Source organism: Loxodonta africana, chromosome 11, assembly GCF_030014295.1.
Source record: "Loxodonta africana isolate mLoxAfr1 chromosome 11, mLoxAfr1.hap2, whole genome shotgun sequence".
NCBI classification, from domain to species: domain Eukaryota; kingdom Metazoa; phylum Chordata; class Mammalia; order Proboscidea; family Elephantidae; genus Loxodonta; species Loxodonta africana.
This window is the reverse complement of record NC_087352.1, coordinates 98683779-98805674: the sequence shown is the minus strand read 5'-3', so window position 1 is coordinate 98805674 and position 121896 is coordinate 98683779. Positions and strand designations below refer to the sequence as shown.

General features: G+C 41.1%; 1 long non-coding RNA gene across 1 annotated transcript; it reads left to right on the top strand.

Moving 5' to 3' along the window:
• The first annotated feature begins 348 nt into the window (after positions 1–348).
• LOC135232872 (uncharacterized) lies at positions 349–76040 on the top strand. The gene is made up of 5 exons (XR_010323491.1): positions 349–620; positions 6489–6599; positions 71541–71700; positions 74726–74842; positions 75486–76040. It is a non-coding gene; the product is annotated as an uncharacterized LOC135232872 (long non-coding RNA).
• Positions 76041–121896: the final 45856 nt, after the last annotated feature.

Here is a 121896-nt window from a genome sequence, read left to right as displayed (position 1 = left end):
ACTTCAGGGAAATGTTAGATTGTTACATACATTTCTAAGTACTTCCCCCCTTGTTTCTGCTTATCTTGTCTTAGACTAGCAACAGTTTGCCAACTTGCATCAGCCCACAGATCACACTTTGAGTAACATTGTCACAGAACTCAAGATTGGCACAGCCTAAAATGCAGACCTGTGCAGGGTGCCACATGCCCGCCTGGCTATAAATGGAAGGATGCACCTGCTTCTCTCTATTCTGGCTTATCCCGTCGGATTGCATGTGGCAGGCAGTTTTTTAAAAGCATCACTTCATATTAACAGATGTGGAAGCTGAGACTCAGAGGATGGAAGCAACTTGCTTGTGGTAATGGATCTAGATCCAGAGGAAGAGTTAGAGCCAGGTCTCCTGAGCCTCAGTCAGGAGCAGAAATGTGCAGACAACTGTCCAGCTCACAGCCTCCCTGCGAGTCTGAGCTCACCTCTTGCTCTGTGCTGTGTTTTTGTTTTTCAGTCAAAGAAGGCTTCGAAGTCCAGTCAGAGTTAAATGTCACCTGGAGTTCTGTACCTCCTCAGTGAACAGCATCCTCCTGGGGATCAGCAACACCAAAGTGGATGACATTGGATTGGAGATTGTCAGTGGCAAGGTAGGTGCTTAATATCCAGGAATTTTTTTTTTTCTTCCCCGGGGTCAGTAACAGAGTAGTTAAGAAATGCAAGAAGCCCCTAATAACTGACTCCCAGTTACCCACTCTAGTGAAGTGTGGGGGCAGAAGGCTATCGTCAGCAATGAAGACTGATACTTCACTTCTGATAGTTGCTTTGACATGTATGGCAGTGCCCTTCCCCTACTCCTGTCTTGGCAATCCACACCCTGCCAGGGTCAAGGTAATCTCAGGTTACCCCCTTAGCAGAGCAGGCTGTCCAGAGTTAATACAGGTGAATAGCCTTTCAATGCATAAACTAATATTCAGCAAGGGAGAAAAGGGGGAAATAGAAAGATGAGATGAGCCTGACCTTAGCCCATGTTAAAGACTCCAAACTCCTGGAAGGAAAAGAAACATTTCTCTGACTTGCTTTATAGCTTTGTATACAGTACCCTGCAAGATAAGTTATTCAGTCTATGAGGTCTCCAGTCAAAGACGTGATCTTCCCCTCCCCCCCCGCCCCCCCAAAACAGAAATTGTGTCTTTTTGAGTTCAGAGGATTGACCTGTAAGGCCTGCCCTCCATCCGATAGCATCTGGGGCTTTCCTTTCATCGCCCTCACAAGGTCTCCTGTGAAAAATCCTTTACAAATGAAAATTCCTTTCTCTGTCCTTTAACCTTTCACAAAACACAGGATAATTTTGTTTTTCAAAGATTATAAGCCTTTCCACTTTTTAAAAAATAAAACATCCATACAAAATAATAACAGATAGGAAAGTAATTTATCTGACTATTCCCTTTCTGGAAATAGAAAAATATGAATGGAACATTCTAACACTAAGCAGATAAAACATTCACGGAAGAGATGATATAGCTAGTTCAGTGGTCCTCAGTCAAGAGCAGTTTTGTTCCCCAGGGGATATTTTGTAATGTCTAGAGATGTTTTTGATTGTCACAGTTGGAGGGAGAAGGATGTTGAGGTGCTACTGGCATAGCTAAGCATCCTATAATACACAGAACATCCCCCACAACAAATAATTATCTGGCTCAAAATGCCAATAGGGTCAAGATTGAGAAATCACTATTTAGTTACATCTTTAAGTTCTCTTCTTAGGTAAAATTTTTGTAGATTTGTATATAGAAATTGTCAGTCCCTGATGTTTTACCCTTTGACATTGTCATGGATTGAATTGTGTCCCCCCAAATATGTGTCAACTTGGTTAGGCTGTGATTCCCAGTATTGTGTGGTTGTCCTCCATTTTGTGATTGTAATTTTATGTTGAGAGGTTTAGGGTGGGATTGTAACACCACCCTTACGCAGGTCACCTCCCTGATCCAGTGTAAAGGGAGTTTCCCTGGGGTGTGGCCTGCACCACCTTTTATCTCTCAAGAGATGAAAGGGAAGAACCAGAGAGTTGGGGACCTCATACCACCAAGAGCGGCACAGGGAGCAGAGCGCATCCTTCGGACACAGGGTCCCTGCGCCTGAGAAGCTCCTCAGCTAGGGGAAGATTGAAGACAAAGACCTTTCTCCAGAGCTGACAGAAAAAGCCTTCCCCTGGAGCCAACACCCTGAATTTGGAGTTGTAACCTACTAGACTGTGAGAAGATAAATTGGTCTTTGTTAATACCATCCACTTGTGGTATTTCTGTTATAGCAGTACTAGATGACTAAGACAGGCATTTAGTTACTTTGTTCTATAAAGATTTACCCAAATCCTCATGAAGTATATTCCCATTTCCTGTATAAAGTATATTTGTAAACTGTACATTAAAAAAAAAAAATACATAGAACTGCCAATTCAAGTATTTTAATACTCACACCTTAAGTAGTTTTTAAAGAAGTAGATTGTAATGCTATTCCTGCAGTTTTCAGGGGAACCTTCTGATGAAGGAAGGCTGTTTAGGGCCACAAGACACTTAAGAAGCAAGTGCAATCTGAACTTACATAACAGTTCTCAGCAATCGACAAGTCCTCTAACTGATGAACTAGCTTTAATACTGGCCTCCACTCCAGTCTCATCTCATTCTGATATCACTCGAGTGACAGCAGAACCTGAAGAGCTTTTCCAGTGGGACTGAAGTCTGAGCGTCTGCCTCTTTCACAGATTGTGTTACTTCATCAACAGACCAGAGTGGAAGTACTTGGTAGAACCTTGTGTTTAGTGCCTTGGAACCAAAGGCGTGAAAAACATTTGTTGCACTTGGAATTTCAATTTTGCTCTGCATTTGGACTTCAATGACTTCGAATAACTGTCCTTGGTGGAGATCAATGACGGTTTATTCAGAACTACTGATGAGCTTAATGTAGCTGACCTATAGTTGAGGTAAGAAGTTTATGGAATTTCTATAGGCAGGGTTTGGGTCAGTTTGCCGCGTGTAGTGTGGAGTCCTTGGGTTTTTAAGAAAGTCTATGCTCTTCAGGCTTGTCATTTTCTCAAAAGATAATACTTCTGTGTCTGGTGCCTATGCCTGTATTCTGGGTTGCTTAGAAGGGAGAGGAGTAGCATAAGGTGGAGGGTCCTGAGAACATTATTTGGCACTTCTCTTTCCTGATATGTCATACCAGCAAGAAAGCAGCCCCGGGAGTAGAGCACGTCCTTTGGACCCAGGGCCCCTGCACCTAAGAAGCTTCTCGATCAGGGGAAGATTGAGGACAAGGACCTTCCTCCAGAGCCGACAAAGAGAGAAAGCCTTCCCCTGGAGCTGACACCCTGAATTTGGAGTTGTAACCTACTAGACTGTGAGAGAATAAATTTCTCTTTGTTAAAGCCATGTTTGGTATTTCTGTTATAGCAGTACTAGATGACTAAGACAGTGGGGTTAGCTGTTTTAGATTAATGGTCAGTAAAGGCTTATGGGAATAGGACACTTGAGATAATTGAGCTGTATCAAATAAGAGAATGGGGCTGTGTGAAGTTCTGGAGGAAGAATATTGCCAATAAAGGAAAGAGTTGTTTCTGAGGGCCTTAAATAACCCAGGTGTTTTGGCATGTTTGAGGAACCTCAGGAAATAAGTGAACTAGGGGAGACTGTTAGGAAACGAAGTTAGTGTGATGGGCAAGGCCCCCATCATGAAGGACCATGGGAAGGATTTCCACATTTTTGCTAAGTGCTCTGAGAAGCCACTGAAGTGGTGCTGTTATGTAGACTGTAAGAGGGATGATCAGTGGCATGGAGTCTAATTTTAACTAAGAGATGGTGGTGGCTGTAAGGTGCAGGTAGTGAGAAGTGGGTATGTTCAGGATTTATTTTAAGGTAGAGCCAAGAGTCCAGAATATGTGTTAATGGATTAGATGCAAGATGTGTAGAAAGGAGAGAAATCAAGGATGCTTCCTAGGTTTTTGTCCTGAACGACCTAGAGGATAGTGAGAACATTTGCTGAGATAAGGAAGACTGGGAAGTGAGTAAGAAACTTGGATCAAGAGTTTTATTTGGACCACAGTAAGTTTGAGATGTCACGTAGACATTCAAGAGGAGATGTGAAGTCAGCCATTGGCGGAGGAACAGCAGGGCGGAATATGTAAATAAGGGTATGCTAGAGAGCACGGGTGGAATTGACAGCCCTGAATTGGCTGAGATAACCTAGGCAGTGAGAAGAGAAGAGGCATGTTTCTTAAACGTGGCATGGAAATCAATGAAAAAGCATGGGAGTGGCAGGGAGGTTAAGGTAGAGAAGCTTCTCTCTTCCTAAACATAATGGGCTGGATTTGAAGATATAAGTTCCCTTCAACTATATGAGAAAAATCCAACAAAGTACCAATTGATTTAATAAATTGATCCCAAAGTCCACCTTTCAGCCAAAGATTTTAAAAAAAAAAACAAAAAACCAAACCCATTGCCATCCGGTGGATTCCGACTCATCCTTATAGAACAGAGTAGAACTGCCCCATGGGATTTCTAAAGGAGCGGCTGGTGAATTCGAGTAGCAGACCTTTTAGTTAGCTCTTAACTACTATGCCACCAGGGCTCAAAACTCACATGAGGAATGTGCTCCTTAGTTCAAGTATGAGACCAAATGGGCAATACCTGCTCAAAAGCAAAGAGGAAAAGGTAGGAAAGGACAGGAAACCTGGATGAATGGACACAGGGAACCTAGGATGGAAAGGGAAAGGGGGAGAGTGCTGACACAATGCAGGGATTGCAACCCATGTCACAAAACAATTTGTGTATAAATTTTTTGAATAAGAAACTGATTTGTGCTGTAAACTTCACCTAAAACACAATAAAATTAAAAAGAAAAACAATCGAACTCATTATTAAAAAAATAGGCAAAGATAATTTTAATGCGAAAACAAACAAAAAAAGCCAAACCTGTTGTCCTCAAGTGATTCTGACTCATAGCTACCCTATAAAAAGTAGATTATAAAATAATGTGTATGACTAATATGTATTTGCATTGAAAGCAGATTAGGGTATGAGACATGGTTACCTCAGGTGCTGGGATTTAGCGTGGTTTTTTTAATTCTTCTATTATTGGTAGTTTAAAACTTGTCTTCAGTTATCAAAATATCAAAAATAACCAAAAGAATACTTGTGTAGTCTGTTTTTTATATAAAGAAAATCCATTGAAATCGCTTCCAACTGGGCAGTTTCCCAGCTGAGTCATCAGCCAGGTGAGGAGCCTCAAGGTGAGCAGGGTGAGGATGGTCCAGACCAAAGGGAGAGGGACGAAGCCCTGCCCAAGAGTTAGGGCCGGGGTGGCCCAGAGGGTACCGCCCCTAATCGCCAATGGCTGCCTCTGAGCCCACCTTAGGGATAGGGCGGGGTGCCTGGCTGGTGTCACCAGGTCAGTGGGCGTCGCTGGTGCCACATGACTCGGGCCTGTGGATGCACTCAGGGCTCTAAGGCTGTGGTGAGTCTGGAGCCCAGGCCGCCTGACCGTCTTGCCCTTCTCCGCCAGGGCAGGTCCTGGTGCTGCCCCCCTCAGGGCCTGGTGGGCGGTGCCAGGGTCCCCGGGAGCAGGGAGCAGGGGAGCGGCCTGTGGAGCTTCGGGAGAGGGCTGGCGGCGCCTAGGGGCACCTGGAGCGTCCACCTGCCCTGGGGCAACAGCAACACAGGAGTCTATGCTGTTGGATGTCTGAGTCACAGCCGGGGGCCCACACCCAGTGGGCACCCTGATGGCGTGAAGCTGACCATTTGGCCCTGGCCAGCCTGAGAAGCCACCCAGGGAGGGTGTGGTTTAAAAAATAAATACATATATGACTATATTTGAATATATGCATTCATGTTTACACTCTGTGCCAGTCTGTATGCTTCTAGTCTTTTTTCTATGCAATCGTGAAGGTCATATAATACGTAATATGCATTTCTTTAAAATTCATCAGACAGGCTTTTTAGCCTGTAGAAATTCAAAAGTGTCATTTTGGAGATTTCCACCTCTTTATGAAAATGGGCAGCATTAAGCTGGAGGATTTTCCCCAGTGCCCCATCCTCACTAAGGGATTTAATTAACCCATAGTTAAGACATTGTAAACATCTTAAGAAATTAAAAACCTTTAAGAAACTTGAGGGTGAGTAGGTATATCACCTGACGTGTATTAAACTCATTTTAAAAACCTGACTTGAAGACTCACCTGCCTTTTTGAATAGGTGCCAGCTTGAGTAGACAGGGTTTAGGGAATTGCCAATCAAAGGTATGGTTTCTCCAGAGGCCTCCAAAGAGTGTAAAAGAAGAGTGGAGCCAGACCCCTGCCTGGGGCACACCCTTGGTATGGAGTATTTGAGGGTGTGTGTGGGGGGGAGCAGCGGGGGTGGGGAGAAAGGGGTGGGTGGGTAATAGGGAAATGCCTGGTTTTAAGAAACAGTTTTACAATGAGTAATTTTTTTAAATGAGTCATTCAGTGGAGACATGTTCCTCATCTGCAGGGGTCAGTAGAAGTGCTGGTAGCTGAGAATGTGGAGTGCTCCCAAGTGCCAGCTGGCCTTTTGGAGAGAAAACTTGATGTTCGGAGCACTGGCTGGCCCTGCCTTTTCTAAGTAAGTAAGGGTGCTGGGGTGTTGGTAAGAGAAAGCAGATGGTCTGTGAACACTGACCCTGGAAAATTAACTCCCAAGTGTGTGGGTTGTGGGTAGTAGGAAAAGAACATCACTTGCAAATGACAGCAGTGCCTTTATTAATTTATTTTTTGTATGCTTTTTAATTCTGAGTTGTTTTTAAGGGACAAATTAATGCGGCTACCAAGAGTTTTCAGATTTTACAAAAATCTTAGTGTTTTAAATATTGCAGTGATTTACTTACACATGCTGTATATGGGAAAAGTCCTTAAAATTATAGTGAGGAGGTAGAAAGACTATGAGTTAAATTTTCACGGTTCTCTGAATTCTTCTGTTGTCCATTTTCCTTTTATTCTCTTTCATCCACCCCTTCCATGTTGACCCACCAAACCAAACCCGTTGCCGTCTCGTCGATTCCAACTCATAGTGACCCTTTAGGACAGAGTAGAACTACCCCATAGGGTTTCCAAGGAGTGGTTGGTGGATTCGAACTGCTGACCTTTTGGTTAGCGGCTGAGCTCTTAACCACTGTGCCACCAGGGCTCCTCTTGAATCCTCCCTAATTCACCATTATGTTAGAAATAGGTTTTGCTATTCTGAAATAAGAACATTTTACTGTACTTTTGTGCTAGTGGTTGCTTTTGGTGTGTCTTTAAGGGCTAAACAGTTAACTCAGGGAACTATTTTACTTGATAAGATGATGCCTAGGCTCCAAGGGAGATATGGTGGATGGTATAGGAGAAGGGCACGCAGAGGCCACATGTATACCCCCCAGAACTCTATTGGAGATCATAACATAACCTCAGTGATCGCTTGAATCTAAACATACAACTTTAACAGTTGATGCAAATAACTTTGCACGTGAATTTTGGAACTCTACTTAACTATTTCTCAATGGAAATTTCTTCAATTAAGCCATTTGTTTGTATTGCCTTTATAATAGTGAAAGCTAGCGTTTATTGTGTACATTCTATGTGTAAGGCCTTTTTCTAAGTGTCTTGTGTGTTTTATTAAATCTGCAGAGCAACCTTATAATTAAGATCCATTTTAGAGATGAGGAAACTGAGGGTCAGAGATGTAAAGTAACTTACTCCGATCACCCAGCTGATAAATTGAGCTAGGATTTAAACCCAGGCAGTTTGTTTCAGAATTTATGTAATCACTGTGCATGACAGTAGGGAGCCCTGGTGGCTCAGTGGTTAAAGCACTGGGCTGCTAACTGAAAGGCTGGCGCTTCGAGCCCCCGAGCCTGTGGGCAGGAGGCAGATGTGGCGGTCTGCTTCAGTGAATGTTTACAGCCTTGGCTGAAGGGCTGGCGCTTCGAGCCCCCGAGCCTGTGGGCAGGAGGCAGATGTGGCGGTCTGCTTCAGTGAATGTTTACAGCCTTGGCTGAAGGGCTGGCGCTTCGAGCCCCCGAGCCTGTGGGCAGGAGGCAGATGTGGCGGTCTGCTTCAGTGAATGTTTACAGCCTTGGCTGAAGGGCTGGCGCTTCGAGCCCCCGAGCCTGTCCTCAGGAGGCAGATGTGGCGGTCTGCTTCAGTGAATGTTTACAGCCTTGGCTGAAGGGCTGGCGCTTCGAGCCCCTGAGCCTGTCCTCAGGAGGCAGATGTGGCGGTCTGCTTCAGTGAATGTTTACAGCCTTGGCTGAAGGGCTGGCGCTTCGAGCCCCCGAGCCTGTGGGCAGGAGGCAGATGTGGCGGTCTGCTTCAGTGAATGTTTACAGCCTTGGCTGAAGGGCTGGCGCTTCGAGCCCCCGAGCCTGTGGGCAGGAGGCAGATGTGGCGGTCTGCTTCAGTGAATGTTTACAGCCTTGGCTGAAGGGCTGGCGCTTCGAGCCCCCGAGCCTGTGGGCAGGAGGCAGATGTGGCGGTCTGCTTCAGTGAATGTTTACAGCCTTGGCTGAAGGGCTGGCGCTTCGAGCCCCCGAGCCTGTGGGCAGGAGGCAGATGTGGCGGTCTGCTTCAGTGAATGTTTACAGCCTTGGCTGAAGGGCTGGCGCTTCGAGCCCCCGAGCCTGTGGGCAGGAGGCAGATGTGGCGGTCTGCTTCAGTGAATGTTTACAGCCTTGGCTGAAGGGCTGGCGCTTCGAGCCCCCGAGCCTGTGGGCAGGAGGCAGATGTGGCGGTCTGTTTCAGTGAATGTTTACAGCCTTGGCTGAAGGGCTGGCGCTTCGAGCCCCCGAGCCTGTGGGCAGGAGGCAGATGTGGCGGTCTGCTTCAGTGAATGTTTACAGCCTTGGCTGAAGGGCTGGCGCTTCGAGCCCCCGAGCCTGTGGGCAGGAGGCAGATGTGGCGGTCTGCTTCAGTGAATGTTTACAGCCTTGGCTGAAGGGCTGGCGCTTCGAGCCCCCGAGCCTGTCCTCAGGAGGCAGATGTGGCGGTCTGCTTCAGTGAATGTTTACAGCCTTGGCTGAAGGGCTGGCGCTTCGAGCCCCCGAGCCTGTCCTCAGGAGGCAGATGTGGCGGTCTGCTTCAGTGAATGTTTACAGCCTTGGAAACCCTATAGGGCAGTTCTGCTCTGTCCTGTGGGGTCCCTATGAGTTGGGATCAACTGGACGGCAGTAGGTTTGGGTACATAACAGTAATGTACACTGTATTCTATATGTCATATATATGTTCAGAAACTAATTTTTCCAACATATACGCTATATATGCATTACCAATCCAGCTGCCATTGAGTAGATTTCCACTCTTGACAACCCCATGAGTTTTCAGAGTAGGACTGCCCTCCATAGGGTTTTCAATAGCTGTGACCATGTGGAGGTAGATTGCCAGGGCTTTCTTCCAAGGCACCTCTGGGTGGATTTAACCTGCCAACCTTTCAGTTAGTAGCTGAGCACCTAACTCATTGTGCCACCCAGAGGCTCTGAGTGTGTATGTGTGTGTGTGTATATATATATGGAAATTAGTTTTCCTCCTTATTTGGACTTTAATGTTTTTGGGGCTCTTATGAATATGTGTATTTTGTTGTTCCTGGGACTGAGCTAGATGCTACAGAACAGAGTAGGCATACCTAGCCCTCTCTCGCCTTCTCCCGCCCCTCTTTTGCAGAGATGAAATGAAAAGGAATTAATGAAGACAGATTATTAGATCAGGGCTCATACTCGGGGTATAATAGCATTGGGAGTTTCTCCTGTCACTTCAGTTGTGTTCAGGAATTGACACCTGCTTTTTGTGAACCACAAAGACCAGTGCTTTATATCAAGCCATTTAGATTTGGGGTATGAAGCAGTGATTTAAAAAATAAAATTTTATTTTCAGAGATTTTTTTCTAATAATTGTTTACATTTATTTTAGTTGTATATTCTAAAACTGCTACAAAAAGGCATCAAATAATTGTTTAAATTTTAATTCATATGGGTCACAATGTATGTTAAACTACATATTACTTGTCATCAAGTTTTTAGTAGTGTATAATACTTTTTTTTATATAATACTTTAGTTTGTAAGTCAGATATGTATATTTAAATATAAAGTAACATCATAGCATACAGTTTTCCCACATTAATTCATTGGAACTTTCCTCCTGTTTTGCTCTTTTCTCTGTTTTTGTCTATGGTTGGGACTTCTCAGAGGTATTGGGAAGAACAAGATGTGGGAAAACTTTACAATAAAATATTTAATTGTGGTTTTTCAGATTAAGATGATTTTCTTCACCTAAGGTTTATGCACAGTTTGGGTCTTTTCGCATCACATGGTGTAATTAAGAAGACTTAGATGATGAGACCTGTATTACTAGATCATTAAAAAAAGAAGTTTCTTTGTATATTAGTTTTCCCACTCTTGAAAATATTGGAGTTCCTTTTGTCTGTACTGGGGTGGTAGTGGTAATTTTTGATAAGGGTAACAATAGCTCTCTTTCGTAGAGCCCTCTTTCTCTGCCCATTTCTGTACTTACCTCTTCACGTTTATTTAATCCCTCCAAAATTGGCATGTGACTGGTATTATTATACCCGTTTAACAGACCCAGTTTAATTACACCAATTTCCCAAGATCACGTAGTTTCAGGGAAGCCTTCCTTATTTGATGACAAATTCCCGATTATTGTGGTGTCTGGTGACGTCCTACTGGATTTACTTGGCTCTCTTTCAGTGCAGGCAACCAAAGCTGAGACGTGGATATGGCTGTGCTTTCACAGCTGCCTTCCCTGCCCCTGCGCTCTCACTTTGTGCCCTACTCTACCCTGTGGAGTGTCTGCTTCAGCCACTGCCACTTCCAGCACTGGATGGAATGCTGGAAAGGCTAGGAAAGAGATGGGGCTGGAACAGGGAGGTCTAGGGAGAAAGAATGGGGACATCATTGGGAAAGTTGTTGTGGAGTCAGAATCGGGGCTCAAACCCAGGTTTTCCAGTTGTCAGTACTGCCCAATAATTGCGTGTTTCCATTGATTTGTCTGTTCTTTGATATTCTACCCAACAAATGTTTATTGCATGCTACTATGTACCAGGCACTGTTCTAGGCAATGGGTATCCAGCAGTGAATGAAACAGGCAAGCCTCTGCCCTAATGGGACATACATTCTGTTGTCAGGAAGACAGATAATAGACTAGTAAGACGGTAAAACGTGCTTTGGAGAATAAAAAATAAAGCTGAGTAAGAGGGAAAGGGAATTTGAGGACAGGGTGAGAAAGGAGATGAGGGAAGGAAAGATTGTTTTTAATGTAGGGTGGAAGGGAATGTGTCTCTGATAAGGTGACATTTGAGTAGAGCACAAGCCATGAGAATGCCTGAAGGAAAACCATTTCAGGAGAGGGCACAAGTACAAAGGTCCTGACATAAGAACATGCCTGATGTGTTGGAGAAACAGTAAGGAAACCAGTGTGGCTGGAATGGAGCAAGGGGGGAACACGGTGGGAGGTATCACCAGAGTTGTAATGGAAGCCAGATCATGTAGGAATTGTAAGCCACTTAAAGGACTTTGACTTTTCCTTTGAGGGAAAAGGCAGGGTTTAAGTAGTAGAGTGGCATACTATGACTTCTATTTCATACAAGGATTCCCTCCCCCCACACCGTACCTCCACATGAACTTTTAACAGAACTTTACATCTGAAAGAATACCAGTTCCTTTTACCTGATACATCATCCTGGCTTTCAACAGAAAATCTCAAGGCATACTAAAGAGCAAAAAGCACAATCTGAAGAGAAAGGGCAGATACCACAACTAGACTCAGATAATGGCAGAGATGATAGAATTACCAGACTGAGGATTTAAAATAAATATGATCAATGTGGAAATCCTGGTGGCATAGTGGTCAAGAACTACGGCCGCTAACGAAAAGATCAGCTGTTTGAATCCTCCAAGTGCTCCTTGGAAACTCTATAGGGCGGGTCTGCTTTGTCCTGTAGGGTGGCTATGAGTCAGAATTGACCTGATGGCAGCGGGTCTGGTTTTTGGTTTATGATTAATATGTTAAGGGGTCTAATAGAAAAAGTAGACAACATGCAGAACAGATGAGTAGCCTAAGCAAATAAATTGGGAACTGTAAGGAAATGTGAGAAATCTAAAACATCTCAACAGAAATGAATAATGCATTTGATGGGATTATTAGTAGATTAATCATAGCTGAGAGAAAAATTGTTGAATTTGAAGGTATTTCGGTAGAAACTTCTCAAACTGAAAAGCAGAGAGAGAAAAAAAATTGGAGAAAAAAAAGTAGAATATCCAAGAACTGTGGGGTAACTACAAAACCTGTAACATATGCATAATGTGAATACTAGGAGGAGAAGAAAGAGAAAGGAACAGAAGAAATATTTGAAGCAATAATGGCTGAAAATTTTCCAAAATTGTTGACACACCAAATTACAGATCCAGGAAGCCCAGAGAACACCTAGTAAGATATGTACTAAAAAATCTACACCCAGGCATATCATATTCAAATTGCAGAAAGCCAAAGAAAAAGAGACAGTAGCACCTCTTTCTTATTAATTGATAGAACGTGTAGACAAATCAGTATATAAAAGACTTGAACAGCATTATCCACCAACTTAACCTAATTGCCATTTATGGAAATAATACAGTTAACCATTGCAGAATCACATTCTTTACAAGTATACCTGCAGCATTCATCAAACTATGATCCGTTATCGTTGAGTCAATTCTGACTCATGGTGATCCCGTGTATTACGGTAGAACTGTTCTATAGGGTTTTCTTGGCTGTAATCTTTTTGGAAGCAGATTGCCAGGCCTTTCTTCTGTGGTGCTACTGTGTGGGTTTGAACCACCAACTTTTAAGTTAGTAGTAGGAACAAACCATTTGCGCCACCTAAGGACTTTAGGTACCCATTGCAATTGAGTCAATTTCAACTCATAGCAACCCTAGGACGAGGTATAACTTATAACTGCCTCATAGGGATTTCAAGGCTGTAATCTTATGGAAGCAGACTGTCACCTCTTTAGAGTGGCTGGTGGGTTCGAACCTCTGACCTTTCAGATATCAGCCAAGTGCTTAACCACTGTGCCACCAGGGCTCCTTAGGTACCTTATACCATTGCTACAAAGTCGATTCCAATTCAGAGTGACCCTATAGGACAGAGGAGAACTGCTCTATAGAGTTTCCAAGGAGCAGCTGGTGGATTCAAACTGCTGATCTTTTGGTTAGCAACCGTAGCCCTTAAACACTATGCCACTACCCTAAAACAAGTTTCAATACATTTAAGAGGATCGGATTCATACAGTATGTTATCTGACCACCATGCTGTTAAATTAGAAACCCATGATATCTAGAAAATCTCCAAATGGTAGAAAATTAAGCAGTGTACTTCTAAATAATTCTTGTTTCAAAGAAGAAATCACAAGGGAAATTAGGAAATACTTTTTTTTTTAATGTAATATTTTGTTTTTGCTGAAGGCTTTACACAGCAGTTTAGGTTCTGATTCAAAAATTTCTACACATATTGTTCAATGACATTGGCTATGTTCTTCACAATTCATGAACATTTTCAATATTTCAGTTGTGGTTTTTCCACTTCCATTAATCTAGTTTCCCTGCCCCCTTGCATTCTTATCTTTGTTTTAAAGTAATTGTTGACCATTTGGTCTCATAAAGATGATTTTTTTTTTTTTTTAAACAGCACATTACTCATGGATGATATTCTTTATTTTATGAGCCTGTTTATTATTCAGCTAAAACATATCCTTCAGTTTAAGGTTTAAAGAGTATCTCAAAACAGTAGTCCTCTAGTCTCGACCAGTCCTGAAAGTCTGGTTTTTGTTTTGTTTTTTAGGAATTTGAGGTTCTGTTCCACCTTTTTCTTCCATTCTGTTAGGTCCCATCTATTGTGGCCCTGATCAGAATGGTCGGTAATGTTAGCCAGGCACTATCTAGTTCTTTTGGTTTCAGGGTAGATGAGGCCGTGGTTCGTGTAGACTGTTAGTTCTGTAGACTAGTTTCTTCTTTGAGCCTTTGGTTTCCTTCTTTCTTTTGTTCTGGATGAGTAGAGACCATTCGTTTTATCATAGATGGCAGTTTGCAAGCTTTTAAGACCCCAGACGCTACTCACCAAGCTAGGATGTACAACATAAAGTTTACAAAATATATTATGCCTTGACTGAGATGTCCCATGAGACTATGGTCCTAATAATTCAAACCCAAGAAACCAATCCTGTGAGGTGTTTGGTTATGTCTAAGAAGTATCTGCAACTATTCCCTCTATGTGTTTTATTATAGATATGCATATATGTGCATTCAGTCACATACATGCATACCTGTGGAGCCCTGGTGGCACAGTGATTAAGAGCTCTGCTGCTGCTAACCAAAAGGCTGCAGTTCAAATCCACCAGCTGTTCCTTGGAAACCCTATGGAGCAGTTCCTCTCTGTCCTGTAGGTTCACTATGAGTCAATCTATTCAACACCAATGGATTATATGTACGCACATATATTCTCACATACACATCCCTATATAAATATGTGTGTACATACATACTTGCATGTATATTTTTGATTGTTGTTGCTGTTGTTTCAAAATTATATATGTCTTAGGAATTACCAAAAGGTCCTTTTTTCTTGTGTACCTTTTAGTAACATCATTTACCTTCGTCAGGCTGTGCATGCTTCACACTTGTTCAGTGTTACCTTTCACGTCACCAAAAATAACAAGTGCCTACTATCTTTTTTACTATCTAGGGAGTGAATCCTCCTCTGCCCCTCCTCATCCCTGGTCACCACGAATGAACATTAGTTTCTGTACATTTGCCTGTTCATGTCATTTCATAAAAGTGAGAACATATAGTATTTGTCTTTTTGCGATTGTGTCATTTCACTCAACACAATGTCCTCCGGGTTCAACAATGTTCCAAGATGTATTGGGAACTTATTCTTCTTTATTGCTGAGTAGTACTCCCTTGTATGTTGTTGTTAGGTGCCATCGAGTTGGTTCCAACTCATAGCAACAGTATGTACAACAGAACAAAACGCTGCCCGGTCCTGCGCCATCCTCGTTTCATTGTTATGCTTGAGCCCGTTGTTGTAGCCACTGTGTCAATTCATCTCATTGAGGGTCTTCCTCTTTCTCGTTGACCCTCCATTTTACCAGGCATGATGTCCTTCTCCAGAGACTGTCCCTCCTGATAACATGTCCAAAGTGTATGAGATGAAGTCTCACCATCCTCACTTCTAATGAGCATTCTGGCTGTACTTACTCCAAGACAGATTTGTTTATTCTTCTGGCAGTCTGTGGTGTATATCCAGTATTTTTTGCCGACGGAGTAATTCAAAGGCATCAATTCTTCTTCAGTCTTCCTTATTCATTGTCCAGCTTTCATATGCATATGAGGTGACTGAAGACACCATGACTTGGGTCAGGTGCACCATAAGTCCTTAAAGTGAAAGCTTTGCTTTTTAACGCTTTAAAAAGATCTTTTGGAGCAGATTTGCCCATTGCAGTGTGTCGTTTGATTTCTTGACTGCCACTTCCATGGGTGTTGATTGTGGATCCAAGTAAAATAAAATCCTTGACAACTTCAATCTTTTCTCCATTTATCGTGATGTTGCTTATTGGTTCAGTTGTGAGATTTTTTGTTTTCTTTAAGTTGAGGTGTAATTCATACTGAAGGCTGTGGTTTTTGCTCTTCATCAGTAAGCAAGGTTGTATCATCTGCATATCGCAGGTTGTTAATGAGTCTCCAATCCTGATGTCGTGTTCTTCATTTTGTCCATTGCACATATGTACCACATTTTACTTATCCATTCATCCATTGATGGGCGCTTAAGCTGTTTCCATCTTTTTTCTGTTGTGAGTAGTGCCGTGATGAACATAGGTGTGCATATGTCTGTTCATGTCACTTCTGTTAGATCCCTAGGGTATATACCTACCAGTGGAATTGCTGGGTCATATGGCAGCTCTATGTCTAGTTTTTTGAGGAGCCACCAGACTGCTTACCACAACAGCTGTGTATCATTTTGCATTCCTGCCAGCAGTGGATGAGGGTTCCAATTTCTCCACATCTTTTCCAATACTTGTTATTTCTGGTTTTTTTGTTTGTTTGTTTGTTATCTTAGCCATCCTAGTGGGAGTGAAATGGTATCTCATTGTGGTTTTGATTTGTGTTTCTCTGGTGACTAATGACATTGAACATCTTTTCATGTGTCTGGCCACACGTAGTGGATGGTTATGGAAGTACAACATATCGAAATTTGTGCAATGCTACCAAAGTATTGCTAGAGGAAAATTTATAGCTTTAAATGATATATTAGAAAAGAAGAAAGATGTAAAAACAGTCACCTAAGTTTCCATCTTAAAAATATAGAAAAAGTAGAACAAAGTAAACCTGAAGCAAATAGAAAAAAAAAAGTAATACAGGCAGGAAACAATGAAATAGCCAACAGACAGCCCATAGAGAAAATCAACAAATTCAAAAGCTGATTATTTGAAAAGATTAATAAAATAGATCAAGAAAAAAAGATAGAAAACATAAATAACCAACATCGGTAATGACAGGGACATCACCATAGATCAATGGAATAAAGGGATGTTATGAGCAACGTTAAAACCGTATGAGAGCTTAGATGAAATTGGTAAATTCCTTGAAAAATAATAATCTAAACAAAACTGACAGAACAAAAAATGGAAAATCTGAATATCCTGAATGAATATTCCATTATCTATTAAGTAGATTGAATTTGTATTTAAAAATCTTCCCATAAAGAAAATTCCAGATTAAGATGGCATCACTGGTGAATTCTATGAAACTTTTAAGGAAGAAATAATACTGGTTTTATACAAACTGCCAGAAAGTAGATGCATAGGGAATACTTTCCAGTTTGGTTTTGGAGTCCACTGTAACTTTCATACTGAACCTGACAAAATAAAATTAAAGACCAATATCCCTTATGAAAACAAAACAAAACCTTTGCCGTCCAGTTGATTCCGACTCATAGCGACCCTACAGAACAGAGTAGAACTGCCCCATAGGGTTTCCAAGGAATGGCTGGTGGATTCGAACCGCCCAGCTTTGGATTAGCAGCCAAGCACTTAACCACTGTGCCACTAGGGCTCCCTTATAAAAACAGATGTAAAAAATCTATAGTAATAAAACATTAGCAAATCAAATCTGGCAACCTATAAAAAGGATAACATATCCTGACCACACGGGCTTTGCCTCAAAGATGCAAGTTTGATGTAATGTTTGAAAATCAGTCAGTGTAACTTACTGCATTAACATAATAAAGGAAAAAATCAATGTTTTCCGGTGTCCTCAAGTCAGCTCCACCGCATAGCGTTCTTAGGTACAATAAAACGAAGCACTGCCTGGTCCTGAGCCATCGTCACACTCGTTGCTATGTCTGATCCCATTGCTGCAGCTGTTGTGGCAGCCCATCTCGTTGAGGATCACCCTCTTTTGTTTTGCTAACCTTCTACTTTACCAAAAAATTAATAGGTGCTGAAAAATCATTTGACAATATTCAACATCCATTCCTGATGAAAACTCTTGGCAAACTAGGAACAGAAGGGAATCTTCTCAGTAAAGGGCATCCATGAAAAACCAATAGCATCATACTGGTATACGCTGAATGTTTATCCCCTAAGATCAGGTGGAAGGTAAGAATGTTTTCTGTCTAGAATTGCATTGGACGTTATCCTCAGTGCAATAAAGCAAAAATAAGAAATAAAAGCATAAAGACTGGAAAGGAAGAAGTGAAACTGTTATCCTCCTCAGATGACATAATTGTGCACATAGAAATTCTGTGGGGAAAAAAACTAGAACTAGTAAGTGTATTAAGCAGAGTTATAGAATAAAAAGTCAATACTAAAAAGTCTATTGATTTTCTATTTACTAACAATGAATAATTTGAAAAATGAGATTAAAAATACCTTTTACAAATAGCATAAAAAAGAACAATAAGAGTTTCAGGTGAGACAATGTGTGTGAAAGCACCCAGTGCTGTACTGTGTATAGGTATCATGATAGATGTTTATGATATAAGCAACAAAAGGAAGTACTTCGGAGGGATGTTTTTTGACTGGACTTGTGAGCTTGATCATGTAGTCTGTGGAGAACCATTTTAATTTCCTGAACTTGGGGATAATAATATTATAAGGTCGCTTTAGGAGAGCAGTACAGGAAGAAAGTTCTCCTCAGGAGTCTAGGTGATGGGGACCAGGCAGCACAGAATGTCAGCAGAGGGAATGGGGAAGAAGGGGAGATTCTAAACGTCAACCAAAAAGAAGTCTCAACATTACTCAGAGGTTCTCTCCCGACTGTTTAAAAATGTTGTCACTGTAGCTTTGCTTATGGTGATTCATCCACTTGGAATGAGGAGCTCGCTTGGCTTATATGAGTGGATCCGGCCTATCCTTTGAGACCTTTTTGTTGTTTTTATGAAAAGTTTCAGATACACAGAAAAGTAGAATGCTATAATGAACATTCATCATTTTACCCACCCCTTAGGTTGAATGGTTGAATACTTTTAAACATTTGTCATATTTGCCCCTGTCATGAATTGAATTGTGCCCCCCCTCCAATATGTGTCAACTTGGTTAGGCTATGATTCCCAGTATTGTGTGGTGGTCCTCCATCTTGTGATTGTAATTTTATGTTAAAGATGATTAGGGTGGGATGTAACACCCTTGCTCAGGTCACACCCCTGATACAGTGTAAAGGGAGTTTCCCTGGAGTGTTGCCTGCACCGCCTTTTATCTTACAAGCCATAAAAGGAAAGGGAAGCAAGCAGAGAGTGGGGACTACATACCACCAAGAAAGCGGTGCCGGGAGCACAGCACGTCCTTTGGACCTGGGGTTCCTACATGGAGAAGTTCCTAATCCAGGGTAAGATTGATGACAAGGACCTTCCTCTAGAGCCCACACAGGAAGCCTTCCTGTGGAGCTGATGTCCTGAATTTGGACTTCTAGCCAACTAGACTGTGTGAGAATAAATTTCTCTTTGTTGAAGCTATCCACGTGTGGTATTTCTGTTATAGCAGCACTAGATAACTAAGACAGACCCTTTTTTTTCCCCTGAAGTTTTAAATCAATTACAGACATTAAGGCATTTTACCCCTAAATAGTTCAGTATTAGGTATTATGCATCTAGTAAAAATAGCAACTTTTTCCTGTATAACCACGAAACTACTACTTTTTACAAAATTGATAGTTCCCTAATATCATCTAATACCCAGTCTGTATTCACATATTTCCAGTTGTCCTGAGGATACCTTCATAGCTGGTTTATTCCCCAGTATCCAGTCAGGGGCCATGTATGACATCTGATCGTTATGATTTGGTAAAGCCAGACTTAATTTCCACCTTCTTTGTGAAATTTTTCCTGTTCATTACACTAACCAACTCTTACGGTTTCTTTGAATTCATTGAATTTTTTTTTCTTACCACTTATTTGGCTTTTTGTCGTAAACCTACTTGTGAATTCTCTTGAACTGCTAAATCCTTTTATTTAATATTTGTAAGTCTTTTATTGAAAATAAGTGTAGTTTGGAAACTCTGGTGGCATAGTGGTTACGTGCTACAGCTGCTAACCAAGAGGTTGGCAGGACAAATCCACCATGCGTTCCTTCGAAACTCTGTGGGACAGTTCTACTCTGTCCTATAGGGTCGCTATGAGTCGGAATTAACTCAACGGGAGTGGGTTTTTTTTTTTTTTTATTAACTTTTATTGAGCTTCAAGTGAATGTTTACAAATCAAGTCAAACTGTCACGTATAAGTTTATATACACCTTACTCCGTACTCCCACTTGCTTTCCCCCTAATGAGTCAGCCCTTCCAGTCTCTCCTTTCGTGACAATTTTGCCAGGTTCCAACTCTCTCTATCCTCCCATCCCCCCTCCAGACAGGAGATGCCAACACAGTCTCAAGTGTCCACCTGATACAAATAGCTCACTCTTCATCAGCATCTCTCTCCTACCCACTGTCCAGTCCCTTCCATGTACGATGAGTTGTCTTCGGGGATGGTTCCTGTCCTGGGCCAACAGAAGGTTTGGGGACCGTGACCGCCGGGATTCCTCTAGTCTCAGTCAGACCATTAAGTATGGTCTTTTTATGAGAATTTGGGGTCTGAATCCCACTGATCTCCTGCTCCCTCAGGGGTTCTCTACTGTGCTCCCTGTCAGGGCAGTCATCAATTGTGGCCGGGCACCAGCTAGTTCTTCTGGTCTCAGGATGATGTAGGTCTCTGGTTCATGTGGCCCTTTCTGTCTCTTGGGCTCTTAGTTATCCTATGACCTTGGTGTTCTTCATTCTCCTTTGCTCCAGGTGGGTTGAGACCAATTGATGCATCTTAGATGGCCGCTTGTTAGCATTTAAGACCCCAGACGCCACACTTCAAAGTGGGATGCACAATGTTTTTATAACAGAATTATTTTCCCAATTGACTTAGAAGTCCCCTTAAACCATGGTCCCCAAACCCCCGCCCTTGCTCCGCTGACCTTTGAAGCATTCAGTTTATCCCGGAAACTTCTTTGCTTTTGGTCCAGTCCAGTTGAGCTGACCCCCCCTGTATTGAGTATTGTCCTTCCCTTCACCTAAAGCAGTTCTTATCTACTAACTAATCAGTAAAAAACCCTCTCCCACCCTCCCTCCCTCCCTCCCTCCCTCCCCTGCTCCTAACCACAAAAGTATGTGTTCTTCTCAGTTTATACTATTTCTCAAGATCTTATAATAGTGGTCTTATACAATATTTGTCCTTTTGCCTCTGACTAATTTCACTCAGCATAATGCCTTCCAGATTCCTCCATGTTATGAACTGTTTCACAGATTCGTCACTGTTCTTTATCGATGCGTAGTATTCCATTCTGTGAATATAACATAATTTATTTAACCATTCATCCGTTGATGGACACCTTGGTTGCTTCCAGCTTTTTGCTATTGTAAACAGAGCTGCAATAAACATGGGTATGCATATATCTGTTTGTGTGAAGGCTGTTATTTCTCTAGGGTATATTCCGAGGAGTGGGATTTCTGGGTTGTATGGTAGTTCTATTTCTAACTTTTTAAGAAAACGCCAGATAGATTTCCAAAGTGATTTACCATTTTACATTCCCACCAGCAGTGTATAAGAGTTCCAATCTCTCCGCAGCCTCTCCAACATTTATTCTTTTGTGTTTTTTGGATTAATGCCAGCCTTGTCGGAGTGAGATGGAATCTCATTGTAGTTTTAATTTGCGTTTCTCTAATGGCTAATGATCGAGAGCATTTTCTCATGTATCTGTTAGCTGCCGGAATATCTTCTTTGGTGAAGTGCGTCTTCATATCCTTTGCCCACTTCTTGATTGGGTTGTTTGTCTTTTTGTGGTTGAGTTTTAACAGAATCATATAGATTTTAGAGATCATGCGCTGGTCGGAGATGTCATAGCTGAAAATTCTTTCCCAATCTGTAGGTGGTCTTTTTACTCTTTTGGAGAAGTCTTTAGATGAGCATAGGTGTTTGATTTTTAGGAGCTCCCAGTTATCGGGTTTCTCTTCGTCATTTTTGGTAATGTTTTGTATTCTGTTTATGCCTTGTATTAGGGCTCCTAACGTTATCCCTATTTTTTTTCTTCCATGATCTTTATCGTTTTAGTCTTTATGTTTAGGTCTTTGATCCACTTGGAGTTAGTTTTTGTGCATGGTGTGAGGTATGGGTCCTGTTTCATTTTTTTGCAAATGGATATCCAGTTATGCCAGCACCATTTGTTAAAAAGACTATCTTTTCCCCAATTAACTGACACTGGGCCTTTGTCAAATATCAGCTGCTCATATGTGGATGGATTTATATCTGGATTCTCAATTCTGTGCCATTGGTCTGTGTGTCTGTTGTTGTACCAATACCAGGCTGTTTTGACTACTGTGCCTCTATAATAGGTTCTAAAATCAGGTAGAGTGAGGCCTCTCACTTTCTTCTTCTTTTTCAGTAATGCTTTTCTTATCCGAGGCTTCTTTCCCTTCCATATGAAGTTGGTGATTTGTTTCTCCATCACATTAAAAAATGACATTGGAATTTGGATCGGAAGTGCATTGTATGTATAGATGGCTTTTGGTAGAATAGACATTTTTACTATGTTAAGCCTTCCTATCCATGAGTAAGGTATGTTTTTCCACTTAAGTAGGTCCTTTTTAGTTTCTTGCAGTAGTACTTTGTAGTTTTCTTTATATAGGTCTTTTACATCTTTGGTAAGATTTATTCCTAAGTATTTTATCTTCTTGGGGGCTACTGGGAATGGTATTGATTTGGTGATTTCCTCTTCAATGTTCTTTTTGTTGATGTAGAGGAATCCAAGTGATTTTTGTATGTTTATCTTATAACCTGAGACTCTGCCAAACTCTTCTATTAGTTCCAGTAGTTTTCTGGAGGATTCCTTAGGGTTTTCTGCAAATAGAGATAATTTTACTTCCTCCTTGCTAATCCGGATGCCCTTTATTTCTTTGTCTAGCCTAATTGCTCTGGCTAGGACCTCTAGCACAATGTTGAATAAGAGCAGTGATAAAGGGCATCCTCGTCTGGTTCCCGTTCTCAAGGGAAATGCTTTCAGGCTCTCTGCATTTAGAGTGGTGTTGGCTATTGGCTTTGTATAGATGCCCTTTATTATGTTGAGGAATTTTCCTTCAATTCCTATTTTGCTGAGAGTTTTTATCATAAATGGGTGTTGGACTTTGTCAAATGCCTCTTCTGCATCAATTGATAAGATCCTGTGGTTTTTGTCTTTTGTTTTATTTATATGGTGGATTAGATTAATGGTTTTTCTAATAATAAACCATCCTTGCATACCTGGTATAATTCCACTTGGTCATGGTGGATTAATTTTTTGATATGTTGTTGAATTCCATTGGCTAGAAATTTGTTGAGGATATTTGCATCTATGTTCATGAGGGATACAGGTCTGTAATTTTCTTTTTTTGTGATGTCTTTACCTGGTTTTGGTATCAGGAATATGGTGGCTTCATAGAATGAGTTAGGTAGTATTCCGTCATTTTCTATGCTTTGAAATACCTTTAGTAGTAGTGGTGTTAACTCTTCTCTGAAAGTTTGGTAGAACTCTGCAGTGAAGCCATCCGGGCCAGGGCTTTTTTTTGTTGGGAGTTTTTTGAGTACCGTTTCAATCTCTTTTTTTGTTATGGGTCTATTTAGTTGTTCTACTTCTGATTGTGTTAGTTTAGGTAGGTAGTGTTTTTCCAGGAATTCATCCATTTCTTCTAGGTTTGCAAATTTGTTAGAGTACAATTTTTTGTAATAATCTGATAGGATTCTTTTAATTTCAGTTGGGTCTGTTGTGATATGGCCCATCTCGTTTCTTATTCGGGTTATTTGTTTCCTTTCCTGTATTTCTTGAGTCAGTCTGGCCAATGGTTTATTAATTTTGTTAATTTTTTCGAAGAACCATCTTTTGACTTGTTAATTCTTTCAATTGTTTTTCTGTTCTCTAATTCATTTAATTCAGCTCTAATTTTTATTATTTGTTTTCTTCTGGTGCCTGATGGATTCTTTTGTTGCTCACTTTCTATTTGTTCAAGTTGTAGAGACAGTTCTCTGATTTTGGCTCTTTCTTTTTTTGTATGCGTGCATTTATGGATATAAATTGTCCTCTGAGCAGTGCTTTTGCTGTGTCCCAGAGGTTTTGATAGGAAGTATTTTCATTCTTGTTGCAGTCTATGAATTTCCTTATTCCCTCCTTAATGTCTTCTATAACCCAGTCTTTTTTCAGGAGGGTATTGTTCAGTTTCCAAGTATTTGATTTCTTTTCCCTAATTTTTCTGTTATTGATTTCCACTTTTATGGCCTTGTGGTCTGAGACGATGCTTTGTAATATTTCGATGTTTTGGATTCTGCAAAGGTTTGTTTTATGACCTAATATGTGGTCTATTCTAGCGAATGTTTCATGTGCGCTAGAAAAAAAAGTATTCTTTGCAGCATTTGGGTGGAGTGTTCTGTATAAGTCAATGAGGTCAAGTTGGTTGATCGTTGTAATTAGGTCTTCCGTGTCTCTATTGAGCTTCTTACTGGATGTCCTATCCTTCTCCGAAAGTGGTGTGTTGAAGTCTCCTACTATAATTGTGGAGGTGTCTATCTCACTTTTCAGTTCTGTTAAAATTTGATTTATGTATCTTGCAGCCCTGTCATTGGTTGCATAAATATTTAATATGGTTATATCTTCCTGGTCAATTGTCCCTTTTATCATTATGTAGTGTCCTTCTTTATCTTTTGTGGTGGATTTAAGTTTAAAGTCTATTTTGTCACAAATTAATATTGCTACTCCTCTTCTTTTTTGCTTATTGTTTCCTTGATATGTTTTTTTCCATCCTTTGAGTTTTAGTTTGTTTGTGTCTCTAAGTCTAAGGTGTGTCTCTTGTAGGCAGCATATAAATGGATCGTGTTTCTTTATCCAGTCCGAGACTCTCTGTCTCCTTATCGGTGCATTTAGTCCATTTACATTCAGCGTAATTATAGATAAGGATGTGTTTAGTGTTGTCATTTAGTTGCCTTTTTATGTGTGTTGTTGACAATTTCAATTTTCCACTTTTTTGTGTTGAGACGTTTTTCTTTGTAAATTGTGTGTTCCTCATTTTCATAGTATTTGACTTTATGTTTGCTGAGTCGTTAAGGTTTTCTTGGTTTTTATTTTGACTTATGGAGTTGTTATACCTCTTTGTGGTTACCTTAATATTTACCCCTATTTTTCTAAGTAAAAACCTAACTTGTATTGTCCTATATCGCCTTGTATCCCTCTCCATATGGTAGTTCTATGCCACCTGTATTTAGTCCCTCTTTTTGATTGTTGTGATCTTTTACATATTGCCTTCAATGATTCCCTGTTTTGAGCATTTTTTTTTTTAATTAATCCTAATTTGTTTTTGTGATTTCCCTATTTGAGTTGATATCAGGATGTTCTGTTCTGTGACCTTGTGTTGTGTTGGTATCTAACATTATTGGTATTTTGACCAAACAATTTCCTTTAGTATTTCTTGTAGCTTTGATTTGGTTTTTGCAAATTCTCTAAGCTTGTGTTTATCTGTAAATATCTTAATTTCGCCTTCGTATTTCAGAGAGAGTTTTGCTGGATATATGATCCTTGGCTGGCAGTTTTTCTCCTTCAGTGCTCTGTATGTGTCATCCCATTGCCTTCTTGCCTGCATGGTTTCTGATGAGTAGTCTGAACTTATTGATTCTCCCTTGTAGGAGACCTTTCTTTTATTCCTGGCTGCTTTTAAAATTTTCTCTTTATCTTTGGTTTTGGCAAGTTTGATGATAATATCTCTTGGTGTTTTTCTTTTTGGATCAATCTTAAATGGGGTTCGATGAGCATCTTGGATAGATATCCGTTCATCTTTCATGATGTCAGGGAAGTTTTCTGTCAGCAGATCTTCAACTATTCTCTCTGTGTTTTCTGTCTTCCCTTCCTGTTCTGGGACTCCAATCACATGAAAGTTATCCTTCTTGATAGAGTCCCACATGATTCTTAGGGTTTCTTCCTTTTTTTAAATTCTTTTATCTGATTTTTTTTCAGCTATGTTGGTGTTAATTCCCTGGTCCTCCAGATTTCCCAGTCTGCATTCTAATTGCTCGAGTCTGCTCCTCTGACTTCCTATTGCATTGTCTAATTCTGTAATTTTATTGTTAATCTTTTGGATTTCTGCATGCTGTCTCTCTATGGATTCTTGCAACTTATTAATTTTTCCACTATGTTCTTGAATAATCTTTTTGAGTTCTTCCACTGCTTTATCAGTGTGTTCCTTGGCTTTTTCTGTAGATTGCCTTATTTCATTTCTGAGGTCATCCCTGATGTCTTGAAGCATTCTGTAAATTAGTTTTTTATATTCTGTATCTGATAATTCCAGGATTGTATCTTCATTTGGGAAAGATTTTGATTCTTTTGTTTGGGGGGTTGTGGAAGCAGTCATGGTCTGCTTCTTTATGTGGTTTGATATCGACTGCTGTCTCCGAGCCATCACTAAGATATTGTAGTGATTTACTCTATATTTGCTCACTGAGTCTTGTCTTGTTTTGTTTTCTTTCAATATACGTAGATGGGCTACTAGATTGTGCTGTCTTGATTGTTGTAGCCTTTGACTTAGTTATGACCTGTTACCAGCTGGTTTGGGCTGTTAGCAGATATATATGCCTGAGTCCCTTCACTATTCTTCGGTAGAATCTGACTTTGGGTCATCAAGTGTGTGATGCACCCTATCACCTATCCACCTTGAGAAGTAATGGTGATAGTGGTGTGCACCAGATTCTAGTAGCAGCAGGGGTTCACACTCCAGGGGGGGCAGGATGCTGACAGGCTTCCCCCAAGTGTCAGTGAGGTAGGTGTGTCTCTATTCCTAAAGCACCTTGGTGGGTGGGCTCTGCAGCTGTACCTTAGGCCCCCAATGCAAGTACCTCTACAGATTGGTAGGTGTTACCGTCCTTAGACCTCTAAGGCAGGAGGCTAGGTGGTCTGGGGGGAGCTTCAGCCCTCAGTTCCCTGTTGTGGCTCAGTGAGGGCTCTGTTGAATATGCAGAGATATCAGACCTGGGAAACTTGTTTTTGCAGTAAGTCCGCTAAAAAAAAATGCAGTCAGATCCCTATCAGGAATGCCTTTGCATTATAATAGCCACCTTGTTCCCTGTAGGGTTGAAAGCGGGAGACTGTGCATCACATATGCTTGGCTGGAGCTGGTTCTGTGTTTTTAGTCCAATTAGGGAAGGATTTTTGGTCCCTTGGTTTTTTGTTGTTGCTTCTCTCAGGCCGGAAGCATGGGTTAGGAAAAGACCAAAAAAAAAAAAAAAAAAAGAGAAAAGAAAAACCGTGGAGCAGTTCTACCTCTGGCTCAGGAAATTCCAATGTTAATGAAGCCGCCTGGGAAGGGGAGGGGAGGGTTCAGAAAAGCAGGAGAGAGTGGGACTCCGGAATATAGACAAAGTTACTTATCTTGCTTGGGATGACTATTTTATATGAGATTGCCAAGGGGCGTGTCGCCTATGTGAGCAGGCTGGGTAGAGATTGCCCCCGAGGGTCAGGCCCGCAAAAGCTGCGGTCAGTTCCTCAGCTGCCAGTCCAAAGCTCAGCGTCAAGGTTCCCCGGCTGGGACGCTGCACTCCCGGCTCCAAAAACAGTTGTTGCCTCCCGGGGACTTCTCCCACCAGCCGCGTCGCCGCGCCGCCCTTGCGAACCAGTTGGGCCCCCTACCGGGGTCAGTTCAGGGGGGTATGGCTGCTCCCCTTGTTTGCACCTTCACAGGATGTCCTACTCAGCTCCCCTGCACCCAGTCCAACACCCTGCACTAAGGTTCCCCGGCTGGGACGCTGCACTCCTGGCTCCAAAACCAGTCGCTGCCTCCTGGGGACTTCTTGTCCTGCCAGCCGCGTCCCCGCGCCGCCCGCGCTACCAGCTGGGCCCCCTCCCGAGGTCAGTTCAGGGGGGTAGGGCTGCGCCCCGGGTTTGTGCCTTCACAGGATGTTGTGTTCAGCTCCCCTGCGCCCAGTCCTAAGCCTGGCGCCAAGGTTACGTGACTGGGACACTGGCTCCAGGCTCCGAAAACAGTCTCTGCTTCCCCGTAGTTGTTCGTTCTCTGTCTCTGTCACTCAGGTCAACTCTTTAAATCTGTGTATGTTGGTCAGGGTTTGTAGATTGTCATGTATGTGATTGATTCACTTGTTTTTCTGAGTCTTTGTTGCAAGAGGGATCCGAGGTAGCGTCTACCTAGTCCGCCATCTTGGCCCTCCCCCGCCCTTTTTTTTTTTTTTTTGAAGTGCAGTTTATTCTTCTCTTTAGAAATTTTCCTTTATTTTTTTTCTACAGAGTGCCAGAGTTTCCAAAAGAAAAAAAAAACCTGTTGCCATCTAGTCGTATCCTACTCATAGGATGGATGGATGGAAAGTAATTCTTAGAAGCATAAATTTAAGAGAGAAATTTTAGATTGAATACCAACATTTCTGACGTGGATAACTATGAAGTATGCAGGGCTATTGATGACTATGAGGCTTGGGAAGGAGCAACTGACTGAGGTAGAAAATAAGTCCTACGTTAGTAATGACGAATTTGAGAGGAATAAGGAGAGTTGTCTGGAGGTCAGCTAGGGTAGTGGAGCTGGATTGTGAGCTAAGGCATCTGTTTCCAGGCCTGCCCCTTCAGGGCTCAGTATTTACTATTGGGGAAAGGGCTGTAATAGAGAGATGTGTACAGAATGCCAGGGCAGAGAGAAAAGTAGGTATTTTGACTTGGGGGAAGAAGGGAAGGCTTCATAGAGAATGTGACCTTTGAACTTGGTACTTCCTATGAATACCCCTTTGCCTCTCTTAAGAAGCCCTGGTGGTGCAGTGGTTAAGCTTTCAGCTGCTCACCAAAAGGTCTGCAGCTCTAAGCCATCAACCACTCCTTGGAAACCCTATGGGGCAGTACTACTCTATCCTGTAGGGTCGCTATGAGTCAGAATCAGCTCCACAGCAATGGGTTTGGTTTTGGTTTTGGGGCTTTTAAGGAAGCCAGCACTTGGTGTAGGGGGAAGGCTATTCTGTGCAAAGGAACATCTCTGTATTTTGGGCACAGCTCTTGCTCAAGATTGCACAATGTGTGCTAGTTAAATGGTTACTGAGTGAGAGCAGTAAAAGGAGGACTAGAATAGTGTAGGATCACAGGAGGCCAGTTTAAAAAGAGTTGTCAAAGAGGAGAAGAAAAGTTGTCGTGAGAGTCAAGTGCTGAAAACACATCAGAAGATCGAGGGCTGAAAATAGCTTCTGGACAAAATTCAAATAAGGTCTATAAACCTATTGCCATCGAGTCAATTCCAACTCATAACAACCCTATAGGACAGAGTAGAACTGCCCCATAGGGTTTCCAAGGAGCATCTGGTGCTAACTGCCGACCTTTGGGTTAGCAGCCGTAGCTCTTAACCACTACACCATGAGGGTTAAATCCTACTCATAGCGACCATAAAGGCCTATGGGATAGTTAATGGTATTATATCAGTGTTGATTTCCTGTTTTCAATAATTGTATTATGGCTAAGTAAGATATAAACATTAGGGACAGTTGGGAGAAGGGTATACCAGGACTCCATACTGTTTCTGCACCTTTTCTGTAAGTCTAAAATGATTTTAAAATACAATTTTATTTTTTAAATGGCCTTTGGCTTTGACATCAATTCCACAGAAACGACTCGGGGGCTTTATTTGACTGGTTAGGTGGTGAAGTATAAATGTTCAGATCAAGGTAGTTTATGATCTTGCCATACTTGTCTTTAAGTGATAACATTAAAATGGATTTTGACAACGCAGAGTAACTTTCTGAGAAGGCTAGCCAAAATGGTGGGTGGGGCCTTTGGAAACTTGGTCATGGGACAAATGGTGTCAGGAAATGAGAATACTTCGTTTAGAGGAGAGAACTAGAGAAAGGTAAGAGGTGTTGTTGGGAGTGGTGGTGAATGACACTATGACAATCTTCACATACTTCAACAGTTGTTGGAAGGATGGGCTTATTATAATTTAAAAAAATTGTGTTTTAGATGAAAGTTTACAGTGCAAATCAGTTTCTCATTCAAAAATTTATACACAAATTGTTTTGTGACATTGCTTGCAATCCCTGCAATGTGTCAGCACTGTCCTTTCCCTTTCTACTCTGGGTTCCCGTGTCAGTTTATCCCATTTTCCTGTCCCTTCCTGCCTTCTGGTCTTTGCTTTTGGGCAAGTGTTGCCCATTTGGTCTTAAATATTTGAATTGAGAAACACGCTCCTCACATGTTGTTTTATACGCCTGTCTAATCTTTGGCTGAGAGGTGGACTTCGGGAGGGACTTCATTTCTGAGTTAGCAGGGTATCCGGGGGCCATATTCCTGGGGGTTCCTCCAGTCTCTGTCAGACCAGTAAATCTGTTCTTTTTTGGTGAAGTTGAATTTTGTTCTACATTTTTCCTCCTGCTTTGTCAGGGGCCTTTACTGTGATCCCTGTCAGAGAGGTTGGTGGTGGTAGCTGGGCGCCATCTAGTTTTTCTGGGCCCAGGCCGATGGAGGCTGTGCTTCATGTGGTCCATTAGTCCTTTGGACTAATGTTTTCCTTGCGTCTGTTTTTTTTCATTCTACTTTGCTCTGGACAGGATGAGACCCTAGATGCTACTCACCGAAGTGGGATGTAGAACATCTTTATAAACTATGTTAAGCCAGTTGACCTAAATGTCCCCCGAGACCATGGTCCTCAGCCCCAATAACTCAGTCCCTCAAAGTATTTGCATGTGTAGGAAACTTCTGTAACTTTGCCTTGGTCAAGTTGTGCTGACTTTCCAGATATTGTGTGTTGTCTTTCCCTTCACCAAAGTTAACACTTGTCTGCTCTGTAGTTAGTGATTTCCCCTCCCCTCCCTCGTAACCATCCAAGATTGTTTTTTTCTGTGTGTAAATCTTTTCTTGGATTTTTGTAATTGTGGTCTCATACAGTTGTTTTTGTTAGGTGCTGTCAAATCGTTAGTAGCCACCCTATGCACAACAGAACGAAACACTGCCAGGTTCTGTGCTGTCCTCACAATTGTTGCTATGCATGAGCTCATTGTTGCAGCGACTGTGTCAATCCATCTCATTGAGGGTTTTCCCCTTTTTCACTGACCCTCTACTTTACCAAGGATGATGTCCTTCTCCAGGCACTGATCCCTCCGATAACATGTCCAAAGTATGTGAGACGCAGTCTTGCCATCCTTGCTTCTAAGGAGCATTCTGGTTGTACTTCTTCCAAGACTGATTTGTTTGTTCTTTTGGCAGCCCGTGGTATATTCAATATTCTTCACCAACACCAAAATTCAAAAGCATCAGTTCTTCTTCGGTCTTCTGTATTCATTGTCCAGCTTTCACATGCATATGAGGCGATTGAAAATACCCTGGCTTGGGCCAGGTGCACCTTAGTCTTCAAGGTGACCTCTTTGCTCTTCAACACTTTAAAGAGACCTCTTGTAGCCGATTTTCCCAATGTAATGCGTCTTTTGATTTCTTGACTGCTCCTTCCATGGGTGGTGATTGTGGAACCACGTAAAATGAAGTCCTTGACAACTTCAGTCTTTTCTCCCTTTATCATGATGTTGCTTATTGGTCCAGTTGTGAGGATTTTTGTTTTCTTTATGTTGAGCTGTAATCCACACTGAAGGCTGTGGCCTTTGATCTTCATCAGTGCTTCAAGTCCTCTTCACTTTGAGCAAGCAAGGTTGTATCATCTGCATAACACAGGTTGTTAATGAGTCTTCCTGAAATCCTGATGCCCCATTCTTCTTCATGTAGTCCAGTTTCTTGGATTATTTGCTCAGCATACAGATTGAATAGGTACGGTGAGAGCATACAACCCTGATGCACACCTTTCCTGACTTTAAACCATGCAGTATCCCCTTGTTCTGTTTGGATGACTGCCTCTTGATCCGTGTACAGATTCCTTATGTTCTGGAATTTCCATTCTTCTCAATATTATCCATAATTTGTTATGATCCACAATTCAAATGACTTGTGCATAGTCAATGCATAGTCACTAAAACACAGGTAAACATCTTTCTGGTATTCTCTGCTTTCAGGCAGGGTCCATCTGACATCAGCAGTGATATCCCTGGTTCCAGGTTCTCCTCTAAATCCATCTTGAATTTCTGGCAGTTCTCTGTTGATATACTGCTGCAGCCGCTTTTGAATGATACTCAGCAAAATTTTGCTTGCCTGTAATGTTAAGGGTATTGTTCAGTAATTTCTGCGTCCTTAGAAACGGGCATAAATATGGATCTCTTCCAGTCAGTTGGCCGGGTAGCCGTCTTCTAAATTTCTTGATATAGATGAGTGAGCACTTTTAGCGCTGCATCCTTTAGTTGAAACATCTCAATTGGTATTCATCAATTCCTGGAGCCTTGTTTTTGGCCAGTGCCTTCAGTGCAGCTCGGACTTCTTCCTTTATTACCATCAGCTCCTGATCATCTGTCATCTTCTGAAATGACTAAATGTCGACCAATTGTTTTTGGTATAGTCACTCTGTGTCTTTCTTCCATCTTCTTTTGATGCTTCTTGGGTCAGTTAGTATTTTCCCCATAGAATCCTTCAGTATTGTAGCTAGTGGCTTGAATTTTTTCTTTAGTTCTTTCAGCTTGAGAAATGCTGAGTGTGTTCTTCCCTTTTGGCTTTCTATCTCCTGGTCTTTGCATATATCATCATAATACTTTGTCTTCTCAAGCCACTGCTTAAAATCTTCTGTTCAGCTGTTTTACTTCATAATTTTTTCCTTTTGCTTTAGCTACTTGACGGTCAAGAGCAAGTTTCAGAGTCTCTTCTAAATCCATTTAGGTCTTTTCTCTCTTGTATTTTTAATGACCTCTTGCTTTCTTCCTTGATGTCCTCGCACAACTGGTCTTGTCTTCAGTGATTAGTGTTCAACACATCAAATCTATTCTTGAGATGGTCTCTAAATTCAAGTGGGATAAGTTCAAGCTCGTACTTTGGCTCTCGTCGACTTGTTCTAATTTTCTTCAGTTTCAGCTTAAACTTGCATATGAGTAATTGATGGTCTGATCCGCGGCCAGCCCCTGGCCTTTTTCTGACTGATGATATTGAGTTTTTCCATCATCTCTTTCCACAAATGTAGTCGATTTGATTCCTGTGTATTCCATCATGGTGATGTGCATGTGTATAGTCACCATTTATGTTGGTGACAAAAGGTATTTGCAATGAAGAAGTCATTGGTCTTGCAAAATTCAACCATAATCTCTGGCATCATTTCTGTCACCAAGGCCATGTTTTGCAACTACTGATCCTTCTTCTTTTTTTCCAACTTTTGCATTCCATTCACCAGTAAATTATCAGTGCATCCTGATTGCGTGTTCTGTCAATTTCAGACTGCAGAAGTTGGTAAAAATCTTCAGTTTCTTCATCTTTGGCCTAAGTGGTTGGTGTGTAAATTTGAATAACAGTAATATTAACTGGTCTTCCCTGTAGGCATATGGATATTATTCTGTCACTGACAGTGTTGCACTTGAGGATAGATCTTGAAATGTTCTTTTTGACGATGAATGCAATGCCATTCCTCTTCAAGTTTTCATTTTCAGCATAGTAGACCATATGATTGTCTGATTCAAAACGACCAATACCATTTCAGCTCACTAATGCCTAGGATATCGATGTTTATGTGTTCCATTTCATTTTTGACAATTTCCAATTTTCGTAGATTCGTTCTTCATACATTCCATGCTCTGATTATTAATGGATATTTGTAGCAGTTTCTTCTCATTTTGAGTTGTGCCACATCAGCAAATAAAGGTCCTGAAAGCTTGGCTCCATCCACGACATTAAGGTCGAATCTACTTTGAGGAGGCTGCTCTTCCCCAGTCGTATTTTGAGTGCCTTCTAACCTGAGGGGTTCATCTTCTGGCAGTATATCAGACAGTGTTCCTCTGCTATTCATAAGGCTTTCACTGGCTAATTCTTATCAGAAGTAAACTGCCAGGTCCTTCTTCCTGGTCTCCCTTAGTCTGGAAGCCCAGCTGAAACCTGTCGGCCAAGGGTGACCCTGCTAGTATTTGAATACTGGTGTTATAGCGTCCAGCATCACAGCAATGCATGAGGCCCCACACTATGACAAACTGACAGACGTGTGGGGGGCATACAGTATTTGTCCTTTTATTTCACTCAGCATAAAGTCTTCCAGATTCATCCATGTTGTGAGATATTTCACAGATTCATAATTGTTCTTTATTGTTTTATAGTATTTCATTGTATGTATATACCATAATTTGTTTATCCACTCATTTGTTGATGGGCACTTAGGTTGTTTCCATCTTTTTGCTAATGTGAATAATGCTGCAATGAACATGGGTGTGCATTATGTTTATTTGTGTGATGGCTCTTATTTCTCTAGAATATATTCTAGGAGTGGGATTGCTGGATCATATGGTATTTCTAACTTTTTTAGGAGTCACCAGTCATTTTCCATAATGGTTGTATCATTTTACAATCCCACCAGCAGTTCATAAGAGTTCCAGCCTCCCTTCAACCCCTCCAGCACTTGTTATTTTATTTTTTTTTTTAATTCGTTCTAGTAATGCTGGGGTGAGATGGTATGTTATTTAGTTTTGATTCGCATTTCTATAATGGCTAATGATGGCAAGCATTTCCTCATGTGTCTGTTAGCTGCCTGGATATCTTCTTTGATGAGGTGTGTCTGTTCATATTATTTCCCTGTTTTTTAATTGTGTTATTTGTCTTTTTGTTATTGAGGTGTTGAAGTATTCTATAGATTTTTAGAGATTAACCACTTGTTGGGTGGATTTACATCTAGGTTCCTGATTCTCTTCCCTTGTTCTATGTGTCTAGTGTACAGTACCGGCCTATTTAGACTACCTTGGCTATATAGTAGGTTCTGAGATTAGGTAGTGTGAGGCCTCCTACTTTGTTCTTTTTTTTCAATAATCTTTTGCTTATCCCAGGCGTCTTTCCTTATAAAGTTGGTATCATTAAATGATGCTGTTGGTATTTGAATTATATCTGTAGATTGCTTTGGGTGAAAATTGACATTTTCACAGTTTTGAGTCTTCCTATCCGTGAGCATAGTTTGTTTTTCCATTTATGTAGGTCTCTTTTGGTTTCTTGCAGTAGTGTCTTATAGTTTTCTTTGTATAGGTCTTTTACGTCTCTGGTTAGATTTATTCCTAAATATTTTGTCTTCTTGGGGGCTATTGTAAGTGGGATTGATTTGGTGATTTCCTTTTTGAAGTTCTCTTTGTGCAGAGGAATCCAGCTGATTTTTGTGTGTTTACCTTGTATCCTGATACTTTGCTGAAATCTTCTGTTAGTTTCAGTAGTTTTCCTGTGGATTCTCTGTGGTTTTCTGTGTGTATGGGATATGGGATATTTGTACTTCTTCCTTACCAATTTGGATGCCTTTTATTTCTCCTTGGCTCATTGTTCTGGTTAGGACCTCCAGCCCAGTGTTGAATAAGAGTGTTGATAAAGGGTATCCTTGTAGGGTTTCCATTCTCAAGGGGAATGTTTTCAAATTCTCCCTGTTTAGAATGACATAGGCTGTTGGCTTTGTATAAAAAGATGTCCTTTATTGTGTGGAGGAATTTCTCTTCTGTTCCTATTTTGCTGAGAGTTTTTATCAGGAATGGATGTCGAACTTTGTCAAATGCCTTTTTTGCATCAACTGATAAAATCCTGTAGTTCTTATCTTTTGTATTATTTATGTGCTGGATTACATTGATTGTTTTTCTAATGTCGAACCATCCCTGCATACCTGGTATGAATCCCACTTGGTAATGATGAATTATTTTTTTGATTTGCTGTTGAGTTCTTTTGGCTAGAATTTTGTTGAGGATGTTTACATCTATGTTCATGAGGGATATTGGTCTGTAATTTTCTATTTTTGAAAAAAAAATAAGTTTTTTTCTTTACCTGGCTTTGGTATCAGGGTTATGCAGTCTTCATAGAATGACTTTGGAAGTATTCCTTCCTTTTCTATGCTCTGAAATACCTTTAATATTAGTGGTGTTAACTCTTCTCTGAAAGTTTGGTAGGATTCTCCAGCAAAGCCATCGGGTGAGGGCTGTTTTTTTTTTGGTCAGGAGTTTTTTATTACTTCTTCGGTCTCTTGTTTTGGGTTTATTTAGTTTTTCTACCTCAGTTTGTGTTAGGTTAGGGTAGGTAGTGTGTTTCTAAAAGTTTGTCCATTTCCTCTAGGTTTTCAAATGTGTTAGAGTACAATTTTTCATAGTATTTTGTTATGGTTCCTTTTATTTCAGTTGGGTCTATTGTGCTATCGCCCATCTTATTTTTGATTCAGGTTATTTGCTTCCTCTACTCTTTTTCTTCTGTCAGTTTGGCCAGTTGTTTATCAGTTTTGTTGATCTTTTCCAAGAACCAACTTTTGGTCTTGTTGACTCTTTCCATTGTTTTTCTGTTCTCTTTTTCTGCTCTATTTCCTTTCTTCTGGTGCCTGGGGGCTTCTTTTGCTGCTCTCTTTCTAATTTATTCAAGTTGTAGGATTAATATTTTGATTTTGGCCCTTCTTTTTGGATGTGTCCATTTATTGCTATAAATTGGCAGCTAAGCACTGCTTTTGCTGTGTCCCAAAGGTTCTGGTTAGATGTGTTTTCATTATATGAATTTCTTTATTCCATCCTTGATTTTTTCTATAACCCAGTCATTTTTCAGCAAGATGTTGTTCAGTTTCCATATATTTGGTTTTTTTTCCTTGCTCTTTCTGTTGATTGATTTCTACTTTTATGGCTTTATGGTCAGAAGAGATGCTTTGAAATATTTTGGTGTTTTGGATTCTGTTAAGCCTTACTTTGTGGCCTAAAATGTGGTCTATTCTGGAGAATGTTCCGTGTGCCCTGGAAATGAATGTATACTTGGCTGATTTTGGGTGGAGTGTTATGTGTATGTCTATGAGGTCAAGTTGATTGATTGTGGCATTTAGATCTTCTGTATCTTGAGCTTCTTTCTAGATGTTCTGTCCTTCACTGAAAGTGGTGTGTTGAAGTCTCCTACTATTATTGTGGAGCTGCCTATTTCTCTTTCAATGCTATTAGTTTGTTTTATGTATTTTGAAGCACTGCCTTTGGGTGCATAAATATTTATTACGACTATGTTTTCCTGGTATAATGACCCTTCAATCATATATAATGTCGTTCCTTATCCTTTGTGGTGGATTTTGCTTTAAAGTTTATTTTGTCAGAGATTAAGATTGCCATTCCTGCTCTTTTTCGGTTGTTGTTTGCTTGATATATATTTTTTTTCCAACCTTTGAATTTTAGTTTGTTTCTGTCTTTGAGTATAAGGTGTGTCTCTTGTAGGCAGCATATAGACAGATCTTTTTTTTTTTTAATCCATTCTGCCATTCTCTTTCTCTTTATTGGTGCATTTAGTCCATTGCATATAGTCTAATTATTGATAGGTATGAGTTTATGAGTTTAGTGCTGTCATTTTGATGTAATTTTTTTGTGGTGTTGACAGAGTCTTTTTCCACTAATACTCGGTGCTGAGTCTTCTTCCTTATGTATTTTCTTTTAATCTTTTTCATTATTGTTGATTTTGTGTTTGCTGAGTCTATGTGTTATTCTTATTCTTTATTTTGTCAGGTAGATTTGTTAGCTTCACTTGTGGTTGATTAAAATTTACCTTTATTTTCCTAAGGTTAAACCAATCTTTAATTTCTTGATACTGCCTTTATTTCCTCTCCGTATGGAAGTGCTCTGATAACATTATTTATTCCCTCTTTGTTGTTTTAATGTCATCATCATTTATATATTGACGTCTCTGTTTCCCTATTTCAGTCTTTTAGCTTTGACTTATTTTTGCGACTTCCCTATCTAGGTTAATATCTGGTTGTTCTGTACTGTGGTCTAGTCTTGGGTTGTTGTCTGATATTGTTGGTTTTCTGAATGACGGACTATCTTTAATATTTCTTGTAATTTTGGCTTGCTTTTTACAAATTCCTTTAATTTCTGGTTATCTGAGAATGTCGTAATTTTGCCATCATATTGAGAGACAGTTTTGCTGGATATATAATTCTTGGTGGGCAATTTTTTTCGTACAAGGCTTTATATATGTCATCCCATTGCCTTCTTGCCTGCATGGTTTCTGCTGAGTAGTCAGAGCTTTGTCTTATTGTTTCTCCTTTGTAGGTGACTTTCATGTATCCCTGGCCACTCTCAAGATTCTCTCTTTTTTGGGGGGAGTTAGGCAAGTTTGATTATAATACGATTATAATATGTGTGGTGTTCCTTGAGCTTCTTGGATAGATATCTTCTCATCTGTCAGGGTATCGGGGAAGTTTTCTGCCAGCAAATCTTCAACAATTCTCTCTGCATTTTCTGTTGCACTCCTCCCCCTTGTTCTGGTACCCCAATCACTCGTACGTTTTTCCTCTTGATAATGTCCCACATAATTCTTAGACTTTCTTCATTTTTTTCCTCAAATAAATTGGTGTCAAAGGATTTATCTTCAGTTTCACTAATTCTGACTTCCATTGCCTCAATTCTGCTCCTCTGACCTTCTATTGAGTTGTCTAATTCTGAAATTTTATTGTCAGTCTTACAGATTTCTAGTTGCTGTCTCTGTATGGTTTCTAGCAGTCTGTTAAATTTGTCATTCTCTTCTTGGATTGTTTTCCTGAATTTTCTTTATCGCTTTGTCTGTGTGTTCCTTGGCTTAATCTGAGTTTTGTCTGACCTCAGTTTTGTCTGACCTCCTTCCTGATCTCTCGAAGAGCTCTGTGTATTAATCTTTTGAATTCTAACTCCAGTAATACCAAGACCTTATCTTCCTCTGGACAGTTTCCTGGTTATTTTGGTCGCTTACTGGAGCCATTTTGACCTGTTTCTTTATGTGATTTCATATTGACTGTTGTCCCTGAGCCATGAATAAATTATTACATTATTGTGTATTTGTTTACTGTGTCCTAGCTTTTTGTTTTGTTTTGATATGCCCAAGTAGGCTGGGCGTTTGAGCTACTTTGGTTATTGGTATCTTTGAAGCTGTCATATCCTGTCTCCAGGTGGTTAGAATAGCTACTAGGCATTAGAGCCCAGGAATCTGTCTACTTTTCTTGTGTGGATGCAGCTCAGGTGTCCAAGTCATCAGTCGCTGAGTGCATGGTGCAGACTCTAACCTACAGTCATAGATGGGCAGGGCTGCGTTAGGGGTGTTTGGAGCAAGCACAGGTATCTGGCTGCAGTAAGGTGTTATGTGCTGAGCAAGGGAGGGGCTGACGGCTGCCCCCCGAGTGCCTGGGTTGAGGGCATGACCCTTTCCCCTAGAGCACACAGGGGAGTTGGTTTTGTAGCTGGTCCTTGGGCACCCAGTGCTGTTGGCTGTAGGGACTGGGAGGTTCCACATATTCTCAGACCTCTATCCTGGGTGGCTAGATGGAGTGGGTGATACCGCCAACCCTCAGGCCCCTGATGGGGGTGGGTGAGGTCCCTGCTTAATGGGGAGGGCAGTGTCAAATGTCATGAATCTATAACTCCCCCTTGGCTGCTGCAGTTGAAAATAGGCTTCAGGTGTATGCCTTGTTGTTTTATGCTAATAAGGGCATGCAGTGTTGAATTGGCCCACACAGGTCCCAGGCAGGGGTAAAGGGTGCTACACGTCCACGGACCCCATATGCCAGTGCCCAGGCAAAGGGGAAGTGCCAGGCCTGATTTCCTAACTTATGGGGCATGGCAATTTTTTAAAACTGTGAGACTAAATTGGGCGTGGATAGCCCTGAGTTCCAGCTTAGTGGGTGTGGCAGTCGTTGAATACTACTGGACTAGTGTCAGAGTGGAGTGGGAAGGGGGTGTGCATGAAGGGAAAGAGGCACTGCTCAGCTGTGAAAGTCCCAGAGAGGAAGGGGTTATTTTGACCACCCTTACAGTAGGTTAGACACTTGCACTTAACTTTCACAGGTCCAGTAGTACCATTTCCACCCCGCTCCAGAGGCTTGTGCAAACTCTCTGTCACCCAGCTTTTCCTGACATGGTGAAATGTGTCCTGAATGCTACTGCTCGCCTCGGCCTGCATGTGCCAGCTGACCCAGCCAGCAGGGTGCCAGCAACCTCACAACTGGCTCTTCTTTGCTACTTCTGAACCGTCTCTCCTTCACCCTGCTGCTCAATCCAACTCCTTTTCTTTGTCTCTGATGATGACGGCTCCTGTTGTTGTTGTTAGGTTCCATCGAGTCATTTCTGACTCACAGCAGCCCAGTGCACAACAGAACGAAACACTGCCCAGGCCTGCACCATCCTTACAATCGTTGTTATGCTTTAGCCTATTGTTGCAGCCACCGTGTCATTCCATCTTGTTGAGGGTCTTCCTCTTTCCACTGGCCCTGTACTTTACGAAGCATGGTGTTCTTCTCCAGGGACGATCCTTCCTGACAACATGTCTGAAGTATGTAAGACATAGTCTCACCATCCTTGCTTCTAAGGAGCATTCTGGCTGTACTTCTTCCCAGACAGATTTGTTTGTCCTTTTGGCAGTCCGTGGTATATTCAACATTCTTCACCAACACTGCAATTCAAAGGCATCAATTCTTCTTTGGTCTTCCTTACTCATTGTCCAGCTTTCCCATGCATATGATGCAATGAGAAATACCATGGCTAGGGTAAAGTGCACCTTAGTCTTCAAGGTGACATATTTGCTTTTCAACACTTTAAAGAGGCCCTTTGCAGCAGATTCTGCCCTATAGGCTTGCTATGAGCTGGAATCGACTGGACGGCACTGGGTTACTGGGTTGGCAGCAGATTTACCCAATGCAATGCGTCTTTTGATTTCCTAACTGTCGCTTCCGTGGGTGTTAATTGTGCATCCAAGTAAAATGAAATCCTTGACAACTTCCGTATTTTCCCCATTTATCATGATGTGGCTTATTGGTCCAGTTGTGAGGATTTTTGTTTTCTTTATATTAAAAAAAAAAAAAAAAAATTTTTTTTTTTTTTTTTTTTTTATCTTAGATGTAATCCATACTGAAGGCTCTGGTCTTTGATCTTCATTAGTAAGTGCTTCAAGTCCTCTTCACTTTCAGCAAACAAGGTTGTGATCAGGGCTCCTAGATTGTCATTATATAATCGATTCACTTGTTTTTTCAGGTCTTTGTTTTTAAGACAGGAAGCTTATGACTATTCTACCACTTTGGCCCTGCCTCCTCCTTTTTTCTGTTTAATACAATTAAGATGTGTTCTGATATATATATTTTTCATTAAAATAATTTTTCCCCTGGGGATCAAAGATCCTATTAGTATTTCTTCAGTCTAGATTCTACAATAACTTTAACATTCTCTTAAACTCAAATGTCACGCCAGGTTTAGCAAATAAAAAGCAGGACTCCAAGGATTCACCAAGTAATAATGGGGACATATTTACAATAATATTAGTCCTTGTTTTTCAGAAAATTAAAGTTAACAAGTGGCTTTTATTTTGTCTGGCAAAACTACCAAGAGGTATAAAACATTAAGCTGTTATGACTTACCCTCATAAAAACAGAACTGAATTTGCAGTCGGAAGGCCAGAGTTTGAATCTTAGTCTGTTGACATAAAACACAGCTCCCAAGCCAAACCAGCACACCAGTTTTATAAAATTGTTGCAGGTCATTTTGATTATCAGGGATATTGAATAGTCATCAAACACTCAAGCACCTCAGCTTAGTGGGCATGGGAGCAGATGTAAGAATGAAGGAGGAAGAAAATCTTTTTCTCTGAAGGAAAGGGGCTTACTATGCTACAGCCCTAGCCTCTTCAGGTGTTAGGTAGAGCCCCATGGCCCTGAAACGGATGAGTTTCTTGAGACCAAGGTAGAATTCTATTAATCAAAGTTAAATCCCTGTCCACACCCATTTGCTCCCATTTAAATCCTAGCTGACCAGTCTTAGCCATGAAGCCCTAGTTCTCAGCTTGGGCATCACCTGTCTCCATCACACACCCTTGCTCACTGAAATCCAGGCTTATCAAGGTATATGCTCATATCTTTGTGGGAATCATGGTAGTATCCTCTTTAAAGAAAGTATGTTTGACTTCTTTTTCATCATGAACATAGTTTTCAGTCTATTAAAGTCAAAATGAGTTGAAAGAGCATTAGTTTTGTTGTTGTTTCAAGAGAAGAGGCTTGGTAGAAAAATTTGTCATGGGAGATGAAGGTGCTGACACCGAGTGGTTGCAATAAGAAAAGAAATGTGAGACCAACTTTAATCCTGCTCTCACAGCAACAGTGATAGAAGGGTATAATGGAGGGAAACAGGTTGTAGGAGGAGGAAACAGAGGTTGAGGAGTTGCCAGCTTTAGTGGCATAGTAGTTAAGAGCTGTGGCTGTGGGGGGCCAAGATGGCTGACTAGGTAGAAGCTACCTCGGATCCCTGTTGCAACAAAGACTCAGAAAAACAAGTGAACAGATCATATACATGACAATCTACGAACCCTGACCATCAAACACAGATCTAAAGAGTTGACCTGAGTGACAGAGACTGAGAACGAACAACCACGGGGAAGAAGCAACTGTTTTCAGAGCCTGGAGCCAGCGTCCCAGTCAGGAAACCTTGGCACCGGGCTTTGGACTGGACACAGGAAAGCTGAGCACAGCATCTTGAAATGGCGCAAACACGGGACACAGACCTAGCCCCCAGAAGTGACCTCGGGGGAAGCGCAGCCAGTGTACGCAGGCAACGCAGCGAGGTGGCTGACAGGAGAAGTCACCGGGAGGCAGCAACTGGTTTTGGAGCCTGGAGTGCGGCTTCCCAGCCAGGGAAACTTGGCCCTGGGCTTTGGACTGGGAGTGGAGGAACTGACCACAGCTTCTGAGACAGCACAAGCATGGGACACGGCCCTGACCCTCGGGGGCAATCTCTACCCAGCCAGCGCACACAGTGGCTGCGCCCCTCGGGAATCTCAGATAAAACAGTCATCCCAAGCAAGATAAGAAACTTTGTCTATATTCTGGGGTGCTACTCTCTCCTATTTATCTGATCCCTCCCCTCCCCTTCCCAGGCGGCTTCATTAACATTGGAATTTCCTGAGCCAGAGAGTGAAGTGCACTGTGGTTTTTGTTTCTTTCTTTTTTTTTTTTTTGTCTTTTCCTAACCCATTCTCCTGGCCTGAGAGAAGGAGCTACAAAAAACCCAGGGACCAAAAATCCTTCACTAATTGGACTAAAAACACAGAACCAGCTCCAGCCAAACATATGTGATCCACAGTCTTGGGCTTTCATCCCTAAAGGGAACAAGGTGGATATTATAATGCAAAGGCATTTCTGATAGGGATCTGACTGTAATTGTTTTAGGGGATTACTGGAAAGACAAGTTTCCCAGGTCTCACATCTCTGCGTATTCAACAGAGCCCTCACTGACCCACAACAGGGAACTGAGGGCTGAAGCTCCCCCCAGACCACTTAGCCTCCTGCCTTAGGGGTCTAAGGATGGTGACACCTACCAATCTGTAGAGGTACTTGCATTGGGGGCCTAAGGTACAGCTGCAGAGCCCACCCACCAAGGTGCTTTAGGAATAGAGACACACCTACCTCACTGACACTTGGGGGGAAAGCCTGTCAGCATCCTGCCCCCCGGAGTGTGAACCCCTGCTGCTACTAGAATCTGGTGCACACAACTATCACCACTACCCTAGGTGGATAGGTAACAGTCTGCACCACACACTTGATGACCCAAAATCAGATTCTACTCAAGAATAGTGAATGGACTTTTAGGCTTATATATCTGGTAACAGCCCAAACCAGCGGGTAATAGGACATAAGTGAGTCAAGGGCTACAACAATCAATACAGCACAATCTAGTAGCCCATCTACGTATATTGAAAGAAAACAAAACAAGATAAGACTCAGTGAGCAAAAATAGAATAAATCCCTACAATATCTTAGAGATGGCTCGGAGACAGCAGTCGATGTCAAACCACATAAAGAAGCAGACCACGATTGCTTCTACAACTCCCCAAACTAAAGAATCAAAATCTTTCCCAAATGAAGATACAATCCTAGAATTGCCAGAAGCAGAATATAAAAAACTAATTTACAGAATGCTTCAAGACATCAGGGATGACCTCAGAAATGAAATAAGGCAATCTACAGAAAAAGCCAAGGAACACACTGATAAAGCAGTGGAAGAACTCAAAAAGATTATTCAAGAACATAGTGGAAAAATTAATAAGTTGCAAGAATCCATAGAGAGGCAGCATTCAGAAATCCAAAAGATTAATAATAACATTACAGAATTAGATAATGTAATAGGAAGTCAGAGGAGCAGACTCGAGCAATTGGAATGCAGGGTGGGGGATCTGGAGGACAAAGGGAATTGACACCAATATAGCTGAAAAAAAATCAGATAAAAGAATTAAAAAAAAAGGAAGAAACCCTAAGAATCATGTGGGACTCTATCAAGAAGAATAACTTGCATGTGATTGGAGTCCCAGAACAGGGAGGGAGGACAGAAAACACAGAGAATAGTTGAAGATCTGCTGACAGAAAACTTCCCTGACATCATGAAAGACGAAAGGGTATCTATCCAAGATGCTCATTGAACCCCATTTAAGATTGATCCAAAAAGAAAATCACCAAGAGATATTATCATCAAACTTGCCAAAACCAAAGATAAAGAGAAAATTTTAAAAGCAGCCAGGGATAAAAGAAGGGTCTCCTACAAAGGAGAATCAATAAGAATAAGTTCAGACTACTCATCAGAAACCATGCAGGCAAGAATGCAATGGGATGACATATATAGAGCACTGAAGGAGAAAAACTGCCAGCTGAGGATCATATATCCAGCAAAACTCTCTCTTAAATATGAAGGTGAAATTAAAACATTTACAGATAAACACAAGCTTAGAGAATTTGCAAAAACCAAACCAAAGCTACAAGAAATACTAAAGGTAATTGTTTGGTCAGAAAACCAATAATGTTAGATACCAACACAACACAAGGTCACAGAACAGAACATCCTGATATCAACTCAAATAGGGAAATCAAAAAAAACGAATTAAGATTAAGTTTAAAAAGAAAAAAAACGCTCAAAACAGGGAATCATTGAAGTCAATATTTAAAAGATCACAATAATAAAAAATTGGGACTAAATACAGGTGGCATAGAACTGCCATATGGAGAGGGATACAAGGCGATATAGGACAATACAAGTTAGGTTTTTACTTAGAAAAATAGGGGTAAATATTAAGGTAACTACAAAGAGGTATAACAACTCCATAAGTCAAAATAAAAACCAAGAAAAACATAACAACTCAGCAAACATAAAGTCAAATACTATGAAAATGAGGAACACACAATTTACAAAGAAAAACATCTCAGCACAAAAAAGTAAGTGGAAAAATGAAATTGTCAACAACACACATAAAAAGGCATCAGAATGACAACACTAAACACATACTTATCTATCATTACACTGAATGGACTAAATGCACCAATAAAGAGACAGAGAGTCACAGACTGGATAAAGAACCACGATCCGTCTATATGCTGCCTACAAGAGACACACCTTAGACTTAGAGAGACAAACTAAAACCAAAAGGATGGAAAAAAATATATCAAGCAAACAATAAGCAAAAAAGAGCAGGAGTAGCAATATTAATTTCTGACAAAGTAGACTTTAAATCCACCACAAAAGATAAAGAAGATCACTACATAATGATTAAAGGGACAATTGTCCAGGAAGATATAACCATATTAAATATATATGCACCCAATGACAGGGCTGCAAGATAGATAAAACAAAGTTTAACAGAACTGAAAAGTGAGATAGACACCTCCACAATTATAGTAGGAGACTTCAACACACCACTTTCGGAGAAGGACAGGACTTCCAGTAAGAAGCTCAATAGAGATACGGAAGACCTAATTGCTACAATCAAACAGCTTAACCTCATTGACTTATACAGAACACTCCACCCAACTGCTGCAAAGAATACTTTTTTTTCTAGTGCACATGGAACATTCTCTAGAATAGACCACATATTAGGTCATAAAACAAACCTTTGCAGAATCCAAAACATCGAAATATTACAAAGCATCTTCTCACACCGTAAGGCCATAAAAGTGGAAATCAATAACAGAAAAATTAGGGGAAAGAAATCAAATACTTGGAAACTGAACACTACCATGCTCGAAAAAGACTGGGTTATAGAAGACATTAAGGAGGGAATAAAGAAATTCATAGACTGCAACAAGAATGAAAACACTTCCTATCAAAACCTCTGGGACACAGCAAAAGCACTGCTCAGAGGACAATTTATATCCATAAATGCATGCATACAAAAAAAAGAAAGAGCCAAAATCAGAGAACTGTCCCTACAACTTGAACAAATAGAAAGTGAGCAACAAAAGAATCCATCAGGCACCAGAAGAAAACAAATACTAAAAATTAGAGCTGAACTAAATGAATTAGAGAACAGAAAAACAATTGAAAGAATGAACAAAGCCAAAAGCTGGTTCTTTGAAAAAATTAACAAAATTGATAAACCACTGGCCAGACTGACTCAAGAAATACAGGAAAGGAAACAAATAACCCGAGTAAGAAACAAGATGGGCCACATCACAACAGACCCAACTGAAATTAAAAGAATCATATCAGATTATTACGAAAAATTGTACTCCAATAAATTTGCAAACCTAGAAGAAATGGATGAATTCCTGGAAAAACACTACCTACCTAAACTAACACAAACAGAAGTAGAACAACTAAATAGACCCGTAACAAAAAAAGAGATTGAAACGGTACTCAAAAAACTCCCAACAAAAAAAAGCCCTGGCCCGGACCGCTTTACTGCAGAGTTCTACCAAACTTTCAGAGAAGAGTTAACACCACTACTACTGAAGGTATTTCAAAGCATAGAAAATGACAGAATACTACCTAACTCATTCTATGAAGCCACCATATCCCTGATACCAAAACCGGGTAAAGACATCACAAAAAAAGAAAATTACAGACCTGTATCCCTCATGAACATAGATGCAAAAATCCTCAACAAAATTCTAGCCAAAAGAATTCAACAATGTATCAAAAAAATAATCCACCATGACGAAGTGGGATTTATACCAGGTATGCAAAAAAAAGTTTTTTTTTTATGCAAGGCTGGTTTAATATTAGAAAAACCATTAATGTAATCCACCATATAAATAAAACAAAAGACAGAAACCACAGGATCTTATCAATTGATGCAGAAAAGGCATTTGACAAAGTCCAACACCCATTCATGATAAAAACTCTCAGCAAAATAGGAATTGAAGGAAAATTCCTCAACATAATAAAGGGCATCTATTTTTTTTATACAGCCAACATCACCCTAAATGGAGAGAGCCTGAAAGCATTCCCCTTGAGAACGGGAGCCAGACAAGGATGCCCTTTATCACCGCTCTCATTCCACATTGTGCTAGAGGTCCTAGCCAGAGCAATTAGGCTAGACAAAGAAATAAAGGGCATCCGGATTGGCAGGGAGGAAGTAAAATTATCTCTATTTGCAGATGACATGATCTTATACACAGAAAACCCTAAGGAATCCTCCAGAAAACTACTGAAACTAATAGAAGAGTTTGGCAGAGTCTCAGGTTATAAGGTAAACATACAAAAATCACTTGGATTCTTCTACATCAACAAAAAGAACATCAAAGAGGAAATCACCAAATCAATACCATTCACAGTAGCCCCCAAGAAGATAAAATACTTAGGAATAAATCTTACCAAACATGTAAAAGACCTATACAAAGAAAACTACAAAGTACTAGTGCAAGAAACTAAAAAGGACCTACATAAGTGGAAAAACATACCTTACTCATGGATAGGAAGACTTAACATAGTAAAAATGTCTATTCTACCAAAAGTCATCTATACATACAATGCACTTCTGATCCAAATTCCAATGACATTTTTTAATGTGATGGAGAAACAAATCACCAACTTCATATGGTAGGGAAAGAAGCCCCGGATAAGTGAAGCATTACAGAAAAAGAAGAAGAAAGTGGGAGGCCTCATTCTACCTGATTTTAGAACCTATCATACAGCCACAGTAGTCAAAACAGCCTGATGCTGGTACGACAACAGGCACATAGACCAATGGAACAGAATTGAGAACCCAGATATAAATCCATCCACATTTGAGCAGCTGATATTTGACAAAGGCCCAGTGTCAGTTAATTGGGGAAAAGATAGTCTTTTTAACAAATGGTGCTGGCATAACTGGATATCCATTTGCAAAAAAATGAAACAAGACCCATAGTTCACACCATGCACAAAAACTAACTCCAAGTGGATCAAAGACCTAAAACGATAAAGATCATGGAAGAAAAAATAGGGATAACGTTAGGAGCCCTAATACAAGGCATAAACAGAATACAAAACATTACCAAAAATGACGAAGAGAAACCCGATAACTGGGAGCTCCTAAAAATCAAACGCCTATGCTCATCTAAAGACTTCACCAAAAGAGTAAAAAGACCACCTACAGATTGGGAAAGAATTTTCAGCTATGACATCTCCGACCAGCGCCTGATCTCTAAAATCTATATGATTATGTTAAAACTCAGCCACAAAAAGACAAACAACCCAATCAAAAAGTGGGCAAAGGATATGAAGACGCACTTCACTGAAGAAGATATTCTGGCAGCTAACAGATACATGAGAAAATGCTCTCGATCATTAGCCATTAGAGAAATGCAAATTAAAACTACGATGAGATTCCATCTCACTCCAACAAGGCTGGCATTAATCCAAAAAACACAAAAGAATAAATGTTGGAGAGGCTGCGGAGAGATTGGAACTCTTATACACTGCTGGTGGGAATGTAAAATGGTACAACCACTTTGGAAATGTATCTGGCATTTTCTTAAAAAGTTAGAACGACCATATAACCTAGAAATCCCACTCCTTGGAATATACATATTCCGTAGAGAAATAAGAGCCTTCACACAGAAAGATATATGCACACCCATGTTTATTGCAGCTCTGTTTACCATACCGAAAAGCTGGAAGCAACCAAGGTGTCCATCAATGGATGAATGGTTAAATAAATTGTGGTATATTCACACAATGGAATACTACGCATCAATAAAGAGCCGTGACGAATCTGTGAAACATTTCATAACGTGGAGGAAGCTGGAAGGCATTATGCTGAGTGGAATTAGTCAGAGGCAAAAGGACAAATATTGTATAAGACCACTATTATAAGATCTTGAGAAATAGTATAAACTGAGAAGAACACATACATTTGTGGTTCCGAGAGGGGAGAGGGAGGGAGGGTGGGAGACGGTTATTTACTGATTAATTAGTAGATAAGAACTACTTTAGGGGAAGCGAAGGACAATACTCAATACATGGAAGGTTAGCTCAACTGGACTGGACCAAAAGCAAAGAAGTTTCCGGGATAAACTGAATGCTTCAAAAGTCAGCAGAGCAAGGGCGGGGGTTTGGGGACTATGGCTTAAGGGGACTTCTAGGTCAATTGGCAAAAAAATTCTGTTATGAAAACATTCTGCATCCCACTTTGAAGTGTGGCGTCTGGGGTCTTAAATGCTAACAAGCGGCCATCTAAGATGCATCAATTGGTCTCAACCCACCTGGATCAAAGGAGAATGAAGAATACCAAGGTCACATGATAACTATGTGCTCAAGAGACAGAAAGGGCCCCATGAACCAGAGACTTACATCACCCCGAGACCAGAAGAACTAGATGGTGCCCAGCCACAGCCGATGACTGCTCTGACAGGGAGCACAACAGAGAACCCCTGAGGGAGGAGGAGAACAGTGGGATACAGACCCCAAATTCTCATAAGAAGACCAGACTTAATGGTCTGACTGAGACTAGAGGAATCCTGGCGGTCATGGTCCCCAAACCTTCTGTTGGCCCAGGACAGGAACCATTCCCGAAGACAACTCATCAGACATGGAAGGGACTGGACAATGGGCTGGAGAGAGATGCTGATGAAGAGTGAGCTACTTGTATCAGGTGGGCACTTGAGACTGTGTTGGCATCTCCCGTCCGGAGGGGAGCTAGGAGGGTAGAGAGGGTTAGAAACTGGGAAAATTGTCATGAAAGGAGAGACTGGAAGGAGGGAGCAGGCTGACTCATTAGGCGGGAGAGTAAGTGGGAGTATATTAGCTTATATGTGACAGACTGACTTGATTTGTAAACGTTCACTTAAAGCTCAATAAAAATTATTGAAAAAAAAAAGATGCTTATGGCATCACAAAAAAAAAAAAAAAAAGTGCTGTGGCTGCTAACCAAAAGATTGGCAGTTTGAATCCATCAGGTGCTCCTTGGAAACCCTTTGGGTCAATGGGTTTTGGCACTAACATAGTTTCTTGTCCCTGCAGGAAGATTTTTTTAAATTGTGCTTTAAATGAACGTTTACAAATCAAGTCGATCTCTCATACAAAAATTTATTAACACCTTGCTGTATACTCCTAATTGCTCTCCTTCTAATGAGACAGCACGCTCCTTCCCTCCAGTCTCCCTTTTCATGTGCATTCCGCCAGCTTCTAACCCCCTCTACCCTCTCATCTCCCCTCCTAATGGGAGATACGAACATAGTCTCGAGTGTCTACTTGATCCAAGAAGCTCATTCTTCACCAGCATCTTTTTCTATCCCATGGTCCAACCAAGCCCTGTCTGAAGAGTTGGCTTTGGGAATGGTTCCTGTCCTGGGCTGACAGGAGGCCTGGGGGCCGTGACCACCAGGGTCCTTCTAGTCTCAGTCAGACCATTAAAAAAAAAAAAAAAAAATAGACCATTAAGTCCGGTCTTTTATGAGAATTTGGGGTCTGCATCCCACTGCTTTCCTGCTCAGTCAGGGGCTCTCTGTTGTGTTCCCTGTCAGGGTAGTCATCGGTTATAGCCGGGCACCGTCTAGTTCTGGTCTGAGACTGATGTAGTCTCTGGTTTATGTGCCCTTTTCTGTCTCTTGGGTTCATAATTACCTTGTGTCCTTGATGTTCTTCAACAGGAAGATATTTTGACTCCAGAGGGAAATGTTGTAGAAAAATGCAACAGCAGTCATATTGTAGTGGAAAAGCAGAGATTTCGTTCAGAGGAGACGAAGGTTCTTCTCCCCTCTTTGCTACAAATGTGTGAGAAAGTCATTTCTTAATGCAGTCCTCATGAACTGCCTCATGATTTCTGAGTTTTATCTGAGCTGTAAACCTGATAGGACCCGATGAATATTTCTATCTACAGCATCCACAGTGCTTGTCCATCCACTGTGAAAAGAATGCCTCCATGCAGCCTCTACTTCTCTGGAGATTGCCCACACCTTAATTCCCTGCAACCAGGAAGTAGCTTCTTGCATGCGCCTTTCTTTGTATTCTGTCTGACAGCTACAGTGTACAACTCTACTCACAGCTTAGCTTAGATGATGAAGTTAGAGGGTTTCAAGAAAATCACCCTAGTGTTTTTTTTTTTAAGCTACTCAATGTGATTGATAAAAGCAAAATCTTATTGACTTTTCTTAAAATTTGAATCATGGAGCAACCATAAATGATTTTCAATCCAGACCCTCCTATTATGGGAATGGTGAGGCAAATCACTGTATCCAGGCATTTAAGAAAAACAGGCTTGCTCCTTGATTCTTCTGCTCGTCAGTTAGTCCATCAGTTTTTTCCCCTGATGCACCCTATTGGATTTGAATGAGGAAGCTCAGGGCAAATGATTTAAACATTGCATTTTGGAGAAACAATTGTGTCCAAATTCTATAATTTCTTTTTCCACTTCATGAAAAACTTTGACCTTGGAAGTAATATGTGACTAAGTTAGCCCATATGAAATTTATTAAGATTGACCATGAAAGGGCGAGGCCAAAATCCTTTGGGCTGGGCTCCCTGACCATCCCTGTGGAAAAGTCTAAGGCAGGCATTGACCACTGATAAAAATTATCTCTGTTCTTGGGTCACAGGAAGAAGAAGACAGATGATCTTCCACCCAATCTCAGAGCAGCAGAGGAAATGACAAGATGTGATGACTGAGTCTTATTCAGCTACCCTGTTTTCACTCTCAGCCTGTTCACTTGGAGGCTCCTTGTATTGGCTCTGCAGGGTCTTAAAAGTCACCCAAGGGAGTGAGAAATAATGCAATTCTTGCAATTTCCAGAAAAAAAAACTGTCCGATTATTGAAATTTGTCAAAAAGAAAAAACCCTTAAGAACCAATACAGTGTCACAATTCTGATACTGATTATTTAAGGGACAACTGAAATTATGAATTTCTATTGCAAAATAAAAATAATTTTGTTCCCACATTACCTGCTATGTAAACAGGAAGGAAGTAACACTGGCTGAGATGTGTTCCTAATCGCAACACATGAGAAAAAGTAAACTGAAGTACACATATTGAGGGCCTTTTCCTTAGGAGATCTCTTAACATGCATTCCTAGAAGATTTGTAGAGCCAGGGGACAGTAAGAGTATTATGTAATATATGTAAAAACGCAAATACAATGTAGGAGGAAGTGCAAAGTCAGGTGATGTGAAAATCAAGCCTTTCTTATTGAAAGGCAGCCTGGGAGGTTTGTATGAACAGCAGGGCTGCCTGAGGCAAAAAATGACCCTTGGGTGATAGATTTCTTGCTTTCCAAGAGCAGCACCCCTGTGTGCCTTGTCTGGTAGGAAAGCTGGGAGGTTGAATCTGGAATCCAGCTTTACAAACAGCAAGCTTGAGAAGGTTCACGTTTCAGCTCTGTTCATCTCTCATTTTAACTGACTCTTCTTAAGCAGCAACCTCTGGATTTGGACTAAGTGTGCATTTCTTAAAAGGGAATGTATTTGCTTAGGTCTTATATATCAGAAAGTATAACGAATCCTGGAGTTTTATTCAATTCCATAAATATTTTTTTATTATTATTTTTATTGCGCTTTAAGTGAAAGTTTACAAATCAAGTCAGTCTCTCATACAAAAACCCATATACACCTTGCTACACACTCCCAATTACTCTCCCCCTAATGAGACAGCCCACTCTCTCCCTCCACTCTCTCTTTTCGTGTCCATTTCACCTGCTTCTAACACCCTCCACCCTCTCATCTCCCCTCCAGGCAGGAGATGCCAACATAGTCTCAAGTGTCCACTTGATCCAAGAAGCTCACTCCTCACTAGCATCCCTCTCCAACCCATTGTCCAGTCCAATCCATGTCTGAAGAGTTGGCTTCAGGAATGGTTCCTGTCCTGGGCAAACAGAAGGTCTGGGGGCCATAACCCACCAGGATCCTTCTAGTCTCAGTCAGGCCATTAAGTCTGGTCTTATGAGAATTTGGGGTCTGCATCCCACTGCTTCCGTGCTCCCTCAGGGGTTCTCTGTTATGTTCCCCGTCGGGGCAGTTATGGGTTGTAGCTGGGCACCATCTAGTTCTTCTGGTCTCAGGATGATGTAGTCTCTGGTTCATGTGGCCCTTTCTGTTTCTTGGGCTCGTAATCACCTTGTGTCCTTGGTGTTCTTCATTTTCCTTTGATCCAGGTAGGTTGAGACCAATTGATGCATCTTAGATGCCCGCTTGCTAGCGTTTAAGACCCCAGACGCTACTCTTCAAAGTGAGATGCAGAATGTCTTCTTAATAGATTTTATTATGCCAGTTGACTTAGTTGTCCCCTGAAACCGTGGTCCCCAGACCCCTGCCCCTGCTACGCTGGCCTTCGAAGCATTTAGTTTATTCAGGAAACTTCTTTTCTTTTGGTTTAGTCCAACTGTGCTGACCTCCTCTGTATTGAGTGCTGTCTTTCCCTTCACCTAAAGTAGTTCTTGTCTACTATCTAATTAGTGAATGCCCCTCTCCCACCCTCCCTCCCTCCCCCATCTCGTAACCACGAAAGAATGTTTTCTTCTCAGTTTAAACTATTTCTCAAGTTCTTATAATGGTGATCTTATACAATATTTGTCCTTTTGCAACTGACTAATTTCACTCAGCATAATGCCTTCCAGGTTCCTCCATGTTATGAAATGTTTCACAGATTCCTCACTGTTCTTTATCAATGTGTAGTATTCCATTGTGTGAATATACCATAATTTATTTTTCCGTTCATCCGTTGATGGGCACCTTGGTTCCTTCCATCTTTTTGCTATTGTAAACAGTGCTGCAAATAAACATGGGTGTGCATATATCTGTTCGTGTAAAGGCTCTTATTTCTCTAGGATATATTCCAAGGAGTGGGATTGCTGGATCGTTTGGTAGTTCTATTTCTAGCTTTTTAAGGAAGCGCCAAATTGATTTCCAAAGTGGTTGCATCATTTTACATTTCTACCAGCAGTGTATAAATGTTCCAATCTCTCCACAGCCTCTCCAACATTTATTCTTTTGTGTTTTTTGGATTAATGCCAGCCTTCTTGGCGTGAGATGAAATCTCATTGTAGTTTTGATCTGCATTTCTCTAATGGCTAATGATCGTGAACATTTCCTCATATATCTGTTAGCTACCTGAATGTCTCCTTAGTGAAGTGTCTATTCATATCTTTTGCCCATTTTTTAATTGGGTTATTTGTCTTTTTGCAGTTGAGGTTTTGCAGTATCATGTAGATTTTAGAGATTAGGGGCTGATCAGAAATGTCGTAGCTAAAAACTTTTTCCCAGTCTGTAAGTAATCTTTTTACTCTTTTGGTGAAGTCTTTGGATGAGCATAGGTGTTTGATTTTTAGGAGCTCCCAGTTCTCTAGTTTTTCTTCTGCATTCTTTATAATGTTTTGTATACTGTTTATGCCATATATTAGGGCTCCTAATGTTGTCCCTATTTTTTCTTCCATAATCTTTATCACTTTAGATTTTATATTTAGGTCTTTGATCCATTTTGAGTTAGTTTTGTGCATGGAGTGAGGTGTGGGTCTTGTTTCATTTTTTTGCAGATGGATATCCAGGTATGCCAGCACCGTTTGTTAAAAAGATTATCTTTTCCCCATTTAACTGTTTTGGGCCTTTGTCAAATATCAACTGCTCATATGTGGATGGATTTATGTCTGGATTCTCAGTTCTGTTCCATTGGTCCACGTATCTGTTGTTGTACCAGTACCAGGCTGTTTTGACTACTATGGCGGTGTAATAGGCTCTAAAGTCAGGTAAAGTAAGGCCTCCCACTTTGTTCTTCTTTTTCAGTAATGCCTTATTTATCTGGGGCCTCTTTCCCTTCCATATGAAGTTGGTGATTTGTTTCTCCATCTCATTAAAGAATGTCATTGGGATTTGGATCGGAATTGCATTCAATGTATAGATCACTTTTGGTAGAATAGACATTTTTATAATGTTAAGTCTTCCTATCCACAAGCAAGGTATGTTCTTCCACTTATGGAAGTCTCTTTTGGTTTCTTGCAGAATTGTACTGTAGTTTTCTTTGTATAAGTCTTTTACATCTCTGGTAAGATTTATTCCTAAGTATTTTATCTTCTTGGGGGCTACTGTAAATGGCATTGATTTGGTGATTTCCTCTTCGATGTTCTTTTTGTTAGTGTACAGGAATCCAACTGATTTTTGTATGTTTATCTTGTATCCCGATACTCTGCTGAACTCTTCTATTAGTTTCAGTAGTTTTCTGGAGGATTCCTTAGGGTTTTCTGTGTGTAAGATCATGTCATCTGCAAATAGAGGTACTTTGATTTCTTCCTTGACAATCTGGATGCCCTTTAGTTCTTTATCTAGCCTAATTGCTCTGGCTAGGACGTCCAGCACAATGTTGACTAAGAGTGGTGGTAAAGGGCATCCTTCCATAAATATTTTAAATTTTCTTTTTATTGTGGTAAATGTATGTGTTAACAACACACTTCTCATTCCCACCTTCTTCACACGCACAGTTCAGTGACATTGTATTCATCCTGTTGTGCAAGCGCCACCACTGTCTGTTTCTAAGCATATTGCTTTCTTAAAAATAGTATATTATTGTGTTTATGTTCCCATTCAACAGCTTCTACACAAATTGTTCAGTGACATTGGTTACGTTCTTCACAATGTGTGAACATTCTCATTATTTCTGTTCTGGTTGTTCTGTTTCCAATAATCTAATCTCCCTAACTCTTACTTTCTCATCTTTGTTTTAAAGTAATTGTTTACCATTTGGTCTCAACTAGACGATTTTTTACAGGAGCACAGTAGCTTTGAGTGATATTCATTATTTGTGAGCCAATCTGTTATTTACCTACAAGGTGACCCAAGGGGTTAGTTTCAGTTCAGAATTTGAAGAGTATTTCAGGGCAGTGCTTTCAGGGAGTCCTCAATTCTGAACCAGTCCAGTAAGCCTGCTTTTTTTAAATTAATTCGAGATTCTGTTCCATATTTTACTCCCATTCTATCAGAATCCATCTCTTGTGGCCCTGATCAGAACAGATAGTAGTGGCATTTGGGCCCCATGTAGTTCTTCTGGTCTCAGGACAGATGAGGCCATGGTTTCTGCAGACTATTTGTCTTGTAGACAAGTTTCTTCTTTGAGTCTTTGGTTTCCTACATTCTCTTTTGGTGCAGATGAGTAGGGACCAATGCTTGTATCTTAGAAGGCCACTCACTTTTAAAACCACAAGCATTACCCAACAAACTAGGACATGAAACCTAACTTTATGAACGATATCATGCCAGTTGACCAAGATGTTCCATGAGACTATGGTCCTAATACTTAAAATCCAGAAGACTAATCCTGTGAGCCTCATCTCAGCATCCTGTTTTTCTGATAGGGTAACCTGACCTTTTTTATTTTCCCTCATGGCATGTGCAGCTTCAAACACACCAGAAGGTGTCAGGTGACCATGATGGACCCCAGTTGACTCCACACAGGCCTCCTACCTCCCTTGGACTCACCCAAGGACTTCTTATGGTGAGTCTCCTTCCTCATGGTGGATTCTACTGCCCCAAAGCGTACTGACACCTCTTTCTGGAATGATCCGGTAACTGCTCTCTGTATTCCTTGTAGCCTGGCCAGCCTGCTGTATATGTTATTCCCAACACGATGATTGCACTTTGTAGTAATTATATACTCTTCCATTGGCAGAATGGTGGTTGGCCTGCTTTTACATTATAAAATATCACATATTTTAGGTACAATATTTAATAAGAAATGGCAGGATTTCATAGGTTTCTTTTCATGTGGTTTCGAACATTCTTTTGTTTGTTGTTGCTTTGTTTTTAGCCATCACTCCCCATGCTTTCTGCCTCCAGCCCTCCTAGCCATTAGTCTGCTGTACATCTTTGCATATTGTAGATTTTCATGTAAGTGGGATCATGCAATAATTGCTCTTGGAATTTCAGTTATTTCACTCAGAAGAATGTTTTGAGGGTTCATCCATTTATTGCAAGTAACGGAACTTCACTGCTCTTTATGGCTTTTTAAAATTGCATTTATCTCTTTGTCACATTTTGCTTATCCAATCATCTTTTGATGGATACTTGTATTGTTTCCACCTTTTTGATTCAGTGGATAATGCTACAATGAACATCAGTGTCCAAGTTGTGTTTTCTTCCTTTCATTCTTTTGTGTACATGCCTAGGAGTGGAATTTACAGGGTCATATGGTAATTTTATGTTAAATTATTGGAGGAGCCGCCAGACTGTATTGTACATTGGCTACAGCACTTCATATTCCCAATAGCAATATACAGAGCTTCCAGTTTGTCCACACCCTCACCAACTCTGTTTTGTTTGCTTGTTTTCGTTTTTTTCTGGCAATAGCCATCAGTGTGGGAAGGCATGATACCTGTCTGTAATTTTGATTTGCTTTTCCCTAATGACTGATAATGTTGAGCATCTTTTCATGTGCTTACTGACCAACTGTATATTTTCTTTGGAATAATGTCTATTGCCCATTTTTTAAGTTGGGTTGTTTGTATTTTTGTGTTTAGTTCTAGGCACTCTTTATTTCTCTGGATATGAAACCCTTAAGGAGAGTAGAGATTCCAAGTATGTTCTCACAATCTGTAGTTGTCTTCACTTTCTTGATAGTGCTCATTGATGCACGAAAGATTTAAATTTTCACCAAGAGAAATTTATCCGTTTGTTTCTTTTGTTTCTGTGTCATATCTATGAAGATACAGGGGAAAAAAATCCTAAAAAATAACCCTGATGTTTACTTCTAAGGGTTTTATGGTTTTAACTCTCATATTTAGGTCATCGATCCATTTAGAGTTAATTTTTGTATGTGATATAGAATATGTGTCCAACTTCATGCTTTCCATGTGGAGATCCAGTTGTCCCAGCATCTTTTGTTGAAGAGACTGTTCTTTGCCTGTTGAATGGACTTGGCATCATTGTTGAAACAAATTGGGCAAAGCTGTATGAATTCATTTCTGGACATTCAATTCTATTCCTTAGGTCTCTATGTCTATCCTTATGCCAGAACCAGACTGTTTTGTTTTCTGTATGTTTGTAGTGATATTTTAAATCTTGAAGTGTGAGCCCCATACTTTGTTCTTCTTTTCCAAGATTGTTTTGTGTATTCAGAGCGCTTTGTGTTTGCAATATATAAATGATAAGTACGTGGTAGATTTTCTCGGTTCTTGTGTGTTTGATTTTCTCTGCTTTATTTAATTTGTAAGTGGTAAGGCATGGATATTGAGATTTAGGAGCAAGGAATAGGAGAGTCTCAGCATCTTGACCCAGGAATGAAAATCCTACACCAAGATTGCATGAAGGAAATTGTTGGAAGGGCTGATGATATACAGAGCTGGGAGATATGAGGCCAGTTGTTTTTGAGGTGTATGTCATGGGATGGAGAGAGAACTTACTCTGAAGAATCAAGTCCTCCTGTGATAAAGAAAAGTGAAGTTTGCTGGGCTGTGCCCTGGCTACCATCAAGGGCACAAGGAGATTCAAGGAGGCAGAGTCCTGAGCGTCATAGTTTTGGGAGACAGGCAGGGCAGGTGTGTTCTCTGGATGAAGCTACTTTTCCCAACATTACAGTATGTAGATACATACTATCATCAGTAGTGTATAGATTTGTTTTTATAATGAGAACTTCCCACATACCCGTTTAATGAGACCATGGTTAAAGAGGCCTCACCACAGAGGCAGGTGCCAGTCTCCTCCCTGTTCACAAATGAAAGAAGTCCTCAGGGGCTTCTCACCAGCTGCCATACCCTATGGCCTCCAGTGACTGCTGAAATGAGCAGAGTCTGCACCTATTCCTGGCTAAGTACCTGAAAGACAGCAGTGGGGCGATGCAGAATCTGAATCCATGGTCTAGATGTTGATTGAGATAATGATTACATCACAATATTCAAAATTGCCAAAGCTCACTAAACTATAAATTGAAATGGGTGAGTTTCATTGCATGGAAATTGTACTTCAGAGAAACTGAGCTGTAATGGAAAGAATTCTTCCTTTTTTTTTTTTTTTTAACTGTATCAGTGCCTGATTTATAATAGTAGAAGACTATACGATTTCAGGCCCTGGCACAAAGGATTAAGGATTTGGCTGGTGATGGAAAGGTTGGTAGTTTGAGTCCACACAGAGGCTCCTAGGAACAAATGCCTGTTGATCTCCTTTGGAAGCTCAACCACGGAATACCCTCTGGAACACAGTTCTGTTGTGAAATGCATGGGATCACCATGAGTCAGAATTGACCCAACAGCACTGGTTTGGTTTTTCTTTTGGAACCAACCTGGCTTCCTCTTACTGACCCTGTGACCTTGTATGAATTGTGCCCCACAAGTACAATGGGAATGGACTCTAAATATGAGATAGTTTTGACTTTTAACTGTATCTTTAACAATCACTGAGAAAAACTTCACATGAAGTATATTCAGCAAATGATAGCAGATACAGATATTACTTTTGTTTTATGTTAATGTCCTAGTTCAAGTGAAGACAAGGATACTCTTCCTGCCTTTAGAAAAGCACAGTCAACAGGATAAGAACACTGGAACAGTGATGTGCAGTAGATGGCAAGGGGTCTGTGAGAGGGTGAAGTGAGAGATGGTGACAGGGCTGTGAGAGGGTGAAGTGAGAGTAAAGCTGGGCACATTCTCTGGAATAGAAAGGCATAACCCCAGGAACTTCCTGGACCTCTCTCCTTGTCCAGACCTGAGCCTACTCCAATATCCTTACAGAACCTTCTCTCCTTGTCCAGACCTGAGCCTACTCCAATATCCTTACAGAACCTTCTTTTTTTTTTTTAAGCATATTTATTTTTTTATTGAACTTGAGATGAAAGTTTACGGAACAAATTAGTTTCTCATCACACAATACATACATTGTTGTATGACATTGGTTAACAACCCCATGGCATGTCAACACACTTCTCAACTTTAGGTTCCCTATTACCAACTTTCCTCTTCCCTCCTACCTTCCAGTCTCTGCCCCAGACCTGGTGTGCCTCTTTAGTCTTGTTTTATTCCATGGGCCTGTTCAATCTTTGGCTGAAGGGTGAACCTCAGGAGTGACCTCATTACTGAGTTGAAATGGTGTCTGGGGGCCATGCTCTCAGAGTTTCTCCAGTCTCTATCAGGTCTCCAAGTCTGGTCTTTCTTTTGGAATTACAGTTTTGTTCTACATTTTTCTCCAGCTCTGTCCAGGACCCTCTATCGTGATCACTGTCAGAACAGTCAATGGTGGTAGCTGGACACCATCTAGTTGTACCGGTCTCAGTCTGGTGGAGGCCGTGGTAGATGTGGTCCTTAGTCCTTTGAACTAATCTTTCCCTTGTGTCTTTAGTTTTCTTCATTCTTCCTTGTTCCCGAAGGGGTGAGAACAGTGGAGTATCCTAGGTGGCCACTCACAGGCTTTTAAGACCCTAGACGCTACTCAGCAAAGTAGAATGTAGAACATTTTCTTTATAAACTATGTTATGCCAGTTGAGCTAGATGTTCCCTGAGACCATGGTTCCCACAGCCCTCAGCCCAGCAGTCCAGTCCCTCAGGGAGTTTGGATATGTTTATGGAGCTTCCATGACCTTGCTTTGTACAAGTTGTGCTGGCTTCCCCAGTATTGTGTACTGTCTTACCCTTCACCAAAGTTGCCACTTCCTAGGCTGAAATCTTTATGGGAGCAGATTGCCAGATCTTTTCTCCCACAGAGCAGCTGGTAGGTTCAAATCACCGGCTTTTCAGGTAGCAGCCAAGGGTTTAACTACTAAGGGCTTCTTAATTCAGCCTTTAGAAGGCCCAAAACCAAACCAGATGCCATCGAGTTGACTCCAGCTCTTGGTGACTCCATGTATTTCAGAGTAAAACTGTACTCCACAGGTTTTCGATAGCTGTGATCATTTGGAAGCAGGTTGCCAGGCCTTTCTTGCCAGCTGCCTCTGGGTGGATTTAAATAGCCAAAGTTTCAGTTAGTAGCCAAGCACTTAACTGTTTATGCTACCCAGGGACTCACAGCCCTTAAAAGTATTCAACAAAATAAATAGTTTAATGAAGTGTAAAGCTGATTACATTGTAAGAACAAAATTCAGTGTGATCCAAGCCATGGTCTTTTCAGTTGCCTCACATACTTGAGAAAGTTGAATAATTTAAAAGGAAGACAGAAGAAGAATCCATATGTTCAATCTGTGGTGTTGGCAAAGAACATTTAATATACTAGACTGCCGGAAGAACAAACAAATCGGTCTTAGAAGAAACACAACCAGAATGCTCCTTAGAAGCAAGGATGGTGAGACTTCAGCTTGCTTACTTTGGACACATCATCAGGAAAGACCAATAGCTAGAAAAGGACATCATGTCTGGTCAAGTGGAGGGTCAGCAAAGATGAGGGAGACCCTCAATGTGATGGATTCACACAATGGCCAATACAATGGGCTCAGACATACAATAATCATCAGTGGTGTTACTAGGGTTGGTGTCACGCAGTGTGGCAACTCATAATGTACCACACCCCCACCGGAGGTGGGCAGGGCCAGCCGGCAAACCGCCCACTGGAGGACGCAAACCCCACACAGCTCCCCACGACACCTCTCCTCTCCCATTGGCCAAGGCAAGACCCTCCTCCCTGCCCAACGGCAGGCCTCCCACATCCTAACTGGTGGGTCATGGTGTGGTGAGGGTGGCGACAAGTTACCTCACTGGGTGACAGGTGACCCCCAACCGTAGTGATGTCACTGCCTTGGTGGACCTTCCCCTGGTGGTGCTGGCCATCCAGCTGCCACCACCGCTGCAGAGTATCCTGGGGCCGTTTCGGTGTAACCCTCTCTGACAGCCTCAGGGCTTCACCCCCTAGTGATGCCATTGCAGGATGACCCAGGACTGGGCAACGTAAGGTCAGAGCCAACACCACAGCAGCTAATAACCAAATGTGACTGCCCTGGGCTGTGGGAGCTGCAGTACCCAAGGCTGTCCTCTGGGTGGGGCTGCTAGGAAAGCTGGGCGTGTATATCCTGCTTTCTGTGGACCCGCAAAAGATCAGTCTTTGGGTTGAGCATATTTGAGGGAATGACTCTAACTCTGCAAGTATATGAAAACTGCTTCCCAGTATGTATGCATTGTTTGACAGATTGATGTCATGTTGCCATTTCACCTATAAAGGAATCAGAGTTATTTTCAGATAAATTATTTCACTTAAGGACCTTTCCCACGTAGAAAAGACTTATGTTTAATGGAAAAACAAAAACACAGGGATGTAGGCTTTATGATGGAGTTCCTGGGTGATACAAATGGATAATGCACTCAGTCACTACCTGAAAGTTCGGAGGTTCGAGTCCACCCAGAGGCACCTTGGAAGAAAGACTGACAGTCCACTTCTGAAAAATTAGCCACTGAGAATGCTACGGAGTATAGTTTTACTCTGACGCACGTGGGGTCATCACCAGTCAGAATCAACTCAAAGGCAACTTTCTTTTTTTTTTTTAAGCCTGATAGGCAGTCTGCTTCAAACTTGGTGAACAATGTTTCCTATGTGACTACTTCTGGACTTGCTAGGTTAGGAGGAGGAGTAGCTTAGGGGTAAGAAACACTGTGCAGAAAATTCCATGCAAGTGGTTAGGCAAAGCAGTTTCCTTTTAGCCCCACACAGGATACGCTTTAAGCATTCTGACTTTTCTCGACATTGCACGGTCCTTTTTAAAAAACAATTAATGGCCAGGTGCAAAATCCCTTGTTCTTGAGATGGGAATGCTGATTTAAGGAGGCTGTTGGAATCTCCATTCCCTAACACCCCTACCTTAACTGTGTACACAGAAGATGTTTTTGAATTGCTTTAGAGGTTCCAAAAAACTGAAGAGAACAGGCCTTTGTCACTGGGAAACTGATAATTTGGCAGTGGTTGGAAAAGGCTAATGTCTTCCAGTATTAGCATGATTAATATTTTGAGCTATTTAATTTATGACCCAGATACTTATTGTTGTTGTAAAACACATAACCCAGTCTCACAAAGCCCTGTCCATCTGCACTTCTTTCTATCTGAGCACTAACTACCCACCCTGAGCTACCCAGAGAAGGAAGGACTTCTAAATAACCCTCTCTGAAAGTGGGGTGATCTTGTTTCTGCCTGGAGAGAGGCACACTGAAATGGAAGTCCTGTGGCCTCAACGAGCAGAGGTTGGGTAAGTGTTGGAGGCAAACGGCCAGGCTGTCTATGTACCTCTGTATACATACAGCCCTTAGTGGAGACAGCTGGACAGCTAAAAAAGGGCTGATGCATCGTTTTCATTTTGTTCCAGTGCATGGAAAGGTATGTAGAAGTTGCATTAAAAAATTTAACTTGGAATATTAATCATCCCTCCTAGATTTTTTTTTACTTCACCATGTAATTTATTGGGCAGAGTCTTAGTTATCTAGTGCTGCTAAAAAAAAAAAAAAAAAAAACCCAGTGCCATCGAATCAATTCCGACTCATAGCGACCCCATAGGACAGGGTGGAACTGCCCCACAGAGTTTCCAAGGAGCGCCTGGCGGATTCGAACTGCCGACCCTTTGGTTAGCAGCCATAGCACTTAACCACTATGCCACCGGGTTGCTACAGCAGAAATATCGTAAGTGAATGGCTTTAACAAACAGAAATTTATTTTCTCATGGTTTAGGGGGAGGCTCAAAGTCCAAATTCAGGGTGCTGGCTCTAGGGGAAGGCTTTTTCTCTCTGTTGAATCTGGAGGAAAGTTCTTTCTCTTCTGAGCTTCTGCTCCTGGGCGTCTTTGTGGCTTGGCATTATCTCTTGCCCCATCTCTGCTTCTAAAAAAAGAAAAAGCCTTCATTTAATCTCTTTTGTATTTCAAGATACACCATACAATCCTGTCTCATTAACATAACAAAGACACGCATTCCAAAATGGGATTATAGCCACAGGCATAGAGGTTAGGATTTACAACATATATTTTTGGGAGTCTTAGAATCGACTTGATGGCAGTGGGTTTTTAATTCAGTCCGTAACAGGAAGTTATCAAGTTCTATCTTTATCTCGTATTTTTAATGAGACACTTATATTCAGCACTGCTGAGAATACAAAAAGTCACATTTAGCAAAGCTTATCCAGTACTTTGGATTCCATGAAGCAGTGGAACAAAGAATCAGCGCAGGGGGGCCCTTGTGGGATCTGTGAATCATTGGGAGCAAGATGGTAAGACAAGGACCGAGACGTTTGGGCAGAAATAGAAAGGAATGTGCAGAAACATTCATTATATTTTCCTTCCTCTGTGCCTCCAGTATGCATTCGTCACGTCCCCCTTTCCCTATACCAGTACACATGTCTGCTGCTCCCACTTGATTTTAATTCAATCACAGGGAATAAATGACCCCCAGTTAATCTTTTCATCTGTATTTAATTCTGGATTTAGAGTAGAGGGTTCTTTGATCTCAAGCTTATCCACCAACCAGTTGCCATCTAGTTGACTGGGACTCATGGGGAACCCTTGTGTGTCCGAGTAGAACTGTGCTCCACAGCGTTTTCAATGACTGATGTTTTGGATGAAGATCATCAGGCCTCTCTTCCTAGGTGCCTTTGAATGAACTGGAGCCGCCAAACTTTTGGTTAGCAGCTGAATGCTTAACAGTTTGTGCCTCCCAGGTACTTCATTCCCAGCTGTTGTTGTTAAAAAGTGCCATCAAGTCAGTTTGTTCCAACTCTTAGTGACCCCTGTGTACAACAGAATGAAACGCTGCCAGGTCCTGCACCGTCCTCGTGATCATTGTTATTCTTGAGCCCATTGTTGCAGCCACTGTGTCAGTCTATCTCATTGAGGGTCTTGCCCTTTTTTGCTGACCCTCTACCAAGCATGATGTCCTTCTCAGAGACTGGTACCTCCTGATAACATGTTCAAAGTATATGAGATGAAGTCTCACTATCCTCGCTTCTAATGAGCATTCTGGCTGAGCTTTTTCCAAGACACATTTGTTCGTTCTTTTGGCAGTCTGTGTTGTATCCAATATTCTTCACCAACAGCCAAATTCAAAGGCATTGATTCTTCTTCAGTCTTTCTTATTCATTGTCCAGCTTTCACATGCGTATGAGGAGATTGAAAACACCATGGTTTGGGTCAGGTACACCTTAGTCCTTAAAGTGACGTCTTTGCTTTTTAAAACTTTAAAGAGGACTTTTGCAGCAAATTTGCCCAGTTCAATGCATCTTTTGACCTTGATGGTGCATCCACGGACATTGATTTTGGATCTAAGAAAAATGAAATCCTTGACAACTTCAGTCATGTCAGTGCCCATGATGTTGCTTATTGGTCCAGTTGTGAGGATTTTTGTTTTCTTTATGTTGAGGTGTAATCTATACTGAAGGATGCGGTCTTCGATCTTTATCAATGAATGCTTCGAGTCCTTTTCATCTAAAGCTAGTAACCGGTTATTTGCCAATTTACGTATTTAAAAATGAATTTATAGGAGTTCATCTCCTATTTAAGAAGGCAGAGAGGAAGGAATTCTGCTTTTTGAAATTAGAGCATTTCACTATGTGAAAATTCCATGTGTATATATTTATGTGTGTGTGTGTATATATATATATATATATACACACATACATATATATAATTATTTCTTACCTAACCACATTAGGTGTTTCCCATTTTATTGATTCATTGGCCATACATCAGTAGCATTTAAGAATCTTAAAAAAATAAATAAGACTAGTCATGTATTTTAACTCTTCTGCTCTGAGCTCTGTGGATCGTGGGAAATGACACAGACACTGCACACGTATTCAGGTGCATCTCTGTCTCTCCTCTCCTCCCCTCCCTGAGCTCTCTTGGTTTCCTCCACTCAGTAGAAGAGAATCATAGGAGGTCAGGATGGTCTTTGTGTAGATCGAGATAGGATGCCAGGGAAGTCCTGTTTCCTTTTACAGAGTCCTCTCCCTTGTAGAGAAACTGACTGAAGTTGTCAAAAATGTCTTCCTAGTGGGATGTAGACCTCAAATTCCCGTAAAAAGACCAGACGTAATGATCTGACTGAGACTAGAAGGACCCCAGGGGTCGTGGTCCCCGGACCTTCTGTTAGCCCAAGACTGCAACCATTCCCAAAGCCGACTCTTCAGACAGGGATTGTACTGGACTATAAGATAGAAAATGATACTGGTGAGGAGTGAGCTTCTTAGTTCAAGTAGACACATGAGACTATGTGGGCAGCTCCTGTCTGGAGGAGAGATGCGAAGGCTAAGACGGACAGAAGCTGGCTGAATGGACACAGAAACAGGGTGGAGAGAAGGAATATGCTGTCTCATTAGGGGGAGAGCAACTAGGAGTATATAGCAAGGTGTTTATAAATTATTGTATGGGAGACTGGATTTGTAAACTTTCACTTAAAGCAAGCACAATTAAAAAAAAAAAAGAAGAACCTTAGAGACCATATTCATTGTATCCTTTACTGTACAGAATAGAAAACCAAGCTCTAGGCAAGGGAAGAGACTAATCCGAAGTCAAAGCAAACTGAACGAGAGGTCTCCATCTCCTGCCTCTGCTTCAGAGTCCATCCTCCTCCATCTGTGGCTTTTTCCCACTGCTTTGTGCTCTTTTGCCAACCTCTCCCTTCCTTTCACCAGGCATTTAGGAGAGCACTAGAGCCTGGGAAGAATGTTAGGAGTCAAATGACAGCAGCGTTAGAAAGTCTTGTCTTTAGTATACATAACTTAAGAAAGAGAAGGCTTTGGATTATTCTGAGCAACTCCTTCCTGCATAGGTGCCTTCCATGTGAACATTTGCACTTACCAGCTCTTAGAATTGTGATGAAGGATGTCATGGATTGAATTATGTCCCCCCAAAAATGTGTGTATCAGTTTGACTGGGCCATGATTCCCAGTATTGTGTGGTTGTCCTCCATTTTTTTATTGTAATTTTATGTTAAAGAGGATTGGGGTGGGATTGTAACACCCTTACTAAAGTCACATCCCTGAGCCAATGTAAAGGGATTTTCCCTGGAGCATGGCCTGTACCACCTTTTATCTTACAAGAGATAAAAGGAAAGGGAAGCAAGCAGAGAGTGGGAACCTCATACCACCAACAAAGCAGTGCCAGGAGTAAAGCGTGTCCTTTGTACCTGGGGTCCCTGCGTGGAGAAGGGCCTAGTCCGAGGGAAGATTGATGAGAAGGCTGGCAGAGAGAGAAAGCCTTCCCCTGGAGCTGATGCCCTGAATTTGGACTTTTAGCCTACTTTACTGTGAAGAAATAAATTTCTCTTTGTTAAGCCAAAAAAAAAAAAAAAAGTCTTCCTAGTGGTTCTTGAGCTTATGTCTAACTGCAGTATCTGTTCATTTCCTAGCATGAATTAATACACAGCAGTTCATGTTAATGTTGCTACAGTGAAGATGTAGAATATTCTTTATTTCTCCCGATGCTTGGGAGGACATTAACTACAGTGGAATGCTAGGATTTATTGAGCCATTTTATTCCTGCTTATAGGCTAGCAATTGGAATAAGCCTGTAAAATGCTGGTTACTTTCAGCTTTAAACTTCTGCTTTCAAGTCGGAGCTGAAGCAGACATGAGGCGAGAGGAAGAGAGAATTGGGCAGAGAGAGAAAAGGAAAGGAGGCTTTAGTGAGAAGGAACAGCTTTACAAAGGAGACTTTTTTGAGGTTTATATTGTAATTTACATTTGTGCTCACAGTTTATAACAATCACAGCATTTTCCTTTTGATGTCGTTGTGTGTTGTTGACAGTTTCTTTTTCCCACTTAGTTTTTTGTGCTCAGTAGTTTATCCTTATATATTGTCTTTTCTTCTTTTTCATTGTTGTTGATTTTGTTTTTACAGAGTCTTTATGTTTTTCTTGTATTTTATTTTGATGTGTAGGATTGTTAGTCTCCTTTGTGGTTACCTTAATATTTACCCCTATTTTTCTAAGTTTAAGCTGAACTTTTATTTCTTTATGTTGCCTTGACTTCCTCTCCATATGAAAGATCTATGACTACATTTTTTAGTCCCTCTTTATTGTTTTAATGTTGTCATCTTTTACATAATGACATTGCTGTTTTCCTATTTTGAGCATTTTTTTATCTTGATTTATTTTTGTGATTTCCCCATCTGGGCTGATACTTGGTTGCTCCATCCTATGTTCTAGTTTTGGGTTGATATCTGATATTATTGATTTCCTAACCAGAGAACTCCCTTCAGTATTTCTTGTAGTTTTGGTTTGGTTTTTAAAAATTCCATAAACTTCTGTCTATCTAGAAATGTCCTAATTTCACCTTCATATTTGAGAGACAGTTTTGCTGGTTATATGATTCTTGGCTGGCAATATTTCCTTCAGTGCTTTATATAAGTCATTCTATTGCCTTCTTGCCTGCATGGTTTCTGCAGAGTAGTCTGAGTTTATTCTTATTGACTCTCCTTTGCAGGTGACTTCGTTTATCCCCAGCAGCTCTAAAAATTCTCTCTTTATCTTTAGTTTTGGCAAGTTTGATTATAATATGTTTTGGTGACTTTCTTTTGAGATCTACCTTATGTGGAGTTTGATAAGCATTTTGGATAGCTATCTTTCATGATATCATCTTTCATAATATCAGGGAAGTTTTCTGCCAACAAATCTTCAACAATTCTCTCTGTATTTTCTGTTCTCTCTCCCTATTTTGTTACTGCAATCACTCATAGGTTTTTTTCTCTTGATAGAGTCCAACATGATTCTTAGGATTTCTTCATTTTTTTTAATTCTTTAAGCTGATTTTTGTTCAAATATATTGGTGCCAAGTGTTTTATCTGCAGTCTCACTAATTCTGCCTTCCATTTCCTCAATTCTGCTCCTCTGACTTTCTATTGAGTTGTCTGATTCTGTAATTTGATTTTTAATCTTCTGAATTTCTGATTTCTGCCTCTCTCTGGATTCTTGCAGCTTATTAAATTTTTCATTATGTTCTTGAATAACCTTTTTAATTTCTCCAACTTCTTTATCTCTGTGTTCCTTGCCTTGTTCTGCATTTTGCCTGATCTCCTTCCTGATCTCTTGAAGAATTCTGTATGTTAAATTTTGTATTCTATATCTGGTAATTCCAGGAATACATCTTCCTCTTGAAGATTCCTTGGTTCTGTGTTTTGAGAGCTTGTTGAAGTGATCATGGTCTGCTTCTTTATGTGATTTGATACTAACGGTTGTCTCCGAGCCATCTATAAGTTATTGTATTTATTTACTTTATGTTTGCTTACCGTATGCTAGCTTCTTGCTTTCTTTTATTTTGATCTGCTCAAATAGGCTGCTTGAGTGAGCTAGCTTGATTATTTTCACATTTGAAGCTCTAACATCCTGTCACCAGATGGCTAGATCTTTTACCAGGTATATGAGCCTAGGAGTCCATTCACTTTTCTTATATGGATTCAACTCAGGTGTCCAGGTAGTTGGTCATCAAGTGTGTGGTTCAGGCTCTGTCCTACAGTATTAGAGGGCCAGGGGTGATTGGTGTAGGCACAGGTATCTGGTTGCATGAGGGGGTCACACTCTGAACAAGGTAGGGGGCTGACAACCATCCCCTGAGTGTCTGTGACGAAAGTGTATCCCTGTTCCGTAAAGCTCACAGGTGGGTGGATTCTGCAGCTGGACCATGGGCACCCAGTGCTTTTGGTTGTAAGGACTGGGAGGTACCACTTATCCTTAGAGCCTTGTCACAGGTGGGTAGGTGATGTGGGTGGAGCCACCAGTCCTCAGGCCCCTGATGTGGGTAGGTGAGGACCCTGTTTAATAGGCAGAGCAGTGTCAAATGTCAAAAAACCGCCTCTCCATTGCACAGCTGAAACAGTTGAAGTCATATCTCAAGCACATACACGATTGCAGCCTGCTAACAAGGGCCAAATCTCCTGAAATGGGCCCATACAGGGCCATGCAGGGGTGAAAGGTATTCAAAGTCCACGGACTGCTTGTGCCTGGACAGGAGCCACTTCTGTCCTGAGCTCCCCAATTGTGAATTTATTCCTCGGAAAGGTTGTGGAGAGACTGGAACACTGATACACTGCTGGTGGAAGTGTAAAATGTACAACCACTTTGGAAATTGATTTGGTGGTTCCTTAAGAAGGTAGAAATAGAACTACCATATAATCCAGCAATCTCACTCCTTAGAATATATCCTAGAGAAATAAGAGCTTTTACACAAATAGATTTATGCACACCCATGTTCATTGCAGCACTGTTTACAATAGCAAAAAGATGGAAGCAAGGAACCAAGGTGCCCATCAAGGAATGAATGGATAAATAAATTGTGGTATATTAACACAGTGGAATACTACTCATCAACAAAGAACAATGATGAATTCGTGAAACATTTTATAACATGGAGGAACCTGGAAGGCATTATGCTGAGTGAAATTAGTCAATTGCAAAAGGAGAAATATTGTATGAGACCATTATTATAAGAACTTGAGAAATAGTTTAAACAGAGAAGGAAATATTCTTTGATGGTTACGAGAGTGGGGAGGGAAGGAGGGAGAGGGGTATTTACTAATTAGATAGTAGATAAGAACTATTTTAGGTGAAGAGAAAGATAACACACAATACAGGAGAGGTCAGCAGAACTGGACTAAACCAAAAGCAAAGAAGTTATCCAAATAAACTGAATGCTTCGAAGACCAGCGTAGCAGGGGTAGGGGTTTGGGGACCATGGTTTCAGGTCAATTGGCATAATTAAATCTATTAAGAAAACATTCTGCATCCCACTTTGGAGAGTGGCATCTGGGATCTTAAAGGCTAGCAAGTGGCCATCTAATATGCATCGATTGGTCTCAACCCACCAGGAATAAAGGAGAATGAAGAACACCAAAGACACAAGGTAATTATGAGCCCAAGAGACAAAAAGGGCCACATAAACCAGAGACTGTATCAGCCTAAGACTGGAAGAACTAGATGGCGCCCAGCTATAACCCATGACTGCCCTGTCAGGGAACATAACAGAGAACCCCTGAGAGAACAGAAGAGCAGTGGCGATACAGACCTCAAATTCTGGTAAAAAGACCAGACCTTCTGTTAGCCCAAGACAGGAAACATTCCCAAAACCAACTCTTCAGACAGGGATCAGACTGGACAGTAGGATAGAAAATGATACTGGTGAGGAGTGAGCTTGTTGGATCAAGTAGACACATGAGACTATGTGGATAGCTCCTGTCTGGAGGGGAGATGAGAAAGCAGAGGGGTCAGAAGCTGACTGAATGGACACAAAAACAGAAGTAGAGAGAAGGAGTGCGCTGTCTTATTAGGGCGAGAGCAACTAGGAGTATACAGCAAAGTGTGTATAAATTTTTGTATGAGAGACTGACTTGATTTGTAAACTTTCACTTAAACTAAAATAAAAATTAAAAAAAAAAAAAAAAGGGACCGGGCACTAAAAAAAAGAAAGGTTATGTGTTTATCTGAATATACTATGGCTAATGAAGAATGTTTCTCCTACTTGGTATTGCAAAACAGACCTAAAAGTATGATGGAAATGAATGTTGAGTATTGTAAAAAAACAGAGTGTGTAACCCCACCCTTCAGGCAATACTGATTGCTTATGCTAAAAGGGAAGCGAAGATTTGCCCAAAAAGAAACACAGGCTGTTCATGTCAATGCAGTAGCCCTGTGTATAGAATATTGGGGGGTTAGGTAGAAAACCTGAACCCCATCCAGAAACTTTGGAGCAGGAAATTTGCATTTAAAAGACATGCAGACATGGAACTGCTGGGAGAGCAGGGGATTTGCCTTTGAAGGGCAATTACCTACAGAGGAAAAAAAAGACTGTTATGCTTTTTGAATTGAGGGCAAATGGTATGTCATTTTTATGTTTATTTTTTTAAGATTGTACCTGTGACCGGTTACCTGGCTGTTGCCTAAGGTGAAATAAGCAACGAGTTAATGCCTACTATGTGGGGCACAGTCCTGTGAAAATTGGAGGGATGCATCAAGGGATGAAATGTCAGTGCCCATCAGAAGAACCCCCTTCAAGACCTGGGAGATGGTGAGTAGATAGACTGGTATGTTCATCTTAGGTGATCAGCTGCATCCATGAGATGAATGGAAGTGGGGGAGGTACAGCAATGAAGAGGTCAGCTGAGTTTGTACATGTTCCTTTGGCAGCTGGTAACCTAGCCCTGGGTGGCTAGGGATGAGAGAGAGAGAAGGGGGCAGCTGATCTGAAGAGCAAGGAGTTTCACGGACTACATCTGAAGTGCAGAGAGTTGTGTGGACTCCTGAGTCTACCACTGGTGCTCGTTAACCTAGCCCAGGGTGGGTGGGGATGAGTTGACCTCAACTGAATGAGGCATAACTGACAAAACCCCCAAATGAATGGGATGAAGATGACCTGGCCCAGGTATAGAGGAAAGATAGAAAGGATTTTTGTTTATTTATTTATTGTGTTTTAAATGAAAGTTTACAAATCAAGTCAGTCTGTCATACAAAAAGTTACACACGCCTTGCTACGTACTCCTAGCTGCTCTCTCCCTAATGAGATGGCACATTCCTCCTCTCCACCCTGTATTCCCCATGTGCATTCAACCAGCTCCTGTCCCCCTCTTCCTTTTCATCTCGCCTTCGGACAGGAGTTGCCCACATAGTCTTATGTATCTGCATGAGCCAAGAAGCTCACTCCTGACAAGTACCATTTTCTGTCTTATAGTTCAATCCCTGTTTGAAGAGTCGGCTTTGGGAATGGTAGAGAGAGATCTCTGATGCCGCAAAGTTGGCATAAACAGCGCAATTCACTCCAATTTGATGGCTTGCTTTGGACTGGGCTTTGGTTATGGATACAGATGCTCAAAATTCCAACTGGAACAGGAAATTCTTGAGACCAAGAAACATGCTTATCTCCTCAGAGTACTGTTTTGATAGAGATGGGCAGTTTAAGCACTGGCTATCTAAAATGGGCAGTAAAGGCCTGAGGTGTCTGACTTAGATGCTTTCATGAGTGTGCTTACACTCAAAATGAAGGGGACAAGGGAGAGTCCTCTTTTCCTGATGGGTCTGGTGAAGAGAGTGTGGAGGAAGATGCTAATATGACTTAGGATTCAGCTGTGAGTAATAATAGTTAACCAGGGGCAGTCGTGATTGTAAAAAATATAATTGTAGAAGCTGTAACTGAAAGAGTGGACAAAGAGGGAAGCCTGTGCTAGACTAGAGTGTAGTGGCTGAACAGAAAATCCTTTAAATGTTTTGCTATGCTGATATCTCTAGATGTTCAGAGCAAGGGAATAATACTCTCTGAGTTTAAATTTTCAGAGAGACCAGAAAGCATGAAGCCAGGGCAGCCTTTTGGAGAACCTGACCAAATCAGATGTTCACCTGAAGCAGACATGAGTGGCTGGTACCTGAGTGACCTCACTCTGAGTAGTTTTTGCCCTACTGAAGGACTAATTATTAAGGACTGATTCGGACTAGCAAAATGTACAGTGGAGGGAAGTAACCCTCCAAATGTTATGTATAAGAACCCATGGCCAGAAAAGGCCACGGTGTGGTCTACAGGACACTGGGTTTCTCATATTTATGGCCTTTCTGGCCTTGGGTTTATAATTCTGGCAAAAATAATTGGTTGGTCCATAGCCTGCCTTGTGATTGGTCTATTATATACATACCTTGCAGGCATTGGTCAGTCTACTATGTGAGTAGGGTGTATAAAACCACATGATAGAATTAAGTGACCTTGAGGGAATTGGTTGATTACTATGCAAATTAAGTGACTATGGCTTGCCAAGAAGACTGGTCAATTTTTGGTCTGGTGGGAGGACCATGCCTTGTAGTTGACAGAGAGTAGGCTTACTTAAGGGCAAATCACACAGAGGTTCAGGAAATCTCACTATCAAGAAGAGCCTAGAGCATTTGGACTTGGGGTCCCTGCACTGAGAACCTCCTAGACCCAGGATAGAGAGCTGTAATGCTGGAGACAGTGAGAGACAGCAAGATACTGTTTGAGATGGTATAGCAGTATGAGTGGCAGCAGTGCAAACAAGCGGCAATAAATGGTGGCAGCAGTATGTGTGGCGGGAACCAAGACACACGTGCAAGATGGCTGCTGTGGACTTGCTGACCCATGGAGAGAGAGGGATCTGAGTGCCTTCAGGCAGGAGGCTTGCTGCCACAGTGGGGTGCCTCCAGGTATTTGTCAGCAGAGCTAAAGAGCTGTAATACTTGCCAGAGAAGGGCACAGCCAAGGCTGGCACCAGGCACAGCTGAGAGAAGGCCTGATGGCAGAGATGGCCCAGGGAAGGCCTGCCTGCAGTCACCGTCAAGAAGGAGCTGAGAGCTGACTTGGTTGGAAGTTGTCAAACTATATCCTGTCTCCTAGTTGTATCCTGTTACTTCCAAGTTGATCCTGGTCCTGAGTTGTAACCTGGTACCACTCCAATAATCATGAGAGTGGTCTGTGAGTCCTGTGTCCTCATTGCACTGAATTATAGAACCCAGCAGGGAAGTCATGACGGGGGAACAGCTGGTGTTAGAAATGGTGAAAAAATTGGAGAGTGGGTGTATGCCTGACTTCCACTTCATAGCAATCAGGCTTATACTGATCTTGATTCTCTTTCCTCCTTGTGGATATAGACAAGGTCTGACACTAGTAGATTACACACATGCACACTATATATACACACACATCTTCTCCTCACTTATCGGCTGTCTTGTTATTTAACATTTCACATTACAACAATAGCAAAAAATCTACTATGCAACTCTTTTGCACATAAATGACATAAGTCTGGCAGTAACGAACACCAAGGTGCGAGGCGAGAGTAACACCGGCTGTGATGGTTAAGGTTTTGTGTCACCTTGGCTGGGCCATGATTCTCAGTGGTTTGGCAGTTATGTAATGATGTAATTTGGCAGTTATATAATTGAGTATAATGATACAGTCACCCTCCATTTGGAGATCTAATGAGGTCATCCTCCATTTTCACATAATGCCGATTTTTGCATAACAACCTGGTCTGTGGGACCTAACCATGTTTATATTAATATTATTTCACCTGCACACTATGATTTTTCCCTCTTAGGTATAGCACAGGATCCTGAGACACACAGACACTTGTCTGAGTACCCAAAGAAAAGACATTGGCTTTCATGTCTGGCTGAAATGATTTGAATCATGGATGTACCAGCATCTAACTTTGGTAAGTTATTACACATCTGTTAGTCTTAGTTTTATCATCACTGAAATAAAGATATTATTCTCAACCTATTAGGGTTACAGCAAGGATTATATAAGAAATTACATGTAAAATTATCTAGTGTTAATGTCTGGCACAATATAGGTGCTCACTAAATGATAGCTTTATTATCATTGTTATTATTATTGTTACTTTCTACTAATACTAGGTCAGCATGAAAGTAAAGTAATTCTGTTCTTTTCCCCAACACGTAAATGTAGGCAAGGATACTAGAGTGTGCTTACCCACAATTTTATTGAGCTCTTTTACCCCTATCAGCTAGAGAACATAGGCTACTAGTTTTTCATAAAGCATTTCAAATTCTGCAGTCAATCTCCAAAGTGGTCCAGTAACTAAAAAATGATTAATAAATTCTTGGAATCTGTTTTCTTGGTTGGTAAGCATTTCTTCTTGTAAGATGCTAAGTAAGGATGAAAGTCACTACTCTAGGGAAGACAAAGTCATATCTTTTTTTTTTTCTATGGTTGCTCAATCTTTGAAACTCAAGTATTTTAGAGTAGTTACTAAGATTTACCACTGACATACTGCAGTGGCTTGCATTTTGCTATGATGCTGAAAGCTATACCACTGGTATTTTAAATGCCAGCAGGGTCATCCATGGTGGACAGGTTTCAGCAGAGAATCCAGACTAAGACAGACAAGGAAGAAAGCCTGGTGATCTACTTACAGAAATCAGCCAATGTTCTATGGATCACAAGAGAACATTATTTCATATAGTGCTAGAAGATAAGACCTTCAGGTTGAACAGTACTCAAAATATACAAACATACCAATGATGATAAAGATGACACAGGACTGGCAATATTTTTTTCTGTTATACACAAGGTTACCATGAGTCAGAGCCAACTCAACGGCAACTAAAAACTAACACCAACGACTAAGATTTAACATATTGAACCATATTTATACATGGCCCTTTCATATATATACTGGCACCAATATAACTTTTTTTTATATTTTCCAAAATAATTCATTAAATAGTTCTTATAAAAATATGCATACATTTATTTATATTGCTATAACATCAATGCTAATAATCCTGAAGAAAATGCTAAATTTAAAAAATATTTTCCTTTTAAACCAACTGCACTTTTAAACATAATTTAGTTTATTGAATTGAGAATATATTTCTACATCGGCATAAAAAATTCTATTAGTTATCTATTGCTGTGTAAAAAAATTAATTCAAAACTTGGCATCTAAAAAACAAAAAACAAATGCCACATGTTTTGCTACATATATCTTACTGCAATAAAATAAATAAAGTTTTGAAAAACCCAACAACAACAAACCTTTATTACCTCATACTTTATGGTGGGGCAGGAATCCAGGCACAGTTTATCTGGCTGCATTTCAGTCAAGGTCTCTCATGAGGTAGCAGAGGTTGTCAAGTTGTGAGCTGGGCTGCATTCTCATCTGAAGGCTCAACTAGACGAGGGAGAGGGATCCACTTCCAATTCACTCATGTGGTTGTTGGCCATCTTTGGCCCTCACCATGTGGACTTCTCTACAGTGCTGCCTCAGTGCAGCAGCCTTCTTTCCCCAGGTTGAGTGATCTGAACAAGAGATCACCCAACACAGAAAGAAGGCGCAGCCTTTTTTTTATAACCTAATCCAAAAGTGAGCCCCTGGCTGGCACAAACAGTTAAGCACTTGACTACTGACCAAAAGATTGATGGTTTGAAGCCATCCATAGGCACCTTGGGAGGCAGGCTTGGAGATTTGCTTCTGAAAGGTCACAGCCTTGAAAAACCTATGGAACACAGTTCTACTCTGCACACATGGGATCACTATGAGTTGGAATCGACTTCGCCATTAACAACAAAAACAATCTCAAAAGCAGCGTCCCATCGCTTGCGCTGCATTCTAGCAATTAGGAGCAGCCCACAATCCAGGGGAGGGAATTACATAAGAGCATGAATAGCAGGAGCTGAGGATCATTGGTAATCATCTTAGAGTCTTCCTACCACAACCAGAATATGCATAACTCTTGAGTCCTATTTCCATGGGTGTGGTTAACATAGAGTCACCAAGCAAAAGGCTGTGGTTAAACTGAATAATTGATGATGATCACTGGCCGTTTTAGTTTTGGGATAGATAACAGAGTTTACATTATTCATGGCATCAAATATATGAGGTGCACTTTTCAGAAATAAAGAAAATCTATAGTCGGGAAATGCCTTGTACTTCACATAACATTAATACCTTTGTAGCATGTTCCAAGGTGAATTTTATTTCACTAATTTATCAGATCCTGGTTTCCCAGGCTCCAGGGATAAACCAAACTACTCTTACTGTCCTTTAAGAGTGTACAATGTAGTTATATAGACATCATATTGGTTCTTTTACAATTATAAATACATGTTTTAAGGCTAAAGGTGGGAGACCAAGTGTTGTTACATGAATTTCATCAGACTTTTCTAATATTCTCATTGCTTCTTATCCATAGCATTTTTCCTTTCTTGCCTCCTGGATTTGACCCCACTCCCATCCTCTTACCTCATCTACCTTTCCTTTACTGCTACTTCTGCATTACTTTTTCACGCATTCATTAATCAACTGTTATCAGGTGCCTACTGTGTTAGGCATAAGGGATGCTATGGTAAATGTGACCCAGTCCCTGTCCACTGAACTTACAGTTGGTGGGAAAAGTAAGCTGTGTAAATAGATGGCTTACCCAAAAGTAGTTATTTTCTACAGCATAAGATGAGCGGAGGACCCCTGGCAGTGCAGTGGTTAAGGGATAGAACTGCTAACCAAAAGGTCGGTAGTTCAAATCCACCAGCTGCTCCTTGGAAACCCTATGGAGCAGTTGTACTGTGTCTTACAGGGTCACTATGAATCAGATTCGACATGATGGCAACAGGTTGATATGACGAGAAAGACCTTTCCAGTGCAAAGACCATTCTGAGACAATGATTTGTTGACTTAAAAAAAAAAAACCTTAACCCCATTAGTCCCATTGCTTGCTGCCCGTACATTTATGGCGTGATATCTGGATATAATGCAGTTTACCTTTTTAGTGGAAAAGAAGCCTGCCTTTCCAGTTCCATCACACCCCCACATCCAAAAAGTCGTGCCAAATTGACAAATAATGTGAAATGGAGAGAAAAATCTAATTATTTCAGAAACCACTTCGGAAATTGCAGGTGAAATAATTTAAATATTACATGGTTTTCATCAAAAGGAATTGCCAGTTGGCAATACTGTTCAAGTTAAAAACTATATCACTAATTGTTTATTACTATACCCAGAGGGCAATAAGCAGTCTTTATTTTACAAAGAGTAAGCCTCTGTGAAAAGGAGTGGAATTCAGTATTTGATTCAATTCTGAAAGTATGTACATACATATGTACATACATTCATACATATATATACATAAAGATGTTGATTACATAGTCCCAGTCTGGGGAATGTAGCTTGTCTAGAAGCTATTTTAACCCTATGGTATTCCGAGTCATAATTACATTGATTCAAATGGTTCCAAAGAACTTTAAGACTTTTTTGACCAAAAAGAAAAAAAGAAATACATGTAAAATGTGCCCAAAGCTTTTACTCTTCCTGTTGTTTAATGCTTCATGCAATATTCAGTATTTTTTGTGGCTTTCATTCCTAGAGGTACACAGGTACACAGTTTACCCTTCACGGGTTAGGTTTGTTCTTAAGTATTTTATCTTCTTGGGGGCTACTGTAAATGGTATTGATCTGGTGACTTCCTCTTCAAAGTTCTCTTTGTTGATATAGAGGAATCCACCTGATTTTTGTATGTTTATCTTGTATCCTGATACTTTGCTGAAATCTTCTATTAGTTCTGGTAGTTTTCTTGTAGATTCTTTCTGGTTTTCTGTATATAAGATCATATCATCTGCAAATAGGGATACTTTTACTTCTTCCTTACCAATTTGGATGCCCTTTATTGTTTTTCTAACCTAATTGTTCTAGCTCAGACCTCCAGCACAATGTTGTTGTCTTTTTTTAAAATCATGTTTACATCTCATTTTTTAAAATCATGATGAGTTCACATTACGCAATAAAAAAGAAGCTAATTCTCCAAAAACATAACAACTCTAAATAAGTATACACCTAACAAGAGAGTTTCAATATACATAAAACAAAATGGTAGATCTAAAAGAAGAAATGGACAAATCCACAATTACCATAGGGGACTGTAGTAATTTTTACCCAATAATTGATAGAATGAGTAGCCAGAAAATCAGTAAGTACAGGTAATCCCTGATTTACAAGAGGGTTCTGTTCCAACGACTCCATTGTAGGTCAGTTCTGAAGTAAGTTGAGCTCTCCCTTTTTTTTTTTTTTTTTTCAGTTTTCATTATTGCCTGCTTTATGGCAGTGTTTTGAACAGTAAATCAAAACACTGAATACCAGCAAGTGAACGTCTGAGAATGATAACATAAAATTACATGCTGCAATATTGTATGTAGTATATATTACTACCAATAAGATGCACAAAAAAAAAAGTGGTTGTAAATGCAGTCCATGGTAGCTCAAATACATCAAAAGTTGGAGACTACTTTTATACGGATGATTTGAATAACAATAAATTTGACCTAATTGACATATCTAGAATACTCTACCCAGCAGAACACATTATTGTCAAGTGAACATGGACATTTGTCAAGAAGATAGACCGTATGTTGGGCCACTAAACAAACCATTAGAAATCTGAAGGAGGAGGCAGGCCAAGATAGAGAAGTAGTCTGATGCTTCATGCCATTTGTCTTAGAACAAAGACCTGAAAAAACAAGTAAATCATATATACATGACAATCTAGGAACCCTAAGCATCAAAAATATGACTGAAGTATTAGAAAGAGAGACAATTCAAAAACAGCAGAAATGGAGAATTACAGATCGCTGGAGCTCTGCTACCTGAACCAGCACAGCACAAGACATATTGAGACAAACAGCAGCACAGCCAAAACCCACCCCACCTGGTACAGCTAAGGAGTGATGACTCTGCATGGAAGTTCAGAGTCAGCCAGGAGTGATTTCAGCCCTGAAAAAGTTAAAGTGCACACACCCAACCCACCATATGCACCCCAGCACCCTATACCAGTGCTCCACAGGCCAAGGAGCACTCCCTCCCCTCACCCATACTCCTCCCTGCTCCAGCACCAGTCTGGCAACATTCAATACCACCATGCCCCCTAAGCAGGGAACTCATGACCCCAGTCTGGGGGCACCTATCCCTTAGCCCAGCCACTAGCACTGGGGTCCATGGATTTGCAGCACCTTTGACCCTCCCTTGATCATCTGCACCAGCCCCTAGCTGGCCAAGCCAGCACAGTATGGCTAAATTGGGGCAAGGCAGGCAGCATTCTCAGCTGAATCCCACCTTACCTACAGCCGCTAAGTGAGAGCCACAGGCCTATGACATTTGACACTGCTCCACCCCCTAAGCTGGTAGCTCTAGGCCCAGCCTAAGATGCCTGCCCCATCACCCAGCTACTGGCACAGGGGGTACATGGACTTGCAGTGCCCCCACCACCTTCAGTTACCTGCACCAGCACCTTTCTGAAGGTGAGATCTTCAATGCAGCCAGGTTATCAGAGTAGCACACATACCCAGCCTACTCAAATATATCAAAGCAAAACAAAAATTCAGGATGTAATAAACAAACATATAATAAATAAATAAATGTAATAACTTCTTGATGCCTTGGAGACAACAGACAATATCAAATCACATAAAGGAGCAGGACAAGATGGCTCCAGCAAGTGACTAAAACAAAAAACCAGAAAGCCTTCTGGAGGAAGATAAGGCAATGGAATTACCTGATGGAGAATTCAAAAGACTAATATACAGAGCTTTCCAAGAGATAAAGAAAGAGATCAGGGAGACCACAGACAAAACCAAGGAAAACACAGATAAAGCAATAGAAGAATTCAGGAAAACTGTACAACAACAAAATGATAGAATAAATAGACTACTAGAAACCATAAAAAACAGCAACTAGAAATCCAAAAGGTTAACAATAAAATTCAGAACTAGATAACTCAAAAGAAGGACACAGGAGTGGAATTGAGACAATGGAAAACAGAATCGGTAAGACTGAAGACAAATCCCTTGATACCCATTTATTTGAGGAAAAATCAGAAAAAAATGACGAAAAATGAAGAAAGCCTATGTGGAACATTTTCAAGGTGAAAAACCTAAAAATAATTGGAATTTTAGAATGGGGCAGGGAGATAATGGAAAATACAGAGAGAATTGTTGAATAGTTGCTTCATACAGAATCATATAGAATCTGCCAGGCACTCCTTGGAGACTCTATGGGGCAGTTCTACTCTGTCCTGTAGGGTCGCTATGAGTCAGAATTGACGGCACCGGAACTGGGTAATATCATAAAAGACAAGAAGATATCCATAGAAGAAGCTCAATGAACCCCATATGGAATAGATCCCAAAAGAAAGTCCCCAAGACGTATAGTCAAACTTGCCAAAACCAAAGATAAAGAATCCGAGAGTGGCTAAGGAAAAACAAAATTAACCTACAAAGGAAAACCGGTAAGACTAAGCTCTGATTACTCAGCAGAAACTATACAAGCAAGAAGGCAATGGGGCTGACGTATATAAAGCCTTAAAGGAAAAAAAAAAAAAAAAACACTGTTAGCCAAAAATTGTACATCCAGCAAAATTGTCTCTCAAATATGATGATGAAATTAGGACATTTCCAGATAAACAGAAATTAAGGGTATATGTAAAAACCAGACCAGAATTACAACAAATATTAAAGGGATTCCTCCAGTTAGACCAAAAACATCAGACAACAATTCAAGATTATGACACAAGATGGATCAACCTGATACCAACCCAGAGAGGGAATTCCTAAAAACCTAAAAGATTGAAAATAGGGAAACAGAGACATCAGTATGTAAACTATGAAAATTCAGAACAAAATAAATGGTGTAGTTATAGAACTTCTGTATGGAGATGAAGTCAGGGTGGTATCAAAGACTGATTTAAGCATAGGAAAATAAAGGTGAATTTCAAGGTAACCACAAAGGAGGCTAGCAAACCTACCCATCAAAATTAAACAGAAGAAAAACATAAACATTGAATAAATACAAAATGAACAACAAAAAAATGAAAAGAAACTTCATAAACAAAAAGAACTTAGCACAGAAAATTAAGTGGAGCCAAGAAACTGTCAACACCACAAAAAAATAAAAATAATACAAAATAACAGCAGTAAACTCATAAAAAAGAATTTTTTCTTCTTTTTTTAACCTATCAATAATTACACTAAATGTGTAAATGGCTTAAATGTACCAGTAAAGAGACAGAGAGTGGCAGAATGAATTAAAAAAAAAAAAATGTAATCCATCTATATTCTGTCTACAAGAGACACACCTTAAAGGCAAAGACATAAAGTAAAACTCAAAGGATGGAAAATAATATATCAAGAAAACAACAACCAAAAAAGAGTGGGAATGGCAACATTAATCTCTGATAAAATAGACTTTAAAGCAAATCCACATAAAGGATAAGGAAGGACACTATATAATGATTAAAGGGTCAGTACACCAGGAGGACATAACCATAACAGATGTACATGCATCCAGTGACAGGGCTCCAAAATACATAAAATAAACTATGACAGCATTGAAAAGAGAAATAGTTCCACAACAATAGTAGGAGACTTCAACATACCACTTTTGGTGAAGGACAGAACATCTAGAAAGAAACTCAATAAAGACCTAAATGCCACAGTCAACCAACTTGACCTCATAGACATATATAGAACACTCCACCCAACAGCAGCAAAGTATACATTCTTGTCCAACGCACGTGGAACATTCTTCAGAAATAGAACACATTTTAGGCCACAAAGCAAGCCTCAACAAAATCCAAAACATCGAAGTCATACAAAACATCGAACTCATACAAAACATCTTCTCTGACCACAACATCATAAAAGTAGAAATCAATAACAAGAATTGCAAGGGAAGAAAGTCAAATACATGGAAACTGAACACCACTTTTCTTAAAAACTATTGGGTAATAGAAAAAATCAAGGATGGAATAAAAAAAATTCATCGACTCAAATAAGGATGAAAACATGCCTTACCAACAACTTTGGGACACAGCAAAAGCAGTACTTAGGGGTAAATCTGTAGCAATAAAAGCACACATGAAAAAAGAAGAAAGGGCCAAAATAAAAACATTAACCCTACATCTCGAACAAATAGAAAGACAGCAGAAAAAGAAACCACAGTTGCCAGGAGACAGGAAATAATAAAGATTAGAACAGAAATAAATGAAATAGAGAATAGGAAAACAATAGAATCAACACGACCAGAAGTTGGTTCTTTGAAAAGATCAACAAAGTCAACAAACCATTGGCTAAATTGATGAAAGAAAAAGAGAAGAGGATGCAAATAACGAAAACAAGAAATGAGTTGGGTGATATCACAACAGTATCAACAAATAAAAAGAATCATAACAGAATACTAGGAACAATTGTACTCTAACAAACTTGAAAACCTAGAGGAAATGGATAAATCTCTAGAAACACACTACATACCTAAACTAACACATACTGAGGTAGAAAAACTAAATAGACTCATAACAAGAGAAGAGATTGAAGAGATACTAAAACAAAAAACAAACTCCCAACAAATAAAAGCCCTCGCCGTCTACTTACTGTCCAAGTAAGAGGGGAGAAGACAGTCTCTTCGACAAATGGTGCTGCCATTACTGGATGTTCTCCTGTAAAAAAAAATGAAACAGGATCTGTACCTCACACCATACACAAAACCTAACTCAAAATGGATCAAAGACCTAAATATAAAACCTAAAAAATAAAGATCATGGAAGAAAATATAGGGACAATGCCAGGGGCCCTAATATGTGGCATAAATAGTATACAAACCATAACTAACTATACACAAACACCAGAAAAGAAACTAGATAACTGGGAGTTCCTAAAAATTAAACACTTATGCTCATTAAAAGACTTCACCAAAAGAGTAAAAAGAACCTACAGACTGAAAAAAATTTTGGCTACGACATATCTGACAAGGATCTCATCTCTAAAATCTACAAAATACTTCAAAACCTCAACAAGAAAAGACAATCCATTTAAAAAAAAAATGGCAAAGGATATAAACAGACACTGCACCAAAGAAGACATTCAGGTGGCTAGCAGACACATGAAATGCTCACGATCATTAGCCATTAGAGAAACGCAAATCAAAGCTACAATGAGATACCATCTCACCCCAACAAGGCTGGTACTAATCCAAAAAAACAGAAAATATTAAATGTTGGCGAGGTTCAGGGAGATTGGAGCTCCTATGCACTGCTGGTGGGAATATAAAATGGTACAGCCACTGTTGAAAATGATGGGGCATTTCCTTAAAAAACTAGAAATAGAAATGCTATGTGATCCAGCAATCTCACTCTTAGGAATATACCCAAGAAAAATAATGGGCATCACAGGAATAGACATATGCACACCCATGTTCATTGTAGCACTATTCACGATAGCAAAAAGATGGAAACAACCTAAGTGCTCATCAACAGATGAATGGATAAATAATGGTACGTACAGACAATGGAATACTATGCATTATAGAGAATGATGATGAATCCATGAAGCATCTCATAACATGGATGAATCTGGAGGGCATCATGCTGAGTAAAATAAGTTGATCACAAAAGAAAAAGTACTATATGAGACCACTATTATAAAAACTCAAGAAAAGGTTTGCACACAGAAAAAAACATTCTTTGATGGTTACGTAGGTGGGGAGGAATGAGGAGGGCAAATCACTAACTAGATAGTAGACAAGTGTCAACTCTGGTGAAGGGAAAGACAACATACAATATAGGGGAAGTCAGCACAGCTTGACCAAGGCCAAGTCATAGAAGTTTTCTAGACACATCCAAACACCTTGAGGGACTGAATTGCTGGAGTTGAGGGCTGGGGCCCATAGTCTCAGGGACATACATCTAGGTTAATTGACATAACATTGTTCATAAAGAAAATGTTCTACATCCTACTTTGTGAGTAGTGTCTGGGATCTTAAAAGCTTGTGAGCAGGATCCAGTGGAGAATTCTACTAAACATTCAGAGAAGAGCTTATGCCAGTACTACTCAAACTATTTCAGAGCATAGAAAAGGAAGCGATACTGCCAAAATTCATAACCCTGAAACCAAAACCAGGCAAAGACATCACAAAAGAAAATTACAAACCAATATCGCTCATGAATAAAGATGCAAAAATTCTCAACAAAAATTCTAGCCAATAGAATTCAGCATCGTATCAAAAAAAAAAAACACGACCAAGTAGGATTCATACCAGGTATGCAAGGATGCTTCAATATTAGAAAATCAGTCAGCATAATCCACCACAAAAATAAAAGGAAAGAAAAGAATCACATGATCACCTCAATCGGCACAGAAAAGGCATTCAACAAAGTCAAAACCCATTCCTGATAAAAACTCTCAATAAAATAGGTATAGAAGGGAAATTTCTCAGCATAATAAAGGACATCTGTGCAAAACCAACAGCCAACATTATTCTTCCTGGACAGAGGCTGAAAACATTCCCCTTGAGAACAGGAACAAGATAAAAGTTGGACAGGATATAAAACAACAGGAATCCTCATTTATTGCTAGTGGGAGTGCAAACTGGTAGGGCCACTTTGAAAGGCAGTTTGGTAGTTTCTTAAAAAGTTAAACACACGCCTACCATAAGATCCAGTCATTCCATTCCTAGGCATATTACATGTTCTGCAAATGTTTATAGGAGCTTTATTCATATCTAACAAAAGCTGGAAAAGATCAAGCTGTCTTTTAGCAGGTGAATGGTTAAGCAAAGAGACACTCCTCAGCAATATCAAGGAACACAAACTGTTGACTCACAGCATGGATGGGTTTTAAATGCATTTTGCTAAGCAAAACAGTTCAGACCCAAAAGGGCTGTGATTCCATTTATGTGACACCCTGGGAAAGGCAAAATTACAGGGACAGAAAACAGACCAGAGGTTGGCAAACGTTGAGGGGAAGAAAGGTTGACTATAAAGGGGTCATGCAAGAGAAGTTTCAGGACATATGTCCTGGGGAATGGATACATGGCTTTGTAGATATTTGGCAAAACCCACAGAATGATACACCACGAAGAGTTATCTTTATGCAAATTAAAAATGTATCAACCAATTCTTAGTTATGTAATGCTGCTATGACAATTTTATTTTCTCACAGTTTAGGATGCTAGAATTTCAAATTCAGGGTGCTAGCTCTAGGGGAAGGCTTTCTGTCTGTCAGGTCTGAAGGAAGGGCCTTGTCTCTTTGAGCTTCTGCTCCTGGGCAATCTTTATGTGCCCTGGCATCTCTCTTCCCCCGTCTCTGCTTTCTCACTTGCTTGTTTAATCTCTTTTATATCTCAAAAGAGATTGACTCAAGACACACCCTACACTAACCTGCCTCATTAATGTGACAAAAACAATCCATTCCCAAATGGGATTATAACCACAGGCATAAAACCAAAACCAAACCCAGTGCCGTCAAGTCGATTCCGACTCACAGAGGTTAGGAATTACAATACATATTTTGGGGGAACACAATTCAATATATAGCAGCCACAATGCCAGAAAACCTCAGAAGGAAAAAGAAGCTAACCAAAGTAACTTCAGAAAATGGTATTGTGACTGAATAAGGCAAAGACAAAAGAGCTGTACAAAAACACTGTACTGTAGTTGGTGAAAAATTTGTTTATCACAGGGGTAAGAGTTAACTTATTCTGCGTGTATACTAGGCTGGATGAATAAGTAAATAAGTTGTATCTAATGTCAGCTAGATTTTTCACTGTTACAGAATGATGCCATAAATAAGCAAGAGTAGAAGACTAAATTATGTGGCAATGGATTAGAGTTGAAGACATTATATAAACTCATTTTTTATATAGATACAGAAATAGGTTAGCTAGAGATATTGGTATATACATGTGTTAGTATACACACCTGGCTCTGTCTGCTAAGAAACCAAGGTATTTCAGAAGTAATGAACACATAGAGTACAAATACTGGTTTCTAAATACTGTTATCTAGTATAAGGAAAGTGGGGCTCCTTGGAGAAGTGGCTACTTTAGGGCTGGGCAGTGAAGATGTAAGACAATCCTGGAGCATCTTGTAGTGCCAGAAAGCAAGGAAGTGTTCAAAAATTTATAGGATTATTTGCTCAGCAAACAGATTGAATAAGTATGGTGAAATGGTACAACCCCAATGCACCTGTTTCCTGATTTTAAACCACACGGTATCTCCTTGTTTTGACTGAACAACTGCCTGTTTGTCTATGTATAAATTCTGCATGAGCACAATGAAGTTTTCTGGAATTCCCATTCTTCGAAATGTTATTCATAATTTCTTATGATCTACACAGTCAAATGCCTTTGCATAGACAGCAAAACACAGGTAGGCATCTTTCTGGTGTTCTCTGCCTTCAGCAAAGACCCATCTAACATCAGTAATGATATCTCTCGTTTCACATCCTCTTCTGAATCCAGCTTAAATTTCTGGCAGTTCTTTGCTGATGTACTGCTGCAACTGCTTTTGAATGGTCTTCAGCAAAATTTTACTTGTGTGTGATATTAATGATATTGTTCAATAATTTCTGCATTCTGTTGGATCACCTTTTTTTGGAGTGGGCATGTACGCCTTAGTTATCTAGTGCTGCTATAACAGAACTACCACAAGTGGATGGCTTTAACAAACAAAAATTTATACTCTCACAGTTTAGGAGATTAGAAGTCCAAATTCAGGGTGTCAACTCCAGGAGAAGGCTTTCTCTTTCAGTCAGGTCTGGGGGAAGGGTCTTGTCATCAGTCTTCCCCTGGGTCTAGGAGTTTCTTGGTGAAGAACTCCAGGTTGAAAGGACGTACTCTGCACCCAGCTTTTCTTTTTTGGTAGTATGAGGTCCCTCTCCTCTCTGCTCAATTCTCTCTTTTATATTTTAAAAGAGATTGACTCAAGGTACAACCTAATCCTGTAGATTGAGTTCTTCCTCGTTAACATAACTGCCTCTAATCCTGCCTCATTAACATCATAGAGCTTAGGATTTACTACACTTAGGATAATCATATCAGACCACGAAATGGTGGACAACCACACAATACTAGGAATCATGGCCTAGCCAAATTGACATACCTTTTTGTGTGACACAGTTCAACCCATAACATGGCACAAATATGGATCTCTTCAGTCAGTTGCCTAGGTAGCTGTCTTCCAAATTTCTTGGCATAGATAAATAAGCACTTCCAGCGCTGCTTCTGTTTGCTGAAACATCTCAATTGGTTTTCACAGAAGTTAATAAAGTCAAGATTCCTTAATAAAGTCATCCTTTTCCTTTAAACTGTGCCACAATTAAAAATAAGATTGCTATCAAGAAGAGTACTTTGGTGAGTAGCACCTAGGGTCTTAAAAGCTTGTGAACAGCCATCTAAGATAATCCGCTGGTCCCACCCCATCTGGAGCAAGGGAGAATGAAGAAAACCAAAAACGCAAGGGAAAGATGAGTCCAAAGGACTAATGGACCACAGCTACCACAGCCTCCACCAGACTGAGTCCAGCATAAGTAGATGGTGCCTGGCTACATCACCGACTGCTCTGACAGAGATCACGACAGAGGATCCCAGACAGAGCTGAAGAGAATGTAGAACGAAATTCTAACTCACGAAAAAGACCAGATTTACTGGTCTGACAGAGACTGGAGAAATTCGAGAGTGTGGCCCCTGGACACCCTTTTAATCCAGGTTCACGCTTCAGCCAAACATTAGACAGGCCCATAAAACAAGCAATAATACACGTAGCTCAACCATGTGTAAGAGACTAAATGGGCACACCAGCAATGAGGCAAGGACAAGAAGGCAGGAGGGGATAGGAAAGCTGGAGAAATGGAAATGAGGAATTCAGGGTCAAGAAGGGGAAAGTGTTGACACGTCACAGGGTTGGCAACCAATGCCACAAGACAATATGTGTATTAATTGTTTAGTGAAAAATTAATTTGTTCCATAAACCTTCATCTAAAAAAACAAAACAAACCCATTGCCAAGAGTCAATTGACTCATAAAGCACAGTTAAAAAAAAAAAAAAAGGTTCTCATACTCTGAAATATGTGTTTTCTAAAAAGCATTGTTATTTGTTTTTGCTTGAAATAGTAATATGTACAGTAACCTGGTGATGTTGGAAATAACTTCCTGTAGGGAGACTCCCTGGCTGAACTATGAAAGGGTTTTTTTTTTCAAAGAAATTGCATAGTGTAAGGAGCATTTGGCCTGAGTCAGAAGATATGGAAGTTGGGTAGATGTATGGTTGGGGAATATCTCTGTGTCTTAGTGTCCCTCTTTGTTAATTAGGTGACTGGGCTATAGAAAAGGGCCATGATCATTTTTTGGTAATGACGCTTTTTCCTTCCTCTTCCTCTTCCTTTCCGACTTCCTCTTCTCCTCCTCCTCCCCCCTCTACTTCAGCTAAAGTCACCAGAAATTCACTAGGCAATTAGAAATGGTTATGGGATATGTCTTAGTCATCTAGTGCTGCTATAACAGAAATGCCACAAGTGGATGGCTTTAACAAAGAGAAATTTATTTTCTCACAATCTAGTAGGCCAGAAGTCCAAATTAAGGGCATCACTCCAAGGGAAGGCTTTCTTTCTCAGTGGGCTCTGGAGGAAGGTCCTTGTTCTCAATATTCCCCTGGACTAGGAGCTTCTCCGTGCAGGAACCCCAGGTCCCAAGGACACGCTCTGCTCCCGGTGCTGCTTTCTTGGTAGTATGAGGTCCCAGTTTCTCTGCTTGCTTCCTTTTCCTTTTATCTCTTGTAAGATGAAAGGTGGTGCAGCCATGTCCCAGGGAAACTCCCTTTACTTTGGCTCAGGGATATGGCCTTAGTAAAAAAAAAATGACCTTAGTAAGGGTGTTAAAATCCCACCCTAATCCTCTTTAACATAAAATTACAATAAAAAAATGGAGAACAACCACACAATACTGGGAATCATGGCCCAGCCAAATTGATACACACTTTTTTGGGGGAGAGGGGTTGGGGGCATAATTCAATCCATGACAGGGTGAGACAGTGGTGAAGGGTGGTATCATTCTGAGTAAAACGGGTTACAGTTGGTGGTGAGGAAGGTGTAGAATGCAGTACTCAGTGCTCTTTTGGCCAAGCTCTTTTTCCTACTTCCATTTTTCAGAAACCTTTTAAATAGAGTCTTGGCCATGGCAAACAGACCCTAGGCCTTCCCGTCCTTCTTTATCTACGATCTTCAAATCCTTCTATCAAACGGCATCCTTGGAGCCCTCCCTGCTCTCATAGCTATAAAATATGAATTTATTAGTGGAGCAAGGATATCCCAGCTCCCTACCTGAAGTCTTCCTCTTTTCTTCTACTGGGACAAGTTCAAGGAAAGGTAATCATGTTTTCAGAAAATGTTTCTGCTGGCCCTCATGCTCTATTCCAAGGGGGATAAGAATGATTATAGACCTAGCTTACAAGGCACTTCTGTAAAAATTGGCCTACAATAAAAAAAAAAAAAAAATTAATATATTAATGTGTTCAGTCCAGAGGCCCAGCTAAATCATAAAAATGCTTAGACCAAAATACTATGTCATCCACACTCTCGAGTTTTCCTGTGAACAATGCTAGCATTTCCTGAATCCTCATTTATTTTGCTATGTATTGCATTATTTTTTATTTTTATTTTTAATTGTGCTTTAAGTGAAAGTTTACAAATCAAGCCAGTCTCTCATAAAAAAAAAAAAAACTTATATATACCTTGCTATATACTCCTATTTGCTTTCACCCTAATAAGACAACACACTCCTTCACTCTCTATTTCTGTGTCCATTCAGCCAGCTTCTGACCCGCTCTGCCCACGTAGTCTCATGTATCTATTTGATCCAAGAAGCTCACTTCTCACCAGTATCATTTTCTATTCCATAGTCCAGTCCTATCCCAGTCTGAAGAGTTGGCTTTGGGAATGGTTCTGGTCTTGGGCTAACAGAAGGTCTAGGGACCATGACCTCTGGGGTCCTTCTAGTCTCAGACCATTAAGTTGGGTCTTTTTATGAGAATTCGTGGTCTGCATGCCACTGCTCTCCTGCTCCCTCAGGGATTCTCTGTTGTGTTCTCTGTCAGGGCAGTCCTTGGTTGTAGCCAGGCACCATCTAGTTCTTCCAGTCTCAGGCTGATTTAGTCTCTGGTTTATGTGGCCCATTCTGTCTCTTGGGTTCATAATTACCTTGTGTCTTTGGTGTTCTTCATTCTGCTTTGCTCCAGGTGGGTTGAGACCCATTGATGCATCTTAGATGGCCACTTCCTAGCATTTAAGACTCAAGATGCCACTATCCAAAGTGGGATGCAGAATGTTTTCTTTAGAGATTTTATTATGCTAATTGACCTACATGTGGCCTTCGAAGTGTTCAGTTTATTCAGGAAACTTCTATGCTTTTGGTTTAGTCCAGTTGTACTGACCTCCCTTGTATTGTGTGTTGTCTTTCCCTTTACCAAAAATAGTTCTTGTCTACTATCTAATTAGTGAATACCCCCTCCCTCCCTCCTTCTCCACTCTCATAACCATCAAAGAATATATTCTTCTCTGTTTAAACTATTTCTCGAGTTCTTATAATCCTGACCTCATACAATATTTGTCCTTTTGCAACTGAGTAATTTCACTCAGCATAATGCCTTCCAGATTCCTCCATGTTATGAAATATTTCACAGATTCATCATTGTTCTTTATTGATACGTAGTATTCGATTGTGTGAATATACCATAATTTATTTATCCATTCGTTCATTGATGGGCACCTTGGTTGCTGCCATCTTTTTACTATTGTACATAGTGCTGCAATGAACATGTGTGCGCATATATCTGTTTGTGTAAAGGCTCTTATTTCTCTCTAAGGAGTGGAATTGCTGGATTGTATGGTAGTTCTATTTCTAACTTTTTAAGGAAGCACCAAATCGATTTCCAAAGTAGTTGTACCATTTTACATTCCCACCAGCAGTGTATGTGTTCCACAGCCTCCCCAACATTTATTATTTTGTGTTTTTTGGATTAATGCCAGCCTTGTTGGAGTGAGATGGAATCTCATTGTAGTTTTGATTTGCACTTCTCTAATTGCTAATGATGGTGAGCATTTCCTCATGTATCTGTTAGCTACCTGAATGTCTCCTTTAGTGAAGTGTCTGTTCATATCCTTTGCCCATTTTTTAATTGGGTTATTTGTCTTTTTGTAGTTGAGTTTTTGCAGCATCATGTAGATTTTAGAGATCAGGTGCTGAGCAGAAATGTCATAGCTAAAAACTCTTTGCCAGTCTGTAGGTAATCTTTTTACTCTTTTGATAAAGTCTTTGGATAAGCATAGGTGTTCAATTTTTAGGAGCTCCCAGTTACCTAGTTCCTCTTCTGGTGTTTGTGCATTGTTAGTAATATTCTGTATACTGTTTATGCCATGTATTAGGGCTCCTAACGTTGTCCCTATTTTTTCTCCCATGACCTTTATCATTTTAGATTTTATATTTAGCTCTTTGATCCATTTTGTTTTTGTGCATGGTATGAGGTATGGGTCTTGTTTCGATTTTTTGCATATGGATATCCAGTTATGCCAGCACCATTTGTTAAAGAGACTGTCTTCCCCCATTTAACTGACTTTGGGTCTTCGCCAAATATCAGCTGCTCATATGTGGTTGGATTTATGTCTGGATTCTCAATTCTGTTCCATTGGTCTATGTATCTGTTGTTGTACCAGTACTAGGCTGTTTTGACTACTGTGGCGGTATAATAGGTTCTAAAATCGGGTAGTGTGAGGCCTCCCACTTTGTTCTTCTTTTTCAGTAATGCTTTACTTATCTGGCGCCTCTTTCTCTTCCATGTGAAGTTGGTGATTTGTTTCTCCATCTCCTTAAAAAATGTCATTGGAGTTTGGATCAGAATTGCATTGTATCTATAGATCGCTTTTGGTAAAATAGACATTTTTACAATCTTAACTCTTTCTATGCATGAGCAAGGTGTGTTTTTTCACTTGTGTAGGTCTCTTTTGGTTTCTTGAAGTAGCGTTTTGTAGTTTTCTTTGTATAGGTCTTTTACGTCTCTGCTGAGATTTATTCCTAAGTCTTTTATCTCCTTGGGAGCTATTGTAAATGGTATTGATTTGGTGATTTCCTCTTCAATGTTCTTTTTGTTGTGGAGGAATCTAATTGATTTTTGTATGTTTATCTTGTATCCTGATACTCTGCTGAACTCTTCTATGAGTTTCAGTAGTTTTCTTGAGGATTCTTAAGGGTTTTTTGTGTATAAGATCATGTCACCTGCAAATAGAGATACTTTTACTTCTTCCTTACCATCTGGATGCCCTTTATTTCTTTATGTAGCCTACTTCATCTGGCTAGGAACTCCAGCACAATGTTGAATAAGAGTGCTAATAAAAGGGCGTCCTCGTCTGGTTCCAGATCACAAGGGGAATGGTTTCAGACTCTCTCCATTTAGGTTGACATTGGCTGTTGGCTTTGTATAAATGCCCTTTCTTATGTTGAGGAATTTTCCTTCTCTTCCTATTTTGCTGAGAGTTTTTATCATGGATGGGTGTTGAACTTTGTCAAATGCCTTTTCTGCATAAAGTGATAAGATCATGTGGTTCTTGTCTTTTGTTTTATTTATATGATGGATTACATTAATTGTTTTTCTAATGTTGAACCATACCTGGTATAAATCCCACTTGCTCAGGGTGAATTATTTTTTTGATAAGTTGTTGAATTCTATTGGCTAGAATTTTGTTAAGGATTTTTGCATCGACATTCATGAGGGATAAACCCAGTGCCATCAAGTCGATTCTGACTCATAGCGACCCTATAGGACAGAGTAGAACTGCCCCATAGATTTTCCAAGGAGCACCTGGTGGATTCAAACTGCCGATTCTTTGGTTAGCAGCCGTAGCATTTAACCACTACGTCATGAGGGATATAGGTCTGTAATTTTTTTTTTTTTTTTTTTTTTTGGTGTCTTTACCTGGTTTCGGTATCAGGCATATGCTGGCTTCATAGAATGAGTTTGGGAGTATTCTGTCCTTTTCTATGCTCTGAAATACCTTTAGTAGTAGTGGTGTTAACTCTTCTCTGAAAGTTTGGTAGAACTCTCCAGTGAAGCTATCTGGGCCAGGGCTTTTGTTTCTTGGGAGTTTTTAAATTACATTTTCAATTTCTTCTTTTGTTATGAGTTTATTTAGTTGTTTTACCTCTGTTTGTGTTAGTTTAGGTAGGTAGTGTGTTTCTAGAAATTCATCCCTTCTAGGTTTTCAAATCTGTTAGAGTACACTTTTTCATAGTAATCTGATATGATTCTTTTAATTTCAGTTGGGTTCGCCCATCTCATTTCATATTTGGGTTGTTTGCTTCCTCACCTGTTTTTCTTTTGTCAGTTTGGCCAGTGGTTTATCAATTTTGTTAATTTGTTCAAAGAACCAACTTTTGGTCGTGTTAACTCTTTCAATTGTTTTTTCGATCTCTATTTTGTTTAATTCTACTCTAATTTTTATTTTTTTCTGTCTTCTAGTGCTTGAGGGTTTCCTTTGTTGCTCTCCTTCTATTTGTTCAAATTATAGGGATAATTATTTCATTTCGGCCCTTTTTTCTTTTCGTATGTGTGCATTTATTGATATAAATTGACCTTGGAGCACTGCTTTAGCTGTGTCCCAAAGTTTCTGATAGGAAATGTTTTCATTCTCATTGGATTCTGTGAATATTTTTATTCCCTCCTTAATATCTTCTATAACCCAGTTGTTTTTGAGCAGGGTATTGTTCAGTTTCCAGGTGTTTGATTTCCTTTCCCATTACTAATTTCTACTTTTATGGCCTTATGGTCAGAGAAAATGCTTTGTAATATATCAATGTTTTGGAATCTGCTAAAGCTTGCTTTATGACCTAATATGTGGTCTATTCTAGAGAATGTTCTATGTGCACTAGAAAAGAAAGTATACTTGGCTGCTGTTGGGTGGAGTGTTCTGTATATGTCTATGAAGTCAAGTTGGTTGATTGTGGCATTTAGATCTTCCGTGTCTTTATTGAGCTTCTTTCTGGCTGTTCTGTCCTTCACCGAAAGTGGTGTGTTCAATTCTCCTACTATAATTGTGGAGCGGTCTATCTCACTTTTCAATGCTTTTAGAGTTTGTTTTATATATTTTTTAGCCCTGTAATTGGGTGCATAAATATTTAATATGGTTATGTCCTCCTGGTATATTGTCCCTTTAATCATTATATATGTCCTTTCTTATCCTTTGTGGTCAATTTAACTTTAAAGTCTATTTTGTCAGAAATTAATATTGCGACTTCTGCTCTTTTGTGATGTTGTTTGCTTGGTATATTTTTTTCCATCCTTTGAGTTTTAGTTTGTTTGTGTCTCTAAGTCTAAGGTGTGTCTCTTGTAGGCAGCATATAGATGGATTGTGTTTTTTTATCCTTCTGCCACTCGATGTCTCTTTATTGGTGCATTTAGTCCATTTACATTCAGTGTAATTATGGATAGGCATGAATTTAGTGCTGTCATTTTGATGTCCTTTTTTGTGTGTTGTTGACAGTTTCTTTTTCCCACTTAATTTTTTGTGTTGAGTAGTTTATATATTATCTTTTCCTCTTATTCATTGTTGTTGATTTTCTTTCTGCTGAGTCTTTTTTTTTTTCCTTGTATTTTATTTTGATGAGTAGGATTCTTCGTCTCCTTTGTGGTTACCTTAATATATACCCCTATTTTTCTAAGTTTAAACCTAATTTTTATTTCTTTATACTGCCTTGTGTTCCTCTCCATACAAAAGATCCATGACTACACTTTTTAGCCCCTCTTTATTGTTTTAATGTTTTCTTCTTTTACATAATGACACCATTGTTTCCCTGTTTTGAGCGTTTTTTTTAATCTTTGTGATTTCACTATGTGGATTGATATCTGGTTGTTCTGTCCTGTGTTCTAAGTCTTGGGCTTATATCTGATGTGATTGATTTTCTAACCAGAGAGCTCCCTTTAGTATTTCTTGTTGTTTTGGTTTGTTTTTTACAAATTCCCTAAACTTCTGATTATCTGGAAATGTCCTAATTTCACCTTCATATTTGAGAGACAGTTTTGCTGATATATGATTATTCGCTGGCAATTTTTTTCGTTCAGTGCTTTATATAAGTCATCCCATTGCCTCCTTGGCTGCATGGTTTCTGCGGAGCAGTCCGAGCTTATTCTTATTGACTCTCCTTTGTTGATTGCTTTTCGTTTATCCCTAGCTGCTCTTAAAATTCTCTTTACCTTTGGTTTTGGCAAGTTTATTTATATGTTTTGGTGACTCTCTTTTGAGATCTACCTTATGTGGAGTTCAGTGAGCATTTTGGATAGATATCTTCTCATCTTTCACAATATCAGGCAAGTTTTCTGTCAACATCTTCAACAATTCTCTCTGTATTTGCTGTTTTCCCTCCCTGTTCTGGTACTCCAATCACTCGTAGGTTATTTCTCTTGTTAATGTCCCACATGATTCTTAGGGTTTCTTCATTTTTTTTTAAATCTTTTATCTGATTTTTCTTCAAATATATTAGTGCCAAGTGTTTTATCTACAGTCTCACTAATTCTGCCTTTCGCTTCCACAGTTCTGCTACTCTGACTTTCTCTTGAGTTGTCTAATTCTGTAATTTGATTGTTAATCTTCTGAATTTCTGATTGCTGTCTCTCTGTGGATTCTTGCAGCTTATTAAATTTTTCATTATGTTCTTGAAAACCTTTTTAATTTCTTCAGTTGCTTTATCTGTGTGTTCCTTGGCTTGTTCTGTGTATTGCTGTATCTCCTTCCTGATCTTGTTCCTGATGTTTTGAAGAGTTCTGTATATTAATCTTTTGTATTCTGCATCTGGTAATTCCAGGAAGGGACCTTCATCCAGAAGATCCCTTGATTCTTTGTTTTGAGAGCTTGTTGAAGCGATCGTGATCTGCTTCTTTATGTGATTTGATACTGACTGTTTTCTCCAAGCCTTCTATATAAGTCATTGTATTAGTTTATTTTATGTTTGCTTACTGTATTCTAGCTTCTTGCTTTGTTTTGTTTTGAGATGCCCAAATAGGTTGCTTGAGTGAGCTCGCTTGATTTTTTTCACCTTTGAAGCTCTAATGTCCTGTCACCAGATGGCTAGAGCTGTTATCGGGTATATCAACCTAGGAGTCCATTCACTTTTCTTACATGGATTCAGCTCAGGTGTCCAGGTAGTTGGTCATCAAGTGTGTGGTACAGGCCCTGTCCCACAGTCTTAGAGGGGAACGGGTGTTTGGTGTAGCTACAGGTATCTGGTTGCAGCAGGGGGTCATGCTCTGAACAAGGCAGGGGGCCAACAACCTTCCCCCAAGTGTCTGAGGAAAGCACATCCCTGTTCCCTAGAACTCACAGGTGGGTGGTTTCTGCAGATGGACTATGGCCACCCAATGCTTTTAATTCTAAGGATTGGGAGGCACCAGTTATCCTTGGACCCTTGTCACGGGTTGCCTGGTGATGTGGGTGGAGCCACCAGTCCTTAGGTCCCTGATGTGGGTAGGTGAGGACCCTGTTTAATAGGCAAAGTGGTGTCAAACATCAAATACCCACCTCTCCACAGCACAGCTGAAACAGTTGCAGTCTGCCAACAAGAACCTGTTCTCCTGAAATAGGCCCACAGAGGTCCATGCAGTGGTGAAAGGTATTCAAAGTCTATGGACCATTTATGCCTGGACAGGAGCCACTCCTGTCCCCAGGTTAGTGGAGTTGGCAGATTATCTTTTCTCCCAGTTGTGAATTCATTCCTTCCACAAGGCTGAGAGGATGGCTCAGGGTACTCAGGAGGACCTATGTCAGGCCCAAGAAAATCGACAGCCACTGAAGCTGGCTTGGGGACTGGTGGCGTGGTAAAATATATGCAAGTACTCAGCTTTTGCTGAGAGTGCTGTTTTCTCTGGTTCTGGAGGTGTGAGTAAGTGTGCGGCTGGCTATTTCTTCTTGAGGAAACTGCATCTGGAACCCTGCCACTGTTGCTCCAGGGAATGGTTCCTGAGGGTTCCCGGCAGTTCAGGTCCAGCAGCTCCTCTCCGCTTCTGAACTGTCTCTCTCTCCCCCTGCCACTGAGTCCGTTTTCTGACTTTGCCTTTGATGTTCAGGGCTCCTAGCTTGTCTTAAATAAAATTGTTTCACTTTTGGGGGGGAGTCTTTGTTGTAAGAGGGATCACTGGAAGCGTCTGACTACTCTGTCATCTTAGCCCCATCTCCGTGTTGCATTATTTTATAGCTGTTTCTAGGTATTAGTTTCTTCTTAAAGAGATGATTTATGAATATGGTTTTATACTTCCAAAAAGAAAGTGTCTTTTTCATGATTATGGGATGATATGGATGTGAAAAGCATGGAATAGTATCCATAGAGGAAAAAATGAGCAATTCTGGTTAAAATACTATTAATAGAACCTCACAGTACATCCATGGCTACTTTCCATAATTCTCTGATTCAATAACAGATAATAAACCTGACAAATCTCAAAAAATTTACAGCTATGATTTTGTAAAATATTTTACTTCCTGAGTATGTTTTATTCTTTATTCTTTGGGTATATATTTATTTTTTAATTCCCTTGTCAGATCATTCTGTTCTTTTTAGAGAAGGAAGGATTAGACTGTCATCCCATGGGTAATCTGAGTGACTTCTCTAGTGAAACACATTTGACAGCTGTTATTGAAATTGATTTTACCAGGAACAGGAAACACGCTTCTTATGAATAGTATTAACTAAGTGCACAATTTAGAAAGTGTTAGGAGGTGTATAGTAAGTGAGACTTTTGATTATTAATTATTGTAATAGAATAGTTTCCTGGGTGGTGCAAGCAGGTTGCTCTTAGCTACTAACCTAAAGGTTGTCGGTTTGAACACACCTAGCCACGCCATGGAAGAGTCTGGTGATCTGCTTTTGTAAAGATTATAGCCACGAAAACCCTCCATGTATGTGAGAGCTCAGTCCTGCTCTAACACACGTGGAGTAGCCCTGAGTTGAAATACACTGAATGACAATGGTTTGGGTTTTTTTAAAAAAAATAGAATACAGATTAATTGTACACTTTCTTTAATTGATATGTCAAAATATCACTTCCCCAATAATTTTACTGGGGCAATGTATATCTCAAGTACATATTAAATGATTCTTTATGATTTCAAAACTATTTTAAGCCATTTGTCCTTGTAATAAATTTATAACATAGCCAGACTTGCCCAAGTTTTGGAGACTGTGCATTTCTTTTAATTATTTTTAAAAAACGAATCCTTCTAAATAGTCCAGCATTTTTGGCATTGCTAGCAGAACATTAGGATTTTTTAGTATCTTTGGAAATGTGTAATATTATTTGAAGCCATAACCACATTTTAAGGGGCAAAATAATGTAATTTAAGCTTTTAAATTATCCCTTTGGGATGGCACAGGACTGGGCATCGTTCTGCTCCATCATGCATGGGGTGGCCATGAGTTGGAGACCGACTCCATGCTAGCTAACAACAACAAAGATGGTAAAGATCTGGATGAAACAATACCCACCACTGCCCCCCAGCTACTCAGTTCCCTTCCCCAAAGGCACCAACATTTTCCATTTCTTATGTATCATATAATTTTATTTATAATTATAACATAATTTTATGTTATAATTATAAATAAAATTTTATGCATCTGCAAATAAATATATACACATGTATATTCTTTTCTCTCCTTTATTTGTATACCTTTAAATACTCAAACTGTTTGAATATATTTTCTAACTGAAATAAACCAAAACCAAACCCATTGCCATCAAGTCGATTCCAACTCATAGTGACTCTATGGGACAGTTCTACTCTGTCCCATAGGGTTTCTAAGGAGCAGTTGGTGGATTCAAACTGCTGACCTTTTGGTTAGCATCTGTGTTATTTATCTGGTGCTGCTGTAACAGAAGTACCTCAAGTGGATGGCTTTAACAAAGAGAAGTTTATTCTCTCAGAGTCCAGTAAGCTAGAAGTCCAAATTCAGGGCATCGGCTCCAGGGGAAGGCTTTCTGTCTCTGTCAGTTCTGGAGGAAGGTCCTTGTGATGCATCAGTCTTCTTTTGGTCTGGCGGCATCTCAGCACAGGAACCTCAGGTTCAAAGAATGCGCTGTGTTCCCAACTCTGTTTTCTTGGCGGCACTAGGTCCACCTGTCTCTCTGCTCTCTTCTCTCTTTTATATCTCAAAGAGGTTGGCTTAAGACACTGTCTAAAAAATCTTGTATATCTTATCAATATAACTGCCACTAATGCATCTCATTTCATCATAGTGATAGGATTTACAACACACAGGGAAATCACATAAAATGGTGGACAGTCACACAATACTGGGACTCATGGCCCAGCTAAGTTGAAAGATATTTTGGGGGGACACAATTCAATCCATGACAGCAGCTGAGTTCTTAACCACTGCGCCACCAGTGCTCCAAATAAGAGCTCCTGAAAAACCAAGATTTAATTATAACTCAAGACATTCCTAAATTCCATAGGGAATCATGAAAAGAGGTGCAGTCCTTAATCAATAGAGGGTGATGGGGTCCTTCCTGAAATGTTTGCTCGTGGGCTCCCACCCCACACCCAGTCCTTGGGGTAGGCAGAATAACGGCTCTCCAAAGAGATCCTTGTGTCTGACCCAAGCCATGATATTTTCAATCACCTCATATGCATATGAAAGCTGGACAATGAATAAGGAAGATGGAAGAACTGATGCCTTTGAATTATGGTGTTGTCAAAGAATAGGGACTATACCATAGATTGCCAGAAGAATGAACAAGTCTATCTTGGAAGAAGTACAGCCAGAATGCTCCTTCAAAGCAAGCGAGACTTTGCCTCACTTACTTTGGACACGTTATCAGGAGGACCAGTTCCTGGCAGGAGGACCAGTTCCTGGAAAAGGACGTTATGCTTGGTAAAGTGGAAGGTCAGCAAAAAAAAGGAAGACCCTCAACAAGATGGATTGACACAGTGGCTACAACAATGGGCTCAAGTGTAAGAATGATTATGAAGATGGCGTAGGACTGGGCAATGTTTCATTCTGTTGTACATAAGGTTGCTATGAGTGAGAACTGACTCAACGGTACCTAACAAGAACACAGTAATCTTTTGATATTATTTTTAAGCCATAAATATAAATTTACAAGAGGATGTAATAAGGATATTGCTAGAAATCTGTCTCATTTGTAAAAAATACTCAGATATTTGATAATATAGCCTGTTTCATTTAAAAATAAGCCCTACAAACATGACACAAGCTGTTATATGCAAAATAATGTATGAGTTTTGCAGCTCCCCGGGGAGTGAGCGTGAGTCAGATGCATCTTTGCTGGTTCTTTTCACTTCTGAAGTCCATTTGCTGTAGTATTTCGTTCGTCATATATCCAAGGCGGGGGCGGGGGGGGACCAGTCATTTCGAGCAGAGGAAGTGGTGCCCAGAAAAATAAGAAATGTGACCCTGGTGTCATTCAACTGAATGATAACAGAAATTGGACAAAGATATTTTCCCTCCTTAGAAGCTGAGGGAGATTTACTTGCTTTAAAAGATTATGATTTTTTCACCTGTGGGTCAGAGCGCACGCTAACAAAAACCTGTGGAGGAGAGGTTTGTGCAGGTTTACATGTGGAATTTAATTCTTTTGCTCAGAAGTAAAAACATAAGAGACAAAAATACACAAACATGTCCTCTGGCGGGCACAGCTGCTGATGTTCCTCCTGCACTGCCAGTTTGATAAGTAGTTTCATAGCTACTCAAAAGAACCTGTCAGTGGGTATCTGCTTAGGCTCCTTAGAATGGCTGTCTCTTTAGGAGGTCTCTGTGGGAGTCTTTGCAAGAGGTCTGAATGTGTGAACTCTGTCAGATCTTTGTGAAAGGTCCCTGTAGGAAGTCCCTGTGGGAGATCTCTGTCTGAGGTCTTTGTGGGACATCTCTGTGTGGGTTTCTGTGCGGTGTCTCTGTGAGGGATCTCTGAGGAGTTTCTGAGAGGTCCCTGTGGGAGGTATGTCTGTGGAAGTCTTTATGGGAGGTCTCTGTCTGAGGTTTCTGTGTGAGATCTCTGTGTGGTGCCTGTGGGTGTTCTCTGTGGGAGGTATATCTTTGAGAGGTCTCTATGGTGTCTGTGGTTAGTTTCTGTGAAAGGTCTCTGTGGAAGGTCTCTGTGAGGTCTATGTGTGGGTCTCCCTGTGAAGTCCCTTTTTAGAGTTCTCTGGGGGAGATCTTTGTACATGCTGTCTATGTGAGGATTCTGTGTTGGCCTCTGTGGGAGATCTCTCTGTGAGAGGTATCTGTGGGAAGGCTGTATCTGAGGTCTGTGTGCAGATCTCTGTGTTATATCTGTATGCAAGACCTCTTTGGAATGTCTCTCTGAGAGGTCTCTATAGACGTCCCTATGGGACATCTTTCTGTGAAAGGTCTGTCTGAGATCTCTGTGGGAGGCTTCTGTAGGAGGCTTCTCAGCAAGACTCTCTAAAAGCTGTGTGAGGTCTGTCTGTGAGAGGTCGCCATGTAAGGTCTCTATGAGAGGTCTCTGTAGAAAATCTCTGTAGGAGGTCTCTCTGAGGTCTGTCTGTGAGAGGTCTTTGTGGGAGGACTGAGATCTCTGTGGGAGATCTCTGTGTGGGACCTCTGAAAACTCTCGGTTGGAGGTCTCTGACATGTGAGAGGTCTCTGTGGGAGGTCTCTGTGTGGGGTCTCTTGATTCTCTGTGGGGTTTGTGTGGGAGGTGTCTGTGGGACGTCTGTCTGTGAGGAGGTCTGTGTCTCGTGTCTGTGAGGTCACCAAAGGTCTCTGTACTGGGTGTTTTTGGAAGGTCTGTGTGTGAGGTCCCTGTGGGAGAGTTCTAGGAGAGTTCTCTGTGGGAAGTCTCTCTGTGAGGTCTCTTTGTAGTCAGTATGGCTCTCTATGTGAGGTCTGTCTGTGAGAGGTCACTATGGGAGATTTGCAAGAGGTCTGAGTTTATGGTGAGAGGTCTCCGAGTGAGTTTTCTGATTGGGGTCTCTCTGTGAGGTCTCTCTTTGAGGTTTCTGGGTGGGCCATTGTGAGGTCTCTGTGGAGGTCTCTGTGTTCAGTCTTTCTGTGAGGTCTCCATGTGAATCTCTTCATTTCTGACCTTACTGCGCCTGATGGGAAGATCAGGGGACAGGAGAAAGGGAGTTGCTCCTTTCACTCTTCTTTCTGTTCTGTTAGTCACCCCATCTGTGAGCTTCTCTGGCAGGAACAGTGGGGATCAGCAGTAGTTGGTCCAGAACTCACCTCAGTGGCAGCCAGGCACACCCTCGACTTTCTTCTCACTCCTGAGGGCCCAGGTGGCTCTCTGCTCAGAGGCCCTCAGCCCCTCCTGCAGGTCCAGGCTCTGCTCTCACTGTGACACCCAGTCCAGAGGCTGCCTCACAATCAGGGCCCAGGGGCAGCACCTGGCTGCAGGGTGAACTTGGTGGTACCAGCAGTTGGGCTTTGGGGCTCTGGTGTCCTGAGATGTGGAGGACAGAACTTGGTGTTGTGTAACCCCAGGAAGCCCTCCACTGTCATCTATATTATGGCACCTCCTGAAGCATGAACCTCCACCATGGGAATTGTGTACCTGGAGTTGGGTCACGCTGAGAGAAATTGTTCTTCACCTCCCTGCTTTTTGGGGGGGCTCTCTTGCTTTCCCATTTGGGCCAGGGCCAGGGGAAGAGGAAACCTGTGCTAGAAGCAGAGGCCTCTCCTGAACTGGGCTAACCCATTTGATCGAGATGGTAAGAGCTAATCCAGGCCAGAGGTCAATTTTCATGCCCCTGTTTTGAATCTAGGAAACCCTGGTGGTGTAGTGGTTAAGAGTTCGGCTGCTAACCAAAAGGCTGGCAGTTCAAATCTACCAGCTGCTCCTTGGAAACCCTATGGGGCAGTTCTGCTTTGTCCTGTAGGGTCGCTCTAAGTCCGAACTGATTCAGCACCTAACAACAACAGCAGCTTGAATCCAGTTCCCACTAAAGAGATGGAAAATTACCTGAGTGCTACTTGAAGATTTGTACATATTCCTTGTTCAAACCTGTAAATTCCATGTTGCCCTTTCCCTCCCAGCTTTCCTCAGTACTCCCTTCCCTTCAGCTCATCCTGTTGGAAAAATGATACTACTTTTCTCTTCCACCCAACCCTAGGTCCACAGTGCCCAGTAGTCAGTGGTTACTACACACACTCACCCTGTATCACCTGCCCCAAGCTGTCTGCTCCCTCTCTGGGCTGAGACAGAGGGGAAGATCGGTAACTTGTGAATAGGGCCACTGAGAGGGCACACTTTTCATTTGGGGCAGGGGTGAACACGGCCCTCGGCAGCCTCCCTGACAGCTCCCTAACCACACACCACAGGCAACCACACACCACAGGCCTGGAAGTTCTGTCCTCCTGCTACTCTAGAGCATGAGACATGTGTTGCATTATATCTCTTTATGGGTAGGCTAAGAGGGGGTGTTGCAGGGCCCATCTCCTCAGTCTTCATCAGGAGAGAAGAGGCTACCAGGGCAGCCCCCCAAATGTCCTGTGTGCACTCTGTGACTGTGAAGCTATGTGGGAAATTTCTGCCCATCATCCCCTGTAGCTGCATAAAGTTCAAGAACAACAGGCCCTGAATGTATTATTTCTTTCATAATACTCCAGTATTATGAAAACATAAGGTGCAACCTAAGGAACCTGGGGTGGAAGGGGTTTGCATGCCACCCTCCATGCCTCTTTCCTTCTAGAAGCCAAAGCAGGCGCTCAGGAAGAGTGAACACTGACCCCTCCCATACACCCCAGCGTGGCACAGACAGAAGCCACAATCCTCTCATGAGTAAAAGCATATGTATTAGAGAACAGTAACTATATTGGCTGGGAGAAGCGTTAGCACATAGGGAATGTGCTAACGTGAGATTAAATGGGTTTTCTCGGCATGGACAGAATATTCCTACAAAAAAAAATGCTGGTTGACTATAAGAGACACCTTCCTGATGGCAGAATGTTGAATGGTGAGGGCATCCTGAGGCAGCCTACATTCTTGGTCTATGCTGGCAAGGACTGACTGGGGACACAGGCCCCCTGGAAGGCAATGCCCGATCACTGGTCTTGAATTTCACCATTATATAGGGATTTCTGTGCCCCTCATGGGTCCATTTGTTCCTGACCATATCACTCATTTCTCTCCTGTGCTCTGGGTAAGAGGAAGCCTTGTGGTAAGATGGATACCCACTTTCCTGGGTTTTCTCTGTTTGCTGTTTTAACTTTGAGGCATAAGATGCTTGCTGAAGCCTAAGTTTCTCTATTAAAATCTGGCCAGTAGCTGTTATAAGTATCTGAACCTCAGGGGCCTCCCTGTCCATAAACACTAATTTGCCTTTGACTGGTCCATGGCTCTGGCAGAGGCTGAAGTTCGCTTTCCTTTTTGCAGGGGATCACCCTGCCCTTTGTCTTTTTTATTAGGGCAACTGCGTTCTGGAGGAGCATGTCCTTTCTGTGTTGGGAGCTAGGGGAACTTGATGTCAAGGGTCTTCACCGACCTCTTATCCTGGGCAGGCTGGATCATTCCTCTGGCTCGGGAGGCCCCCAATCCTGCCAGCCCTTCTTCATGCTCCTTTGGTTTGCACCTCCTAAAAACTTTTCCCTCATCAGTAGGGGCAGAAATCTTCCTTTGGTTCTTCCATGGATCCTGAAGTTTTGGGATCTTGGGGTCCTGCTGCCCTAGGCTACCCCCTCTGTACTCACTTAGCACTTTCCAAGCTGCCATGTCCCTACTGGACACATTTCATAATACTCCAGTATTATGAAAACATAAGGTGCAAACTAAGGAACCTGGGGTGGAAGGGGTTTGCACCTCGGATGGGAGGCCAAGATACCTGTGGCACAGCCTTGGAGAATCATTTCAGTGGCACAGTCCTAAAGGAGCGTGTCAGTGGGACAGCCTTGAGACTGGTTCGCTGTCTCTAACTCCATTTTGAGCTCTTCCTCATTAAGCACCTGTGCTTTAAGGTGTGTCTTTCTTGGATCTTGAACAGGCATTCCAGGAGGTGAGGGGCTTTTACTAGTCAGATCCACATCGATGTTCTGGGATTTTGCTAGCACACTAGTTCTCAAGATGTCTCTACCTTGTAGCTGTGGTGCAGAGGACCCCTTGGCCACTACTGCCTCCCTGGTCTCTTGGTCTCTTGAAGACTGGAATTCATAGCTCATCTCCAACCTTGCTACACTAGGGCTGGGGCCTCCTAGGGCACAACTTGCACTCTCCTCCACTGGTCCCCTCCTGGTGACTGACTGACTTGGAATCAGCTCTAGGCTGCCTCTCTGGGCCCCCAGGACAGTCCCGCTTGCCGAGGCTCTGACCATGATGCTGGGTGTGAGGGGCTGAAAAGGCTGCCTGCCCTCCTGCCTACTCTGAGCAGGCTCTGAGGGCCTAGGGTCATTATCCAGGGGAGTCTGTCTCAGAGCCCCCTGGATCTGCTCACCTACAGGTGAGGGGGCAGGGAGAAGACTCTCCAGGGTAGGGCCTGACTTTTTCGCTGTTGTCTTCTCTCCCCAGCCTGCCTGCGGGTTTTCTCCCCAGAACTTGGTAGCCTCAGCTCCTGAGCTGGCCCAAGATTCATGAGTGGCTGAGGAGGGAAATTCATACTGGGAAAGGGGCGATGATTGAGTCTCACTCAAATTGAGATTCATGGGCTTACCTGCCTGAACGGATAGGTCCCACTTGTGCCTCACACAAAATCTTTTAGTATGTGCCTCCAGGGCCTGCCCTGTGCCCGGAGTGAGGAATGAAAACTCATGAGCGGTGTTCCTGTGTTGTGCCTGACACTCCAAGGATACCGGATTTCCAGTTTCTTTTTTTTATGTGAGTGTCAGACTTGGGCAAAGTATGGCTGGCAGTAAGCCAGGAACAGCGAACACTCACAGGAATCCAGCCCTTGGTAATGTGCTCCAACTCTCTGCCCAAATGGATGTTCAGGGGATTTTCTAGCTGTTTCTTATCCAGGTTTCTTAGTATGTAGTTTCCTGTGTTACTCCCTGAGTAGCTCGTTGAATCACTTTTTAACTCCTTCTCAGAGCCTGCCTGCAGAACCTTCACTGGGGATTTTTCTGAGCCCTGGGATATATCATATTTTGGGACCTGCCCCAGCCCCTTGCCCAGGTCCTTCCCTAACTGGAAGTTTCCTGGGGCCCTCGTGCAGCAGCCTTCTTGATGTCTGCATTCCATCTTCTTTACATCCTTGCTGCTTTCACCTAGCAACACAGAAGGCCGTGAAGGTCCATGCTGGTCCGTTGCCTGATCTGTCCCTGGTAATCTTCCCCAAGGCTGTGTCAGTTCCAGAGACTCTCGGATCCTGCTGGGCAGACTCCACTTGTGTTGGGTGATCCTCTTTCGAATGTGCTGTTCCAGTTGTTTTTGGAGCTCAGTTCTGCTAGGAATATTCCCAGAAAGGATGGAGTCTGACTTGTGGGCCTCGGAGGCCTGGATGTCCTGAGGAAGGTTGGGACTGAGAGGCCACAGAGGGTAAAGCTCCCCATCTTTTCAGTTGCTTTTGCAACAAGGGTGATTCTAGGTGTTGCACTTCAGTTGAGATGAAAGTTTGTGTTTCATTTTGAGCACTAGGGCAAGGTATTCTGTAGGCCCTAATCTGAGCTGTAGAAGGAGGTAGTGGTGGGATTGGTGAAGAGGATTGGAGAGGGATCTGGGTGAGGACTGGGACCAGAGGTGGGGCCTGGGGTTGGGCCTCAGTGTGGGGCAAGGGCTGGGGCTGGGAGCACTGAGAAGATACTTGAACTGGACAAGCATTAGAAATTCTATTGAACAAAACAGGAGACTGTACTGGGGAAGAGCTCCCAGACCCAGGCAGTAGCCCCCAGGGACTCGCTGTGCAGAGAGGGGCAGCCCCAGAAGAGCTGGTTAGGTTTCTGGAGTAAATGTTCCCCCAAGGCCTTGGGATATATGAGCTGCTGAGGACTGGACAGCTGCTCTGGTTTGCTCCCCTATGGCTAGGGAACTGTGGTAGCCTGCTCATGACTGAGTGATTTTAACATCCGGGAAGAATTCAGGTGGTAGTCTGGGCTCACATGCTTTTTAAACGATCTGTCCTTTTCTTTTTCTTTCCAAATCTTCGATTCCACTCTCTTTGCAATCGCTCTTTCCAGGGGCTTCTGGACGTCAGGGTTAAGCAAAGAGGGGCTCCCAGGCTCTATGCTCCCATCTATGCGACCTCCCCAGAAAGAGGCCTTTGATGGGTGGTGGCAAGTATGCTCTTGTTGGGATTCGCAGTGTTTCCAGGGGAGAAAGGCCTTGGCAGCCGCCCACCACCAGGAGCGGGCCGAAACAGGACAACTTGAGCCATCATGGCCTGTGACTGTTGGGACAGAAGAGGCCGAATAATGAGTTACCTGAAAAACTCTCTGGGGTGGTCTTCCTGTCAGAAGAGTCGTCAGTCGTCCAGTCTTCAGTCATCCAGTCAGAAGGGCCCTCGGTCTCCAAGTCAGATGGATGTTCTGGAGGTCGTGCTGAAGCGGTGGGGGCCAGATGGCGCGGGGGCTGGGTTGGAGGCGCCGTGGCAGTGGAGGGGGACGCCCCGGGCGCAGCACCTGCCGCGGGCTCTGCACGCTGCTCCTCACGCCGCCGTGGCCGCCGCCCGGCTTCCGCAGGTGCTCTTCTTCAGCCGCACCGGAGGGTTCTCCACCTCTCCGCTGATGACGGCGGCCCTTGTCAGGTGGCTCTCCCAGGAGGCTGCAGGGGACAGGAGGGTCAAGCCTTAGCCAGGGGCAAACTGCCGGGAGGCCTGCAGCGCACACTCCGCCCCTCCCCACCCCCTGACGTCACCGGCCCCACTCCGCGACAGCACCTTCCTCTCCCTGTCATCGTGCTCCCTCAGCGTGCTCCCGCTCTCCCTGTCCCAAGGGCTTCTCTCACGTTCCCTGCCCGCAGGCACTCTCCAACTTAGCCCCATCTGCTCTGGGGCCCTGGGGCCAGTCAGGAGCCCTTGTTAGGAAGACAGACACAGGAGAGAAGGGGAAGCGAAATCAGGCTCTGAACTGTGTAATTCTTTCAGGCAACTTCTGCTAGCTGGAAATCAGGAAAAAGGTTATGGTGGTAAAGGTCAGGGCCTAGGAACCGTACAGGAAGCTGAGTGGGATGTCCCTCAGGGGACACCATCCGGAGGTTAGACTCTGAGAGCCCGAGGTCGTATGATCACTGACCCTCAGAGCAAGGCTCAGGTGTGTGAGGTGCTTTGTCATTTACAAAGCTTTTCCACGTCCATAATCCTCTGTGACATCTCAGTGAGGAATATGAGCCTTGGCAAAGTTAAACAGCCCGCTGCTAGGCAGCACTACCACGAGGCCCATCATGGCTTCATCCCCCCCGACCTCCACCCGCCCCACAAGGCCCAGCAATGAGTCTGAGAAGTAGCCAGTTCTGATTCCCTTCCCAGAAGCCTCCCTCTCAGGGCTGTTTCCTGAGAAAGGTAACGTGCTCCAGCAACTGGCACCCTCCGAAACCAGGAAACAGCCCTCAGGGACAGGAGAGGTTAGGGTTAACGCATGGGCCTGGGTTGAGTGGGCAGAACCTTACCTTTCACAGTGTCATTTCTGTTCGTCTTCCTGCTCCCCTTCTTTGTCTCTGCTTGAGGCTGAGATACACGAAAAGAATGAGGGGCTGGGACCCAATTCTCTCTCTGCTCCTTTGGATAAGATGCTAACATTAGGCATCTATGAATAAAATGACTTTCTACAGTTAATGGAGTTCTGTGTTTTTACCTTGTATTCATTCTTATAGTGGATGAAAACATTTTGCTTTCTTTCTTTGCACACCTCAATGAAGGATTTTCCATGTGAGATCTAGCCTGGATTTCTTTAGTCACCATTCCTTTGCTCAAGAAGGCACAGACTCTCAGACCTGCAGATGCCTCTGTGCCCTGTGAGGTAGGATTCAGCTTCTGGAGGCCAGAGCTTGGCTGTGGCCCCTGATCAGGGCTCTCAGGTGCTCAGCACCACTCTACAGATCAGTCCAGACACAAAAGGAGGACTTTGCCCAGGGACACCAGCCATGGAAGGCAACTGATGAACCAGTGCTGAAGGCTCTGTCCTCCCACAGGAATCCCAAGCTCACAGTAATCCAGACCTCAGCCACTGAGTCACTATGTTTGGGATTTTGCCCTGGAGCCTTCTATTACACCCGGGCATATGGTCCGAGATCTTCGGATAGAAATCCTGATGCCCACTCTAGCCCCTGCCCTGCCCAGCGTGTCCCTAGAAGGCTGATGTTTTATTTTTCTGAGATTTCCCATCTCAGGACTCTCTCTACTTGATTTAGAAAATGGAAATAGGAATAGAAAGGAAAAAAGGAGAGAGATAGTCTGTATTGGGGCTAGGCTGAGAGTTCCTTACCTTCTGGATGTTTATATTTTTCGTAGGTGGTGGTAAGGGTGGTTTACACTGGACAAGATAGGGGAGTAACAGGAGGAAGAGTCCTACTGCACACAGGATGGTCAAGAAGGTATCAGTGGCCCAGGAAGTAGAGTGGGAGCTCAGCACTCTAGGACCAGTGCTTTTCAGAGGACAGAGATAATTCTCCATTATCTGAAACGCACTGTTGCTCTTAGGCAACTGAGCACCTTGAGCACACTCTGGCTTATAAATCCCGGCCTGTCACAGAGCTGTGGCCTCATCACAAAGGGCTCCTGAGGGTGGGGATGGGGACAGTAAAAGGAGGCCGACCCGAGCCCCTCCCATCACCATCCAGCCCAGCATATCTCTCTACCCTTTTGGACCTTCTAGAACTTTCTACCTTCCTCTGGACCTTTCAACTCCACCTTCTCATCCTGTCTTAGTAGATGTTCAGTGTGATTTTCTGTTCATTACACCTGTGACCCTATAGCCTGGTCTCCTTCATCCCTTAGAGATTTAGACTAGAGCACCCCCGCCACCTCCCCCCCCCGCCCCCCGCCGCCACCCCGATCTCATAGCTTTTCTAAGTCTGATGTTCTCCCAGGAATCTTGGCTGTTTTGCAGAGATTTTTACTCTCAGGGACTCCTCTGTCCCCAACTCCAGTTTTCCCACATATTTTTTTTCTTTCATCAACCCAGAAGTAGAACTTAACTTTCTTTTATAAATACTTAATGTTGTAAATTGTGAATATTACATTTTATTACTTTTTCTTTGACAAATAATTTGAATCTTCAGCAACCATAAGTTTCCTGTTAATTCAAGGGGCCAACAGGCCATCCAGTTCAGTCAGATAGATGTTCCCCATAGGAATGGATATCTTTATAATGTTCTCTTGAGAGGAAGATGAAAAGAGCTTTTTACACTTTCCATGTCATTGGTCTCCTATCAAAAATACATTTTTATAGCCTGTAGTCATAGGAGATGGCACATTTTCATACTGCTTTCTCCACATCTATCCATGGTGCAGTAGGCCATGGATTTCTTTCTCCAGGTAATTGCTTGAATCTATGATATGGCATTATGTTTACTCTGCCCAAATACCCCTGGCCCTGTTTCTTTTAACCCTGAAACCTCTTCAAGTCCCAAATGTGTGTTGCATTTCTTTCTGAGAACCTGGAAGGAATGCCCATTAAAACAAACAAAAATAAAAGCAAAAAAAAACCCTCCACTTTTCATTACCATTGATTTTTACCGTTACACCTCTGTGTGAGGTCTGTTCGATGGTGCTGTAGCATGAACACTCCCCTGCTTGTTTGCTATGTTTGTGGGAATGATGTGAGCTTTCTGTTTTAGGCAATATACTGTGTTCTCTACTGAGGACAGAACATGGGGTAAACATATTGCTGTAAGGCAACAAGGCATGATAAATGGAGCAGATTTAAAACAAGCAAGGAGCTGTGGTCCCCCTGTTTTATAGGTTCTGACAGATGAGGGAAAAATGGAGGCGATGCAAAGAGAAAATGGAATCGACATGAAGAAATAACTTCTCTGCTCCTATTTTCTTTAGTGGTGCCAGGATGGATTGAAAAACTCAAGGCATGTAGAACTAATGAGTTAGAAATTATATTGTAATTAAAACATCTGTTATCTCATGCGGCACCCTGGTGGCCAGTGGTTAAGAGCTTGGCTGCTAAGCAAAAGGTTGGCAGTTCGAATCCACCTTGGAAACCCCCTGGGGCAGCTCTGCTTTGTCCTATAGGGTTACTATGAATCTGAATTGAGTTAATGGCAAGGGGTTTGGTTTGGTTTTTATTATCTCATATGAGCTCTTGGATCATGCTTTAACTAGGGGCTTTTTCTGAGGGATATTTTTGTGGCTGTATGAAAGGATGCTTTTGACAGTTACCAGAACTTTAACAATTGAGTTCAGAGAAGGAGAGAAGATTACTGCAAATTAATGACTTTTCTTGAATCCACCAGAGAACCAATGTCACAGGACAAATCACGAACCCCAAATCTACGGAAGAAAAAACGTATTCAGGGAAAAACAGGAGCTCAACATTTGTTTATCTAGGATAGATGCAGACTGAGTGACATATAAGCCCAAACAGAGATTAAACTAGAAAATGTTAACAAATTTGAACAAAACAAATTACCTTCTACTAGATTATAACCCAAAGAATAAAATAAATATCCAGGAGTCCATACTAATATAAATAAGTGGTAACCATAAAAATAAATAGGGGGTGGAAGACAAATCTCCCTTACAGAAGAATTGCTACTAATATATACAGACACTTCTCCCTCTGGGAGTTGGCATTTAATTTCCCTCCCCTTGAGCGTGGACTGGACTTAGTGACTGGCTTTTCACTAGTAGAGACTGTACAAGGAAAAAAACTCTTACAGTGGAGAAATCTGCCTGCCATCAAGTCGACTCTAACTGATAGAGGCCTTAGGTAGGACAGAATGAAACATTGCCTGGTCCAGCATCATCCTCATGATCGCCAGCACATTCAAGCACATCATTGTGGGTATTGTGACGACCCATCTCACTGAGGGCCTCCCTCACCCTCACTGGCCCACTTCTTCACCAAACATGATGCCCTCCTCTAGTGATTGATCTATCCTGATGATGTGTCCAAAGCAAGTGAGCTGGGACAATGTTCTGTTGTCATACAAAAGGTTTTCACTGGCTAATTTTTGGAATTTGGTTGCCAGACTTTTTCTTAGTCTGACTTAGTCTGGAAGCTCCACTGAAACCTGTCCACCATGGGTGACCCTGCTGGTATTTGAAATAACAGTGGCATAGCCTTCATCTTCATAGCAACACACAAGCCACCATAGTGCAACAAACTGACACACACAGTTCATCCTAAATTTACCTGGTAATTGAGATGGCCATTTGTGTTTGCTAATTGCCTTTATTCAAAAGAAAAATAAATTTATGGTGTCTTTATGACAGCATATGGGTTTGCAGCTTGCAGCCAGGTGCCAGCTCAAGTTAGGCTCCTACGGCCCCACAGAAACAGGGAGATAGAGTATGATCTTCCTAGATGACTACATTTCAAAGATCTGAATCCCAAGTCCTTGAGGAAACATTTGTGGGTTGTAAAACTCTCATGGGGCTTGTTTAGCTTTTAAAATATTCACATACATCTCAAAGAGGCAGAGAATAAAATGATAATTAGAAGTTTTCTAAAGAAAGGGGGGGGGTATTTCCCTTGTTGCACCAGGGAAAATTATTTCATTTTCATTTTATGTTTACACATGCAATAGTAATTCAGTTCTTTTCAGGACCCCAGTCCAGCTTTCACTATTGTTATGCATACTCCACTAATGTAAATAACAGCGTATGCCCATACGAGTTTACTGAATAAACATTCCTTTATCCATGTTGTCAAAGATTAAACTTGAAAAACCAAGGAGATTGATTTTATTCACGTTATTGCCATAAGAAGAGCGCCACAGATCCACAGATCAGAGTGTCAGCAGTCAGTAGGCTTTTTATAGGGAGGAGTGGACAAGTTACAGCTGGTATTGTCTTGTAATCAGAAGTCTGTTAGATTAGGAAATGTTTATTTCTGTATCTAGCTAGTTTCAGGTGGACAAAGGGTTCTAATCTCAGCTAATCATTTAGGAGACAAGGAACAGAAAGTTGGAGGGTCTGTGTTTGGCCTTGTCAACAGGTTCAGTCAAAGGTCCCTTCTCCCAAGGACTTTTCTCCAAAGGTCTGTGTTTTTGGCACAGGAAAGCAAGGAAGTCATCTGTGGGTCTGATGGGAGTCATGAGAAAGACTGGACAATGAGTCTTATGGAAATCATATGGGGAAGGATGGTTCTTCAGAGTAAGCTGTTTCCGGGGACAAAAAGGGGTGGGAGGATTTTGGAAAACAAAGGTAGTGGTATTTCTTAATTTTTTCTGTTTTCTGGGAGTCCCAGGCCCAGTTAAAGTCAACAATATCATTCCCTACTTTTGTTAAAGATGAATGAATATCATTGTTTGATGAGCAACACAGAGGGACAAAGCAAGAACTAAGAAATAGTCTCTTGGGGATGCTTGTTGGCCTTACTCCTGCAAAATTCATTTGAACCATCCGCTGAAAGGTGGTAGCAAAGCTCAGCTAGTTGTTTCAGGATCCTAGACATCTTAAAAGAGGGATGCCTGAGTGAAAAAGAGAAATATTAATGTAAAATATTCTCTTAAAGTTATGTGACAATAATTGAACCCCTAGTCAAGTGGAATCTAAGAGATTGGCGGTCCTTGAACTCCTTGCTGCTGAAGAGGAGGTCGATGCTCTTGATGATGATATCCACAGTCTTAAGGGTATGGATCACACACAACAGTATGCATCACCCAAACATGTCACTGGACTTCCTTAGTGGCCCATGCAGTAGGTTGTCCAGGGAAAAATCCATCCCATGCATGATCTTCCTCAGTAATGAGTCCTTCCAGGTATATATCAAGTCCTCTGGCCTTAGCTTCCAGTGCTTTCTTTTAGCCTGGGGGGAAAAAGGCCAGCTACAAGGCAACATAAAGTCCCAGTAGGGATCTGGGCAGTCAGTTTTAGTTCTCTGTGATGCCAAGTCAGGAGAGAGGGAGAAAAGTTGAAAATGTTAGTTTTTCAGGGTTGAAGCCAAATACTAAAGCAACTCAGAGTAGTCGAAAATTTGTAAGAGTTGACAATCTGTGCAAGCTAACAGGGTCCCATCCAATCTACAGGTTGGTACTCAAATGATTTGTCCACAGTTGGAGAGGAAGTCAATTAAATCTAGGGCAGACAAGACAGAGAATGCATATCCATGAGTTACCTGCAATTTACAAGGAAGTGCTGAGTAGCTCAAAGACAAAGACCAGGGCGAGCATCTGATTAATTAACATTTGAAATGCAAAATTTCTCGGCGTACTGCCGCTCTGTTTTGGTCAAACATAATCTCAAAGAAAGATTATTGATCATAAACCTGTCCTCATTAGATTTGGCTTAATTACTTACATAAGCGCAACAAAAATAGTAATTTACCCATTTAGGCATTGTTACATTTTCTTTGCTGCAAGTTTACCTAAGAAACTCTAATTGGACTTTTTAAAAAGTTTCTTGAAGTTAGAAAAGCCAAGCCAAGAAATCACCATCAGATTTCACCTGCAACACAGTAAATATGGGTGAATCCCTCTCTTCTCGAGGTTTTCAGAATATCTAAAGCTTGCTGGGCCTGCCGAGAAGTGACCTTCCTTAATCACCTTTACGGCTGGGAACACTATAAGTCATAAGGCCAGTTTTCTCAAGAGGACTTTGTAAGCATTCGCTCCATAAAGACCACCTTAGTTTCTTAAAAGCGTTGATTCATATCTGATTCTATGAACATCATTCTCAAACATAAGTTTTAGTCAAAGCCTTGATTTGATAACCAATATTTTCAATGATGTCCTGTTGACAAGAAAGACAGATTCTTATTAAACCTACACAAATAATTATGCACTGCCTTCACGTCGAATTCCAGCTCATAGTGATTCTGTAGGACAAAGTAGAAGTGCCCCATAGGGTTTCCAAGGCTGTAAATCTTTATGGAAGCAGATTGCTGCACCCAGGAGAATCCTGGGGAGCAGCTGGTGGGTTCCAACCAATGACCTTTTGGTTATCAGATGAGTGCTTAACCACTGTACCACCAGGGCTTCTTTGCAAATAATTACATTGCTATAAAAATAAGAATACTCAATAAGAATTTTCAAATTCTGGAGGGATCACGCAGGACGAGAAAGATAAATGTTTCATTTTTGTTTACAAAAGCATAGTCTACTAAATTGTTATGACTTACAGACAGCATAACAGAAAATAGGAGGGCATTCATATATCCAGAAAATAGAATATTAAAACATTGACAATGCAGATCGGAAATAATGATAATGTTCACACATTGTAAAGAATGGAACCAATGTCACTGAACAACTTGTGTAAAAATGGAAACCTAAACTGTCATGTAAACCTTCATCACAAACAATAAAATGTTATTTAAAAAAAAAAAAAAAACAACCATGTTGTGTTGTATGCTTATAATGTAGTGATCCCAAGTCACATAAGTTTGGAACATGTAATGTGTGACTTGGACATTTAAGCTAAGTTGTAAACAATCTACAACGGACAATCAACTTCTTAGGCATAAACAATTTCTAATCTTATAAGGCAACTACTTTGTTGTAGACAACGGTTTTGCTGTGATGTGATGTGACATAGCCCTTAGTTCATCTATGTTAGACACCCTGAATGTGCATCACTGATCATGAACCTATGACATGAGTTACCATAATGCAGTGTGAGTTGGATATCCCATGAGAAAGACCCTTATCATGTAAGATCAGGGGGACTAAATCACATAAAACCCCCAGGTTTTTGCTCTTCCAAGGAGAGCTAGGTAGAGGCAGAATGACTCTCCATCAATCAAGTCTCTGACTCTCTCCAAAGACTGAGATTTTGGGGGGCTCTGTTGGAGACTCTGCTGTCTACCACCAACCTTTGACCCCAGCTATAAGGAACCTCCACTGAGGACAAGCTTTCCTCCTGCGACCATGCCTGAAAGCTGAAGATTTGGACTTTCATTATTGGACTAACTTTACCCCATCCTGATTCTCCAGGCCTAAATGAATGTCTTGGGGTCTTACCTGTGTGCTGTGCCCTGACTACCTTGCAGTAAACTAAGTTTATGCATGATAAACCTAAGCATTTCTGTATTTATTTCAAAATAAGATCCCCATGAGACAAATACTCTGTAAAAAACCACAATCATCAGCTTAGTCAGTTCTAAGTAATTAATTCTCATTCTGCTTAATGTTAGGTTAGCAGTCTCATGAACCCATCTGCTTCTCGACTAGAGTTAGAGAAATCCTACCTCAGTCAATCGGTATGGTCTCAAAGTTGTTTAAGTGAGGCTAGAGAAGCCTGTGCCTAAGAGTACCTGGCATAGTACTTTCCCAAAGGGCTCAGAGACAGTCTTTTTTTGAATAGGAAGCACTCTGGCCTATAGTTGATTGCAAATGCTTTTAGGGGAACATCAGAGTAAAACAAACAAAATATCTGTAGTTGACAAAAGGCTTAAAATGTCTGTGGTTGACTTTATTACTGATAATTTTCAAAAGTGAAAGAACTAATCAGAGTTCATTACAAGAATGCTACAACTGACCAGAGAATTTGGTTGTTTCTGTGGAATGCAAAATGAAATGAAGTCAATCCAAAAAGTTTTAGACAAAATGTAAGTATGTATAGATATAATGGTGGAAACCCTGGTGGTGTAGTGATTTAGAGCTACAGCTGCTAACTAAAAGGTCAGCAGTTCAAATCCACCAGCTGCTCCTTGGAAACCCAATGGGGCAGTTCTACTCTGTCCGTTAGGGTTGCAATGAGTCCAAATCGACTCGACAGCAACAGGTTTGGCTTTTTTAAATAGATACAATGATTAACTGTATGTTTCAAAAGAGTGGATGTTGCATCTAATTTGGCAAAAAACACATTCATTGATAGACCCAAATATATGTAGCACCTTTGTACCATTTAAAAATTAAATGCAAAAAGTATGTAAACTTAAATTTATGCTTAGTAATTAATGCTTTGGTATTCTGTATTACTTAGAAATGATCTATGTATCTAATAAATAGCCATTAATTCAGTTTAGCACAACTCCAAGGTTTTAAGTTACCTAAAAGATCTTGGAAACTGCCTTCATACTACAAATCATGATTACTATTGAAATAAAATTGGTAAGAATAATAATTCAGTTTGGTTAAGCATACTGTCATACCACTAAGAAAGCAGTGCTGGGAATAGAGCACATCCTTTGGAGCTGAGATTCCTGTGCTGAGATGCTCCCAGGCCGAGGGAAGACTGATGCATCACAAGGACCTTCCTCCAGAGCCGACAGAGAGAGAAGGGCTGCCCCTGGAGCCAGCGCCCTGAATTCTGACTTCTCGCCTACTGGACTGTGAGAAAATAAACTCTGTTAAAGCCATTCACTTCTGGTATTTCTGTTATAGCAGCACTAGATGATCAAGACATATATATACATTTTTCATAATCTTAAACATTTAATACATGTAATGCTAGCTTATTTGGTCACAAAATCCATGTAAGTTTAGAAAAAACATACCCAAGGGGAGTAAAAATATATACCTATATTACCATTGACACTGATAACTCAGAAGACATAGCTGTTTTTATTAAACCAACAATATTAAACTAGTCTAATTTGCCAGATGTTTACCTAAGTTACATGAAATTGAAGTTTTTAAAAGTTTGGATTATTTTCTATAAGTATACTTTTTTAAATACATAATGAGAGTATTGGAAGTTTAATTTCCTTAATGTCTGGAAATTTTAGGAATGTTCTATTTGTATAAGTATTTATTTCTAAGCCAAGAAGAATAGAGACCTTTTAAGGAATTTTGTAATCTAATTTGGTAATACCATCTGGTGATAATGAAATATTGTACACTCGAAAACATATAGACATACCTACAGACAAAAATAGAAAGCTTATAGCTTCTGTCAAAAGAAACTGAGTCAATAATAAAATTTATCTATTAGATGAAGTTAATTCAGGCTGAAGAGTCTCAAATTGGGTAGTACTAAACAGAATATGGAAAGGTACCCTGTATCAGCAGTGACTGGCTTTTTATTGACAAAACATGGAAGCAAAATAAGGTTATTTCTGATTAGCTTGTACAACTTACTATTAAAATGCTGTCAGAATTTCACTGGTCAATGAAAGTGGAAATGATTTCGATGATTTGGTCAATGAGGGTGGCTAGATCTACAGGAAAGCTAGGCTTCAGTTGCAGTAAATACAAGTCTTAGGGGTGTTGTCCACTTGGATACCGATGTCATTTTGTCAACCACAGGACTCCATTTTTATTTCATTTAACAGTTCGCTCTTCTGTCAAGACCTTCAAAGCAGGTCTTTGATTCAGTTACTGGCCTCTCATTTTCCCTTCTCATGGGTCTTCTTCTGCATGGCCTTTCACTGACCAGAGTCTGAAGACGGCCTTTTATTGTCAGGTCTTCACCAGGCCGTAGTTAAGGCTCTGGGCAGTGTAAACTAGAGGCAGAGGAGGTGATTGATTTATTAATGGTGTAACACAGTGTGTTGGAGAAATGTCATCAGCTGGATTGAGTTCGTAAAGGCTCCGTGGCTCGATTATTTTTACTGTCAGAGACTAAAACAGTTTTGTCTCTGACAGTAAACATAATGTCGAGAAGCATTATTCTGTGGAGGGAATGAATACTGGTAGATTGGCTGCAAACACCTTGAAAAAAAATTGTAATGCATGTGATCATTCCACAGGAAATAATAATCATAATTAAAAATTATAATTTCCATTTGGATTAAAGAACAAATCCAAGACACTACATTAGTAGAGAGCCAGCTAAACAGACTACATCCCTAGTTGGAATGAGATTTTACTTGGTGAACCCAGTGTGCTTGTTTTTGGATTTTGGTTACAGCTTATTCAACTTCTCCAGTGGAATTTATCCACATGGAATAAGAAGTGTTGGCTATTGCACTGATGCCACCTTGTTGGACCAGAAGGAAATCTAAAGTAATTTTATTATCTAGCACTACCCTAGGTAAAGAGTTGAGAGACTTCGATTGAGTTTGTATAGCCTCAGCTGTGGAATCAGCTATCACTACAATAGTTCAAAACAGGTTACAAATCATGACTGCATTTGTACTGAGTCCCAGACAGGGAAGTAAGTACATAACAAAGGAAGCAAAGGCTATGGGGATAACACTTGCTGGCAAGATACCTCATTTGTTTCTAATTCTTTAAAAACAAAAATTTAGGGTGCTAGTCCAATGTGTATTTTCTTTGTGTGAGTGGAGTTCTAGTAGTATCTCAAGGGTTTCAAGACTGCAGCTCTTGATATTCTCCAGCCATCCAGGCATTTTAGGGCCCATCCTTCACCTGAGTTCTGAAGAGTTTCATAATTTTTACACCAGTTAGATCTTCCACAAAGAAAAACATGGTCTTTGGGTGCACAGGGGACACCTGCTCTGGTAACATTAACAGATTCATTATAGAGAATATTATTTTCCTGAATTAATCAATTTTCAGGAAGAGAATGGTTGTAAATACACAGTCTTCCCCAGTAATGGGGATTGAGGAACTCCTCACAGACTAAGGTGTCCCTTTTATAAAGCTTAGAATTTTTCCCTGAAGGACAGTTTTCAACTAGGAAATCAAAGCTCCTGGTTCTGTAGGGACAGAACCCAAATCTGGCAAAGTCTTAATGGTTGACGGTTCCATTAGAATACCTACGTTCCTAGGGGGCCCAATCATTATACTTGGTCCCTGTTGCATTAATCACTCCATTCAATTCTGATTATTCAGAACAGCTATTGGTTATGTTTTTCATGTTAGTGAGATTAAAGAAAGGGGCAGTTAAATCATACTGGGCATTTGGAGGATGCCAGAGTCTAACTCAAATTCCATGAGTTACTTGGATGGTTGAGTTGACAGTGGTGTTCACTATTCCAATGTAATTGAGGACGGATAAAGCTAAAGGGGAAACCCTGGTGGCGCAGTGGTTAAGTGCTACAGTTGCCAACCAAAAGATCAGCAGTTCAAAACCACCAGACGCTCTTTGGAAAACTCTATGAGGTAGTTTTACTCTGTCCTATAGGGTCACTATGAGTCAGAATGGACACGACAGCAAGAGGTTTGGGTTGGGTTTAAAGATAAAAGGTCTGAATTAAAATGTACTGAATGGGGATAAGTGTGGCAAATACAACAATCTGTCAAAATTTCTGCTGAAGCTACTGCCTGGGCTAATCTAACAAAAACGTTGTCTTTCTATGTCTGGGCTTTAAATACAAGTGGGGATAAGCAAACAAGGACAATTAACTTATTCATTATCAAAAGAATGTTTAAAAAGCCTATTGGGTTACTTGTTCCATTGGTCTTGGAAAAGCTGTCTATATCTGAAGACCATCTTCTTCTGGGTGGCCTTGAGAAAGTTTTATTTCAAGGTCATCTGTCAGAGTTGTGGTCCAGGTAGATGGAGGGTCTTGCTTGAGTTGAAAGATGTTGACCCAAGGCTTGACTCCCTCCAGTTTAGCTGTACAGTGGGTGATCAACAATTCATGGTAGGGTCTTTTCCATAAGTTTCTGATATCATCTGTTTTTTGGGTATTTTTTTTTAATATTCCAGGAGTAAGCAAAATAAAAACTATCTACAGGTGACAAGACTTAAAAATGGTGATGATTAACTTATTGCCAATAATGAAAAAAGCCTGATAAGAATTCATTACAAAGTAATGCAAAGCAAAATAAAGTCAATTTAAAAAATCCTTAGACAAAATATGTCTAAACGTAATGATTAGCCCTATTTTCAAAGAACTTCAGATATAATGTATAATAATCCTGAGGCATGATAGCACACCAAGAGTTACCAAGATCAAGTCTCTAAACACCCAAATATTAGTAAAACTTCGTAGGTAAACTCTGTGAATTCTCAGTTAAAGATGAAACCAAGGTAGTAATTTAAAAATCTTGTCTAACATCAGGCAAAACATAAAGACATTGACAC